The sequence below is a fragment of the Rhipicephalus sanguineus genome, chromosome 3 (assembly GCF_013339695.2).
Source record: "Rhipicephalus sanguineus isolate Rsan-2018 chromosome 3, BIME_Rsan_1.4, whole genome shotgun sequence".
In the NCBI taxonomy this organism is placed as follows: domain Eukaryota; kingdom Metazoa; phylum Arthropoda; class Arachnida; order Ixodida; family Ixodidae; genus Rhipicephalus; species Rhipicephalus sanguineus.
Window position 1 is genome coordinate 114,428,615 of NC_051178.1, and position 144,179 is coordinate 114,572,793.

General features: G+C 47.2%; 7 protein-coding genes across 7 annotated transcripts; 4 read left to right on the forward strand and 3 right to left on the reverse strand.

The window, feature by feature from the left end:
- Positions 1–5,737: 5,737 nt before the first annotated feature.
- LOC119385780 (uncharacterized) lies at positions 5,738–7,735 on the forward strand. Its single transcript, XM_037653166.1, has one exon. It carries the CDS (start codon positions 5,738–5,740, stop codon positions 7,733–7,735), a length of 1,998 nt encoding a protein of 665 aa, XP_037509094.1.
- A 1,499-nt stretch (positions 7,736–9,234) lies between these two features.
- Positions 9,235–31,720, forward strand: LOC119386974 (serine/Arginine-related protein 53). Its single transcript, XM_037654266.2, has 8 exons — positions 9,235–9,480; positions 9,676–9,885; positions 13,256–13,372; positions 14,331–14,373; positions 14,457–14,508; positions 17,608–17,801; positions 28,134–28,277; positions 31,492–31,720. Exons 1-8 carry the CDS (start codon positions 9,401–9,403, stop codon positions 31,603–31,605), a joined length of 954 nt encoding a protein of 317 aa, XP_037510194.1. The 5' UTR covers positions 9,235–9,400; the 3' UTR covers positions 31,606–31,720.
- Positions 31,721–36,643: 4,923 nt separating this feature from the next.
- Positions 36,644–93,857, reverse strand: LOC119386975 (general transcription factor 3C polypeptide 4). The gene is made up of 14 exons (XM_037654267.2): positions 93,653–93,857; positions 87,888–88,017; positions 87,094–87,211; positions 85,633–85,856; positions 82,608–82,728; positions 81,946–82,031; positions 80,309–80,451; positions 73,844–73,988; positions 62,566–62,655; positions 60,590–60,695; positions 48,726–48,771; positions 44,489–44,727; positions 43,953–43,998; positions 36,644–37,112 (listed from the first exon to the last, which is right to left on the reverse strand). Exons 1-14 carry the CDS (start codon positions 93,773–93,775, stop codon positions 36,663–36,665), a joined length of 2,067 nt encoding a protein of 688 aa, XP_037510195.1. The 5' UTR covers positions 93,776–93,857; the 3' UTR covers positions 36,644–36,662.
- Positions 56,394–57,799, reverse strand: LOC119386977 (uncharacterized). Its single transcript, XM_049413329.1, has 2 exons — positions 57,313–57,799; positions 56,394–56,612 (listed from the first exon to the last, which is right to left on the reverse strand). The coding sequence occupies exons 1-2, from the start codon at positions 57,647–57,649 to the stop codon at positions 56,566–56,568; spliced, it is 384 nt and encodes a 127-aa protein (XP_049269286.1). The 5' UTR covers positions 57,650–57,799; the 3' UTR covers positions 56,394–56,565.
- LOC125757644 (uncharacterized) lies at positions 88,672–90,779 on the forward strand. The gene is made up of 2 exons (XM_049413325.1): positions 88,672–89,008; positions 89,409–90,779. The coding sequence occupies exons 1-2, from the start codon at positions 88,856–88,858 to the stop codon at positions 90,384–90,386; spliced, it is 1,131 nt and encodes a 376-aa protein (XP_049269282.1). The 5' UTR covers positions 88,672–88,855; the 3' UTR covers positions 90,387–90,779.
- Positions 90,140–92,137, forward strand: LOC119386976 (uncharacterized). The gene has a single exon (XM_037654268.2). The coding sequence runs from the start codon at positions 90,465–90,467 to the stop codon at positions 92,070–92,072; it is 1,608 nt and encodes a 535-aa protein (XP_037510196.2). The 5' UTR covers positions 90,140–90,464; the 3' UTR covers positions 92,073–92,137.
- Positions 93,858–101,084: 7,227 nt separating the features above from the next.
- LOC119386980 (probable G-protein coupled receptor Mth-like 3) lies at positions 101,085–114,920 on the reverse strand. Its single transcript, XM_037654273.2, has 3 exons — positions 114,562–114,920; positions 103,874–104,872; positions 101,085–101,948 (listed from the first exon to the last, which is right to left on the reverse strand). Exons 2-3 carry the CDS (start codon positions 104,803–104,805, stop codon positions 101,660–101,662), a joined length of 1,221 nt encoding a protein of 406 aa, XP_037510201.1. The 5' UTR covers positions 104,806–104,872; positions 114,562–114,920; the 3' UTR covers positions 101,085–101,659.
- Positions 114,921–144,179: the final 29,259 nt, after the last annotated feature.

The window sequence follows — 144,179 nt, forward strand, 5'->3', positions numbered from 1 at the left end:
TAGGCCTAGCTATCATGGCGTTAGGGAACGAAACAAATGGAGATAAGGCAGTGGTACAAACGTACACGTGTCCTATTTTATTACATTGGTTTGAAAGCGCATACGCATAGGCGTGCGCACGGGAAGGGCGGGGGGAGGGCAAAGTCTGCCACATACATTGACTTAGTAGGGAGGGGGGTGCTGCGATGAACCTTCGCACCCCCCTCCCTGATAGAGAATTCTGCGCACGCCTATGCGCATAGGCAACATTAACCGATAATTGCCAAACATTAAGCTCTGGTATACTATTCGAGTAAACACGGTAAGCTTCGCAGGTGCTATACAATTTCTTTAAGTTAATTGATGTTCCTGTGTATATTTCGTTTTTTCGTAATTTTGACGCAAAAGCTGCTTCTAAAACCCTAGTTCTTTTTGTTTTTGTTTTTTGCATAGAATTGTTAGCATTAATATGCTCCAGTTTATCGGCTGACCTCCTAGAAGTCTCTACCGTGGCAAGAAAAATAAATACAAAGAAAATCGCAGTATTCTCGCTATGAAATCTCAAAATGCGGTAATAGGAAAAAAAAACTCGGTTGACGATTTGCCATGGTAATTGCAGTCAAATGAATGCACCCGACAACTCCACCATTAGAGGCTAGCTTCTTTATGCAGTTTTAACAGTTTGTATCGCTAGCAATTCGAGTTCAAAAAATCAATAAGTTCCAGGAATGAAACGACTATGAATGCTTATTACGAGCCAAGTGCTGAAAACATAAACGTGAGCGGATGATGAATATGGAATGCAACGACATATGTCAAGAAACTCCCATCTTCGGTTATCAATCTCATTTGAATGTCCGCAGACCCAGTAAAGATCCATTTTCTTTCTGACGTGAAACTACGTTGAAGAACGGTCACCGCGGATCCCTTTAGCTAACGATAAGGTGATTAGTGGCGAAAGTCTATGCTCTGCGAGGCACACTCAGTTCACTTGAGTCAATTTTGATTCAATTGGTTCGCTATCACAAAAGAGCCCAGCGTCAGTTTCAGCGACGATAGATCTTGCCAACGACGCAGCCCGCGCTTTTGAAACCGAGCGGGCGCGAAAGACCGGGAACATTCAAGAAACCGCAACATGACGCAAGAGAAGGCCATGGGCCACGGCCATGGAGGAACGCAAAAACTGGGAGGGAGCGTCACGCGACAATATTGAAGCCTATAGTCACATAAAATTTATGAGAGAAGTCGGCCCTGGCCACGTGATAGTCAAACGCTACCATTGGTCAGCTCGCTTTGGTTGCGCCTGCTGCGGGCTCTGCGGGTGTCTAATCCTACCCAGGAGGCACCGCGCACTGGCTGGGAGGGGCGGCGTCACAGGAAGTTGGCATGCCGCGGCTAGCTCAATCACGTGATGTTCCCTCCTAGTTTTTTCCCCCTCCATGGCTAGAGCCAACGCGACAACCGACCCCATGCCGAAGGTGCGAGAAGAGTCTCGCGCTTTCCCAAGCTTCCCACGTTCTACGATCGGGTCTCAAACCCAGGCGAAACCCAATATAAGCGCGTGGAGGGGAAGACTCAGTCCACTCAATCAGACAGCGGCGGCAAGAAAAGTCATGTAACTAGCCCGACTGCTGGAAGAGAATCCCCGTCCCAACGCTACAGTCCACCAGTGTTTTAAAGAAATACTTCCAAGATTTCGCCGCGAACGGCTGATTGTGAACAAACGCTGGTGAATATGAAAGGACACTTATGGTACATTCGGCTGGGCGCCGCCGCGCTCTGACTCAGATTGTCTTTGCGCAACCTAGTGTGTTGAGATGCTTGGCTCATTTTCACAGAGCTTATTGAAGGTCATCGAGTCGCCGTTGTACTGTTCGCATTGGCTGTGGTCACGAGTCGATTTCTACCGCATGTGCTACAGCACTTCTATTTTCCAATGCCTCAGCATTCACCCGGGATTGCTTCGAAAGAGCTGTATGTGCTGTTAGGGCCATATTCAACTGCTCCCACGGCAGCAACACTCGCACGTTCAAATTACCGGTAGCTGCAACACCCCACTCTGTCAATTTCGGTATGTTTTCATGCAGTTCCTGCTCTACACTGTCGCAGTGAAGAAGCCGACTAGAGAACCGAAAGTGAAGAGGACGAAGTTCGGAGTCATCGGCTAGCGGCTGCCAGCCAAAAGTGTAGCCTTTCGTGCTGGTTGTGCTACCGGTACTACTTCTATCTGTGTGCAAGCTTTCAGGTTATTCAGCCACGCAACATTATGAACGGACATAGCCTCAGTAATCGGCACAGAATGTAGTACGTCAAAACGTAAGCGTATGCATCTACCTGCGGTGACATTGGTCACAGTAACCGGCTGCTGCTGACCGCTTGGAGCACGCTGAAGGGTCCAGGCAATACCCGTCACCATAAGCAGAGGCAGCAAGATAAAGACGCAGCGCGAGCCTTCCTTGAAGGAACACACCTGCGCACGACGAAGAACGTTCCGCAACGCACGCATCACTGCCACAATAAGCGATGTGTTCATAAATTATTGTGCGCGTTAGAGGCAAACCGAAACACCATTTCATAATGCAATAAGGTCGAAGTCTGGGTCAGTTGGTACGTGACTCTGAGGCAAAAACCAGTCAAAAATACGCCGGACAAGGGAAAGAAGTTTCAAACACAACGACTGGTCGTTGTGTGTGTCACTTCTTTCCCTTGTCCGGCGTCTTTTTCACTGGTTTTTGCCTCGGGACCATTTCATAAGCTATGGGTGACAATGCGCCGACTGCAGAGAGGGAATCTTTATCATTGGTAATCTCTACAATCGCTTGAAAACTACTGCGGTGGGATTGAAACTATAAGTCCCGCTTACATGCATGTATACGCTTTTGGGTACAATCTCTAGAGTTACATCCGTGATGCGGCGAAGAATCCCACTCCTGCACATGATATGACCTTCACCTACGTGCTTAGCAGCGCCACACTTCTGTTCCTACCTGCAATAACGACGGTCGTGCGTGAAACAGTGAAAGGTGAAAGGCAACAATGAAATATGGCAACGTGAAATGACAAGTAACCTCGATAAAAGATCAGACTGCCATATCAAAAAGGGCTGATCGCCGACAAACCCACCATTGAGAGCGCATACAAACACGCATATGATCGAAGCACCTTAGGGTGCTTCATTCGTGTAGTATACAATCGCATTTCCCTACACTCGCCGAGGCCGGGTTCCTCGCGAACTACGCCGCCGCCACCGCCACTGAACTCTGTAACTCATAAAAGCTTCGGTTAAAAATAGCCTGCTTTCCCAGAGTTCCTGGTCTGATGCGCTTGCTTACTCGATCCCACCAGTAGTAAAGTGCAGTTCAGTATCACACTAATTCTCCTTGGCATTATACAACCTCAAGAAGCGCCCAGCTGCGGCTGGCGCGCCGATCGTGCAGTCACTGTCATAGCAAAGCGATCCGACATCGGAAGCAGTGTGATGCGTTTAACAAGATGTGCTATCGCATGACATCGACGACCACTGGAGATGGCCAGACTCTACGCGATTCGTTAACGCAGGAATACGCAGGAAACGCGGACAAGCAAGCTTTCCACGCGCTTCAGTCGGACACAAGTAAGTAAAATTGACGTTCTACAAGTTTAAGGAGATGGCTATGCATCTTTGCACCGTACCATTCCACGCCTACTCGAATTCAGCGGGAAATCGCTGAACAAACTTGTACAACATAATTAATCGGCTTGCCTTCTTCCACAGACAACACAGCATGATCTTCCGGAAACTGAACGAATCGCTGGCCGAGATGTGAGTCTTCGACGACGGGGTCGGCTGTACGTGGAAACACGCAGCGAACTGGCATCTTCTTCTTCTTTTGCCTACTGTCCCATTGGGCGTGGCGCACTCTCGTGAAATCCAATAGTCACATGGTCCCTTATACTTTTGATGATTATGATGATGCTCCTGAGATTATTGGCATTTGCCTAAGATGATTAGATGACAAAAGCCACCTTTTAGATGCGAAGCAGCTTTTGCGCTGGGCTTTGTCCGTAGTTCCATTGGCGACCGTCCGCTTTCTGAAACCTACCATAGCCATCTGTAGCATATTGAGCGCGCACTCGCGCCAAGGAGAAGTCTTCTTCGTCTTGTTCTTCGACCGCCTTGATGACGATACGTGAAGAGCACTTTAGGGGCCCGGGCTGCTGTATGCTGTCCTAGCTTGGCGTAACGCAGGCGAAACCACGTGTGCTGGCACGCGCTAGCGCGTTCGTGCCTGTAAGGGGCTGGGTAAGACGCTGTGGCCTCTCCCCCTTACACTCTCTCAGCTATCACGTGATGGCGTCGGGGAACGACATTCTACAGGCGCGCGATGAACCCGCGTGGCGTGCTCCAACGAGTTTTCGGGACGAGTAACAGCAACAGCAACTACAGTGAATTCTTGGTGTGCTCCACATGCAAGGACGCGTTAACATCGGGCAAGGTGCCCGTGATGAACGGAACTTTAAGTCGACCCATGCGCTCCTTCGCATCCCCACATGGTTCCCTTTAGCGGGAGATGGTGAAAATTTTTTCATCTTCTTTTTATTCTTAGTCGATTGCACTGATCCCCTGAAAGCGTTCGGCACCCAGTGCGGCTTTGCACCGCCTCTGGGACAAGAGGCATTGCAAGCTTTCTGTATCTCACCTGGTTTTGCGCTGCCTCCGTGATCGGCCTATCTTTGACCAAGCGACGTTGTCATATGATCTACCAAAGAGCCAAGCCATTTCTTGATGTCATGTGATGACGTCATCATGTGACGCCACGTTATGTGACATAATGACGACGTCACACATTTCCGGCGATCTGTGATGTCATGATGATGTCATATGGCGATGTCATCACGTGATGATTCTTTGCATCGCTCGTGACGACGCCGACCGTCGCTTTTCGCGCTTTATGAGGCATCTGAAGCTTTCGCCTCGATATAATATGCCCCCCAACCGAAGTAAGCTTCCTGTCTCTCTCCCTTTCTTGCTCTCTATGAGACGCAAACTGGGGTTCGAGAAGCATTCTTTCGATTCACGTGAAAAACACCACATTTGGAAAGAAAGAAAGAAAGAAAGAAAGAAAGAAAGAAAGAAAGAAAGAAAGAAAGAAAGAAAGAAAGAAAGAAAGAAAGAAAGAAAGAAAGAAAGAAAGAAAGAAAGAAAGAAAGAAAGAAAGAAAGAAAGAAAGAAATACACTGGTGACGTATACAGTAGGACTCGAGAAATGTGATATGAAGCTTCAGTCAAGACTATAAATATAGACTGAAGAAGAATATATCACTTTCACAGAAAGCTTCCTTACGAAGTAACTATCGATTTTAAAGATGATTGCCGGACGGCACTCGGTGACAATGTGCAATGACGACAATCAAGGTTTTTGTTTCGTTTTGTCGCCTAAAGAAAACTGGCTCATACCCTATATTGGCCACACTGTCGATTCATTATGCTCGTCTTCTTCTTATTTCGCTTTGAAAAACGCACCCTTTTTTCTTGGCTAGTCCCCTGTAGTGGGTAAGCGCCATGGTCCAAGAAGCAAGCGAGTATACCTTCCAAGAACAGGCTTTGCAGACTAGTGCGCTTAGCGAAGTTATGATCGTCCTGACTGTTTGTCGGCGCGCTTTGCGCAGTATGGTCCGGTTAGCTTTCATCAGCGACCGTTTGAGACGCCGTCGAGACGCCTTGGACAATGGGTTCAAGTCTTCAGCAGGATTACCAAGGAGGCGGACGACTTTAATGATGGTCGCTCTGATCGCTTACGCGGCAACGTTTGCCTTATTGGCGCTTGCTCTCCTGCTTCATAGACGGCATGGACTTGCCATCTACCTCCCGGTGTTCAACTTCACCACCACAGACGCCAACGTATTCAACGACTCCTCGCTCGACCAGGATGTACCAGGTGGTTGCGATGAAAAGGAAGTGAGCCGCGTGGCTCGCGTACTGGCCAGCAGCTTGAACACGACAGCGGATCCCTGCAAGGACTTCCACTCGTACGTCTGCAGCGGATTCAGGCGAATCATACGCACATCTTTGCTCGACGATATGGAAACGCAGGTGACCACTTCCATCTCTCGATTCTTCCACAGAATAGCGCGTGGCGTCAAGAAGCCCCTGCCAGAGGCACTAACAAAGGCGGTGGAATTTTACGCAAGTTGCGTGAAGCCCGTTCACACGAACGGACGGACTCACGCCTTGGCATCTTTCTTTAAGGAGCAGGACTTTTCATTCAACACCAAGATCGACGGCTTCTTGGAAACGACACTCGAGCTTCAGTTAAGGCTGGGCCTCGAGATTTTCTTCACGCTTGTGGTGGACCCCTATCCGCGATTCCAGGAAACTTCTCGTTACGTCTACCTTGGCTCCAGCCGTCTTTTCGAAGAATGGAAGCGGGCGAGGAACGTATTGTTCATGAGTGGCTCTTACACGAGCTACGCGAGCGCGGTGATTTTGGCCACGGGATTTGACGAGAACGCCGCCTTCGACCTCGCTCGCAGAGTCTGGTACATCGAGTCGAAACTCATGACCCGCTCAATCAAGCCAAAAAGGGTTCTCGCTAAGAAAAAGCTCGAGTCCAAATGGAAGGAACTGCTCCACCGTTACTCCCGGGGAGCCTTAATGGGAACGTACAAACTTAGCTTGCGGTCCAAGCCATCCGCGTTCTTCCACCAAATGATGTTCAAGGCTAACGACGCGGAACAATCAGTGTACATCACCTGGGAAGTGGCGCGACACCTGGCCAGCGTGAGTGGCTACGTTGAAACTGGAAGCATTCCCGATCGGCAGGTTTACTGCTTTGACATGACGTACGTATTCTACGGTCCTGCGATTTCCGCTGCTGTCCTGTTCCCATCCGTCAACAACAGCAGGCTAGATCAAGTCCGAAGAATGGTCAGAACATTGGCGAGTGAAGTCTACGGGAGCATTGAGGACTCGGATTGGGTGCTACCCGAGACAAAGGCCAAATTGGCCAGGAAGCTTCGGCTTGTCACATGGAAGCTCGGCTACGATCTAAATCTCGAGAGCTGGCGCGGCCTTAATGATTACTACCGAAGATACCCGATCGCATCGGGCATATTCCTGACAGACTACGTAAAAACGAATGAAGCACACGGAATAAAGTTCTTTGAACTTAAGCGTCAGCGCCGAGAAGTGGACTTCAGCTTCAGAAGCGACATCGTAGGTGCATTCTACGAGGGCCCCAACGTCCTCGTAATCCCTGCCGCTTCCATGCTGAGCCCGCTGTTCAACTACGGTGCCTCACCGGCGATCAATTACGGCCTCCTGGGCAGCGTTATCATGCAGAACTTAATGCGCGCTTTCGGACACAACAATATGCTGACCGACGGTTCTGGCTCCCCGATCGCCTGGTTTCCCGAGGAGCGGGCAGATTTCGAGGACCGGTACCAGTGCGACCGCATGTCGGAAGTCCGGGACAGTGACGTTGATCCACCGGCCGGCGTGTCAGTCGGCGCGCAGGCGTTCTTCCGGGCCTACAAGAGGGCATCCGCTGCTCGGGGCAATCGCAGCTGCTCGTTGCCTGGTCTCGAGAGGCTCTCCAGCGACCAAGTGTTCTTCGTGAGCCGCTGCCTGCTCCGCTGCCACGATGTGCCGGGCACCACGGACGGCGTCCACTTAGAGGACCATGCTTGCAACCTTATGGCGAAGCACTCAGCCGAGTTCGCCAACGCCTTCAATTGCCCGATGGACCACAGCAACACCTTGTGTGACGTGTGGTAGCGCCTGTGTGAAAGCAAAGATCTAATGTATATAAAGGAACTATTTTACTCATCGTGTATTGGCTATTACGTGCGTTTTTAACATCAGGCCAAAAATCCCAACCACGCGTACTACAAGACCCAGGGGCTAACCCAAATGACCACTTTGGGTGGGGGTGGGGGGTTGTTTTTTTAATTCGGTGGGGAGGGGGGGGGGGTTGTGCCATTAACCACATAACCACACGTCTGTAGCCAAATAGTCACGATTCGTTCTCAGTTAAATCGCTTAGTGCCGCTTTCATCATCTTGCAAACAACGATTTGACCAGTTTGAAAATTTATTGACACCAGTTGGCATGGTCAAAATGTGTAATAACACTAAAAACTAAAATAATTTTGTACGGGAGTCTGGATAATGTCGACTATAAAGGCACTTCAGCCTTTAGCCCCGGCTTCCTCCTTTCCTATGCCGAACATTTTTCCTTTGAGCCAAGCATTGCGAGGTGGACCGATGTCCTTATCCACTTTGAGTAACTCTGTCCGTGTTTTGGGGTGAGAAATTAAAACAAGTTACTCCATCTCCCCCTAAAGGGAACCATGTGGGGATGCGAAGCAGGGCATGGGTCAACTTAAAGTTCCGTTCATCACGGGCACCTTGCCCGATGTTAAAGGGACACTAAAGAGCAAAACAATTTTTTCTCGCATTAGTAAAGTAGTCTTCCACAATATCAAAAACACCACGCTTTCTGCGCGAAGACGCTTAATAAGCGAAAAAACGCGCAAAAAGAAAATACAGGTGGCGACGCCACCTTGGAGTTCCCGCACCATTTGCGTGACGTCACATATTTTTGACGGCGCCTGCTTGGGCCTACGTAGTTTCTAATCGGTTAAATCGAAGTACATATTGTCCTCTGAGGGGGCCAGAGACTTCACATAACGAGTTTGTGGAAATTTCGTCGAGCCGGTGGCGCCAAAATACGTTAAATGGTCTTTGAAGTCTTTTACATCACGAATTACAAAGTTCGGCGCGAAATTTAAAAATGAAACTTTGAACTTGGTTTTCTCCTCTAATAATAAACCTATGGTGGTGAAATAAACTACACAAGAGTTCTCCGAGCACACTTTATCAATCTAAACCAATTCATTGTTTCTCTTTAGTGTCCCTTTAACGCGTCCTTGCAAGTGGAGCACACCATGAATTCACTGTAGTCGCTGTTACTGTTACTCGTCCCGAACTCTTGTTGGAGCACGCCACGCGGATCACCGTACTGAAATGTAGCAGAAGACAGCGGCGACAGCGGTACCAACGGCTCTTGGAATATCGCTGCCGACGCCAGCGCTCTAGGCTAACAAAACCTACAAAAATAAATCCGGTTCAATGTTTTAAAATAGAAAGTTTATGAAAATCTTAGAACTTTCTGAACACACCGGCAAATCACTAACGATATTGTTTAGGGTAATTTTAGTTTTCATAATGCATGACATAACCATTTCCGAAAGCTGGAACGTCAACACTGGAAGGGACAGTAAAAAAATGGCGCATACTATCGCGTTGTTTATGAGTAGTTTTCGCCGGTATGCGTGAGTTGTCTATTATATGGCGTTTAGCACGTGTAACAAAACAGCAATGATCGAATTACAGAGTGAGAAAGTGAGAGGCCGCGTGTAAATACATCCCGCGTTTCACAATGCCACACCGCGACAGCGATTCGGACACGGCTAGCTCTTCCAGGCGGAAGCGTAAAAAGAGAACGCATGCGAGATCTGGGTAAGTTTCTATACCATCAGCGTTGCACTGGTGCATTAAGTCGCGGTATAGCGTAGTTCATTTAAGCGTCACCGCTTTTGGCGAGTGCCTTCAATGTAGGGCGTCCATTTCGCGGGGAAACCCGCTCGCACTTGAAGCCGCCATACGTTAAGCGTCGCGCTGTAACAGAGCTTGTTTCACTCGTTGCTACCGTAGTTCATCGTCCTCGGGCAACTCGTCGGATCGCTATCGTCGCAAGAGGAGGAGTGGACACAGCTCGCACGACAAATCCAGGCGGCGGAGGTCCAGATCCAACTCTTCGTCCCGGTACTCCTCAAGCAAGGGGTCTTCGTCTAGGAGGCGTCGTTCGGGCTCCAGGCACCGACGATCCCGCTCTTGGTCTCCAGGGCCACGAAGGCGGTCCAGGTTAGTATAGTGGCGCTCTTCCGTTACCTTTAACACAAGCCTTGCCGTATCTTCGATCGCTGACTTCGTTCCTTGATCTTTCAAGCATGTTAACGTCTCTGGAAAGGCACTTCATTTACAATCGCTTCAGTGGCACTGAAAATCGCAGGCGCCGAAAAGGTTCCGAGTAAGTTCGACTACCGCCAAAATAATTTCAAAGCGATTGAAGAAGCACTCATTGTGCTCGAACTTTGATTGATAAATCCCGTGCTGCAGCAAGTGGTAGTGGTGTCAATGATGTGGTGCCACTGTTTATGTAAACCAAGGCCATATTGCCATGTTGCGGCTTGTTTAGCTTTTGCAGACCTGGCACCAAAAAACAAAAACAGGACGGCTAAACTTATGCTAGCAGATATGCTCTCCCAATCGATTATCTTTTTGAAGACTCAACAGCACTTAGAGATGCACAAAGAAACGATACTAGTAACTTATTTCATATATATCCATATATATATATATATATATGTGTGTGTGTGTGCTTGTGTGTACCTAGATATATTGTCTTATTGTCTTAGGCATAGTGTGAAAAGAGAAACACAGGGACACAACTTGTGAAGTACACTGGCAATATTAAGTTAAGGAGGCAATCACGAGGGCACCCAGACGTAGGCAGCTACATAGATAGATAGACAGATAAATACGTAGATAGAAACGCTCAGAGTGCCTTGGATTCGTTAATCTTTCCGGCACGGCGGTCACCCACGATAACCACCTTTTCTTCATTTTTTTTTCTCTTGAAGCACGCGAGCCCATCGCGTCAGATTTTATACGGCACGTTTCTAAAGCTTTCAACATAGTGACAGAGATGATGCCACTTTGTTTAGGCTTCACTGTTACGGGTTACGTCTGATTTCATAGGGCTGCTGTTGTCTTCAAGGCACGTTAAACGATAGACCTGAGATATTTTTACAGAAATGAAAGTATGTCGGGCTCTTATTAAGTTGATAGCTTAGGACTACACGTTGTATAAGTAGCTAATACCAAGGAATCCAGAAATTAAGAGCTGTACTCAGTCAGCAAAGAGCACTGTGTTGCTGAAGTTCACCTAGAGTGACCACCTGTGCATGAAGGGTCTTAGAAGGCTGGTAATATATTATTTTTTATTGGTGCTTGGAGGAGAAGTTTCACGAAATACTTTAATGAGCCTTCAAGATTGGGATAGATGTGTGGTATATGCAATGTCCCCATGCTCCTGCAGGGAAAAAAGCACTGTTTTTCAGCCTTCCACCGAAACTGACTGGTAGACCCTTACTGCATGGTGGTCACCTCATGTGACCACCTCATATTGTTTGAACTAAAGATGCCAATTTTTTTTTTGCTTGTGAGAAAATCATTTTCGCAAAAAGAATTCACCGTTTTTTGCATGAAACTCTGTTTCCTGCCAAAAATGCAGTTCTGTGCATGAAAGAGTTAAGAAATGTTTCGCATTTAATATTTCATCTTTGATGATATGTTTTCACGTATTTGCAACTCTTGCAAGCTTTTTTAAAGGATTTACTTACTTTTTTTACTTTGTTCACTTCCAATGTTTGACGATACTGCAAGTTTTAAAGAAGGCGTGACAGCAACAGTGTCTAAGACAGTAAATTTCAACTAAATTTGTGTTCTCACCTTGGAGACCTCTTGCTCGACATTATGAAAGAAAATGTCAGAATTGCCCTTTGTTGAGTTTTCTAAGGAGGATGTTGCCTTTATACACGTCTAAATTTACACTTACTTTCTCCTCATCATCACATTAGCGACTGTATCAGTGTGATTTCATGTAAAAGTTTATGTAAAAGGCTGTTGAAGGACACAAACAAGAGATAGGTTGCGACGCAACTTTGAAGTTCTTTTACTAGCTCACACCCACATTGGTTACGGTGCTTGGCTGCTGACCCGAAGGTTGTGGGTTCGGTCCCGGCCACAGCGTTCACATTTCGATGGAGGTGAAATGCTAGAGGCTAGTGTATTGTGTGATGTCGGTGCACGTTAAAGAACACCAGATGGTCATAATTTCCGGAGCCCTCCACTACGGTGTGCCTCATGATCATATCGTGGTTTTGGGACATAAAACCCCATTAATATTATTATTATTATTATTATTGTTGTTGTTGTTGTTGTTGTTGTTGTTGTTGTTGTTGTTGTTGTTGTTGTCGTCTTATTGTATTAGCTCACAGTGACATCATAGATTTTTATGGGGTCTGATTGTGCCAAATTATTGATTTCACATTATGAGTTTACTGCATTGTATTCAAAAGGAGCCACAAAGTACACATGATAAGCTTCGAGAATGTTGATTGTGCCACAGTGACCTTGCTAAGCGAATAAACTTCGAAATCTTTGATGATGCCAACCTGATGCACTGGTACCGAGGTTTTAGCGCAAAATTCAGATTATAGAAGCTTGAATGAAACTTTTGGTTCCAACTGTGAACTTAACGAGAGTAGACTTGTCAAAGAGCTTAATGGAAACTTGATGTTCCTCTTAGTGCCTCATTATGCTTAGTTAGCTTTTGCATGCATTTAAATCTGTTGCAGTTGTTTGCATCGACTTTACGTTTCACCTGCAGCAATTAAAGTGCAACACCCATTTATTCTCATTACATGGCCATGTGGCCTATATGATGACAAGATGCAAACACAATTTTTTTAAGTAGTGCTTTTGTTTCTCCACGTTAATATTCTCCCTAGGCACATCAATTGCGGCTTCCTGCCGTGGTGGAATGATGGCTAAGCAACTGCGTTGCTAAGCACAAGGGCACGGGTTCAGCTCCCGACTGCAGTGGCCACATTTCGGTGGTGGTGAAATGCAATAAGACCTGTGTACTTAGATTTAGGTGCACGTTAAAGAGGTGCAACACTGTCAAAGCTGTGCAACAAGTTTGGTCTGCAAGATGTATAACTCTGTACATCTCGTGGTCGGCTTTCGAGGCTGTAAATGCCTGTGCAAGCTGTGCATGAGCCTGCACGTGTGGCGTCGTGACCGGCTGCAAATAAAATACCAGAAAATGAAAATGAAATGCTAAGTGATATGGAGCAACATATTGATAGCCATATAACGGAGTCTGTTTGTTTCTAAGGCACAAAACATTTGAATGTATTACTGAATCTAAAAAAGAAACAACATGGCAAAACATTAAACTGTTTGTTAGTGCAAATGCACTTACCGCAAGAAGCCCTGCTACCCTCTGCAGTGTTGCACCCGATGTAAGAAATGGTGTATAGGTGATAAAAGTGATAAAAATAATCCAGAGTCTACAGCACTATGATATGGCTCGTAATCGCATTGCAGTTCCTGCACGTAAAGTCCCTGAATTTGTGTACATTTTATGCCGATAATGGCCTTTCAGAACTCCGAAGCATCGATCGCGGAGGTCTCGCAGCAGCTCGAGCTCCCGGAGACGCTCGCGGTCAAGCAGTGACTCACCGAGGAGAAGCAGGAGAACATCGGCGTCAAATTCCCCAAAGTGAGTATTGAAGTTTTAGCAGGCAAAACTGGCATGAAATACAGACTTTTGGGTAAATGAAACAAGAGCAACCACTCACTCTGTCTTCATGTTTTTGATGTCCTTGTTCAGCTTTTGCACCATTTGCATAAGATGATTCACCACCTATTACAGTCAGTCATATTGCACTGTTCATTACCGCTGTTAGAACTTAAGAGCTGGTGGCTTCCGCACAACAAAGCTCAGGACACACGGCATTCTGCCACTGAACACGAGGTTGCTGGTTTGATCCCAGTCGTGGCAGCTGCGTATTGACAGCAACAAACTGCAAAAACTCGTGTGACCTAAGAAGACTAAGAAATTTTTGTCAAAATGGGAATGCGCCATGGCTTAATACGGTGCCAAATGTAAAATATGTCCTACTGCTTTCACGCAGATAGTGAAGGAGGACATATTAGGTTACATGGGTCTGAAACAGCGCGAAAAATACGATAGATGCTGATAGTCTGTCTGTTTCTTTCTCTATCCTCGTATTTTTCGCGCTGTTTCAAACCCGTGAAGCCTTATCAACAAGCTCAGACCCATACCCTTTTAAATATTAGATTCAACAGATTGGTAATAATGCAAAAATAACTGTGATGGTTAAAAACATTGTGCTGTTTTACTAGTACGGGACTTGTTGTGAGGGATATAGATACCCTTGACAAGCTGCAAGAAGCCAAAATATGCATCTGGTTTTCTTACCATCCCTTTGTTGTCACAGTAATTGATCATGCTTGTCTCTTATGACGTAACATGCTGGCAATAAAAAAATCATTCCCTCACGCTTTTCTCTATGTAACAGTACCCGTTCAGGCTTGCGTCTACTAGGTCCACCCCTCTCCCTCCATCTCTCTCTTTGTTTCTCACTCCACTGCTCACGCATACAGTGTCTTGGTGCCTACATGCATCCCTTTTTGTTCCATGTTTATCTACTCAGGAGAGTGCGGAAACCAGGAGACCCCTTGCCATCGAGGACTGGGGTGAGTACTGTGCACATTGATGCTTTTAAGCCTTTGGTGACTCTTGGTGACACTGCACTAACTACTTCACTTTTTGCTTCCAGAATGAAACTGACAAGCTCAAGCAAAAGATTCAACAGGTGATCAAAGCCGCAGGTGTGCCCTTCATGTCATGTTCTCATGTGCCATAATCTGTAGAAGCCACAAGTAATTTGGAGGGGACGGGGACTAGGGGATGGTGCCACTGTGAATAATTTTGTCAACGACCAGTGGTGACTTTATTGCGAGAGTAACTATACAGACACTCTTAACGAGTTTCTGTCGTCGCCATCGTGTTCCATATAAAGTCCAATCTGATAGTATCGCCCGTTGCATCGTATGTTCTATGCGTGATACAAGCTCGTGAGCGCTGGCAACAAACGTGGCTGAAGCAGAGATGAAACGAGCTGGCCATTTCTATTGCACAGAGGGCGCGTGCAATAGCTAGCCTGACGTGCGAACCCTGCCATCGATGGTTTCATCGAGCGAAGGAGCATGAAGAATTGGGGGGGGGGGGTGGGCTGCGTTGCTTGACCAGTAACTGCAATCTTTGATCAAAAGGGTGTAGTTGCACGCTCTATCTCAACAGACGTCGGTAGACGGCTCGTATACACTTGTACGTTTTGTGCTCTCACCGCTTACTTACTTCACGTAGGGACGTCAGCACAAAAATCGTTTCACTCCCTGGAGCTGCTGTATTCCCTTACACGAGCGTTTTGTAATGTTATGCGAGATCGAATCTGAGAGAGTTAGCTGCTGGCCTTGCTTCATATAACCTCACCATTTGTTGCTATCATTGCGTTGCCCTTGCGGCAAAATTGTGATTTTTATTTACCCTAATCTATTGTCAATATGTAAGCGAGAGAGATCAAAACAGCCCTTGAACATTGCTCACACCTTTCAGCACAGTTTGAGTGCTGCACTTGGGTTTTGCTGTTGCCTTTCTACTGCTTTGTACTTGGCAAATGCCTGCAGAGAAAATTAATAATTAACGCAATGATCTATTTGCTGCAGCAAGTTTTATGGAGTTGTATTTTGATTTGTACAAATCATTGTCATGTCAGTCTGTGGAATATGTAATGAAAGACAATTTAAAGATTCCTTTTGAAATAAAAGGCTTAGGGCAATTGCAGAGAGTGCACAGCAGCATGCATAATACAAAAACAGTATCAGCAGCTTTTAAACTGCATTTCGTTCAGCCATTTCTTATGTAACAGGTCTCCTAGGTAAGCAAAAAAAATAACAAAAGACTACGACTTGCACATTTAGAGCATAAACTCTGCTTATGCAGCTCGGCAGCATTATGAAAAGACATGAGTTTATTAGTGAAGTCATCTGCATTCTTTTTGCATGTTTAACCTAACTGCCCCTCTGTCCTGTCAATTGTCTTCCTAAATTGTTTCTGCTCCTCATGCATGGGCAGTCACTGTCAAAGCATATAAACAGATTGCTGAATGCATGCCTTAACTGGAAGTCACTCAGATGAGTTGTAGGGCCTCTTTATTACTGTGGTGCTTACATTTTCTGCTTATGCGTGTAAATGAGCTCTGATCTTGTCAGAATTTAAGAGAAAAAAAGATCACCCTGAGAGCCCGACTTCAAATCTGAATGACTGTACTCTTGACTGGCCACTTTTTTTTACCCTTCTCTCTTATGGTACTTAAAACATTTTTTCACGTTGTAAGTTAACAAATGCTGGGGGGCAGGTAGTGTAGGGGCATGTAACATTCCTCCGCAGCGTTCCTGTACAAAATGTCCATTTACATTATGGCCCATGACTACATTAAGGCTTAAGGACCTTAATCCTTTCTGACACCACCTATGAAGAACTCTCTGCAAATGCATCAAATCGATACAAGGTTATTTCAAGGCACTCAGTATTCTATTGCAACAAAAATAATGTCATAATACACTACTTTTTCTGTGTAATAGTAATTATTCCCAATTAGATTGTAACTAAATGTCTATTTATTATAAAGTCATTCCTGCCTTGTTTTTGCTTATGTAGAATCAAATCTCAGGCTAGAAATATAATGTGAATTCGTTTTCAGTGTTGTCAATTTTGAGCAAAGAAAAATCGTATTTTAGATGTGGCTCGCAGGAAGCGACACGCTGAACAACTTGTCGAACGTGGTAGTGCCTTCAGCAAATGAATTTTATGCAACAATACATTGCAAAATGAAGTTAAAAGAAGACAAATTTATTAGGCAGGATGTTCAATTTATCCAAAGCTCAACGTATCTAGCTCTTTCTTAGCCACTAGTCGATACAACTGACAAAATTAAGTGGTGTACATGATTGTGTACGTAGCGTGTCAAATGGTTAAGGAAAATATTAGGTTACACTGCACGCTTAATGTGCACTAAAGGCAAACATTAAGTCAACATGGAGTGCTAAAATATGATTCCAGGAATTTTGCAGCTCTTGTTTCTTGCCAAAAAAAGAGGCTAGATTAGAAGAATATTGTGTTGCGAGGGTCCACATAACCTTGCATAATCCAAATCATCCGCACCTAAGAAACAAATTGTCGCATATGCCATCAGTGCCCTTTACTGCTTGACAGTAGGTGCTTAGGTGTCTTACATTTTATGCATCACACATGCACAAATGACATCACATAGATGCAGCATTGTCTGTTGGTTTCAGTTAAAGAGTTTTGCGAGTGAGCGAAGCCAGTGCAGCAGTGCTAGATATTGAAACTAATGTGGAAATGCAAGTGCGTGGGCAATGCAGGGCCGGGCAGAAGTGATACTTTTTTCGATCACGTGCATCATTGTCAAAGGTAACATCAAACAGTTATTTTTTGTGAGAATCTAATAGAAATGCACAGGTAGCCTTGTATTCCGTCTTTCCATGCATTGCAGCCATTGTTCATGATAAATTGTTGAGGATATTCGCAGAATCATGCTGAGGAATGGCTGCATCATCGGCCGAGTACTAAACTGTCTCGCTGGAGTTGCAAGTTTTGTCTTACATTTTTCTGGGTTTCTTGATTACTCAAGTGCTGTACGCCATATCGGGGTTATGCACATAAACCCTACAAACTTCTTTATGCCATCTTCCTGTGACTCATTTTGTTTGTTTCTAAATTAAAAGCCTTGCCAAGAGTGGCCACTTGAGAGTATGGGTCCCCGACCTCCCGTGTAGCGCTTTGTCAAGGGCTGCCCATGCATAGACTGGCGTGCAAATTGACTAACAATCTGACTGTTATCGCAGCCACGGCCAATGCGGAGCTGCGCGAGCGTGGTCTCCTCCCTTCTGGCTCCAGCAAGGAGGGTGCAGCTGGAAGCGGTGCCAGCACCCCGCCCAGTGTGCTAGAGCAGCTTGAACGGGCACGCCTAATTGATGACATCAACGCCCCCTCCTTCAGTCAGCAGTCCTTCGTTTCCCGCAGGGAACATGGAAAGAAGGTGGGTGACCGCACGCGCTTCCGTTTGTGGCCAGAAAGGGAAACCAGCAAGTGTCATGTTTCGTAGGCAAGTTAACTTATTTTCGCGTAAATTAATGTCGTACCACCATCCGCTTAGCTACCTGCAAGCTTGTTCCGTGGATCGACATGTTTGCATCATTTGTCACACGCTGTCCGTGACTTAATGGACCACTGTGACAAAATATACTGAACCGGTCGTGTTAAGGCCAGATTTGCACGGATGTATTCACTGGACCTTTGACCCCTTCAACCTCCAGTAATAAAAGCATACAAGCTGTGCCTTAACAACTTCAATACTACACGATAAAGCGCACACACTTATAAAGTGCACCTCACCTATGCGGTTCGAAGATGCCAATGCCGCCGCTGCCACCGCTAAACCCTTGGCCGCGCTACAGAGCTTGCATCGGCGTTCAGCGTCGATCACCGCTGTTGTGGCCGAAGGTGCTGAATTTGCTTATTTGGAAAGCTTCAATGACATTGACGATAACTTGATGAATTCACGGCGCACAACAAAGAAGACAAGATTGCCAACTATTTTCGTGCGAAATAAAGTGCGGTAACTTGCAAAATAAGAAGTTGTCACCGTGTTCTTGAGCAGATGTGAGCGAATCATCATGTTCGCGCTTTTTATGATTTTCGAAAACTGTGTCGAGGCCTGCAGTGCTTTAATTTAAGCCTTAAATACTGCCACGTGCGTTTCTTTATCACTTTTCCTATATTCGGTTTTCGGCCACAAAGACTGCCAGCAACGCTCAGCGCGAACCGCGCCTCATTGTTCGAGAACCTTCACGATCATTCTAGATCGTTTTGTTAAGATTGCGCGCAAGACGCGCACACTCGAGCTTATTCTAGAAATTGCACGATAGCCAGCGATAACGCTGGAATATTCGACGGCACATGTTTAAATGCCGACGCGCTTCTCCGCTTGTCAGTTGATCGACGGACGACGCCCTGTTCGCCGCTATCGTTGTACATCATGTATTGCTGTAGTTCTAGTTCTCATTTTCCGGCCACAAGTTCGGCCAAATAAACAGTTTCATCCTGCAAACGCCGACTGCTGTCTTCGTCGACGTCACGACCACGTGACATCTGGTGGAGGTGCTGCTTCTTCCATGATCCGGACGCCCCCGCGAAGCGCTGACCCAAGCCCAAGCCGCGAGGAGGACGACGGCAAGGAGAACCCGGATCGTCGAACAAGCCGCAGGCAGAAGGGACTGCAGCCAGAGCACGGGCTCCTTCCCGAAAAACCCAGGCAGCCGCAGATCTCAACATCGACCACAGCGACGATGACCGACCACGTGCAGCCTGCGCCAATCCTTCTCCGCCAGCCCAAGGAGCCGCCAACCTTCCGCGGATCGTCGTTCGAAGACCCGGAAAGCTGGCTCGAAGCCTACGACCGAGTCGCCCTTTTCAATGCCTGGACCAGTGACGACAAGCTACAGCATGTCTACTTCGCCTTGGAGGACGCAGCTAGAACATGGTTCGAGAACCAAGAGCGAACCCTGACAACATGGGACGTTTTTCGCACCAGGTTCCTGGCAACATTCACCAGCGTCGTTCGCAAGGAGAGGGCCGAGGCTCTGCTCGAAACCCGCGTACAGCTACCAAACGAAAACGTGGCACTCTTCACAGAAGAAATGACGAGACTGTTCCGCCACGCAGACCCTGAGATGCCTGAGGAGAAGAAAGTTCGCTTCCTCATGCGAGGAATCAAGCAGGAGCTGTTCGCGGGACTGATCAGAAACCCACCCAAGACCATCCAAGAATTCCTCGCGGAGGCAACAACAATCGAGAAGACGCTCGAGATGCGCACCCGGCAGTACGATCGCCGCGCATTTAAAGACAGCGCTGCTGTTCACGCCCTCGGCTCCGACGACTTGCGCGAGACCATCCGAGCACTCGTGCAAGAGGAGTTGCGGAAAATTCTACTTTCACCGCAACCTCAAGTAGATTCCATCGCCGACGTCGTGCGCCAGGAAATCCAGCAGTCTCTGGGCACCCCCGAGTCACCGCAGCCGCAGCTGCAAGCAGTGACATATGCTGCTGCAGCCCGACGCAACGCCCCTCCTCCTCGCCCACGTCAAGACGCCGCGCCGCCGCAGCAGTTTCGCCGCCAGGCACCGCCGCCACCACAACCGACGCCATACCGCCCGCCGACAGGACAACGCTGTGCCCCCCGAAAGACCGACGTTTGGCGTGCCCCTGACAACCGCCCGCTCTGCTACCACTGCGGGGAGGCCGGCCACACGTACCGCCGCTGCCAGTACCGACAGATGGGGCTACGCGGATTCGCCGTCAACGCGCCGCGCCCGCAGCCAGGAGAACGGCCTCGCGACATCGACGACTACCTCACCGGAACACAGTGGCAAGGACGACGACCTTCGCGCTCGCCGTCGCCCGGCCGCTACATGTCACCGCACCGCCGGCAGTACGCTGGCCCAAACCGGGGCCGGTCGCCTAGCCCGTATCCGGAAAACTAAGGGCAGCAACCGATGGAGGTGCGGTTGCTGAACGACGAAATGCTGAAGATCCTCCGCCGTCGACGACGACGCCGCGACGAAATTCCGAGCCCCCGCCGCACGCCGAACGACGTCCTGAAGACGAAGCTTTGCGACCGGAAGGAGACCTGACGACGCAACGCGGAAACAGCGGTGCAAACCGACGCAGCCGTGACCCGACGCCACGACGTAACCGCAACGCAAGACGGCGGACTAGCGACCTCGACGTTCTGATCGACGGCCACAACGTCACCGCTCTCGTCGACACTGGAGCCGACTATTCCGTCATCAGTGGGCCTTTCGCAGCAAAGTTGAAGAAAGTTAGGACTGCTTGGGAAGGCCCCGAGATCCGGACCGCTGGAGGCCATCTGATAACGCCGATTGGTGTCTGCACGGCGAGAGTCACCATCAAAAACCGGACTTATCCTGCGAGCTTTGTAATCCTACAAAACTGCTCCAGGGATGTGATACTTGGAATGGACTTCCTAAGTGACCACGGCGCCGTAATCGACCTGAGGTCTGAGTCGATAACACTAAGCTCAGACAAAGCGCTCCCGCCCCATGCGACGCCAGGGAAGCATGCATTGAATGTGATAGAAGAGCAGGTGACCGTTCCGCCACGCTCCAGCGTCATTATCTCCGTCGGCACCGAAAAACCTGCGAACCTTGAAGGCGTCATCGAGGGCGATCAGCACCTACTCCTGAACCGTCAAATATGCGTCGCACGAGGTATAGCCGAGCTGCGTGACGGTAAAGCAAAGGCAGTGCTGACGAACTTCAGCCACGAATATCGGCACCTCAACATTGGTACGACGATTGCCTACATCGACGAATGTGTAGCCACCAGCAATGCTTTCGCCCTCTTCGATGCTGCCGAACCTGCTTCGACGAATAGAGGTCCCGAACCTGATTTTGACGTCAACCCGAGCCTTCCGAAGGTCAAGCAAGACCAGCTCAAAAACCTGCTCCTGCAATACAAGGACTGTTTCTCGTCGTCATCGCGGGTCCGACAAACGCCCCTTGCTAAGCACCGCATTATAACAGAAGAAAATTCTCGACCACTTCGTCAGAGCCCCTACAGAGTTTCGACGCGAGAACGTGAGGCCATAAAGAAACAAGTCGACGAAATGCTACGCGACGACATCATCCAGCCTTCAAAGAGTCCGTGGGCGTCACCCGTGGTGTTAGTGAAGAAGAAGGACGGGACACTGCGCTTCTGCGTTGATTATCGGCGCCTGAATAAAGTCACGAAGAAGGACGTGTACCCCCTCCCACGGATAGACGACACCCTGGATCGACTTCACAACGCGACGTACTTTTCGTCGATGGACCTCAAGACCGGTTATTGGCAGATCGAAGTAGACGAAAGAGACCGAGAAAAGACCGCTTTTATAACACCCGATGGCCTCTTTGAGTTCAAGGTCATGCCCTTCGGTCTTTGCTCGGCACCTGCGACGTTCCAGCGCGTCATGGACACCGTACTGGCCGGATTGAAGTGGCAGACGTGCCTTGTGTATTTGGACGACGTCGTCGTGTTCTCCTCGACCTTCGACGAGCATCTCCGGCGGCTTGAGGCAGTACTTCAAGCAATCAAGACCTCTGGACTGACCCTGAAGCCAGAAAAGTGCCGATTCGCATACGACGAGCTCCTGTTTCTGGGTCATGTGATCAGCAAGTCTGGAGTGCGCCCAGACCCGCGGAAAACAGCTGCCATCGCCGACTTCGCCCCACCCACCGACAAGAAGGCCGTGCGCCGATTTCTCGGCTTATGCGCCTATTACAGACGATTCGTCAAAAACTTTTCACGGATCGCCGAACCACTGACGCTTCTCACGAAGACTAACGTCGAATTCAGGTGGCAAACAGCGCAAGTCGAAGCATTTCATGAACTCAAACGACGCCTGCAGACACCTCCGATACTTGCGCATTTCGACGAATACGCCGATACGGAGATTCACGCCGATGCAAGCAGCGTAGGACTCGGCGCCGTCCTTGTGCAGCGGACGGCTGGACTGGAAAGGGTTATCAGTTATGCTAGCCGGTCGCTGTCTAAGGCAGAGGTGAACTATTCCACAACAGAAAAGGAGTGCCTCGCCATCATCTGGGCTACGTCAAAGTTTCGCCCCTACCTCTACGGCAGGCCCTTCAAAGTTGTGAGCGACCATCACGCCTTGTGTTGGCTAGCTAACTTGAAGGACCCTTCAGGTCGCCTCGCACGGTGGAGCCTAAGACTTCAAGAGTTTGACATTACCGTCGTGTACAAGTCCGGAAGGAAACACTCCGACGCCGACTGCCTGTCTCGTGCCCCTGTCGACCCACCACCGCCCGATGACCCGGATGACGACAGCTTTTTGGGAGCCATCAGTGCCGACGACCTCGCCGAACGACAGCGAGCCGACCCGGAACTGAAAGGCCTTGTGGATTATCTCGAGGGCAGGACCACCGTCGTTCCGAAGGTATTCACGCGGGGACTGACGTCGTTTTTCTTGCGCAACGGTGTTCTCCTAAAGAAGAACTTCTCACCGCTTCAAGCCGATTGCCTTCTCGTGGTACCCTCGACATTGCGGCCAGAGGTCCTCCAGGCTCTACACGACGACCCGACGTCTGGACACCTGGGTGTTTCTCGCACGCTAGCAAGAATACAGGAGAAGTACTACTGGCCGCGCCTTTCCGCCGACGTCACCCGTTACGTAAAGACCTGCCGGGACTGCCAGCGACGCAAGACAGCGCCCACTAGGCCAGCCGGACTTCTACAGCCTATCGAGCCACCTCGACGGCCGTTCCAGCAAATCGGGATGGACTTACTGGGGCCGTTCCCGACGTCCAATACCGGAAACAAGTGGATCGTCGTGGCGACAGACTACCTCACCCGCTACGCCGAGACAAAGGCCTTGCCCAAAGGCAGTGCCGCCGAGGTAGCCAAGTTCTTCGTGGAGCACATCGTCTTGCGTCATGGCGCCCCAGAGGTCCTCATAACAGACAGAGGTACCGCCTTTACTGCGGACCTAACTCAGGCGATCTTCAAGTACAGCGAGACGAGCCACCGCCGCACCACCGCTTACCACCCGCAAACCAATGGCCTCACCGAGCGTCTAAATAAGACCATCGCCGACATGCTGGCCATGTACGTCGACGTTGAGCACAACGTCGACGTACATGGCCTTCCGTACGTGACCTTCGCGTACCATACAACATCCTTCCGTACGTGACCTTCGCGTACAACACGGCCGTACAAGAAACGACACAGATGACGCCATACAAGTTGGTCTACGGACGGAGCCCGGCAACGACGCTCGACGCCATGTTACCAAACGTGACCGACGAGGAAAACAGCGACGTGACGACCTACCTACAGCGCGCCGAAGAAGCACGACAGCTCGCCCGCCTACGGATTAAGAACCAGCAGACGACTGACAGCCGCCGCTACAACCTTCGACGACGCCACATGGAATACCAACCCGGTGACCGTGTATGGGTATGGACGCCAATACGCCGACGAGGACTTAGTGAGAAGCTTCTGCGACGATACTTCGGACCGTACAGGGTACTTCGACGCCTCGGCGCACTCGACTACGAGGTTGTCCCTGACGGCATTACGAACTCTCAGCGGCGCCGTGCACGACCTGAAGTCGTCCATGTCGTGCGCCTCAAGCCATATTACGCGCGTTAGTGAATCTGAGGACTGTACTTTTGCTTATTGTTTATTGTACTTTCTCGCTTTATTCTTGTTATTTATTGTTGCATATATTGGCCACCCCCCCCCCTCCCCGTGTCATGTTTTAAGCATCGGGACGATGCTTTTTCAGAGGGGGGCATTGCCACGTGCGTTTCTTTATCACTTTTCCTATATTCGGTTTTCGGCCACAAAGACTGCCAGCAACGCTCAGCGCGAACCGCGCCTCATTGTTCGAGAACCTTCACGATCATTCTAGATCGTTTTGTTAAGATTGCGCGCAAGACGCGCACACTCGAGCTTATTCTAGAAATTGCACGATAGCCAGCGATAACGCTGGAATATTCGACGGCACATGTTTAAATGCCGACGCGCTTCTCCGCTTGTCAGTTGATCGACGGACGACGCCCTGTTCGCCGCTATCGTTGTACATCGTGTATTGCTGTAGTTCTAGTTCTCATTTTCCGGCCACAAGTTCGGCCAAATAAACAGTTTCATCCTGCAAACGCCGACTGCTGTCTTCGTCGACGTCACGACCACGTGACAATACGCATATTTTAAAAGTATTTCGAATTCTCGATATATCGAACTATTTCGCGGTCCCCTTCGAGTTCGATATATCCGGGATCGACTGTACGTATTGTTTGGGTATACGCTACACTGTGTCATTGAGAAACGTTTTAAAAGACAACAGGTGACTTGCTGTTAAAAGGCAGATCATTTTTAAAGAACGTTGTCACATAGAGAAGAGTCTGGTCATGGTACAGTACGTATACAAAAGTGCTTTTTTTCTGTGGGCCTACAATTTCCAACATTCGGGCAAGAATGGATTATGGTTAATCCTTTGCCTCGTTACCTCAGCTGGGTGGTTCACTACCACTTAAAACTAGGGGTGTGCGAATATTCGAAATTTCGAATATTTTTCGAATAGTGTTTGCTATTCGATTCGATTCGCACTGGAATTTTACTATTCGAACTATTCGAACTTCCCAAAAACAAGTACAGGCAACGTCCAATTGAAAGTGACCCCTTCAGATTTTCAATATGCTTCACCTCACTACACTCTCGTATTGCGGCAAAGCTACCTTTCACGCTCCGTTACGGCCGAACTTTGCCAAGAGACAACGTCCGATGGGAAGTGGTCCCTAGATTTTTCAATATGCTTCACCTCATAACACCTCGGTGTTGCGGCAAAGCTGCCTTTCAAGCTCCGCTACTGTCGTAAATGTATTAACTCAAGAAAACGCTGGTTCCAACGTGGAGATGAAAGATGTGGCAGAGTTGGGGGCTCAATTAATGCTGTTTTGTTCTTATATATCAATGCTACGAGGCAGATTTGGAACTCCGGACTTGAAGGGAGCACACCCTTGTCCGCCACATCAGTTGGGCCTCCACAGAAGTTGAAAGAGGAGGAGAGGCTGAGGAAATGGCATCTTTGCCTATCACGTGTAAAGTGTTGTTGGCAACACTTTGGTTGCCCGAAATCATGTACATAAATAGAATTCGGCCTCTACATTGCCTCATTCTTGATAAGACAACTATGAAACAACACCCCGTCAGTGCTTCATCAACCTAGCGAAAAGAAACACTTTCATGCTGCTATCTCATGAGAATATGCTTAGGAATCCTCTCTAACTTTTTTTTCTGCAATTTCGCTTCGAAGTATTCGAAAAATATTTTAGAAATATTCGAGAAATATTCGAAAAATATTCGATTCGATTCGCACTCACACTTCAATATTCGAATTCGCTTCGCACCCAAAATTTTGCTATTCGCACAGCTCTACTTAAAACAAATAATAGTGTGTGCCACATGTGTGGCCTCTTCTTAACTTGCAAAACATGGCTTTAATTGCGTGCATATTTGAAGTGAGTAGCCAGCATGCTAACTTTTGATAAACCCATCCGTACCTAGTTTTTTGACCAGAAATGATCCAAAAATACCGATCTTTTCGTTTGCCTAATTGACTCTAATCGTCTTAAAAAGCTAATATTGAAGAACTGTTTTTTGTATGATTCCTTGAAATTACTATGTTGCTATATCACTGAATAGTTTCTATACTGTCATTTTTGTATGTGTGTAACACTTTATTATGTAAACACATTTCCTGCCCTTGTTTTCTTTGAAGAAATGTTCAGACAACTTTGTAGCATGAAACATTGTGGCGAAGTGTGATAACTACTCTGTGTTTTCTTAAATTCTGTTGACAATTATGCTTATGTACTTATTGTTGACTCCTGTAAGGGCCTGCTAAGGCTCACAGTATCTAATAAATAAAATAAATAAATAAAAACAAAATAATTAAAGGTACTACATGCAAAATATATATATTTTTAAAATATGGACAGGATTGGCTTCACTGAACTGCACCACGCAGACTGCCCTAGCCTCTCAAGTCCTCGGTGTCTTTCTGAATTTTAAACATAAAGCTCAGGGGGTGATAAGCGAGGCCGTGAAAACAAACCTTAGAGGCAGCAATTGAGGTTTGTTTACATATATCAGCATCCGCTTATGATGTCAAGAAAAGACATGCTGCTCAAGATTCAGAAAAAATGTGCTGTTCTGTATCCTTGTTGCGACTCTCCAAAGAGAACTGAAACTCTTCTTTGCTGTCCAAGCCTTCGCTGTGTATTTTGAACCTCTATATAAAGAAGCACGTTTATTTACAATTTCATTATAACAGGGTGCCACTGTTGCTGCAGGGCAAGACCGCGGTGATAAATTGAAACTTCTGCTGGGGCCAGTGGTCAAACGATTAAGTTGTCGCGGTTTTTGCCAGTGCACTCTTCAAATTGTTCTTCACACAACGAATAGCGGCTGCCAAAGTGGATCAGCGCGCTTTCTGGTGGCAGCTTGGGAGAAAGGGTGCAACTCAGTGCTCTCCTCGACTCTGGAGTGGCGGAGAGCAAGAGAGCATGCAGCTGATTCGTGGCATGCCGGAGCCCTGGTGTATATCCATCTCCGTGCAGCATAGTTCGGTACCCTCTGCTGCGTGTGCCGTGTGTCAGTGGCTGATATAGCGTTTTTGTTACCGCCACATATCAGATAACAAGCGTGATTAGCTATAAAGACAGTAGCACTAATCGCGATGAGCCCTTATTTATTTTTTTAGCGATCGTTCAGAAAATTGATGTCACTAATGTGGCTGGTATGTGCAAGCAATCTTCAGGAGGAAAAGGACATATTACTTGGATTATCAGTGATAAAGTCGACTTGAAAGAACTATCAAATTCGTCAATCAAAATTCGTGATACCATGCCAGGTCTTGCTCAGTTCTTTGGGCATATGCACACTACATGTTGCAAAACAGAAAATGTCGCCGTCATATATGGAGGTGCCGTGATTCATGTTGTTACGTTGCTTTTATGCATTTTCACACTGCAGCCGTTTTAAAGCATGAGAACTTCCCAGGTATAGTGTATGCCATTACATACACAGATCGTTTGTTTGTCTACATCAGCAAAAGTGGCAACTTCAAGAGCAGAATCGAGTGAAACCAAAATGACATCAAGAAGCAAGATCATCATCGAATGCCCTTGCTTAACATTGTGCTGTTTCATCAGGGTATGCTATTAACGAGGTGCAGGCATGTATAATTGTAAAACAAGAGAATCGAGACATGTCTTTACGTAGAGTTGCTTGATATTCAGACCATGACGGACACACTCGATCAAAGCGGTAAAAATTTGTCATTTGTGTGGGGTAGATATCTTGGACACGTTGTACTGAACACTTAAACGGCTTTGTTGGTTTTGGTCCCTGTTTTGAACAAGACGCCCGTGTAGGAGTTGATACATTCACAAGTATGTGTACTAATTTTTTTGTGATTGGTGTCGTTTTATTTTGTCATGTTCTGTCCCAATGGTTTGGTATCAGTTGATGCCATCAGCTTCATCAATATTCTCATGAAGAGTTTGTGCATACTTGCACTGTTTCTTAGAGCTAGAATTCTTTTGTTTTCCCTCTAGATAATGCACCTGTCTCTAAATATGTTGAAGGGTCTGCAGCGCCCAACCACTCTTCTCACTGATTGACATTATGGAACAGAAACAAGTTTTGGAGTCCAGCTTTTCTGTCTTTTTATTATATTTTGTTTGTAACAGTGTTGATAAAAAATTTTTCTTCTCATGCTACGCAGGATTCGGCAGCGGGTACTTCTAAAGTAGTGGACAACCATGCAGCAGCCATTTTTGGATCGTTTGAATCCCTTGTATCAGCAGCCAAGGAAGTGGTGCCTCTGTCCAACTGGAGGGAGAAGCCAGAGCTGCTGATCCACCCAAAGGTACACATTTGAAATAAATGAATACCGAAAGCTATGCACTCCTGATTATTTTTGAAAGTTGAAGCTTTTTAACTGCTATAAACGAGCTGTATACTTTCAAGAAAAGTGAGACAATTTCTTTTTAAACAGCTGTCATAACAAGTTCACTTTTTTTTTTGTCATAATTGTTAAGCACAGATGCTTGAGTTTTCTGCTGGCATGTTAAAAGTCCCTGGAAATCTGCCTGTGATATATGCCTCCACTTGTCCACTGGTGCCACAGCACAGTGGTTCTGTGCTAGAAACAAAGTTGTATAAGATCATTCTCTGATACAATGGCAATTTAAAGGGGCACGAAAGCGAAACACTAAATCACTTTACACTACAGTAGAAGCCTGCTGTTACGTTCCTCACTGCTGCGTTTTCCCGGCTGTTACGTCGTTTTCCGTTGGTCCCGGCATAGCTCCCATAGGATACAATGTATTGGGAACCCCGCTGTTACGTCGTAACTGTCGGACCGTTCCCGTATGATACGTCGCGAAGTGCGCTCGGAGCCGACCGAGTGACTACCGAAGAGAGCGGTCATTGGTGCATTTTCACGCAGCTTGGCCTGGTTTGACCGTAACATTAGCCGCATGAGAGGTGCAAGCAACAGGATCTTTCGATTGATGCAAACAAATGCATCGCCTTCAAGATTCGTACTGCAAAGATGGCGTCTAGGACGTAATTGCTCGCGAAAGCAAGGCCTTCGAGATTAGCATTTAGTTCTGCCATCACGTTGGCGTAGACTCATCATCATCTTTATATCTTTATTTGTTGGAGGACGGGAGGAGTTCGAGCTGGTTGGAGCTCGCATGGTCGTGCGCGCGGTTCGCGGTCGGACTCGCCGCGCTGGTCGTGATTGCGTGTGCTTAGTTCTTTCATGCCTACAGCTGTTGGTGTTAAAAAAACTACATACATTGATTACATTTCTGTGGATGAGGCCATCCCCAGCTCCGCGTTTCTATCCGTCGACTAGATCGCGGCTGAGTGCGCCAATTTTCGTGCTGCTCGTAAGCATTGAAATAAAATTCTGTACCACTAAATATTTTGTCGTTTTTCCTGTTTTTCGGCTCTTGCGTTTCCCGTCTCATACGTTTATTTTCTACGGTCCCTTCAAAAACGTATCAGCGGGGTTCTACTGTGTAATTATCCTATGGGAACTCTATTGTAAATAATTTTGTAATCATAGGCTCATTAGAATAGAAAATTAAGGTCACATTATCATTTCTTAATTTCATGCCGAAACATCCCATTACCTAAATTTTCTGTAGAATGTCAAGGATTTCTGACCTTTTATTTTTCTGTATTTTGGCTACATTCGTTCTAATTTCCTGAGACTTGCAATGTTAGGTTTCTAGTTCCCATAGAACATAATTAATTTTTACCAATAAAGGATGATGTTGGCCCTCTGCTTGCTATGATTAAAAAATTTTCTAGGCACTGCAGTCATCACTGACTTTTAGTCTGCAGCATATAGAGTGCACATTGCAATTCACAGTGCATTTGTCTTCCAGTATGTGATGTCCTTGCACTGCACTTAGTCAAGCGATATTCTACACAACACGTTATGTGTAAAAAATTGTGCCACCTAGACAAATTTTAGCAAAGGTGTTATACATGCATTACACTAATACAAGGGGTATAACTAGAGCTGTGCGAATAGCAAAATTTTGGGTGCGAAGCAAATTCGAATATTGAAGTGTGAGTGCGAATCGAATCGAATATTTTTCGAATACTTCGAAGCGAAATTGCAGAAAAAAAAGTTAGAGAGGATTCCTAAGCATATTCTTATGAGATAGCAACATGAAAGTGTTTCTTTTCGCTAGGTTGATGAAGCACTGGCAGGGTGGTGTTTCATAGTTGTCTTATCAAGAATGAAGCAATGTAGAGGCCAAATTCTATTTATGTACATGATTTGGTGCAACCAAAGTGTTGCCGACAACACTTTACACGTGATAGGCAAAGATGCCATTTCCTCAGCCTCTCCTCCTCTTTCAACTTCTGTGGAAGCCCAACTGATGTGGCGGACAAGGGTGTGCTCCCTTCAAGTCCGGAGTTTCAAATCTGCCTCGTAGACGATATATAAGAACATCTGAAATTTTGGATGCTAAAAAGCTTTGGCTTCCGATTTTTCGGACTTCCTGCCCAAATTTCAGGTCCAAAACAGCATTAATTGAGCCCCACCTCTGCCACATCTTTCATCTCCATGTTGGAATCAGCGTTTTCTTGAGTTAGTAAATTTGCGACCGCAGCAGAGCTTGAAAGGCAGCTTTGCCGGAATACCGGGTGTGATGAGGTGAAGCATATTGAAAATCTAGGGACCACATGTAATCGGACGTTGGCAAAGTTCGACCGTAACGGAGCTTAAAAGGCAGCTTTGCCGCAATACCAGTGTGTGATGAGGTGAAGCATATTGAAAATCTAGGGACCACTTTCAATCGGACGTTGACTGTGTCATGGCAAAGTTCAACCGTAACGGAGCTTGAAAGGCAGCTTTGCCGCAATACGAGAGTGTAATGAGGTGAAGCATATTGAAAATCTGAAGGGGTCACTTTCAATCGGACGTTGACTGTATTTGTTTTGGGGAAGTTCGAATAGTTCGAATAGTAAAATTCGAGTGCGAATCGAATAGCAAACACTATTCGAAAAACATTCGAAATTTCGAATATTCGCACACCCCTAGGTATAACCCATTGTATCCCATCATAGCAACTAAGTAAGGAAGTTCTATGTTATTCTAACAAATGAGGCTCATCATTGACACACTTCCCACCCCATTTCTGGATATGTGCTTTTTTTCTTGCATTGTGGAGCATACACATTGACATGACCATTTGTGTAACAGACGTTTATTAGTTGAGTCTTTTTATATGAAAGATGTGCTAAGTTTGTCTTAAAGGCCAGCTCATGTGCTTATGATTCTTGAAGTCTGAAATATGACTTAACTATGACATCGTACCAGATTTTGTGGCATAAATTATGTACACATTGCAAACACCTATGTGCACATTGCACACGGGTGTGTAGATGCCAAAACGTAACGCATTCGTTGGCCAGTTGGACTAAGGTAAGATGTATTGTGCAACAATTGTAACATTTTTATTCTAAGATGTCTTGAAATGGTGATGTGTGCATTTTTACCAAGGCATATTATATTTGCCTTACCTTTTTCCGTCCTTTTCTTTTGTATAAAGCTTAAGGAGGCGACAGAGGTGAAACTGGAACGCTGGCGAAAGAAACTAGCTGCTGAAAGAAGAAAGCGCGTCAATGGAACAACCACGAGTGGCTTGGTGCTCAATGACACGTGACTGCACCCAAATAGGAAGCTGATGGCTTCACTGGTTGATGGACTAAGGACACTGTGTGGTGACCCCTGTGAACAGTCAATGGTGTTTGAATTTTTGTATATAGAGCATTGTGTGGGGGGTTTTTCTCTCTGTTTTTTTCGTGTCATTATACATCTCGGCTGTCTTCTGTTCTGAAGCCTCTGCAGTCGAGCGCAATTTTGTTTATGCACACAACTGGCATTCTACTAATAAAAAAAAGGAGGGTGTCATCAGCAAGCTCTGGCTGTGGTGAATTTAATTAGTAGTATGAACAGTAATGACTGACAAAAGTTTGTCGCATTATGTTGTTTGCCTTTCTTTTTGCAGGCAGTACTCTACGTGGTATATATCAGTCAGATGGCGAAAAATGTTGGAGCCATTCCACTCTGTGAATGTGGGTGACCATAGGTGCACTTTAGTCTGCTTTGGTCAATGTTCTTCATTAGTGTGCTGCTTCTCGGGCGTTCTCACAACACATAGTCAACCCATACCTGCCATGCGCAACTGCACCAACATAGTGCCTGGACTCGACTGACGTGGCAAAACATGTACAAAACACGTACCGCTCCACCGAAGCTTTCTGCGCCCTGCATGGCATTGCACTGCCTCTGTGATCCATCCACCTTTGACCAATCAACAATGTCAAGTGATGACGTCATTGTCACATGATGGAGTCATTACATGATGTTATTGCTTGCGTGGAGGAGGTCACGTGGGTTCTTTATTGGTACGTGGTTGGACACCACAAAATCAAGGTGTGCCATTTACAGGTCCGCTGTAAAATTTAACAATTTTTAAACATATTTTCTACACTGTTGCGACACACTGCACAATACATGTCCCTTCTTTAGTCTGGCAACGCTGATATTCCCCGACATTTACCAATAATTTGGCGACGTCTCTGGCACTCTCACTGTAGAGTTAGTGCTGCGCTTGGTTTTGGGGGGGATGTAGTGGTTAAAAAAATCTTGCAATTCTGGAGAGTCTTACCATAGAAGAAAAAAAGGCTTATCGCAGCTCAGAAAATCACTGAAGCATAAACAAAGTTTAGTTGCTGCGTTGTGCACGTTCGTATTCTTGGGTTGCATGCATTGGCACTCGCATTTATTGTGAACTAATGCCTTGCTGCAAAGGTGTTCCCTTCGTAGCTACGCCACTTTTAACAGCGAAGCTGTTTAAAGCCAGCCGTAATCTGTCCAACGCGAACAAAAGTTCTCAGGCAAGTATGCGCCACAGGAATTGGGCAAGCCCCACTACAGAGTACAGCAGGTGCAAGCGTTAAACGAAAACTCTGCTCAGCAAAGTGGAGCCCATGAAACAAGTGAAAGAGAAAGAAAGCGATAGAAAGAGAAAAATAGAGAGAAATAAAGAGAATAAAGACATAAAAAGATCGAGACAGAGAAAGACATACATAAAGGAGCTAGACAGAAACAGAGACAAAACGAGGAAAAAAACAACACGACATGGCAAAACGTGTACTAAACACGTACCACTCCACTGAAGCTTTCTGCACCTTGCATGGTGTTGTACTGCCTCCATGATCTATCCACATTTGACCAATCAACGATATCAAGTGATGACATCATCCTGTGACTCGCGTTGTCGCACGTTTCGGTGATCTGTGAGGTCAATATGACACGAAGGAGTCGTTATGTGATGTTATCGCTCGCTTGGAGGAGGTCGTGTGGGTTCTTTTTTGGTACGCAGATGGACGCCACAAAATTAAGGTGCGCCATTTACAGCTTCGCTGTAAAATTAAAGAATTTTAAGCACATTTTCTATACTGTTGCGACGCGCTGGACAATGCATATATATTGCAAATTTAGTATGGCAACACTGATATCCCTCGACATCCGCCATTCGTTTGACGATGTCTCTGGCCACGTCTCTGGCACTTGCACTGTAGAGTTCGTATTGCTCTTGGTTTTGGCGGGGATGTTGTTATAAATTCTTGCAATTCCAGGGAGTCTTACCGTAAAAGAAAAAAGACGGGCTTATAGCAGCTCAGGAAACCAATGAAGCGTAAACAATGTTGAGTTGCTGTGCTGCACATTGGTATTTTTGGGTTGCATACTCTGGCACTAAAGTTTACTTATTGTGGACCAGTGACTAGTTGCAAAAGTGTTCCCTTTGTAACCACTTCACTTTTAACAGCGGGGCTGTTTAACCGGCCGTAATCTGTCCAACGCGAACAAAAATCCTCAGGCAAGTATGCACCACAGGAATTGGGCAAGCTACCAACTACAGCAGGGGTGAGCGTTACACGAAAACTATGCTCAGCGAAGTGGGGCACGTAAAACAAGTGAAAGAGAGAAATAAAGCGATGGAAAGAAAAAGAATGGAGAGAAATAAGGGGAATAAAGACATAAAAAACGCCAGCAACGAAAGCTCGAACAGCGGCATTTCTAGAGCCCGTTATAAACTCTCTTGTGGCTACTGATACAACTACACTAGCAATGCACCCACTATGCCACAAATCGTAATTTTTGTGAAGTTGGGAAGCACCCACCACATTATTAGTCATTCTGCGGAGAAGCGAGGTACCATCTGTAAGGCATTATGTGCAGTTACTTGATGCGACGGCTGATGATGATGAATTATGATTGAGCCTTTTGTAATGGGTTGGAAGCTTTAAAGGACCCACTAGTTACGTAATTCGCATTGTGTGACGCCCGGTCGTTATTTCACTCTCCCACCACGCTTTATAACATACGCTAACGTGAGAAAGAGATAGAGAGAGAGAATTAACTTTATTGAGACCCTGAAGAAACGAATCATGAGAGCCTTATGGGCTTCCTTGGCAACCAATAGAAGTGCACTTGCGAGGAACCCACTACGCTATAAATCATAATTTTTGTGAAGTAGCGAAGCAGCCACTGTGCAATTTTTCATCATTCTGCGCAGAACCGTGGTACCTGCTCAACACCTGTAAGGCATTATGTGCACTTTGTTGATGCTGTGGCTAATGATGATGAAGAATTATGGCAGAGCTCTGTGTAATGGGTTGGAAGCATTCAACAACCCACTCGTTGCGCATTTCGTCTTGTGTGACGCCTGGTTACAGAATTCACGTTGTGTGACACTTGGTTGTTATTGTCTACCACGCTACATTACATATGTTAATGTGGTTCCTTTCTGAAAGCAGTTTCAAGCACCGGCATGGCTCTGAGGTAGAATACTGGGCTCCCACACAGAGGGCCCAGGTTCGAACCTCGTTCCGTCCTGGAAATTTTTTGTTATTTCGAGTGATAGTGGCTACGGACAACCATGGCGCCAAAAACAGCACTTGTTGTGATTTCATAACAGCTTCCGCTTTAAAAGACAGTGAGGGAAAGAGAAAGAAACAAGAAAGAGATAGAAGAAAGCAGGGAACAAGACAGAAAGAGGAAGCGATGAATAGAGAAACAGATACAAGAAAAGGAAAGAAAGAGAAACAAGAAAGGTTGCCCAGCTCCGCTCTTCCTTCAGGCTTGGCACCACTAGTGCAAAGCTGCCATGGTTTTTTTTTTTTTTATACAGAGACGATGGTCATGTGTATGCACTTTGCATTATCAGAGCCATGAAAAGGCAGTAGCTGCTGCCATTGCTCATGGTGAATACATCCAGGACTGCTTGTCTGAATGAGCAGTGAGGAAGGAGGGCACCAGCCACCCTGCTCTGGAGCATGGTGGTCCTATGTGACAGAGTGACGGACAGGTAGTTATCTATTTGCACTTGAATTGGTATAGCGCATTACGGGGAAGAAGAAACGGCCGAGCAGACCGACACAAGAGGACAGAGCGCTCTTGTGTCGGTCTGCTCGGCCGTTTCTTCTTCCCCGTAATGCGCTATACCAGTTCAAGTACGACGAACCAACTCGTCCAATCTTCAACACTTGTATCTATTTGCGTCAGCATCATAGGCATGCGCACTGGGGGGGTCCACTGCCTCCCACTATTCACCTAAGGGGGGTGCAAAATGTCTGCCCCATAACGTTACCCGGTAGAACTGTCCTGTCATGTGTTTGAAGGGCAGGGTTATGATCACACAGGTTTTTGACGATAATTGTGACCGAAGGCCCCTGACGTTGCATTCCAAGAACTGTTTACTTCCCATCTTTGCTCTTGAAAAGCCAGGGACCAAATGCAGGCCATTGTGAGAAGCACATCCTTTGTACTCAACCAACGAGGAGGTTGGCGCTGTAAAAAAACTTTGCCCTCTGTAATGGGGAACGTTGCGCATGCCTATGTTTAGCATTAAAATGCTTAAGCATTTAAAAAAGGTGCATACGAAAAGCTTTGCATGCTCAGAAATGGCAGTGCCATCCATCAACAAGGCACTTGTGAGGGTTTACACGAGATAGCTGTCTAAGCATTTCATTTCTTCTTCGTGCAATGTAATCGAAGGTTGGCTCGTACGTGCACATCCACTAATGTCCCTATGTCAAGCCTCAATCATAATACTTGTTTCTTCATTAGTGTGTTTACATAAAACTGCACATTCATTAAACTTTGGTATGCATTCGCAATTGCAGCAATGACTAGAATGTCATGAGGTATGTGCTGCGAACCAGCGCATGGAATATGCTGTACATCAGAGAGCAAATTTTTTACAGTCTGGGATAACTCGCCTGTTGCACTACATCAACATTAGTGGTCGTGTTTCAACAACCGGTCACACGCATCAAAGACTGCTGCTGTTTATTATGCATCCAAAGTAGATGTCCTCTGCTATTTACACAACTGTACATCCGAGCGGCAGCCATAGAGCTTGTGGACACTGAAACATGGTCATGAGATACCATCTCGTGCCACTGCGACTTTTGACCTGAGCTGCTGTTGGCTGAACTGTCACTTGTGCTGCTTCCGCAATTCCCCTTGTCGATGCTGTCCATCCGAGTAGTGTGGTGAGCGATGAACGAACTGCACTGCACAGTGCAGCTATCACACATAACACTGAGGGGAACAAAGGTTCGAGAAAACTTGACACGTTCGTAGAAAACGTGTCCAAGGAACTCTTAGTACAGCACGTATACACACGGGCGTCACTCATTGGCCAGTTTACACAAGCCACTTGCCACAGTACAGGCAGACCTCACCATCTGGCCAGACACTTTTGCGTTGCGCAAACTGCTGACAAGTAGTGCACCACCTCATAGGAGTCTCGTGGCACACCAACATAGAGTTGGCACACCGGCCAAATCGGTGGTCCTGGCCGCACGTGCCATGGTTCAGATCTTGGAAAGGGATGGCGTCTCCACAGATGGCGCACTCCTCAAAAACAACAAGCCCTCCTTCCGCAACGGAGGCCACCGCACTGGCCAATGGCTCGGGAGCGAAAAGCCGCGATATACGCTCTTGCGTCTCGACTCCAGTGGTGGCCAGCCAGTTGTAGAAGAGTCGTAGTGACGACTTCTGAGGCTCGGTTAGTTGGCCTTCGTTATAATTGCTGACAATGGCCAGAATGTGTCGGCGAAGAAGCTCCATACATGCCCAGGTGAAGTCTTGGTCCTGAAAAATGAGAATAATTGAAAGCACGGGGTTCTGACTACTACAGCTGTAGACAAGAAATTATCTAGATGGCCTATTAATAGGGATGGGCGAATATTTGGGCGTTTCGAATATTCGAACGAATATTACGGTATTCGAATTCGCTTCAATACGAATTTAGATTATTCGAAATTTCGAAGTATTCGAAATGAACGATTATATGTGTACATTTGACCGCACATAACCCCTGTAAAGGTGGTTTCACTGCAGCGTCCAGTTGCTGTGCCGTGAAACAACCCATCCAGGGGAAATCTGCACTGCCGCGAAGCCACACTTCAAGGTACATATTTTTTTAAAGTTTAAAAGCGTGTTATACGGTATAGTAATTTTTAAATTGTAACGTATTGCGCCACTTATAACTTTCACCCTACTGCTATCTTGATACTATTCAAAGCTGCTTCATTTCAAACCAAAAAAGTGATATTCACTCATACCTATAGTTCCAATCCTTAAAAATATTGTGCAAGGGTCGTGTTTATGAAGGGTAAGAGCACACTGAAGACAAACACACAATGGAGGCACACACACGCACACACATAGCGCTACTTTCAACAGTTTATTTTTTGTGATCTCGACACTACTTATAGGGCAAAACCATGAGCACATCTGCTGCACAGAAGTAACAGCAACATTACTAAGCATCATAAAGGACACCAAGGAAATAAAATTCCTTTTTTGTCAGCGCGATAGAAGGCATACTAACATACCTGTCACCCAACTTTTCAATCTCTCCTGCTTCGATTATCTCGCGTGTAAGCTGATTTCTATTTCTTGACAGAACTCTGCACGTGTCGAACAAAGGCATACAACCACACTTCTTACAATGTATTGCTAAGAACCCACCTGCCACGTTTCTAACATTGTAATGGTGTTCACGCAGCCCGTCATTCAAGCAACGACCGGTGTGTCCGACGTAGCTGCAACCACAAGATAGTGGCAGGCAATACACCATGCACTCAACGCAATCAACAAATTTATTTTTGTGATTAGTTTTGCACCCACTATTTTTGTTTGCATTCCTCGTCGTAATCTTGCACAGCCTTTCCAACTTGTCTGGCGCTGAAAAGAGCACGCGCACCTTGGCCCGCTGAGCAATCTTTTTCAGATTATGGGAAACCGCGTGTACGTAAAGTATACGCGGTTTTCCTTGCTCAAATGTTCTTGCCGAATTTCGGTTTTTGTTTCTGCTGTCCCTCAAGATACATTCAGCTATGGAGACAAGCAAAGCCTGGGGAAACCCGGCATCCAGCAGCCTCTTTCTTTGCTGGTCGAAACTGAATTGGACCATATGGTGACTCGACTTCGTTAGGGCACTCTTGAAGCAAAGCTTCGTAATCGCCCTCTTTAGTTTGGAATGCGGTGAGTGGTAGGGGAGTAGGATTTATTTGCATGAGGTTCATAATGCCAACAGGAATGATCACAGCCGAGCGACAGGCAAAGGTCCAGAAACCTCATGGTGCCATTCTGCAGAAGCTCATGCGTCACCTCTAAGGGCTCAAGACAATCCTTGATTACTGGTATAAGACCGTTAAACTCGGCAACTAGCCGCTCAGTAGGACAATTCACAAAAAATAGGAAATCATTTACATATCTAAAAGTTCTAACTACCTTTGTGCCCTTCAACCTTTCCGACAGCTTCACACAAAGCTGAGCTAAAAAGAGGTCACTCAGTCGGGGAGCCAGGCAAGAACCAATGCAGATGCCTCTTTTCTGCAACTGTGCACAATCCTCCCATAAAATAAAGGTAGACTTAAGGTAGCACGTCAGAAGTTCTAAGAAATGCCCACATGAAAGACCAACCTCGTTTTGAAATCTAATAACACCATATTCATCAATGACTTTTTCAATAGAACGTAACAAATTTTCATGAGGAATAGAATAAAATAAATCTTTTGCGTCTATAGAAAAGGCCTGGAGGCATTTGTCATGGTTTACGTTCATACAATTTCCTTGGTGCTAGCAATTTCCTTGGTGTTTGTTATGGTGCTTAGTAATGTTGCTGTTACTTCTGCGCAGCAGATGTGCTCATGGTTTTGCCCTATAAGTAGTGTCGAGATCACAAAAAATAAACTGTTGAAAGTAGCACTACGTGTGTGCGTGTGTGTGCCTTCATTGTGTGTTCGTCTACAGTGCACTCTTAACCTTCATAAACATGGAATACCAACATGCTCACTTTACCACCTTGGCAAGGGTCATGACAAAAATGCTCGTTTTTTAAAAAATAATATGCGGTAAATACTATTCGAACTATTCGATTCGAAATTATTCAACCAAATCACTATTCACTTCTGATTCGCTTCGAACCTGAAATTCACATTCGCCCATCCCTACCTATTAGCCTTGAGAACGAGCACTGGCATCACTGCAATCATGGCTATGTGACACCACGGCTTGGACTCGGTTGCTCCGGTGTTGCCAATCGCCTTTTTCTGTGCCTGCCGTGTTGCCGCTTTTTCGCAATATGATGGTGATTACTCCTTACATGCAAACCTCGCAAGGTAGAAGGTGTAAGCTTTCACTACCACCCAAACTTAACTAAGCTGTAGAAAGTTTGGATAATGAAGCTTAGAATGGGCGAATTCCTGTGTAAACAGAAGCTTCACTGTGAAGGAATCATGCTTAACCAGAACAGGATAACATTCGTTGTCCAAAAAAATAGCATGAAGAAAATATTTCCGCTAAATGGCTCCAACATTAATATTATTACAGCTTGGTTTAAGATGTTGCAGTTGAAACAAGTGCCCTGAAGTATTACAAATCAAATTACAGCGTTTTTAATTGATTAACTTGTAAACAACCAACAACCACCTTTGTCAAGAGTTCGTGTTCGCTTTCACACTCCTTGCATGTGCTCTCCACCACAGTTGCTAACGTGCTCACGTGCACGCATTGCCGCATGCATGGCACTGCTTCTTGTGGTTAGGTATGTGTACAGCTACGTTTACAATAAAACCACCCTAGTCACACCTTTCTCAGTGCTCTCTGAAACCAAAACTGTAGCTGGGTGCCATAAAAATGTCTCCAAATAATTTACAGTCATGCACTCAAGCAAAACAAATTTCCAGTTATGATAAATAGGTCACTAGCTACGTATTGCAAAATAAAAGAGATACAATATTTTTGTGTCGGTACTCGTTAAGAAATCGAACAGCTATTGTTGCTCAAATGTGCAAGTTCATAGTCTAGTGTCCCTCAGTTGTCCACGACAGTTATAAAGCTGCTAGAACACTGGGCGGAGTGCACCTTGACCATGATTACGCATGTTGCAACGAGTTCGCCTGTTGCGATCATGTGTAGCTTCCCCTCAAAACCTTGGTTGCTTTTGTGCATGAAATGGTACACGACTATACACAACTGTGGCTCCCAAAGGAGCATATAGAGTGACTCTAATAAAAACTAGTTTCCACATGCCAGGAATCCGTGATGCTACGCCATGTGTGACAAAACAGTTTTCTATGTTTTAGGTGCCATGAAGAAATGAGGCACACTGTGGTGAAGGCCTCCCAGTATTGACCATCTGGATTTCCTTAATGTGCTCCCAATGCACTGTATATGAAATTTTGTGCATTCCAGTGCCATCAAATTGCAGTCAAGATAGAACCAACGACCAGCAGGAGTGTGGCAAACCACACAAAATCCAGCTTTGCACAAATGAAGACAATCAATCTGAAGGTAGCATGAAGCTGAGGCATCCCTCACGAGGGAGAGATCCAATGCTGCCCAGACAGTGCATCATGAGATGAATGACGTCGTGCCTTTCTCGGATGGCACAGGTGAATGGAACTCCCTCATGGTTGGTTGACTGCAATACTAAACCAATGTGTTCATCTCATCTGGAACAACGTGAAGAACGAAACTTTCCAGACAGGTTGACATAAATATGTTCAACGTTTTAAGCACTCTGTCGTCGTTTATGTGCACCCATACATAACAGCTCTGGCCTGCTAAGCAAGATGTGTGCCATACTCGTGCATGGCCACGGAGTGCATTGCACTGATAAAATGAGGATGCAGCACATGCACAGCCTACAGTACGGCAAGTGTCCCAGTACACCACAGTGTGCACTTTGTTCCATTCAGCAGCAAGGTTGTCGTACAAGCTGTGTACAAATTGCAAACATGCACCAGGGAAGGCTGTGCAAGTTGTCTGTTCTGCCAGCATACCTGCCCTGGCAAAGACTTGGAATTACGTTAGTGTGGTTTTTGTGCTACTGCATGGTTGTGCAAAAAAAGCAGAATTCTCTCAAGCTTTGGAAAGAAAAGAAGAAAAAATGTGTAGTGTGCATTTTAGGTAACATTTATCATGGCATCAGTTTTACTTGTTAGTTGGCAGTGGTGGCGCATGCAAATGATGCTGAGTTGTACCTGGCAGTTGGTGCACACTACCAGCGACCATTCATATCTTGTACTATACTCGCGGACAACTTTTCTTGGCAATGAAGGAACGTTAGAGAGCCGAACTACGCGTGTGCTACCGCTGAAGATTATAGTCCCACAATTGCGTCCGTGTCTTCTGCGTGAGAATAAAAAAAAACATTACTTTATTTTCTGCAGGGCACTGTTTGAAAAAAGGGTCAGCGTGCACCAAGGAGATATTTATATTTGTTTTACTTTATGCAGTGTCATTTCGTGTTTTTGCACCTGTGAAAACGTTGCACCTTTTACGAGCACCTCACAGTCAAAATGGCGTCTTTGTCTTCAGGTGAGTGCTCGTCACCCTCCAGCTTTTCCCACAACTCAGCGAGGGAGCTTGCGACGAATTTCACTAACAAATGGCTGTGTAAGCCTGTGACGACCGCTCGAATAATCAAATGGCCATCACAGGAGGTACGGAAGGTTCACAAACCAAAACTAAATACGAAACGCGCGCCGAACCGGACTGCTTCGCGGAGCAGTACATGTGCAGTAGCTCCGCCCCCGTAGCCTTTCCTTCATTGCCAAGAAAAGTTGTCCGCGAGTATAGCAGTACTATACGCCTTGTGCACCGCCTATAGAGGCACCACTGATCGCCACCTAGCGGGCGCCGCCGACAGTACGTGCGGGAAGCCGAGCAGACGACAGCGCTTTGCACAGCTTTGGTGTGAGGAGATGGATGAAGTTCGCGGCTGCTATTTCCGCTTCGTGCGGATGCCAGCCAACTAATTCTGCACTGGCAGCTGCAGGAAAGGCGCGGGCCTCTACGAAAGTGGACTTGTGCACAATGTTTGTCACGAACGAGCGTTTAACTAAGCGCACGTCGCCGATTTCGAACGACGGCATAAAAGCCTGGCGCCGACGGTTCGTGCGCGACAGAGCGCGCGCATTGAAAAAACAAGTATAAAAGGGCGCCGAGAGCGCGCCCCTTACCCTCTCCGCAGAAGACACCACCAACACAGCCAACGCACGCGAAAGATCGGGATATTCGAGAAAGCAAAGCAGCGCCAGCGGCGCCATCTGATTCCGCAGACGAATCGGTGAGAGAATCTCGCCCTTTCCCTAGCTTTCGCTGTGCTACGCACAGACGAATCATATGCACCTTCCCCCTTCCCGAACCCAGGCGCGAGCCGATACAGGCAATGTATCGGCTAGCGCCTGGGCCAGTGTCAGTCAGTGAGAAGTTAGTCAGCGAAGAAGTCATGTCGTTCTAGTGATAGCATCGTTCGCTCAACCGCAGAAGGCGTGTTGTTTGATGATCTAGTGCGGCGAGTAAAGTATCAAGAGATGACACCGCGGGAGCAGTGACAAGTTTTGAAGAGGGTCGCCGAGGAGACATGTGATGACCGACTGCGGAGGAGAACGAATGTCCGCGTGGAGTGAATCATCATGCCGGTGAATATCAAAGGTGCATCGCGCAGACCAGCGTAACAAGACCCAGCTACGAGGTACAGCTCGGGGTGAACATCCGCTTTGTTTTGTTTACAAAGGTGACGTCTGAATCACTTCTTGTTCTTTCTGAAGTCAACCATTACTGCATTTCTGTTTCTGTAAATAATAAATATAGAACTTAGCTTGTAATAGCGTGGTACATGTACCGCGCTAGTACAAGCTAAGTTCATGGATGACCAACTCGCCCGAACTACAACACTTCTGAAATATAGAACATTTGAGCGAAGTGCCCGTGGGGGTCACGGCGGTCGAACCGAACCAACACATGCTCAGGCTTATAACTTTGGTCGTCTACCAGTGTCAACATGATCGAGTGCCTCCAGCGAGCACCGATATGGTAGAACGAAAGCATGAGAACAAGAAGCGACGTGTTAACTCGGACAATGACGAAGCGGCTCGCCTTGGCTAACGAACAGCGGCAATCCATTGCTTCCGTCATTCTTGCTCAGGAGGCCTTGCGGTAAGTAAAACCGTGTTCCGGGCGCGTTTTTTTTTTTTAGGTGTTTGAGCACTCCACTCCACATCAATTATTATTCGACATCCCTTGAAGTTTCGGCCACCACACATACGACGAACGTTGCTTATTTCACTACGCAAACGTGAACAACGCGGAAACACACATACAACGACGTAGGAAACCACGCGGCCGTTTGCTTGCTTTCCCGAGAGTAATGACCGAGTTCGCTGCCTATGGCGCTTCTGTCGGCGCGCACCAGGCGTATTGTTCAGTGTGCTCATATACACATTGCTTTCCTCTCAGGTATGTATGTTATTGTGGTGAGTCGTCACTGTGAAATCGAAACCTTCTGAACTCTCTCAAAGAATCCGAGTGTTCGTGTGAATCATTGCTTGAGAACTACTACTACACAACTTCAAGCAAGAGAATATGACATGAACATCAGCTCTGCCAAAACAAACGCTAACACGTCATTCTTACCAGCTCAGTGGACTTGGTTAGGGCTCCTTCCACCCTCTTGAGAAAACTGCAGAAAGACCATTCACATCATTCAATGTGCTCGGCAAATGAAAAATAAAATATTATATATATATATATATATATGTAAGAATCTTGCTTCAAATGTAGCATTTAAAAAGTACACAACTAGTGTCCATCATTCAACTCCTGGCTGCATACGGGCTCACTTGAAAGCATGGTTAATTTTCTGAACACTGCAAAGTCAACTTCTCCACTGCTTTTTGGACAACGTGGTACAGTTAAAGCTCTTTGAAATACATAAAGTTAGCAAACCTAACACACTCTTCTTTTTTGCCAGCATACACCTACAAGAGGTTACAAGACATGGCAACATTTTATTGTAACTATTGTTGAGAGTGGGATGAAACAGCTCCAAAGAACTTTGGCCAGCTTGTTTGGGGCCATTGTTTAAACGATATAACCAGGCCAGCACAGGAAAGAGCTGGGCAACTTTCACCATCCTATGTTCACGCAGCATGAGTAGAGAAGTGCCGTACCAGAACAGTTGAAGTCCAAATCTGGAGATCTTGTCGAGTGACCCAACTGTACTGACATCCGTCATGTACACCTTCAGTTCCTCCAGCAGGTCTGCTTTGCCACAGCTGTACGAGTGAATGCGGTCGAGACAGTCCAAAACATTCGCAAGCTGGATATCCGTTGTGGTGCTGTCCTTTCTCGCCTCACTGAGAAGCAACTTGGACATGTCAGCCACACCTGTCCGGTTGTAGATCATGAGCTGTAATGTGGGCACATGACAGAAAAAGAAGGTAATTTAACATGATTCTGCATTCCAGGTCGGACACCTGCTAATTTGCACTTATCATAGTTACTATAATCTAGGGCGGCTGCGATTGTAGGTCGACCCCCAAGGTTTGCAAGGCAAAAAAAAAAAAAAAAAAAAAAATCTTGCCTCAAATGCAAGCTGAACAATGAAAAGGCCTTTTGATTGTGACGGAAAAGCATGCATTTATATTAAAGGGGCCCTGCAACACTTTTCGAGCATGCTCAAAAAGCGCTGCCGATCGGTAGTCGAGGCTCCCGAGAACACGCGAGCCAAATATTATAGCGATGCGCACGGCCTGGAATTTACAATAAATTCTCAAAGTCAGCTGAAAATCGCTCCCTCTTCTCTCGACAAATGATGTATTAGTCCGCAAAATATGACGCGATAGTCGCCAGTTCCACCATTGGCTGATGTTATAATCACGATAACACCCTCATTATTACTTTCGTTGTTAATTTTGAGTTCAATAAGTAGATAATATGCATGTTTATATTATGTTATCGCGTTAAAGACACCGAACAAACATTAATATTAGCACTTCCGGTCTCACCGACAGCTCGTCTGCTCGTAGTTGCGTGGTTCCGTTTTCTTCGCCATGCGCGTGCCGAAAACGTGAATATTTCTGTGCTTTTGACCATCGCCGGTTGCCGTTGAGAGTGGCAGCCGTTCGAGTGTTGCCTCGTCAGCTGGGAACTGCATCGTCGGCACGTTCTCACGACCGACCGAGGCAGCCGTGCAGCATGTCTCCGATAACAATGCTGGCGTCCGGTAATGGCGGCGCTTCGTGGTCGTCCGCCAGTGCCGTCTTACGAGGTGGTGTATCGGAGTATGGGCCGAAACCAATCTCAGCTGTCATTCGTTCCAAACGAGCGCGCACGTTTGCTTCCATGGTTGGCAGAGCGATGAAAACACTACGGCGTTCGAGGTGCACACCCAACATTACCAAACCGACGCGCAGTTTTCAAGCACGCGCGATACACAGCGCGATCGACTCCGCTCGACGAGAACGACGCAAGCCGACCGGAAGTGGCGGCACAGACCACGTGGTTGCGCCGAGACGCCAAAGAGAAAAAAATGAAAAAAATGCCGCCGGCGCTGACGTCGCCTCCTCGCACCTCCGCCCTCCCTCCCTCCCCTCACGCCGCGCGCAGCTTTCCGCGCGCTCGCTGCGTTGAGTTGAGAGAGAAAGCTGCGGAACGTGATCTCTATAATTTGGTAACACCCCTTAGACTTGACGGATTCGAAAAATTTTTGCGGCATATGGCTCGTGAAGAGTCATACGTCAATAATGGGACTATTCCAATATAACAAAGAAAGGTGTTGCAGGGCCCCTTTAAGGCTAAAGCCTTGTATTTCTCATGCAAGAGTGATGAAAGAAAAGCCGGCATGGGCATGACCTCGAGCGCAAGCTGCGTGTTCTTTTCGTCTTAGCAGCGTTTGTCTGAATAAAGAAATTTAAAAGCAGCATCTGCATGCTGCGCATTCACCTTGTCTTTGCGGCCATAGAGTTTCCTACAATACTTACTAGAGGGAACTCTGGCGCTAGTGTCTATGGGAGGTGCAACGCATGACGCTTCAGCCAGCATGGGAATGATGGGTAGTACACAAATTTGTCTAAACTTCGTACTTTCGGCTCCGTTTGGCTCCGCGTCGGCTGCGTCCGCTTTGTCGAAAAACGAAGTTCAGCAAAAGTCAGCAGTTTCACTTCGCCACTTTAACTTCTTTAGGCTCAGCAATTCAAATCTGGTCACGAAGTTCACAACGATCCATTCTTTTATCCGAAAGAAAGCCAAAACATAGCAATAAACAAAGCCACAAGTACGTTTGAAGCCGCAAGCACGAAGACTAGGCAAATTTGTGTACTACCCATCATTCCCATGGTAGCTGAACAATCGCAGCGCCAGAGTCCCCTCTAGTTAATTTTAGGAAACTCTATGTTTGCGGCATTCACGTGACTAAAGAAATAAGAAAAGCAGCATTGGCATGACTAAAATATAAATGTATAAACTGTGTACATACCACATGGCTGTGCAAGCTGTGCGTTCACTTAGTCTTTATGGCTAAAGCATGGGTATCGCGCCACTGCATGAGGTGCACATTCACTTCATCTGGGTGGCATTTTCGTGACTAAAAAAATGTAGATTTGTGCACAACTACAAAACTACAACTAAATTTCGACCTCTGGGTGGTTTAGGGGCTCTTTAATAGGCTTCTTAATGTAGGCATCAAGCAGTTGAAGATGGCTTGTCATGCTGCCAGGAGTTATGGGGATGTCTGTACCACTTCGAGAAAGCGTGGTCTTCACAGCATCAATCAAGTGCCCACCGTAAGAATCGAGCACCAGGAGCTGTTCTTTGTATCACATGGCCTCTGCGCAGCATTCCCAAATCGTGTTCACCCAGTCCACCATCATAACATTGTTCATTAGACTTTTCTGATGAATGCGCATAACAACATTCCTGGGGAACTTTTCTCTAGCTGTTAAAGTCTTGCGTTGGAAGATTATGAGTGGTCACAGCTTTTGTCAATTGGTAAAACAGCACATTGCTGTCGTTCCTTGCGTCTCATAAGTTCAATGTCTTTGGCTTTTCGTTTAGCATGTATGCTATGGCTTTGTCGAAGAACACCAGTGTTTGGTCGGTGTTCGTGATCTGCCCCAGAAGATAGCCCTTATGCAGCAGTTTTTTAATGATTTAGCACTGGAATGTGATGAGCTTCACCTCGAAGTAGTCGGGTATTTCTTGGCACGTGGAAGTCCATCGTCTCGGGCTAAAACCTTTCTTGCCTTCGCCTCTGCAATCTCCACCATCAAGGGCATTCCTGCTTCTCTCTGTACACCAATGGATTTAGCGACACCTTCCACCTCATGGTGTCGACCTGCCTGTGGTTAGACGAAACCTATGCGTTTGAAAAGCTATGTGCAGTTTAAAAGCTTGTGCTGCTGTTTCCGCCACTGTCACACTTTCTTTTTGTCCATGCGAAAGCTGTGCTGGTCTTGAAGGTTGGACATTTCCTCCGCATGCAAGGCAAGCTTTCGCTTAAGAGCTACGGTGTAGTGGCAGTGCTTGGTGGGTGCCATTGTGCCTTTGAGCACGTGCGATTTGCGAGACTGCAGTGACTCGCACGAGCTTACAGCACTACACTTGCGAAAAATTGAGACAACTGCTTCAAACGATTGCTTTCAGAAAACAAAATGGTACATATGTATGCTGGTGCAAGTCTGTGACTGTGAGATGGCGCTAGATATGTAGTTGCTGAGGCCAAGCCATATACCAGAATTTAGGCCATCCCCTGCTTTTGTGCTCCATTTTTTTAAAAGAAGTAATATCAGCCTAGACTCAAGTAAATGCAATATGTGTTGGCTGTGCACACTACAAGTGCAATAAAAGAATTTAATCACTCAAGACAGCTACTGTGTTTCCTATTTCTCAACCTCTCTCCCTCCTCCTTCCCCAGGAAGATAAGAAGTATGCTACTAGTATGACAAACATGCAGCTAAGGCATGTTCACACCAAACGCGGACCATGCAAGTGGGCAAGTGGATTTTCAAAGCGGAGAAGCAGCGAGGCCTCGCGGCTGTTCAGACCGACCGCGTTGCCTTCCGCCCGCTCCGCTGGGGGATCGAGCAATCCACCAATCCACGGCGGACTTGTCGCCATCTTGCGGCACTACGCAATACTGCGCGCGCTTCTTGGGCCCTGATCAGCTGCGGCCACAGCGGCCAACTTTTCCACGCGGAGGAAATCGGTCCGGGAGCGATCCGGGCAAGCGGCCGCGGGTTTTCCGCTTTTGCGGATAATCCACGTCCGCTTTCCGGATCCGCCTCTCCACTTTCCAGATCCGCGCTCGGTGTGAACGTGCCTTTAGTCATGTAGATCGGATTACTAAAAGAATTTAGATGCATTCTGCTTTTCTTTCAATCCAGCCTTCTATAAAACATGCACAGTTACCTGCAGTGGCTCCTTGATGGTGCTCTCGTGGACCATAGTGGTGATGCTGAAACAAGAGATAACTTTGTCAACAAAATGATGAAAAGGCTGCTTCAGTCAATGTAAAAATGTACTGTAACAGGAGTGGTGTTTTCCTACTCAGAGTTCTTCGCACTGTTTGACAGTGCTAAGAACCTTGGTTGGTCAACCAAGACTATGCAAGTCAACAAGTGAGCTCACAATGCAAAATGCAGCAATCATTTTCCTTTGCTTTCACTAGTATGGTACTAAGTACCACTTGGTGCCAATCATCTTAAGTACAACCTGTATACATATACAGTGTAGTACAGGCCTAGAGTCAAAAACATCTGCCCTAAGTCATATTGCACTACCAGCATATAGCACATGTCAGGAAAATACTGACTTTGCCAAAATTTAATGCCAAACATGTGTTTTGATGATAGCGGGATGGGCTTTTCATTGGGCGGTTCCAGGTGCTGACGAATGCTACAAAAAAAAGGAAAATGAAAGATGCCATGCCAAGGCCACCCGAAAACAAAGTTCCAGGGAACGCCATGACTATGCACTTTCGTATGGTAAAACTGTACACTTACGCATCACTTAGACAACTCTCAAAGGGGATTCTCGTGGAATTTTTTTTTTATGTCAAAAGCATGTCATACGTGCTTTATGGCAAGGTGAAATATTAATTGCTGGGGTTTTACGTGCCAAAACCACAATATGATTATAAAGCCCGTCATAGTGGGGGACTTTGAATTAATTTCGACCACCTCGGGTTCTTCAACGTGCACCTAAATCTAAGCAGACGGGTGTTCTTTGCATTTTGCCACCCTCGAAATGTGGCCATTAAGGCCGGGAATCGAACCCATGGCCTAGAGGTTAGCAGTGCACCACTTTACATGCTATGCTACCACAGTAACCACTGCGAGTAATATGTGCCATGTATGGTAAGTTGTAAGACATAACAATTTTACTGCTTAAGCTGTATTCTCACGATGGACGAAATCACAATTCGACCCTGCGGATCGCATACTACGTCATTATGTCACCCATTCCCGCGCTCTTCCTTCGGTCCGCGCGGAGCGATTCGCGTAACAGCGGAGACCCAAATCACAGTTGCGATCTTTGGCAAAAAATACAAAAATCCTGGCGGCGAAAAGCATTCGGCTGGCAACCATGAATTTTTTCAATCCAATCCAAGTCGCTTTTGCTGAAAAGCGTGCGCAATACGAAGGCGACGCTACTCTAAACAGAACAACAGAACTGCACGCAGCCGTCGGTCTCCTCAGCAACTTCGTTTCAGGGTGACTGAAAATGGATGAACTCATGGAGAGTGTCACAGGGTCGGCGTCATACAGCTCCAGATTTACCGATGATGCAACGCATTTCTCTTGTCAGTGGTGGAGCAGTTTCCTGCTCTGTGGGAGCCAAGCTGCGACGACTACTCGAACAGTATCCTTTGGTCTACGCTGTGGCAACAAATTTACGACGAGATGCAAGAGCGGTACCCGGATTGTGGGCCATACACTCCCGGTATGTTTTGTTTAATATCTATAAGCATGTGCCCATGCCAAGATTTTGTCGCGCAGTCGCCTTGTACAACTGCACTTGCATTCAGCGTTTATGTTTTAAGTAATGTGCAATTTCACCTGCATAATTTGTATTATAAAGGAAGCACATAGGTTAACCACGGTCGCACTTCACAGTGTATTCGAAAATTGTTTACAGCATAATTACTTTATTGCAGATGCGCTGCGGACTTTTTCAATAAGAGGCGCACCTACCGCAGTGAGTGCAGGGAGATCTGCAAAACAAAAAGCGGGCAACCTGCCGACGATATCTACACTGGAAAGTGGGAATTTTTCAGTGCATTAACTTTTCCGAAAATGACGCAGAGGCCATCTGTATGACGTACGACCTCAGAGGCTTTCGGTGAGACCGATGCGGTAAGTACGTGTCACAATAACGCGCCTTGCGATTTTAAGATCAATAAATGCAGTCAGGAAATGAGTAATCGAAGTCTGCATTTGTTTTCCTGGAAATATTTCCTGCCAAAGTCAGAAAATGCAGTGAAGGAAAACCCATCAGCTTCTCGTGCACAAATTTCTATAAGTGAATTTTTTTTCAGCCTTGCGATGCAGCAACTATTGCATGTTGATTAGCTATGACAGGTAACTCGCTCGTTCATACTAACAGAAGCTATCTGGTGGTCATTTCTACAGGATGGTGACAATACCATATGCAGCAGTGCACATGCTTCGATCCCTCCCCAGCTGCTGAGAGAGATTCGGCTACCCCGTCACCTGCTGTGCAGCGCTCCGCACCACAGGCTGGTAGTCGTTCTGAAAAAGCAAAACACGCTGAACTACTATCGAAACGAACCATGGCCATGGAAAAAATTGCGAATGCTATGGACGAAACTGACGACGCAAGTGCGCACTTCGCAAAGGCGATGGTAGCGCTAACGTGCACTTCGAGCATACCTGACATGATTAGGTGTCAGAAGGACATCCTAAGCGTGATAGAACACTATGTTGGGAAGTGATCTTTGTTTTTTAGCCCTCGCGGAAGAGTGCCTGATTTTTAAACAATTATTCAAGAAAGTGAAATGTGATCAATGTGTAACCCAGCGTGTGTGTGTGTGTGTGTGTGTGTGTGTGTGTGTGTGTGTGTGTGTGTGTGTGTGTGTGTGTGTGTGTGTGTGTGTGTGTGTGTGTGCGTGCACGTGCGTGTATATATAATCTTTTTCCCGTTTTGTTTTAACTTTTGTTTGCTGATTTTGTTATTCTCTGTTCTTTATTTTCGAGTGTTACAATATTTTTCAATATTACTTTATTGTTTTCTGTATGTGACAAGGGGCGGGGGGAGGCGGCACATTTAGCCTTGTATTGTGGCCAAAGTTTGCACAAAGCTGCAGCTAGTCGCATGTATCTCTTCCCCTTGTGTGTACAGCCCGGCGTCGCGGGTGAACCGCGCTGGGCAATCTGACCTTCGACTCCGAATGTCTGTGTCGAAGCGGCCATTCTTCTCTTTTCCCCTTTTCCTTCGTTGCGTGCTTAAGCCACACTTCTTACCTAGCCCACAAAGACAGGACAAAAATAACCCACCCGGCTCCAGCGGCTCTCCATCATCCTTTCTTTATTTATTTCTTTCTTTTTTCTCTCTCTCCCTCGTTTTGCAGTTGCTGACGAATACCACAGCAACTGTCGTTGCTTCCTTGGTTGCTTCATTTCTTTCTTTCTTTTTAATTCTGCGTTTGGCCCCCAAACTGGGTTGGGCGGCCCTCTGCTGCGGGTTGTGTGACTTGTGTCATGTCATCTCACTTACATCCTCCGAAAAAGGCTGGACCGTCAGCCGCCAGGAGAAAATAAATATTTATGTTTCCTGTATTGCAGTACTTTCGAAGGTTTTTTCAAAAGTTTCAATACGGGGGCCAGAAGAAGGCTCTTTATATATATATATATATATATATATATATATATATATATATATATATATATATATATATATATATATTTGCCCTCAATTTTATCGGCCTGTGGCTTATATGCATAAAACTGTACGCTCTAAAAACAAAGAGCGTACTTGGGGCATCCTTTTGTCCCACAATGATATTCACTCATATTGCAAGCCTTTTACTTCAAGGTCACAAACGACGCGCTATCAACGCTACGTAGCATTCTTTATATCAAAGTGGCGAGTGCCGAGTTTTCAAGAACGGAAATGCGAGTAAGCCAGATGGAGATTGTTTGGGGAGACGCCATTACTATGCCTTCGTTTCTTTCTTTCCGTTTTTTTTTTTTTTTTTTTACGTGAAAACGGGCATCGTTTTGAGCCGTTTAATGTTGTTCTATGTTAGATGCCTCTAAACTGTATGCAACAGCACGACCAATATGTTTATTTCTATTGTTTGCGAGTACAAGAAACAGCGTAAGTGGCATCATTGTGAAACAAATAGCCTTATTTTAAAGGACCAATAAAATGCCATAGTGCTGTTGTTTTTTTTTTGTGTGTGTGTATGCGCAATAGAAACCATGCACTTGCTCATGTGATACAGATATCTTACGTGCTTTGTAACAGCGTGATGGAGATCGAGGCCTTTGATACCGGAGTCGCACGGACACTTCTGATTCACACCAAATTTATTGGTCGTGTTTGGCGCAAGCTGCAGAAGGGAGCCTATGACTGTTCAGAAATTTGATCTTGATCGGGCTTAATCGCGATCAGCAATGCACTGTGTGACACTGGTAGAAGTTAAGTGCAATATTGTCATAAATACTATCATGGTTTTGTCAACCAGATGACAAATATTTTATTTACATAAATTTATTGACATGAAAAGCTTCTCTTGCGCAAGTGTAACCCAGCAATCCATTTTGTTTTGCGATATTATTTTCTTATCATTACATTTTCCTGGCTTTGTGCAGTGTCGTCCACTTTTATAGTAAGTGCTTTTTATTAGAGGTGTGCATGGGCTCCGGGTAGCCCAAAAGCCCGAGCCCGACGCGGCCCGCGGGCCGGGCTCGGGCGGGCAGGCCGACGTACTTTCACCTCGGGCCCGGGCCGGGCTCGGGCTACTTGGAGTTTTATCGGGCCGGGCTCGGGCCCGGCGCAAAGCCCGACTCAAGCCCGAAATATAGAGAATGGCGGGAATTGTTTTCCAGCACGCATACAGCGCCTTTTCCGCGACCACCCTTTACCGCTTTTCCTTTCCATTCGCCACTTTAAACAAAAGAGGAGCAGGTAAAGCACCACCACTGTTGCACTCCGACAAACAGAGAAGTAGCACCACCTGAGCTAGTGACGGCGTCACGCGACTGTTCCGCGTTAGATTTAAGGCCAAATCCCATATGAGTGAATATGCACGCGACAGCGACGAGCGACCCGACGTAGATCGCCTTCGTGCAAGCTGACGCTTGCATTTGCATACCTCATACACGTGACGGCTTTGGCGAGCGAACTCCACTGTTGCTGGCATGAGGCCGTCTACTTGTATAGCAAAAGTGCCACGAACAGTCTCTATTAGAGACTGTTCGCCTTGTGTCGTTTGATCATATTCGATATGCTCATTAAAATGCCAAATTACCGGAAAACGATGTTTTGTTCTCGCAGCGAACCTTCAAAAAGCCGGGTCGGGCCGGGCCGGGCCTGGGATTGTGTTTTCGTACGTCGGGCCGGGCCGGGCGGGCTCGCAGCCCTTTGCTGTCGGGCTCGGGCGGGCCTTCGACAAAGTCAGCGGGGCCCGGGCCGGGCTCGGGCTCGGAAATACGGCCCGTGCACAGCTCTACTTTTTATTACTCAGGGCAGCATAATTTCAAGATTTTGTCTATTTAAAGTGATAAATGTGCCTTGTAATATGCCAAATGACGATTTCAATGAATGATTAGTTTTTTGGAATATTATGATAATGAGTTGCTATGATCTCACCGCACCTAATAAAGTGCTTCCGCTAAGCGTTGCCCACTCTGTACATCATTTCACCGATAACTTACTGCCACGATTACTTGAATTGATATTGTAACTTGAAATATTGTGCATTGCGCCCACTGTTTTTGTGCATTTACCCTTGTTTCTTTTTTCTCAATAAATAAGATTCATCAGCTGTGCACTACGGAATCAGTTTATTTACACATACTGACATTCCCTTGGGTAATTATAACACGAAGGGCAATATACAATGATAGGAGTTGTGAGTAAACAAATTATGTACATACACACATACAAATATATACACACATAAATGTATACACATATATACATGACTTCAAGAGTGTCCGCCTCGGTAGTACAGTGGTTATGATGCTTGGCTGCTGACCCGAAGGTCGCGGGTTTGATCCCGGCCGCGGCAGTCGCATTTTGATGGAGGCGAAATGAGGCTCATATACTTTGCGATGTCAGTGCATGTTAAAGAACACCAGATGGTCGAAATTTTCGGAACCCTTCACTACAGCGTGCCTCATAATAACATCGTGGTTTTGGCATGTAAAACACCAGATATTATTTTATGACTTCAAGAGTGCTAGTGCACTTATTTTTCTTGCTGCTCTAAAATGACAGAGATGTAGACATAATTTGAGGTTCAAGATATGGTTAGTTATTAAGGCGAAAGCCTCAAATACCTATGTTTTAAGGTCGCGTGTCGTCCAAACAATAGGGTCCCAAAAATAGAAAAGCGCAGGAGCTGCGCGTCTGCTTCGTTTTTGCAGCGTCAAGTGAGTGAAAAAATATGAAAAAAATTACAGCATATCCACGGGTGAATGATGAAGAGCTTGGGCGCTGCTCCAGAAGCAATCATGGTCTCGGGATTCGCTTCTCGTTGAGCCCGTTTCGCAGCGGCGTCCTTGGCGCGCACCGTCAAGCGAGCGCTGCAAAACAGTGCCGCCAAGCGAGCGCCCGCCGCTGCGCATCGTCCATGCTCCGCCAACAATCCGACACGTACGGCGACGATCCAGGAGAATGAGAGAGGCGCTCGCTCCCCGCGCATGCCCGCGCAGCAGCCAATCAGAGAGCAGCGGCACTTCCAGCGCCATCTAGTGTCGATTCACACAAGCGCCATATTGCACACAATTCTATTGGACCAACGCCATCTAGGAAATGAGACGAGAAATGGTGATGACGACACAGATTGCGTACAGTGCCATCTAGAATATCGTCCCTGAACTGCAGTTTGTATGTACTTCTATGAGACCACGCCATCTATTGCATCATACGGGAGATCCGTTTACGCCGGACAACGGAGACGTGACAAGGTTAGACTAAGAGGAGCTACGCCCCTAAAAGAAGCACGTGAGCGCCCGAGCTGCGCATCTTCACCTTAACTCAGGTCTTCCATCACTTTGGTGGTCGGCGGTGCTCCATTGGATCTGCAAACACATTACATTTGCCAAGGCACTGCCCCTTCACCATTGAAATAATCGCACAATCCATCGCGCAATGCACAAGCTGCTCCCTTCAACCGACTGCCACGGACTGGCTGAACAGGGAAGAACGTGTCTCGTTGCACAGGTTCAGCACTCTGTTCTCTTGGACGATCTCCTACATCGATGCCTAGGAAGTTGTGCAGCGCACATGCAGACGAGACATAGGTTGCCACTCTCTCCGGTTTAGCGTCCACGAATGTGTGGAGAAATCTGAAGCGGTTGGCCAGAATGTCAAACGCGTTTTCAACCACACGGCGTGCCCTTGATAGTCTGCAACAGCAAACATTGATCGCTTATTGTGCATGAAGATCCCACTTTCAGAGACAGCACAGTACTGCATCAAACAAGCTAAAAAGCCTACAACAGTAAAAAGTCATGAAAGAGAAATTTTAAGATTTGTGGACTCATTTACCTGTAGCTGAATATCCGCCGATAGAGTGGCAAGGGCTGTCCTGAATATGATGTCATCGTAGTTTCAACAGCGGAAATGCGTCATCGCCAACAAACACTGCAGGCAGATCCATGTCGGGTGACGTTCTTACTTTCACAAGGGGTGGTATTCCGGCCTTCTTACTTTCAATTGCTTTCTGCAGCGGAGTTGTCTGCCACACACCTCCATCGCCTTCCGAGCCGGGAGCACCAACATCAATGTAGAGAAATTTATAATTTGAGTCGACTACGGTGAGCAACACAACGCTGAATGTCTTCTTATATTTGAAATAAAGTGAACCAGATTTTTTCACCTTTGTGATACACACGATTGCCGTCAATGGCGCCGCAACAATTTGGAAATTGCCACTTTTCACTGAAACCTTCAATTATCGGCTGCCACTCAACTTCTGCTTTGGGAGTTTTGAGAAATTCGTTTTGGGTTCTTTATAAATTGCAGTGCATGTCTCCAGGATAATGCTGTTCACTGTTTAATGTCCAAGTCTAAACTGGTGGCTCAGAGAAAACTGGGACTCTCCTAGAAAGATAAAGAAAGAGAAAACACAAAAGCCATTAGGTGCGAACCGCACGGAACTACATACTACTAGTGAACATCAAAGTAAGCAATAAAGAAGAAGAAAAGCGAAATTAAAGTGTGCTATTCAAATGAATAAATGAAAACAACATACTTTACCACTGAGCACACATGTGTGCACTGCAGCTTAACGCTTAAATATAGCATAGGGTGACTACGCTGGGTGAGCACTGTTTTCACCAACAGCAAAAGATGCATGCTGCGGTTTCGTTGGGCAATCACTAAATAGTTTGCACAGACGTTTCATTTTTGTATATACACTCAAACCTCATTATAACAAAGTCACATCTGCCACGAAAATAACTTCGTTATATCCGAAAGTTCGTTATAAACGTTTTTTTGTAACACTGTATCTATGACATGACTATTCTTCAATGACTTCGTTATAACCAATAATTCGTTATATCTGTGTTCGTTATATCGAGGCTTGAGTGTACTCATACTAAAGTCAAAGCGTAGAAGCATGTGATCGACTGTCGCTGAGTGTAAAAAAACAAAAAGAAAGAAAGAAAGAAAAGGCACATCGACTTGGGCAGAGTGCCAAAAACATGCGCGCGCGTGCGCGCTAAAATGAAACCATCTACGAAAGTGATCGCCCAAAGAGAATTAACCACAAGATCGGCGCACGAAACAAAATGCTTACCTGATGCTAGAAACCGAAGTGTAACTTGACGGTGCGTCTTGGCTGGCACCGACGAATGCACCACGGTGTCTTGCCGCACGATTCTTGGCTCGATCAGGGCCAACAGATGGTGAAATCGCTCGATGCTGAGGTGCAGCAAGCGCTTGTACTGTTCGGGATTGCTGGCGAGTAGTTCTTCGTAAAGCTGGTTTTGCATCCCGAGAGATTTTCTGGTGAGACACGGCTTAACCCAGACCAATCGCTTGCACTGAAGAAAACCGCCCTCCTCTTCGTCGTCTGCTGCAATTTCGAGAGCAACAGCCATCGCGGCAAGGCAGCGCTTGCGCTCGACGTCCATTTTGCGCAATGTAACCTCTACAGCAGAGCTCCCGTGCACGTCTGCACCGTCACCTATGCTCCTGGGAGCGAGGGTAGGGTCAATCCGTTCGCGCCGTTGTCTGCTTTTCTCCCGTCATGCGAATGCAAGCCACGGAGAGATCCCGAACACGTCACATGTCACGTGACTGATCCGTCTGCGATTTCGTCCATCGTGAGAATACAGCTTTATAACTTTTACCCTACCACTATCAAATCCTGCTACTGCACTCAAACCTCGATATAACGAGAACGAATACAACGAAATATTGGTTATAACAAAGTAAATGAAGAATAGTCTTGCAATAGATACAGTGCAATACATACGTTTAAAATGAATTTTCGGATATAACGAAGTTATTTTTGTGTAAGATGTAACTTCGTTATAATGAGGTTTCAGTGTATTCCAATTCACTTTGAAAATTATTCTGTAGTAAATAGCATTCCCTTCCATTTCACTTGAAGCCAAGTGATAGTGACAAAAGCCTAGTAAACAGGAGTTGGAAAACACAGTTATGTGTAGTACTGCTGTATGTAAACTACTCCAATACAAGTTGTCAGAGCTGCAGTGCAAGAAGCCGTGTGACAAGGACATGCATGTTAAAAGCTGCAAGAGCATGAATGAAGTAAAATTTGCACAAAAGTAGAGCTGTGCGAATAACAAAATTTTGGGTGCGAAGCGAATTCGAATATTTTTCTAATATTTCTAGAATATTTCTAGAATATTTTTCGAATACTTCGGAGCAAAATTGAAGAAAAAAAGTTAGAGAGCATTCCTAAGCATATTCTTATGAGATAGCAACATGAAAGTGTTTCTTTTCACTAGGTTGATGAAGCACTGGCGGGGTGGTGTTTCATAGTTGTCTTCTCAAGAACGAGGCAATGTTGAGGCCGAATTGTATTAATGTACATGATTTGGTGCAACCACAATGTTGCCGACAACACGGCAACAGATGCCATTTCCTCAGCCTCTCCTCCTCTTTCAACTTCTGTGGAAGCCCAACTGATGTGGCAGACAAGGGTGTGCTCCCTTCAAGTCCAGAGTTCCAAATCTGCCTGTAGACGTCGATATATAAGAACATCTGAAATTTTGGATGCTAAAAAGCTTCGGCTTCTAATTTTTCGGACTTCCCGCCCAAATTTCAGGTCCAAAACAGCATTAATTGAGCCCCCACCTCTGCCACATCTTTCATCTCCATGTTGGAACCAGCATTTTCTTGAGTTAATACATTTGCGACCGTAGCGGAGCTTAATAGGCAGCTTTGCCGCAATACCGGGGTGTGATGAGGTGAAGCATAGTAAAAATCTAGGGACCACTTCCGATCGGACGTTGACTGTGTCTTGGCCACGGTGTAAGATATATACTCTTTAGGTGGGGACACTCCTCGGCTTGCATGCAGAGCGCGTTCGACCAGATAAAGTAACAACGGCGCGCGCCTGCTGTTCCGGCGATCGCAGCGGGTATCTATCGGCGAGAAGACGCAACTGAAAGAGAAAAAATGCTTTCTGCACCGTTGCTATAGCAACCAACGTGGTCGGCGGCAACGCCGGCGTCCGCCGCATGTCTCGTTTTTCGCACGCGAAAAACGCGGTATGCGTTTCCAACTTTACTTGCTGGCGTACCATGGCCGCGTTCGCTGACTAGGAAATTCAGATATCCCACGAAGGGCCAGTTGCTACGGGAACGCGTTTTTATGTTGAAGTTGCGTCAACCCGCCGGTAGGTATCCGCTGCCGTCAGCGGACCGACGGGTGCTCAGCGTTGTTACTTTATCTGGTCGATGGCGTCTCGCGAGTGTCCCCACCTAAAGAGTATATATCTTACACCGTGGTCTTGGCTAAGTTTGACCGTAACGGAGCTTGAAAGGCAGCTTTGCCGCAATACGAGAGTGTAATGAGGTGAAGCATATTGAAAATCTCAAGGAGTCACTTTTAATCGGACATTGACTGTATTTTTGGGGGGAAGTTCGAATAGTTCGAATGGTAAAATTCCAGTGCGAATCGAATTGAATAGCAAACACTATTAGAAAAATATTCGAAATTTCGAATATTCGCACACGCCTACACAAAAGGTAACAGTCGTGATAATAATACTGTGCTTTGAAATCACTAGTCTTTCCTCTCTCAAAGTTTCTCTCTCTTGTAAGCTCACTGCTGCTTAAATGCATCTGGTTGCAAGCACACACACACACACATCAACAGGCCCTAGTGGTAACATAAGTCAGTAGGTATACTACTCATTTCTGGAAAGATAACACACAGCATATGAAATTTACACTACCTGAAAATATCCTGCATATCAGTGGAACATAAAACAATATCTTTCACATATACAAAAGGAAACATTATGACGCATTGGTTACTTCCTTAACCAGAACTGCACTATACTATATGCCCAATTTAGAGAAAAAGTATCCGTTTAATGATAAGCCGCACAGATAAAGTAACTGACCAAGTACAGCTCCCTGCCTCCACAAAAATTGTCCTCTGTTTCTTTCGTTTAGATTAGAACTTCTACAATTTTCAAGCAAATGTTTTCAACAGTGGTTATAGACACGCACCTATCACTGCAGTACCAACTTTTCAAGAGGGGAAAAGAAGAAAATCATTGTACAATTTGACTGATTATTATTTTTTTTTTCATAACACTGGCACTTGTGATATGTGTGACATATATGTGATCCAATAAAACAAAGATACTATGGGGAACAGTATGACTAGTACTATTTAAGACATGCCCATTCTACAAGTTTCATTAATCACTTAAGAGGCAATAAGGGTACATGGCCAAATTACAACACTAGCTGAGCTGTTGGCATAAAAACAGGCTTTGTTCTTCTCTACTTTGTTGAATTTCATCCGTTTGCTTTCTAACGTAGATGCAGGTGATAGACAGAACTATTAACAATGGAAATACTTCTTACTGATAGAGCATTGCAAAGTAGGCGCCATTAGGCGAGACGGCCAGGCCCACAGGTTGAAGCATCCAGGGCAGCTCGATGGAGATTTTCTCAATTTTGAAGTTGAGATCTATATGCAGAACGAACACAGAGGTTTCATTGAGAAAACAAGGCCAGTCGCCAACAAACAAAAGCAGCAAAAACAAGGGGCCAAATCCAAACACTCCACTTTACTTTGTCTCATGAAAAAGTGTTCTGTATGAAGACCAATACATAATATCATAAGCTTTCACCATCACTATCACTCTTACAGATACATACGTTGGCTTGTTGTGACTACCAGAGCCCATTTGCAAGCCACCTCATGTTTTTAAACCACTTATTTCTTTTTAACATTTATTACTATTACCCTTATTGTCAAGAGATTGGTGGCATGGCACAGCTTGATGTATGGCCACAGTGCGACCATGCATAGAGCCTGCCATTGTGGAAGAACAAACATTTTTGCTTTCCTCCTTGAAGACAAGCAAGGTACAGTAGACTCTCAATAAACGAAAATCTCTTATATGAAATTGCTGCTTAAATGGAACAACTGCCTCTAACATGATTGGTTTTGTGCTTGAATTCTGCACCCCTTTTCATCTCTCAGTAAACGAAACTCCTGTTAAATGAAACATATTTTCCTGGTCCCTTCAGCTTTCGTTTAACAGGAGTCTACTGTATATTCCCATATCCAAGTGGGAAAGCAAACTTAGAAGCCGTTTTGCACTGAACAGGGTCATATTATTTGAAAGTGATACAGTCGCCGACCGATTTTTCGGACCTGGCGGGGACCGAAAAAAAGTCCGAAAAATCGAACAGTCCGAAAAATTCATTTTCGCCAAAAATGTGAAATTTATTGCATCAGGCAGGCAATGTTCTTGATGCCTCATACTATGCTTGGAGGCAACTTGGTTTGCTCGTATTTGCGCCAAGGTGACATCGTCACCGTAAACGCTCGACAAAAGTGTCACCACGTTGGCGATCTCCGCCGCCGACGGCTGCGGAAATCGCACGATGGGATCCCTGCACAGATGGCACAGCCATGGCGTCGAGCACACAAAATTCGATGCCGCAGATAGCCGCTGAGAAGCACACAACGTCTCGATGCGACATGACACAAAACGTGCAGAATGGTGACTGAAACAAGCTGTAACAACAATAAAAGAATCCTTCCTCCGCCTCCTCCCCGTACGGTGTGATGACGATAGTGCTGACCGAAGACTAAAAAATGGCGTCGCGTGCCGCGTTTTCTAAAAAGCAGACATGGCCTCCGAAACTTATGGCGTGCGCTTTCCAATCTCGGAGGCATAAAAGCCATTAGAAAACCAAGTTTAGCCAAGCCGGCAGAAAATCCAACATGGCGGCGTTCACAATGGTTCGGTGCGTGGCTCAAAACGCGCGATTTAGTCCGAAAAATCCAACTTTCAGGGGCAAATTCGTCAGAAAAATCGGTCGAAAAAATGCATTAGCTCTATGGGATCCCTGACGGTGCATTTATAAAGTCCGGAATATCCAACAAGTCCGTATTTTTGGAGTCCGAAAAATCGGTCGGCGACTGTATACCCAACTTTCAATCAATGCAACCACATGCTTAGCCATATGCTATGCTTGCTGCCACTCCGCAATGTTCACAAACTGCCATATAAAGGTTAATTCAAACTAACCAGGTCCAGCATAGTAATTGCATTTTAAGTATGATTAGCAGATATGAAATTTGTAGAATCTGTTCGCTGTCACAATGAAATATGGCGCTGGTGTTCATATTCCGAAACTTAAAAAACAGGACTTTGACCTTTCTCTTTTCTAATAGTAACTAACCATTTTTTTTAAAGTTAAAATTAACACACAGGTTTGGAAGAATACTTCACGAGTTGATCTCGTTTAGTGGAAGGTGCTTTACACATCCTGTGCATCTAGTTTAATGCCACAACCCAGCCCTGTCTCCTGCCTACACTTACCGGTGTCGACGTGAACATTCACAATCTCTCCGTTCATCGTGCAGACAAGCATGTGGAGGTCGCGCTCATTGGATGGACACTTGTCAAGGGCTGTTTAAAAAGACAGAAGAATGGGTCATCATAAATTGAACGTTGCATTTGCTCATGCAAGACATACAGCAATCAGGTTTTATTTCTTGGTTCTGCCATCATATACAGAGCTGCAGCTGGTTATGAAGAATAATTAACTACAATAGAACCTTCTTAAATGGAACCCGAAGGAGGAACTGGAAAAATATGTTCCATTTAAGAGGAGTTTCATTTACTGAGTATACTGAGTACTATATCATTTAATGAAGAGTGATGTATAGGGGTGCAGAAGTCAAGTACAAGACCAACCATATTGGAGGTGGCGATTCCATTCCAGCGGTTTCTGTCTACCATAAGTTTACGTATGGAAAACAGGGTGATCCATAGAAACAGAAGCAAACTGGTCAGAAAACATCAAGTATAGACAAAAACATACACCTCCTTCTGCCACAATTCATATATGTATAATTATTTGCTATAAAATTCCCATGGAAATCTGGCACAAAGAGACAGCCCTGTACTACACAAACGCCAAACTTGCATTCACACTAGTGTTCAATTATATTCAACAGTGTACCATGCTGCACCCCTACAAACGTGCCTCTCCTAACTTTTTGACAATTGTAGTTTCATCGGCAGAAATGTTCACGCTAACGAAACAGCTCTATTATGGAACGTGCTGTAAACAGAACACTGAACCCAAAGGTCAGTGCAAGCAAAGGAGGAAAAATGAGCAAGACGCATGTTTCAAAATATGGATGGCTCATGCAGAAAGGAGGTTATTTAGCTCCATAGTGGCGAATTTGGCTTTAATAAGCTACACTGCATCACAGTAATGTAATGCGGTGAAGAATACTGATAGTAAAGAAAGCACCCGTGCAGTGAAGCACACTACCTGTGGCCTTTTGTTATCGGAAAGAGGACTGCCAGACTCATTCAAGAAAGCCTAGACCTCCCAGACTGATCATCATATCCCACAAAAAGGCATAAATGAAAAATGTATAATAAGCAAACTTTTATGCCTTTGACACAGCCTTTGTGAAACAAAACGGTAAAGATAAGCATTTCAGGATTTATGCTTATTAAAATTTCAAAAGACTGTCACCATATGTAAAGCCTTAGAGCGCAGCTCTTATGTAGCCATTAGTAGGTTTTACGCCTTTCTAGTGCACAAACAAGCGAAATAGACTAGACTTTTGTTAAATGGAACCTAAAGGGACCATGAGAGTCTGTTCCATTTAAAAGGTGTTCCGTTTACTGAGAGAGGAACAGGAGTGCAGAATTCAAGTACAAAACCAACCATATTACAAGTACAGTAGACTCCCGTTAAGACGAACTCGAAGGGGCCACGGTCATCTGTTCGTCTTATCAGAAGTGCCCCTAAAAAGAGACATGGTAACATGCCAAGTGCATCCAAATATGTTACTTGAAAACACTGAATGGAGTAGGCCTACAATGGCGGCAAAAAGACAAGAAAAAGCATTTATTTGGCTCATCTAGATAAAAACTATGCCTTCAAGCAGAGTACTTACACGAATCATACGAGCACCTGATTTCACGGGTTCAAAAATAAAAAAAATTCATGTACATACTGCTACCACATTTTAATGATAAAATTGTAGCACGCTCCTATGTTGACGATTACAAAAAAAGAGAGAGAGAGAAGCACAATTTTCCTTCAAAGAATGTAAAATTTATTGTCCTGGCAGTTCGTTTTCTTCTGTGAGCCTGTTTTGCTGGCTCTAAGATCACTTCTGGATGGGCCTCGGTCGCGTGCTGTTGCCTTGACAAAGTCATTATACGCTGAATTGCTTAACAAAGTCTGCAAGGTTTTCTTTGAGGTCCGGATATTTTGCCGTTTTCGGCCCGTAGTAACTTTTCCTGAACGACGTGCAGCTGAAGATATCCCATCGGGCTACTCACGGTCACAAGCCTCGCCACGAAAAAGACACAACGCAGCTATATTCACTGTGCAAAATAGCCTTTCCTTGTCGTGCGCTTCCATAAACAAAATGGCTGATCACAATTTGCACTTCACTGGGAACAGATACAACGCACACAGGTCCTATGCGAACCAACGTGAATTGACCCCAAAATACATGTGCTCGGCCGCCATTGTGTGATGGCGATGACAATGCACCTGACCCCTCTGACGGGAGAGCGCCGCGATCGTGGTTTTGGTTTCGTACTCGATTGTAATGCACAGACCATTTTTGTTCCTGTTGTCCATAGAGTTTCATACAATACCCTAGAGAGGAAACTGGCGCTGCGATCGTTCAACCACCATGGGAATGATGCGAAGTACAGGCTTCGGATTGGATAACGTTAGCTAGCGAACTGTCTACGAATCTTTTTTCTACAGTTTCAGTTTCGTTCTTCGTGAGGCGTGGGTAGTGGGGTGCGTTTCAAAGCATTCAAGCAGCGCCTTTGTTGTTCAAAAAGGCTGAAGACCACTACATCTCTTGGTTTGCTGCGACGCTGCAGCTTTACAGGTTGTATTTGACAGTTTTAGCAAAGCGTCGTGCACTCACCGCTGCGCACAGATGTAGCGTCCCATGTCAGTGCAGCAAACTGCATCGAGTTCACGTTTGTTTGATAAGCGCGTCTTACCAAAACTCGTTCAAATCAGCTGCAAAACGACGGCGAAGCTAAGTAGACGCACCGTCGCGCTCCTCTGACTCGACTTCACAACAAAAAGAGAGATGCGTTGGAGGCAGACCACTTGAACAGATGCACCTGGCATCGCAGCAGACGATACGTTAAGTGTTTCTCACTCAATACAGTACTGTTATTTCCATAAATAGATAATGCGTACTTTCGAGGGAACAACAAGCGTGTTTCTTTTCAAGTGTTGTACAAAAATAATTCATTATTTGGTGATGCCAAATCTGGAACCCAGTTGCAGAGTAATGCATACCCTGGTGGTTGAATTTGTTCAGCTTTCAGTTCCATCTCACGGTCACTCAAACTTTTTGCAATAAGTTCTACATACAAAATAATTAAGCAAGTTTTAATTGGAATTAACTTCATATCACTTTGTTTTACACTCGGCAAACAAGCGTCGTGAATCTCAAGAACCTAATCCATCCGAAGCAAATCCGAAGCCTGTACTTCCCATCATTCCCATGGTGGTTGAAGTGCGTCTCAAGGAGCCCGCGTAGACACTAGCGCCAGATTCCCCTCTAGGTATTATTGTAAGAAACTCTATGCTGTTGTCGCTTTCTTTTTTTTCCCCACTCCCCTGTTTGCCCCTCTGACCACGGCAGAGGGGCCCCAAGCTCTTGTGTTCTTCTGTTCTCCTTTGTACTCCGGCTGGGAAACTGAAGAACGGGAGGGGAATACAATGGCTTGGGGGTCCAAGTTGTCAATCCCCCTACTCTTTTTGTTGTTTTCTTTGCCGATAAAGCCCGCACCTCCCCCACCCACAGGCTGGGGGTGAGGGGGATGCCAGCTTTATCCGCTGACTGTTCTTTTTCCTTTATCTCGTGTGCTTTTTTTTTCTTTTGTGCTTTTTCTAGGTCGCCTGAATGCCCAACCAAGACTGCAGTGTTTGTTTCGCAGAATCGCCAGCGTTGTTGACCACTGCGAGAGTTCGTCTTAACAGAAGAATACACTTGGGCGGTTCGTCTTAAAGGCCAACTCCGGCGATTTTTTGGCCATGTCAAAGTAATGGTGCTTTTATGTTCCTGAGACACTCCTGTTACGGGCCCGATAGCAGAAATACTCAGCAAATTGGAGAATAATTTTAAATAAGCAAAAAAGCGCAACACCGAAACAGAAACCCAACCGAGTGTACTGTCTTCGTGACGTAGATGTTGTTACGAACGAACCGGAAGTCGTGCAAGGCATGCCGGTCACGCCGGCGCGGAGTATGAAAACTGTGACAGCCGGGACGACCAGCGAAGCGCCGGCCAAACCAACGCTGTCTGTCGCCTTGTGCACAATAGACGCTCGCTGTAGCGGCCGAAGCACCGAAGTTAGCGGTGCCCTCGGCTGCGCCACTTCCGCCGCCTTCCCAATACTGACGTCACAGACGCAATGTTGCCAATAATTGTGGGAAGCCAGGAGGGCGTTTGCAGACAATCTTTAAAATTCATTTGCAAACAATCTGCGCATGTCTCAAGCCTGTAATTTGGCATAAATGACGGAAACGTGCAAAGGAACGTACCCAGCTAATTTCATTGAGATCCATCGACCTCGAAAAATCGCCGGAGTTGGCCTTTAAAAGAGCACTGACATCAAATTTCAAAGTCGAGATGTGCCCTTCATTCGATTGCTCCGTATGCATAGGTATCCTTGGCCAAATTTGAATGGCGTCCGTTGCGTGGAAGTAATTTTATTTCGAGGGCAAACAGCGTACGAAAGCTCAACGGAAGATTGATCACGCTGCAACATCGACACTAGTGCTACGTAACAAGTGTGATACATTCCGCAAATACCATCCTGAGTGACGATACGCTAGTAACAATGACATCGACGATCTGAGTGTATTTATTGTGCCGCCGACGCCAGGCGACGCTCTCACCGGCTCTCACTCCCAGCCAGTGGATCACCTTGCTGTCCCGATCCGTGCCTGCGATTCATCTTGTCGTATCGAGTGATTTGTCGTGTGATCCTCAGCGCGAGTGCGATAAATCGGAGCGACTACGTGCCAGCATGTCGGGGAACCGCTGCGTAGTACGGACTTGCTCGTCGAGGCGTGGAAAAAGCGGAAAGTGCGTGACGTTTCATTGCACGTACGGCAAACGCCAACACGACCACAAGCTATCAAAGTGGAGCTGCCTATAGATAAATATCATCGCTAACAAGTAACACGTATGTAGCGTTATTAGTGAATGTTAGTTCGTCCGTGGACTTCCTTGCGCTAGCGTAATACCGGGTTACTGCAGCCGTAACCGTGAGAGGCCGGATAGGTGGGGCCATCTGGTGGCGGAATGAAGAACCTGGCAAGCACAGAATTGTTATTGTAGAAACCTATCGTACAGTAAAAGCTCGTTAATTCGACTCTCGTTAATTCGGAAAATCGGTTAATTCGGACACGTCATCTGGTCCCTGTAAATATATGCATCACTCTATGAGACTGGGCGCTCGTTATTTCGGACAGATTTGACCGCAAATCGGATAATTCGGCGACTTTCAGGCCGCTGGCGAGGCTCGAAAACGAAAAAAGAACCATTCGGAACAAAAGTGAAGCTCAAACGCAGCATCGCCATGGACATCAATTATCGGCTTGGCTTGACTTGAGACTGTTCGAACGCCTTTTCTTCGCGCGTGATAGCGTTATGGTGGCTAGAGGGGGAGGTGTCAGCATCGGCCGGGCTGCGCCGTGCAAGCCGGTGAAGCACATTTTCATGACGCCGACAGGTGGCGCGCTCGTCGTCTCCGAGATGCCTAGAGGCCTAGAGCGAGGTCTGGCGAAGTGGTCTCGTGGATTCTCTCCGGCAAAGTGCGTGTTATGTCACCTGTTGCTTCGCCTGCTCGGCTTTTGTTTGTGCGTATTGGTGCCTGATGGCCAAATGCGTTGCCGTAGCCACCGGCGCTTCGCGGGAAACCGGAATTTCCTAGTCAGCGAACGCGTCTATGGCACGCTGTCTACTAAAGCGAGAAACGCATGTTGCGTTTTTCGCGACCGAGAAACGTACGTATGTCGCGGTTTTTGCGAGCGAGAAAAGCATGTCACGTTTTTCGAGACCGATAAACGTATGCCGCATTGTTCGTGAGCGACAAACGCATGTCGCATTTTCTCGCGAGCGAAAAAGATAATTGTGCGGCGAACGCCGGTGTTGCTGCCGATCTCGTCAGCGCACAACATTTTCTGTCGTGAAGTTGTGTCCTTCCGTCGATAGATTATCCGTCGCCGTCACCGGACCAGAGGACGCGTGCCTTGGTTACTTTATGTTATCGACCGAGCGTCGCAAGAAAGCCGAAAAGCGTCCGCTACATTGCGCCGACGGCTCACCTGCGAGTTGTTTTCATGTGCTGACGCTACGTGATGGCAAAACTGCAGAGACATCAGAGACATTGTTTCGCCCCTGGATCCACTACGGGATACGTCTCGGACAGGAAAACAAGATAGAAATTAAGGTCTCTCTCATCGCAGTTATCGTGCGCCGATGATGAACGTCGACCGCCAGGGTTGGGAACGTTCCGTTCCACGAGCTGATAAGCCGCTGGAGAAAAACAGCGTTGTCTGTGAACTTCACTTCGACAAGAGGATTATATTTCGCAGCTACACACGTGATCAACGGTGACACAGTGGAAATTCCCCGTGGTCGCCCTTCCCTAACACCAGGTGCGGTTCCAGCTTTGTTCCCCAATGTCGCTGCGTACCTTTCCAAGAAGTTGCCAGCGAAACGAGGGGCAATAGCCCCCGCAAACGACCACCCACTGCATAAGCCGAGGTGCAGTGCTTTCCAATCGTTACACTCCACACAAAGCTTCAGCAGTACGAAGCAATTACCAAAGCTCTTGTTGGGCCAGCTTTATTGATATGTTTGCCTAATCTCGAAAATTATTTGGTTATATGGTGCGCCGTAAGAAGTCGTGAACGGAAAACGCGCCTCGCGTCCGTACCAAGCGCGCGGATGATATCTCTGAGCCGACAGACGCGCCCGAGGTAGGCGAGGACGCGCCCATGCGGTGGCGCTGCTGTCGGCACCGAGATGCCTCCCGCGCCGTCGCATCGTCATGAAAAAATGCTTCGTCTCCGGCGCGCCGTTGCTCACACCTCTCCCTCTAGCCACCATAATAGCGTGTGGGTTTGGCGCGGTGTCATTTTTGTTGCTTTGTTACCGTTGGTATAGTGTACTAGAATATGGGGTAGTGTGTTCAGACACCCTCTTTCGCCATGCATCGCGTGAAGCGGCGCGCGTGGACAAAAAGCCGATCCGCGTGGTGGCGCTACCGTAGCATGGGCTGGCAGGATTGTCTGTGTAGCTCTGCCGCTCTGCCTTCTCGGGTGCCTTGCAGTGACCTGTTGCTTGTGTTCGCGCTCGCTTAGCGGAAGTTTTTCTGGCGATTGCTTTGCTGGCCATGCGACAGTGAAGCAATGCCGAGTCGTCGGCGGCAACGACACTGATTTGAACCTGGGTGCGAAACAGGTTATCATTGGAAAAAAGGTGAGCAGCCATCGCTTTTCGCTGTTCCAAAAGACGAAGCACGGAAAAAACTTTGGGAGCGGAATTTACATCGTAAGGAAAGGACCCTGGACGAAAGCTGCTCTGTATGTGAGCTGCACTTCGAGCCGTTATGTGTGATCAAACTACGTGCGCGTTATAAACGGCGAAGAAGTTCGCGTACCCCGTGGGAGACCAGAGCTGACGCCGGACGCCGTGCCGACGTTACTGCCCAATGCCCCAAGCTACTTGTCAATGAAAGCATCGCATCCAAGACTTCCGAGAAAGCGGAAGAACTCTGCGGTTGATTCTACAATCTCCAAGAAAACTGCAGCGCCCTGTACTGACGGTGAGGCCACTGATTCAGCTCCGTCGGCTCCACGCGAGAAGTCAGAGTTGACGATTTGGACAATGCTGTTGAAGCAGGGAACCTAGACTTGGTGGAGCGCATACTCCAGAGGATTCCATCTGATCACAAAGAATACGTGGAGCAGAAGAGTGATGATCGGCTCATATATTATATGTCCGGTTATGTGGCACGAAAGTTCCTAAAGCGAAATGACATGCACAGAGTCTAGGAACGTTCTTTTGCTTATGACAGCTAAACCGGCAAAAATTGCGAGTTCACATAGCTTTGTGACAGAGGTGGGCTTCTCTAACCGTCTGACTCCTTATTTGAGGCAGTGAAGAAGCTAGAGGGCATATTTACCACCCTTTTCAGCAAGCAAGAGCTGTGCAGCAACAGCGTTGTTGATGTGATGCTGCTCGCAAAAAAGCACTTTGACTGTACCCTAGGCTGCAGCCAACATGCAGACCTCCTGACCGCAGCAGTGGTAAAGTTTTATGTGCTGACGCGACTTCATTTTTTCGTGAAGGGTATCAACCAATCTCGAGAGGCGAAACGAAAAAAAAAAGCTGCATGCGAAAATCATTCGATGTTCATAAGGGTGCCACCGTGATCAGTGGTCATGAACTGATAACTCTTCGGAATGGCGACTAATTTGATCAGTGTTTCTGCTCACTGCAGTGTGCGCGCACGTAAATAAAGAGTTTCTTTCTACAGTCCGGCAGTGGTGCCAAGTGGTGTTTCCTTTTGACTGTATGCAAAATCCCGGCCACAGCGGCAGTATTACGTTAAAGGACCCAAGGAGGTAAAAATAATTCACAAGTCTTCCACTACGGCGTGCCTTGCAGTCTAATGGTAGTTTTGTGACCTAAGCCACATAATTACGATTGCATGAGGCAACTATCAACAAGAACGGTGCCGCGCGTAACGAAGAAAGTCGAAGCTGTCGCAGGGTGCAGGCTACGACTCGTTATAGTGATATTTTAACAAAAACCTTCAGGGTTCATAGATGCTCCTTCGATACATCGAGCTTCCTAATTTTTTATTCGTTCATCGACCGAGCTTTAAAGAAACTGCAGGGAGTTTTGTTTCCCCAGTTATGACTGCTTCGCTGTCGTATGCTATAGTCCCTGTTTTTCATTCGGACCGTGTGTTTCAGCTTTATTGCGTTTCGTTTTGTTTTGAATGCATGTACGACCACACCCATTCAGAATGCTTGTCGCTGACGTGTCAGCAATTAAACACATAAGGTTATTAAGCGCGACGTATCAAAGCACGGAAGTGCATCAGGAGCAATGCCTGGCAATGCGCGATGTGACAGCCCATGCTCAGGTGGTGCCATCTCGCGGCTGTCGATACCAACTGCGGCAGCCATGGCTCCTCCCTGAACACACTACCCATATTCTAGTACACTATACCGTTGGTGTGCTGCATCGTTGAACGCCGTTTTATCGAGGAACAATTCAGTACGGCTCCTTTAGCTTGATCGTTGCTGGTGCTTTTGTGCTGACTTCTCGTGTGAACGCACTCTCCGCCGATGGCAACGCCGGCGAAGCGGCCCAAGTACGAGGCCAAGGACTTCACCACCAAAGTAGAAATTTTGCGTGCCCTGAAAAATGGGCTCTCCCGGCAAGAAGTAGCTCCTGTGCCATGACGTCGGCAAACAATACGACGTGAGTCTCCTGAGCGCTGTTAGCATTCTTCGCGCATGTGTGGCAGAGCACGCCTGCGCACGCCATTGCCAACTGTTTCAGGCACAGTGGCTTTGTTGCACTCGACTCCAGTGATGCCGCAGTGGCCGAAGTGTCGTTGAACGATGGTGCCGATGACGGGCAGGATTTAGGAAGTGTTATGCCTGATGCAGTGTCACTCGACGATTATATCGGCATTGATGGCGTTGCCACTGCCGGCTCTCTGACTGATGAGGAAATCGTCAAGGAAGTGATGCATGGCGACGAATCCGAGAACGAAGAGCCTGAAGAGGAGCAGCCACACTATGAGCAACACAGGCCCCCTCGTACTGTGAAGGAAGCCGCGGAGGCCCTCGTCGTCCTTAAAGAATTTTGTTTTGGCACTGCAGACAGCATGCGAGCTGCTGAGCACCTTGAAGGGCTCAGAAAAATTGTGTCCGCGCGAATTTCTGCTCGAAAACAGAGACGCATCCGCGATTACCTTGTAAAGTAAAGGTATGTTGAAAAAACTCTTGCATTTATTGTGTTTATTTCGATAATTCGGACATTCGGTTAATTCGGACATTTTTTCCGGTCCCTAGAAATCCAAATTAACAAGCTTTTACTGTATTTTATTTCTCCGCTGGTGTGCATTCGCTATGCCGATATTCCATAGACCCCTTTGCGTATACCGGAATGCTGCGCACGCTAAAATTATCTGATATAGCTAATTGAGACACACCAGCGAGTATGGCCCAAGCGTGCGTCCCCGGGTACCTCCTCGTTGCTGCTTGGAACGGCGTCCACTTTTGAATCGCTGTTTTGCAAAGGGTCGAAGCGAAAATGATTCGTGACGTCGCGTATCGCGGTGATTCTAAGTTACAGAATGCCGTCTTCGACACTAGTCGATACTTTTGACGGCGACGACGGCGATGCTGATGACAAGGCATGACTGAACGTGCGTGTCTAGCAGACGAAATTTTAGCTGAGCAGCTGATCCTCACGTCACTCCTTTCTGTGGACAAGTGGTAAACTGGGGCGCGGTCTGCAATTGACCGCGAGGGAGCGCTGCCAGGGCTATGAAATGGCGGGCTTGCCGGCCGTTTTGAATCGTGCTAAATACCGGTGATCTAAATCAATAAAACAGATAGTTATTCGTCCCTCAGTTGCATTTTGGGTCGCGAATCGCTACTAGGTGGTCGATAACTACTCCTGGATGCAGAAATCTTGACATGCGTAAATTTGACGTCAGTGCTCCTTTAAGCGAATTTTTTTTGCATTGAGTCTATGGGGAACCGAACAACCGGTCCTGTGTTGTTCGGCATAAGCGAGAATTCGTCTTAACCGAGTTCGTCTTAACGGGAGTTCACCGTAGTTGTTCCATTTAAGCAGCAGTTCCATTTAATTAAGGGATTTCCGTTTACTGAGCGTTTACTGTAATTGGCACAGGGGAGGATGAAAGACAGCAAGCGCAAAGTGCAACTTGATGAATGCAGGGCACAGAAGCTTGCGCCTGCGATGACTTCCGCCATGAGCTAACGACTGACGCAGCAGTGGATGACTGACAGCGAGCGCAGTGCACGTACAGTTCTAGCACACTCTTGTATGGGAGCTCGTACAGCTGTGACTTCTGGTAAGGCGATGTGTTTCCAAACCTTTCCACTATGGCAAGTCCAGACTAATTAATGCAGTTTCACCCACTCAATCCTTCCAAGGCACAATCCGCAGAACTTAAAACATTGGTGTATAGTTTGGATGCAACCGTGCTTCGTATGCCACTGCTGCTTAATAAACTGCTCGAGCAGAGGCTCAGTGCCATCGACACCTGAATCCTGCTGCGCTCTAATTTCGTATTAAGGAGTATAGTAACTGTTAGTGATCTTTTACACAACCTTTCACTCTGCATGCTGTCTTTAGAATGATTGACATGTAAAACTACTTTGCTATGCCCTTCCAGTTCGTAATGTTTGAGTTCGACTTTATAATGACAGTACCTTTATGCAAGATGGAACTTCACTCCAACAATGTTCTGCTGCACAAGCAGTTCTGATATGATATATTTTACGAAAGGTCTTCACCTGTGACAAATGACACGCAGGCATCACGAGTGAAGGCACTGTGCAAGAGCTGTGCTCTGCCAGTGTCGGCATCTGTGGTCACCCGAAAGCAGTACAGGATGCGGCCCTTGGCCACACACACCAGGTAGCTGCCCCCTTCGCTGCGCTGCACATTGACAAGAACCAAATAGCATTTTCACATTTACATAAATTGCTTTTGCTAAACAGGGGTATGCAAATAGTGAAATTTCATTTCAAATTGAATTCAACTCGAATAGTGGCCAAGAATATTGAATATCAAATCAAATATAGAATACCAAAGCATGCGCGCACATGGAAGTGTCAACACTCGATGGAAGAGCTCCTATTTCAATTAGCAGTGGCACACCTGACAATGAACAGCGATGACTTGTTTGGAGGGTAGTACTAGCAGTTGTTGGAAGAGCTTCTCTTTTTGGCTCTTTGGCATGTTGCTTTTTACATAGCCACATGTTACATAATGTGGTGCTCAATCGTTGTGCTTCATCATCATGTGTGCCTCCAAGTTCACAAAATCACAGCATATCCACGTGGTGAATGATGATGAGTGGGGCGAAGCGAACTCGCGCTGCAGCACGGCGATGGCATTGGCACGAGCGTGGTCCTTCTTGATGGAAGATATTGTGACTAGATTGTTTGAGAACCACATTCTGTTGCACACACCGCAACTATGGCCGAAACTGTTATCAAGGAAGTCCCGCTGGAAGCGCGCGTCGGCGCCTTCAGGCAGAGCCCGCCTGATGCGTTTTGCAGCCACTTCACGTGCTCGCACAACCTTGGGCTCTGCCTGCCGGTACGCGCGCTTTCTCGCCGCTTCACGGTCCTTCACATTTTGAAGATCTGATTCGTGCCGCAGCCGTGCAGCTTCGGCCTCGCGGGCTCGAACGGCGGGGTCTTAGCGCCGTAGCTGTGCAGCTTGTCGAGCAGCTTCGGCCTCGCGGGCTCGAACGGCGGGGTCTTCTCGACGCAGCCCTGCACCTTGTTGAGCAGCTTCGGCCTCGCAGGCTCGAATGGCGGGGTCTTCTCGCCGCAGCCGTGCAGCTTGTCGAGCAGCTTCAACTTCGCGGGCTTGAACAGCGGAATCTGCTTCGCGGCATCGACGTGCAGCTTCGGCCTCGCGGGCTCTCACCTCAGGATTCTGTCTGCGAGCGCGCGCTGCTGCCGCCTTCCGTGCCCTCCGTTCCGCAGCCTTGTCTTCCATCTGGCGACTCCGAGCTAAAGAGAAAGCGTGCCAAGAGGGAGCCTCATGGCGCGTTACTTCTGAAATGTTGTCTTCGGGTGTCGTTGAAAACACGAGACGTAGTAAAGAAGAAAGAACGCCACACAGGCGAACACGCACGAGAGTGTCACTCGTCACCGTCGTCTTCTTCTTCTTCTACTGCATACCAGAACGCGCGCAGTAAAAAAGAAAGAATGCCACACAGGCGAACACGCATGGGAGTCTCACTCGTCAACGTCGTCGTCTTCTTCTACTGCATACCAGAATGCGTGCTTCTCACGAGCTAGAGGTGGCTACTACAACGCTACAATCAAACGGAGGATGGACAGACCCACCGCATAAGGAGCTTCGCCCCTAAAAATTTTTGGTACCCGTTCACAGCAGCATTCAAGATGCAAGAACACTAAGGTACAGTTTTTGACCCTTATATGAGGTATCTCTTATCAGCAGGGTACTTCTGATTAGGCCCTTTTTTTATGTAGGCACATTGGTGTCTCTTATTTCCAATAGTCTGTTAGATAAGTGCCTCTTATAAAGGGGTTCAACTGAATCATTTTTTTTTTCTGTTTGTTTGAAGACATGTAAAATAGAAGCCCGTTTTGAATACCAGTATAGTAGGGTGTGACTTATAAGCGGTAAAATACATTACATGTTAAGATTTGCCATACACAGACCACGTAAGCCCACATTACATGCTTTTAAAACTTTAAAAAATTTAATTGGGATGCAGGTAATATGCACACTTATACTTAAAGGTGTGGCTTCGCTGTTCAGATATCCACTGAGCAGTTTTATTCATGGCAAAGCTGCCAGATAGCCCCGTGAAATCACATTTTCAGGCTGGTTACATGTGGTAAGACACCACTATTTGTTCGTTTTGAGTGATTCATGTGCTGCTGAAATGTGCACCTGAATACAAGAAGACGTGCTTCACTGCAGCACAATGTTCATTGGTGGACAGTGTGTCATGTGCTCCTCGCAGCATCAGTGGCTGAAGATGTGACCATTTGCCCATTTTTTCTGGGAAACAGCAAAAAGTAATAAAGGTCAGTATGACGGAGTTGGCAGTGTGTACGGACCTGAGATTGACATTTGCTTCAGAAACTTGTGCACTGAAGCTGCTGCTGAAGTGCTTGCCTGCTACACCTGCTTCAAGAGCAATTTGAAAACTACAAAGGTCATGGTTTCCAGCCAGCATACATAGAATTCTGTCAGACCAGTCTTTATTACTTTTTTTCTAGAGCTGTGCAAATAGCAAAATTTTGGGTGCGAAGCGAATTCGAATATTGAAGTGTGAGTGCGAATCGAATCGAATATTTTTCGAATATTTTTCAAATATTTCTAGAATATTTTTCGAATACTTCGAAGTGAAATTGCAGAAAAAAAAGTTAGAGAGGATCCCTAAGCATATTCTTATGAGACAGCAACATGAAAGTGTTCCTTTTCGCTAGGTTGATGAAGCGCTGGTGGGGTGGTGTTTCATAGTTGTCTTATCAAGAATGAGGCAATGTAGAGGCCGAATTGTATTTATGTACATGATTTAGTGCAATCAAAGTGTTGCCGACAACACTTTACACGTGATAGGCAAAGATGCCATTTCCTCAGCCTCTTCTCCTCTTTCAACTTCTGTGGAAGCCCAACTGATGTGGCGGACAAGGGTGTGCTCCCTTCAAGTCCAGAGTTCTAAATCTGCCTCGTAGACGTTGATATATAAGAACATCTGAAATTTTGGATGCTAAAGAGCTTCGGCTTCCGATTTTTTGGACTTCCTGCCCAAATTTCAGGTCCAAAACAGCATTAATTGAGCCCCCACCTCTGCCACATCTTTCATCTCGACGTTGGAACCAACGTTTTCTTGAGTTAATACATTTGCGATCATAGCGGAGCTTAAAAGACAGCTTTGCCGCAATACCGGGGTGTGATGAGGTGAAGCATATTGAAAATCTAGGGACCACTTCCAACCTGACGTTGGCTGTCTCTTGGCTAAGTTCGACCGTAACGGAGCTCGAAAGGCAGCTTTGCCGCAATACCGAGGTGTGATGAAGCGAAGCATATTGAAAATCTAGGGACCACTTCCAATCGGACGTTGACCGTGTCTTGGCTAAGTTCGACCGTAACGGAGCTTGAAAAGCAGCTTTGCCGCAATACCGGGATGTAATGAGGTGAAGCATATTGAAAATCTAGAGACCACTTCCAATCGAACGTTGCCTTTGTCTTGGCTGAGTTCGACCGTAAGGAAGCTTGAAGGGCAGCTTCACCGCAATACGAGAGTGTAATGAGGTGAAGCATATTAAAAATTTGAAGAGGTCACTTTCAATCGGTCGTTGACTGTGTTTGTTTTTGGGAAGTTCAAATAGTTCGAATAGTAAAATTCCAGTGCAAATCGAATCGAATAGCAAACACTATTAGAAAAATATTCGAAATTTCGAATATTCGCACACCCCTATTTTTTTCCTTTTTCTTAGAAAGAATGGGCGAATGGTTCCATACTGATGCTGTGAGGAGCACGTGACACACTGGTCGCACGACTGCTGTGTTGCAGTGAAGCGCATCTTCTCCACAGGTGCACACTTCAGCTGTCTGCAATGCGCATGACTGCACTTTTCTTCCTTTTTTTTCCCCCCTGGTAGTAACAACCTATCAATCGTCGACATCGTCAAGTGGCATTGCCTTGTGGCTCCATAAGGCCGTCACTTCCCTGGGTTTGCAGCGTAATCGGGATTGAGTATTACTGAAAAACATGACCCTTGGAGCCCCAAACTACCACGTATGGTAAACTAGCATCTCTGATTACTATCTATCAGTAATCCAAAGTTCGCTGGATCCCAATTTTTTCATATTTTCTGCTAATTCGAAAACCTTGCTAATTTGAAGATTCTTTGCGGTCCAAGTTACTTCAGATTAACGAGGTTTACTGTAACTGCGGGATACCTTTTATGGCAATGAAGAGAATAGAGGAGCAGAGATTATGCACTGTCTTACTACCATGTACGACAGTTTCGCATTTGTAAAACATAAAGAAGCAGATAAATAAGCCAAGTTAAAGAACACTCAGTGGTGTAATTTCTCCTTACTTGTTTTTGTAAACATGGTGTTAATCTTTTGTTTTGACCAGCTTAATAAACTAATTATATACTAGGCCGTGGAACGTTTTCAAGAGTGCATATCGTCTCCATAGCTTTCCCTTCTTTGCTATGGAAAGTTACCCACAAATACAGCATAGCACCGTTTGTAACAATCGCTATTTCAAACGGCACTTGTATTACACTTCTTGATTCAAATCTAAATTACAACCATTTTGCGTATTCTATTGACACAGCTGAGGCATAGAAGTGTGATTTCATGTGGTCAGTCAAATTTCTTGCGTATATGTGCATAGCAAACTAAGGCAAAACAGCAAAGCAGAATGGATGTACAACCCAACATTACTAGCACTATAAACCGTATTTTTTTATTAGAAAGAACATGGTCGCAGAAATCAATGTAAGGTATCTATGACACAAATGTTTTCTGTGCTGCAACAGCCACTTTGATAAGTCTTACAGCAATCTGTAAATGTATGTACGGCGATCTGCTATTAAAGGGGCCCTGCGACACCTTTCTTAGTTATATTGGAATAGTCTCATTATTGACGTATGACTCTTCACGAGTCATATGCCGCAAAAATTTTTCGAATCCGTCAAGTCTAAGTGGTGTTACCAAATTATAGAGATCACGTTCCGCAGCTTTCTCCCTCAACTCAACGCCGCGAGCGCGCGGAAAGCTGCGCACGGGTCGTGAAGGGAGGGAGGGCGGAGGAGTGAGGAAGCGCCGAAGAGTTACGTCAGTGCCGGCGGCATTTTTTTTCTTCATTTTTTTCTCTCTAGCGTCTCGGCGCAACCACGTGGTCTGTGGCGCCACTTCCGGTCGGCTTGCGTGGTCGTCGTCGAGCGGAGCCCATCGCACCATGTATCTTGGAAACTTGAAAACTGCGAGTTGGTTTGGTAATGTTGGGTTTGCACCTCGAACTGCCGTAGTGTTTTCATCGCTCTGCCAACCATGGACACATACCTGCGTGCGCATTTGGAACGAATGACAGCTGAGATGGGTTTCGACCCACACTCCGATACACCGCCTCGTCGCACTGCTCGCGCTTGAATCGTATTCAACACTGCAAAGCTGCGTGCACCCTTCTCCCAGTGGCGGTACTTCGATGCTGTTTGCTCTTCGAATGCGGGCGCACAGCGAGTGCGGGCTGACAACAAAGAACTAAAGACTAGAAGAAAGGATCGTGGTTCATCAGGCCGGCGCTGACCCATCCCCCGGCTGTATGCAGCTACTGTGAAAATGCGAGTCTGCTTGGTTGCTGTGTCGCGGTTTCTCGAAAACGTGAGTCTACGTGGAGGATACACCGAGGTACGGCTCGATGACATACTGAACAGACAGCGAACGGGACTCTCGCCATACAGCGAACACAGGTATCCTAAACCAGCCGGCGCCAGCATTGTTATCGGAGAAATGCTGCACCGCTACCACGGTCGGCCATGAGAACGTGCCGACGATGCAGTTTCCAGCTGACAAGGCAACACTCGAACGGCTGCCACTCTCAACGGCAACCGGCGATGGTCAAAAGCACAGAAATATTCACGATTTCAGCACTGCGCATGGTGAAGAAAACGCAACCACGCAACTACGAGCAGACAAGCTGTCAGTGAGACCGGAAGTGCTAATATTAATGTCTGTTCGGTGTTTTAACGGCATAACACAACATAAACATACATATTATCTACTTATTGAACTCAAAATTAACAATGAAGGTAATAATGAGGGTGTTATCGTGATTATAACATCAGCCAATGGTGGAACTGCCGACAATCGCGTCATATATTGCGGACTAATACATCATTTGTCGAGAGAAGAGGGAGCGATTTTCAGCTGACTTTGAGAATTTATTGTAAATCCCAGAGCGCTCGCTTCGCTATAATATTTGGCTTGCGTGTTCTCGGGAGCCTCGACTACCGATTGGCAGCCCTTTTTGACCCTGCTCAAAAAGTGTTGCAGGGCCCCTTTAAGCAAAAGCCTGGTCTGTTTCGTTTCGTTGTGCCACTGCTCACCCCTGTGGTCTCACTACTCAGTGACATAGTATAAAAGCAAAGGCAAATTTGAGTTGCTGACATGTTTTGACTTCCATGGTAGAATGAGAAATGTACTACATTAGCCATAAAGAAAAAGAGAGAGAAGAGACATACTGTGCAAACTGCGTGCTGAGCTGGTCTCCCATCACTCTCCTGCAGGACAAGCGGTTCACCCAGGCGCACTTTTTCGTCGCCGCTGCAGAGTGCCACTGTTCGCAGGGTCACACTGCCATCATCAGAGCCTGCCACCAAGATACCTGAAAGATGCCTCAGAACATCAGCCAGTAGAAAACATCACAACCACCGCTAGACATAGGAAAAATTACTATTGACAAAGACACAGAAAGCTAGATGCAAACTGTTCCACGATTCAGAGACTTCACTAGTGCTAAAAGATGCAGACCGGGACACAGGATACGACAAGAGCATCATGTCCGGAATCATCTCATTTTCGTACTGCGTCCTTCAGTAATGTACAGTAGAACCTCATTGATATTTTTCATAAAGAACAATGGAAGAAAAGAACAGATGATTCTGGGGAGACGGAGCATCTAATAACTGTTATGGCAGAATTAGCAGAAGGCTTCCCTCAAACAAAACTCTCTCGCATGAATGGAAAGTAAGAAACTACTGAAAGCACACTGATGCCACAGCGAAAGCTATGCTGTGCCAGTGTTATGTTGATGCAGTATTATGACGTATACTACTAACAACAAGAATGGAAACATAACAAACATGAAACCAACACTCATAACCTTATTGCAACTAGTATATGAAACTAGCTCTCAAGAGCTGTGAATGGTATAAAAGAAAATTAAATTTCGGGGTTTTGCGTGCCAAAACATTATGATCATTAGACACACCATACTGAGGGACTCCATTTTTGACCACTTGGAGTTCTCTAACATGCCCCTCAATCTAAGTATGCGGGTGCTTTTGCATTTTGCTCTTATCGAAATGCAACTACACTCAAACCTCGATAAAACGAACATGGATACAACAAATTATCGGTTATAATGAAGTAAATGAAGAAGTCTTGTCATAACTATAGCGTTACAAATAAACGTTTATAACGAATTTTCGGATATAACGAAGTTGTTTTCGTGGCAGATGTGACTTTATTATGATGAGGTTTGAGTGTACACTATGGCTGGGGATCGAGCCTACATGCCTGAGCTTAGCAGTGCAACATCTGAGCCACTAAACCACCACAGCGACTAAAGGAACATATCAGTGATGTTCAACAGCAAATGTAATGTCTCAATCCTACAATAACTTTGACAAAGCTGCATTCCTTTTCTAGTTAGAGTAAGTGAAACATGCAACCAAGTCTACGTTGTGGGATTTTCAGTGATCCAGCTGTGACAGAAAGCAATTCAGATTACATAATTATGAACACCTTCGGTTCTTTAGCAGCCACCTAAATTAGGCAAGCAAACCATTACTACATTATGACCCTACGAAAATGCAACAGCCGTGGCCAGAAATTGAACCCCTATGTGCAGCAGCAAGATGTTAAGTCCACTGAGCCACCACAGCAATGTCACGTGGAAGTAAAGCTCATCTACGTATCGCCAAAAACACATTTGTAGCATTATGGGCGATAAGATAACAAAGCAAGCAAGTTTTAAGGTTCATAAATTTAAGGAAAGTTTACATATTGAGCCACATGTTTCAAACTCGGAATTTTCCTGATGGAAATGCTACTTCAGATACTACCCACAGCAAAACTGATACTAGATGGAACCTACCAGAGGTCTTAGACGTTTCATGCCAACAAAGCCGACCAGCCCGCATGATGTTAGCTTCCGCTTCCTTTAAGAGCTCCACTTCAAAACTGAAAAACAATCAGTCAAGGCTCATTGACATGTGTAACATATCAGCTTTGCATGAATCGCCCATAACTTTAGCAGGCTGAGGGCAAGGAAGGACAGAAAACTGCAGTATGCATATTTAAATGGGCCTTGCAGCACCTAAGTTATCATAGAATTACATTAATTTAAGACCCTGCTGCCTCACAAAAAAGTTATGAATATGTCAAGTATAAACAGAGCTATCACACAAAACTAATGCTCCACATCCACAAGCATCCACAAGCCTATGGATGCTACACAGAAAAGGAGTGATAAGCCACCTAACAGTTACATTGTCAGGCCTTGAGCATTTTCCCTTCCTTCTTTCACCAATTTGGCCGATACTTCTGGTTTAGACGTGTGTAGCAGTGACAGTTCGCTAGAATGAAATCACAGATAAGCATGCTACGTTGAAATATAAATGGTGGGCTATGTACATGAGCTTATAAACAGTGAAATGCTTTTTTATACAGAGAATTTCATTATACTGAAGTTCGTTGTATCAATGTTTAACTGTAACTTACAGCCAACCAAGCGATAAGGACTCCGAAGAGGCTCACCTCTGGCCGTCAGTAAGAACTGGTACCTTCCATACTAGAAGTTGCCCACCACGCGTGACCTCCATGAGGAGAGCGAACGACTTTGCGTCATCATCCTCAATGAGGTGAGACCACACAATTTCTGAAACGGTGACAAGCAGACAAACACATGGTAGTTGGGGACAGTTGATGCAAGTTAGTAACAAGGCAACGGAGCAACAAAAACAAAGGAAAGATTATGCAGGTTACATGGACGCACCACAGCACAAACTCACAGCATAAGCTCTACTCACGAGAAGGAACACGAATAAGTGAACAGATGCTTTTAACAACACAATTTGCAATCTGCTTTAGGAAACATGCAGCATCTACAGGTGGCAAAGCAATGCACTGTGCCAGTGTCACAAGCGGCCACTTCGGTTTCCTCCCACATGCTACTCTCCGTCTGCTACGTCCGAGTTTTATGGATGGCGACAGGTGTAATAAAACGGGTAGGCTTTCAGAAAGTAAACAGTGCAGGATATTTTAGGACCTCAAACGGGCATAAATTATACTGAACAATCTCATTTTCAACGTGACAAAAGAAAGCACGGACGTACAACAGTGTTTTGGTAAGGTGATTAAGGCACAGACAAGCACAAGAGTTGAGAGTTTAACGCTTAACTTGTTCATGTAAGTGAATTTTTCAGAGCAGCACTCAACAATGGGACAAGAGAGAACACATCAGCGCAGCGTTGCCGCTGCGCCCATGTGTTGTGTTTCTTGTCATATAATATTTTTTAGCCCTCCTCTGAAAGTTAGACAAGCTAGCTTTAAGGATGTGTACATGCATAAGCACCTTGATAGAAATCACAGATGCACAAATTATGCAATGCAGCTGAGCCATGTAGGTATTGCAAAATGAATAAGCTCTAATTTCATTCTTACTGGCTGCCACTGCTGTAATTTTCAAGTAGTACTGCCACTCCACCTCACTTGTGGCTGTGCACTCACGTCTGCACTTCATAGTTGGGACTCTCGAATGTGTTGTTTTGTGTTACTGGTGTCTGAAAATATGATTTCTGTTCGCTTCTTATCATTAAAAGTAGGGGTGTGCGAATATTCGAAATTTCGAATATTTTTCGAATAGTGTTTGCTATTCGATTCGATTCGCACTGGAATTTTACTATTCGAACTATTCGAACTTCCCAAAGACAAATGCAGTCAACGTCCGGTTGAAAGTGACCCCTTCAGAGTTTCAATATGCTTCGCCTCATTACACTCTCGTATTGCGGCAAAGCTGCCTTTCAAGCTCCGTTAAGGTCGAACTTAGCCAAGAGACAAAGTCCGATTGGAAGTGGTCCCTAAATTTTTTAATATGCTTCACCTCATCACAACCCGGTATTGCGGTAAAGCTGCCTTTCAAGCTCCGTTACGGTCGAACTTTGCCAAGACCCATCGTCCGATTGGAAGTGGTACCTAGATTTTCAATATGGTTCACCTCATCACATCCCGGTATTGCGGCAAAGCTGCCTTTCAAGCTCCGTTACGGTCGAACTTGGGCAAGAGACAGTCAACATTTGATTGGAAGTGGTCCCTAAATTTTCAGTATGCTTCACCTCCTCACACCCCCGTATTGCGGCAAAGCTGCCTTTCAAGCTCCGTTACGGTCGAACTTAGCCAAGAGACAGTCAACGTCCGTTTGAAAGTGGTCCCTTGATTTTCAATATGCTTCACCTCATCACATCCCCGTATTGCGGCAAAGCTGCCTTTCAAACTCCGCTACGGTCGCAAATGTATTAACTCAAGAAAACGCTGGTTCCAATATGGAGATGACAGATGTGGCAGAGGTGGGGGCTCAATTAATGCTGTTTTGGACCTGAAATTTGGGCAGGAAGTCGGAAAAATCGGACGCCGAAGCTTTTTAGCATCCAAAATTTCAGATGTTCTTATATATAGACGTCTACGAGGCAGATTTGGAACTCCGGACTTGAAGAAAGCACACCCTTGTCCGCCACATCAGTTGGGCTTCCACAGAAGTTGAAAGAGGAGGAGAGGCTGAGGAAATGGCATCTCTGCCTATCACGTGTAAAGTGTTGTCGGCAACACTTTGGTTGCACCAAATACAATTCGGCCTCTACATTGCCTCATTCTTGATAAGAAAGACAACTATAAAATATGGCTTCACCAGCACTTCATCAACCTAGCGAAAAGGAACACTTTCATGTTGCTATCTCACAAGAACATACTTAGGGATTCTCTGCAACTTTTTCTGTAATTTCACTTCGAATTATTCGAAAAATGTTTGAGAAATATTCTAAAATTATTCGATTCAATTCGCACTCAATCTTTATTATTCGAATTCGCTTCGCACCCAAAATTTTGTTATTCGCACAGCTCTAATTAAAAGCAATATATCGTAAGACACTAGCCCCCACTGTCCTGCGGGCATGAGCTTGCTTTGTTTACAGACAGACTGTCACAAATTACAGACAGTAACAAATTTGTGAGAAGTATAGAATCTTGCTCACACGCTAACAATTTATTACTGTAAATTTCTCACTCGCTTCGTTCTTAGGATGGGTGTGTGCCACGGAGACTGCCTGCCTTGCTTCCACTACGGCCATCTGTGGAGCCGTATCCTCAAAATGATCCACTTCATTTTCCATTATTATGACTGTCTGTCATTGTTCCCAAAGTGGCTCAAAGGCCACTGAACAGCCACCTTTGCTGAGATAGCATTCTTAATGCAACCCATGAAAAAGAAATGGCGAAAATAAGATGGTGCACTTCAAGAAGTGGCCTTAGTTTCATCAAATTTATTTAAAAGATAGGAATGAGTTGCGTGAAATTTGTTACATTGATGAAAACCAATCACACTAGTTTATCCACGCATTAGAAATCTACAACAGAAAAGGTTACACAAGCTTCACAAAATATTTGTTTTTTCTTCCCTCCCCAAATAAGTAGCCTGGAACATTTTAAAGCTGCAATAAACAAGTGTGACCCAAGGAGGGCGCATTTCTCAAAGATATGCAACTCAGAAGTATTAACAGGGTTTGCTCACCGAGGGCGGCCACAGAGTAGCTCCTCTCCTTCAGGAGGTCAAAGACGCATTTCGAGTAGGTTGAAGGCTTCTCATTCTTCTTTCGCTTGCGAGGTGAAGTCCACGACTCTTGGGCTCGGTCGTAATGCAGCTGAGAGGGCTCCACCAAGCATTCCCAGCGTGCTTCGATGCGCTCTTGCCAGATCTGGATTCGATGGTCCCGGGTCAGGGTTGCCAGAATGCACCTAGGAGATGATCAGCCAGTGTGGCAGAGTCAATGCACTGCTAGAGACCTGAGAACTTAGCCATAGGCAGATGATAAGCACGAGCGTTCGACAGCGTAGGATGCACAGCTGATTCTATCTGAAACGCTTCTGTTGAAGAGAAAGCCCACCAATTATGATCCGTGTAACGAGGCAGTAGATATCTTGAACAGCAAAGTTGCCCGTGTGAACCGAAAAAAAAAAGGCTTATAAGTAAGGCTGGGCATTGGTTAATCATTGGTTAATTGTGCCTTTGAACTGATTAATCTATTTTGCAGACTTTCATATGCATGCCTCAAAAACACCTACTAACTAGTGGTTCATGTATTGATAGAATGGAACGCAACAGAGAAATCTTTAAATGGGACATTGAACAATTCCAATTACTCCAGCACGTGATGTGATGTTGCTATGCATCTGGTCATTCGGTAAGATTTGGACGCCGTTAGGATGCTGAATAAAGGTTGATTGACTGATCGCTTAGCCCTAGTGCTGGCATCTAGCAAATACTCATGTAAGCAGCCAACTGAATGTTAAAATGGCGGGGAACAAGTTTCACCAAGTCTACAGAATGCTACTGCTTTTAGCTATCAACCCCTCATCACATTTATGATGAGTGAGAGGCAGGTGCCTATCCTATCTATCTTCAATTATGCCCAGCTTGCATAAGCTGAATCTGCCCGATACTTGCACATTTATAACCTAATCATGCCACCCTCCACATTGCAAACACGGCACACATTATGTAAATGCAACACGTTGCCTTAGTATGAGCCAGAAACTTGCATCAACAACAACAGAGCTGAATAGTAGGAACTATTAATTTATTAATGCTCAGTGCAAGCAGCTAGATAAGTGCCAACTGCATTTCAGTCACAACTTAACATAAAATAACAAAAAAAAGTATCTTTCCTCTCTGTTGGCAAAGGGCAGGGCCAGTACTACCTCATTTTCAGCATGCATGTAACTCACGCACACAGGCTTATATGTAAGAGTATCTACATGGGCCCCAAGTGTTTTAACACTATTGGAGCCAAGTGTGCAACTCTGATTACTGTAAATGTGAACGCACGTGCAGCTACAATAACAAGCATCTGACAAGAATCCTAGAAGAATGAACATAGCAGAACAAGCTCAGGAAATTAGCATGCCACTTTGACTGCACATTCAAGCATGGCACAAGAGCGCAACGTAAACTTCATGTCTGAAAGCTGCTTACCGGTTCTTGCCACCGAGATGCATTGGAGACCACAGGGCCCTATGGTATGTTTTGTGTAGGACGGCATTGGCGCTGTCAGGTGAAAGCGTGATGTCCAGCATCAGTTCATGCCGATCATCTGCAAGCATGCACGCAGCAAGCTTTAGACGTGGACAGGCATATTATAAAGAAGTGCTGCATGAGTGCTAACATACAGCTGCCATCAGACAATGGCCGAACAATAAGGGCACATCCACAGTGGCTTGACTTTAATAAACATGCACTGTAAAGAGCAAAGATGGGAGAAAGACACACCGAGCTAGCTCACTCAAGGAACTTTAACCTGAAATCCCCAGCACACTCCACAGAAAATGCAAAAAGTTACATAGAGCACCCTCAGTTTAACTGTGATGGTGACTGTGAGCGACGCAGAAAAACAACAGAGCTGCTTCAATTTCAGTCGAAGTGTATAATCCATATGAAGTGCCTTTAACACCCCCCCCCTCCCAAAATACTAATTCTCACTTTTTTTGCAATATGTCAACATGGCTTTATGATCTGCTCAAAGAGTGCGGACCAACCAGCACAGCAACAAGTGCTTCTCGCCTAAACTAGAGGCTGGTCAAAAAAAGTGTCACATCACCACAATTATCAAGATAAATTCTGGAGATCAACTTCGTGAGAAATCATTAAAATTGGCAACGAGGCTGCAAGATATTTCATTGGCCATTTCAACAGTTACTGCAAACTTGCCCCATTAGCCACTTTCATGCGAAACCACATGGAGCGCTGTTATGCATTTCACAGGCATGTACCAGTGTCCAGGTCCCCGAGATCGCTGTCATAAGGAGTTGTGGCGATATCGAATGGTTTGTCTGGATTCGGTATCGTTGCCTTGTTGAGCTGCAGAGGGTAGCCACTCTCACTAGGAGAACAAGGTGAACCCTGTAAAGGACAGAAATTAAGAAACAGCAATTGTATTAAGTAGAAAACGGAACAAGTCGCAAAACTACAAGCATGTCTCAGACATGGCTGCGACTCTCCCATGCACTTAAAAAAATACAGGTGACCTTAATCTTCCATTTAAGTGGCTTCGATGTTTCCATGTGTTCCCCACTTTAATGCTTTTTCTAACTGACCGAATATGTTCTTAAGTCACAGCGACAGCCCAATTGACTACAGCAGCCGCACAATACGTGAGCACAGCTTACCATTAACCTGTCGGAGCTCCACAATGTTCAGGACGTCCTCCTATGCTATAAAATTTGCAAATTTATTCAGAACATTGTAACTGTCACATGAAGGCCGCATACTTTGACATCTGAAGTATTACCGAACTATGTAACCTGGATCCATCGTGGTAAAAGCAGCGCAAGAAAGATGGGAACACAAGACAGAGAAATACACAGGTCAGTTCTTAGTTAAAAAGCTCTGGAGCCCTTCCCCTATTGGGGAAATGGGTGCAAGCAAAGCTTCGTATGAGCGTGCCTGACCAGCGCCTCCTAGAATTTTCAAGGCCTCTTCACTCCCTTCGTTTCCCTGTCTGACGTCACCCCCATCCCGACGAACTAGTGGGCAAGGTGAGGACCGGTTGGGGAATGCACAGTCAGTCACTCCTGAACTTGTTTGGGCCTGCCACAGCGAGGTGCTACGCTGCACAAGAATTTGGAAATAGTGCTGGTGGACGTGCTTTGGAGATTTGTGCAAGTCTTGACCCTATCTGTGTTATTTGGAGTGCAAGCAATGAAGTTTCGTGACGTGAAATTACCAGGAAGTCCGCAGGATGGGCCGCTGCTGCGTGCCGAACTGTCGTGGAAATTATGACGGTGGACCGAAGGTCCGCTTGTTCTCCTTCCCTAAAGACCACCGCAGGGTAAAATGGAAACGCGCTATTCGTCGGGAAGACGTCGACATCGATACTCAGCGTGATCCGAAGGTAAGAATTTAAGATTTGTACCAATAAATCTTCACATAAAGCCAGGCCCGTAGCCAGGAATTTTTTTTCGGGGGGGAAGGGGGGGGGGGCACTTGCTGAAAGCCTTGAAAAATTGAGAAGAACGCCTATTTTTCATTATTTATTTTCGGTAAAACACCATGTATCATGAAAATATCGAGAGGGGGGGGGGGGCGCCTCCCCCCCCGCCCTGGCTACGGGCCTGCAGAAAGCCAATTCTGTGTTGCAGACCTGTGTTAGTGCAATGGATTACTGAGCAGCGTCACTATAGACCTCAATCCTTGCTAATTATAACGTTCTATAAAGTAATTCAGGCAGAAAAACATATCTGAAATGTTGCTAAAATATTTTAAAACATTCTTTTTGCTTTTGCATATCGCAGGTCTGCGAACTTCATTTCAAAGCAGAGTATTTGAGGACTACCACTACTTACACGGATAGCAACGGAAGGACTATAGAAGTTCCGATGAGCCTTACACGACTAACCGAAGATGCAGTGCCGACGATGTTTCCTAACAGCCCCGCTTACCTATCCGACTGTGCTCCGGTTCGCGAGGAGCCTGACTCAAAACGGAAGCGCCGTGAGGCAGACCAGCTACAAAAGGTCATTCAGATGTCGCTTTCTTCGCACGAAGAGGATGAACGCAAAAATAGGGTGGCATCTTTCGAGCAGCTCGTGTCACAACTCTCAGAACTTAAGTTGTCCGACTATTGGATAGTGAGCAGCACGGAAGCTGCTATTATGTTTTTACATATTCAGAGCAACACACTACCTCCAGAGGTTGAACGTTCTGTGGTCGTTTCCGACACGTTGCACATTTCTGCCTACTGGAAAAAGATGAAGCTGTGCATTGCTGATGTTGCCATTCCAGAAAAACTGGAGGACATTCGGAGCTTGCAGGCTATTCTTGAAAGTGTGGAGCATTTCAATGCTCCAGACGTCATTGAAAAAGAAGAAAAGTTGAAAGCCTGCTTCCACATTATTTTTTCTCTTCTTGATAACCTGTCTAATGGTGACCTCCTGCCAGAAGAGAAATTAGAAGCACTCGAGTTTCTGAAGGAACAGTTGCGCCTTCTACTTAAAGAGCAAGGAGCTGTGAGATATTCTTCAGATCTTCTTATACTAGCAAGCATTTTTCACACGATCTCTCCTCACGCATACAAATTTGTTCGCAACACTGGGAAATTAATGTTACCTCATCCTTCCACAATATTAAGGCTGTGCAGCAAGTACAATGTAAGTCCTGCAAACGAACAAAGCGATGAAGGCTTTTTGCAGTACATTACAAAAAAGGTGAGCCTTCTAAAGCCGCATGAAAGAGTCGTAACGCTCATGTTAGATGAAATTCACATCCAGTAATATTTTGAGTATAAGGGCGGCTCATTGACAGGGACGGCATCAAATTCCTCTGAAGCAGCAAAAACAGCACACGTGTTCATGACAAATTCGTTGCTTTCTGCGCACAAAGATGTGGTACACATCCTCCCTGTTTTCAGCATTGAAGCCAGCCATTTGCACGACATCTTGAAAAAAGTAATTTTGGGTCTTGAAAAAGCAGGACTTACAGTAATTGCCGTTATCACTGATAACAACGCTGTGAACCGAAAAGTCATGTCGTTTTTTTCAAAAAACAAAACAATAGACATTGTGTACCCACATCCAGCAGACAATTCAAGGCCGCTATTTTTTGTTGTCGATACCGTGCATTTATTAAAGTGCATCCGTAACAACTGGTTGAACCAGAAAAATGAAGGCTGTTCAATTTTTTATCCGGAATTTTCAAGTACGACATCGCAGGTGCAAGTGAAAAAAGCAACATTTGAGACACTTCGTGAACTGTACGCCTCCGAGCAGCACAATCTCTCGAAGCTTGGATACGGACTTACCTACAAGGCTTTGAACCCCTCCAACCTCGAAAGACAAAACGTGAAACTAGCACTGAAAGTGATGAGTCCATTCATTGCAGAAGCACTCAAAACTTATGGTGCAAAGCTTGGTTTGAGTTCTGCCCGAGAAACTGCCGAATTTATTGAATCAATACACAAGTGGTGGTGCATTGTGAACACTAAAACACCATCAAAAGGCAAGCGCCTAAGAAATCCTCTTCAAGCACCCGTAAGAAGTATGGAGGACATGCAGCTGCAGTTTCTTAATACATTTGTGGACTGGCTTGACACTTGGGAAAACTTGAAGGTTGGCACTGGCCGTGCAGGACTGTTAACCACGGAGACGCACTCGGCACTACGTCTCACGTCGTACTCCTTGATTGAAGTCAGCCGGTACTGCCTGGAGGAGCTACGTTTTGAATATGTCTTGCTTGGAAAGTTTCAGACAGACAGCCTCGAGGAGAGATTTGGTCGTTACCGTCGGCTATGTGGATCCAACTACCATATTTCCGTCCAACAAATATTTGAATCAGAAGCCAAACTGAGGCTCCAAAACTCGCTGGTATTTCCAGACATGAAAGAACTGTCCCAGCCGAGCAGCATTGTGTTTGATGCAGCCAAGGTGATAGAAGAATATGGCATCAAGGTGACCGAAGAGGACGTGAAATCAAAAGAGGAAAGCTTGCCTGCAATAGTGTATATTGCAGGTTACTGCGCCCACGCCGCTCTCAGAAAAATTCCCTGTGAAGATTGTGCGGCCAACATCACGAGACGAGATAGGGATATGCCAATGGGAGATGATATGCTAATCGAAGGCCTCACAAGAGGGGCCCTCAAGTTTCCCCAACCAGTAGTAATCAGTGCTGTTCTTCACACGCAACTCGTGCTAGAAAAGCTAACCTCAAAAGAGAACATCGCCCGCTTTCATGCAGCACGGCACCAAAGGCAGCTTCTTCTCAGTGTGGTGAAGCACCTCTTAATTGACAATGAAGATTTGGACATTTGTTGCAAAGGACACCATCCAGACACAGTGCTTCATAACATATTGTGGGCAGCCACCAACACCTTACTGAAAAACTACGTCCAAATGAAAACCGACAAGTTAACGGCGGCAAAGAAGGGTGCAGCACTGAAGAGAAAACTGAAGACGCTTAATTAAGGTACCTTTAACAGCTTGAAAATTCGCCTCAGAATAAATAAATGATGTAGTCTGCATGAAATATATTTGATCGTAGTTTTTTCTATTTAATCAAGTAAATCGAAAGAAGCCATACCGTAGTCTGACACGCTTCTAACACTACGGCTTTCGGGCAAAATAATCAAAGCTTCCTTTAGCATGTCTTAGTTTGACATACCTTGCCCTCGAGTTTACATCTGCATGCTTGAGTGAAAAGTACATATATGTGATTACCACTGCGACTTGTGTGAGGCAACCCCACACACGTCTAGCGCATGGAAGTGAGTAGAGCCTGGGCGGCTAGCAGACAAACTTTTTCGCGAGGCGCGGCCCACTCGGGCAAGGCGCGTGACGTCACGGAGGGAGTGCGCAGGCCTTAACCTGTTCTAGGTGGCTTTGGCCTGACCAACTGCTTTTCTTTCCTTCTTTCTTCCTCTTGCATTGCGCAATGCTCCCTCCTAACGTAAGCGTTCAGTTATATTATAGGTAGTGGCCATCCCCAGAATGCTGCTTTTGGGCTGAATTGGCAGAGCGTCTTTCATGTTCTTTCCAGCGTTCGTCAGCCTCTACAACAGACCCACAAAAGGTGCATCACGCGACCATGTAAACGCGTGTTAGGAATTCAAGTTTCTTGAAGCCGGAATTTTCATGAAACGCGCAATTCCCGATATCGACCTTACGCTTTGTCCGGCAGATCGTTTTTAGTCTGCCGACACGAAATATTTCAATGAAGCGCCCACAGCAAGTGTACTGCTTCCCCATTGTTTTTTGCATCGTCGGTAGAACGCATTCGTGTGCTTCCGTTCGGTTTACATTTGGCAAGAATGGGCGCGTGGCCTAGTGGTCAAGGCGCTCGCTTTCGGACGGGGGAGACCCGAGTTCAAACCCCAGTGCCGGAAAGAAAGCGTATTTCGTTTATGTCTTTTGTGCATGCCAGTTGTGGTTGAGGAGGGGTTTTGGGTGAGCGCGTCGCATTTTTTTTTTTTTCCGTCTCGCGGCAACGCCGTTGCTCGTGGGCTCTTTGCAACACCAGCTGGTCAGTTCATACAAGCTTCGCTTGAATAATAATATCTGGGGTTTTACGGGCCAATGCCACAATATGATTACGAGGCACGCCGCATTTGAGGGCTCCGGATATTTCGACCATCTGGTGTTGTTTAACGTGCACTGACATCGCACTGAACACGGGCCTCTAGCATTTCGCTTCCATCTAAATGCGACCGTCGCGGCCGGGATCGAACCAGCGACCTTCGGGTGAGCGCCGAGCACTGTAACCACTGTACCACCACGGCGGACATCAGTTCTGCGCCTCTCCCGCTATTTCTCGTGCACCCATCTTCTATCACTATTTTGATATGAAGATCAACCAACTACTCAGTTTTGTACGTTATGGCTGAATCTATCGAATCAGACAAGAAAAAATGGCTTGGATGTGTTGCGTACCGTGCATGTGTGCGGCTCAACGCTCACGTACGAATGAAATGTAGGTGGTGCTAACACCCGAGAGAAACGTGCACCTCGCTTCTGAAGATGGTACACTCATTTCCAACGCTTAAACTCACCAGAACTCGAACAGCTTCGTTGGTGATCGCGCAGATCTTGTTGTGAGGCGACCAACTGACAGCCGAGTAGCAGTTCGCGGCGCCCGTAAAATTGGCCACATACGCGGGCTCGTAAATATTCATTGTGACTGTCCTAGCTACGGCACTGATCAGCTAATTAAGTCATCAGGATATCTAATGCACGACACTATAGTTACACAACACCATCAGAGCAAACGTTGATCAGAGCTACGGCATGGCAGAGCTTGCCCCGATGTGCAGAATGCAAACTTCCCCGCAATTTTTTTGATGTTGATAAAGAAGACGCTACACAACTGCATTTGTAGTTTCGTACACATTCTCGTGGTACAACCACTTTGCTACGTTGTTAAATATTCAAAATTTAATTTATTTACATCAACTTTGTACCTATAAATTGCGTTTACTTCAGTTTTGATGATACGCAATGTTGCGGGTTTTGAGAGAGACTCATTGTCGTACCAGCCAAAAAAAACATGGCCGCTGCCTTGTGCCCTCCGTCGCTGGGGAAGATGCTCCACAAAATGAACTGTCCCACGTAGACTGTGTTCCCTTTTCATGTGTCATTCTGTGTGTTTATGTGTGTGACAGTCATCCAGCATGGAGGAAGAACGGCTGAAAAAGCTGCGGGCCGGCCAAGAGATGGTAAGCTGTTCGTCGCATCCTGCAAAAACCGACGCGTTCTAAAATAACCCCGCCGCGCATATGTGGCTGTGTTGCAAGAGCTTTCCGCGTTATTTTTTTCTATCGCGCGGGGAAAAAAACATATATATGTTTGCTTATTGCCGCTGAAAGGAACACGGTGGTACATTTAACGCAAGACCCGCCGAAACCCTCGCAGATTCCCGAAGAGTCGATGTCCTTGTAGCGGTTCACGTCGCATGTATTCGCGATCGTCAACGGAACCGCATGTTGTGGCGACCAGATTGTGAGGATAGCTATTTTGGGTTGCCGCGTTAGCCCCTGCGCGAGAGTTCGTGCGTTTTGTATTTAGGCGTGGAAAGCGATGACAGGGAGTAAACAACCGTTTCTTCCAAAAAGAGCGGGCACCATTCTCACGCTCGACTGCCACATCCGCATCTACGAAGTGTAGTGAAGCGACTCGAAGCTCACGTAGCGCTTCGGGAGCAGAGTCTCGCCCACTGTACGCTTCTTTTTTTTTTCTCTCTCCTCGGAGACCGCTGAATAGAGTCCCCTTGTGAGTGCCGGCCTCATCAACGTGACTTCCTCCCCCGCTATCTCTAACTCTCATGGTTCGTTTATCTGACCGCGCTCTTCGTTTCCCGGCTTCTCTTCGTTTTTTCGTGCCGACAGACCGGGTCGAGACACTCCGTTGCGTGAGCGTCGGGTCGTTCCGAGCTCCCCCGGCCGCGTCTTTCGCGGCGTAATTACCGCGCGCATCTTTTCTCTTCGGCGCATCTGTCTTGTTTCACTTCGTCGAGACAAGCCGATTTTGTTTTCTTCTTCTTTTCCGATGTCGCCTCGCGTCTTGTCGCGTGTAGCGCATACGCGAGCGCACTCTATAACGAATTTGTAGGTAATGTTGGAAGGGATACTTTTGGAAGCATCTTAAGCTTCACGCAACACGTACAGAAGGAAGGAAAACGAACAACACCTTCCTTTTGTCCGTGTTGCTCTGTAACGAAGTTGAAGATGAATCCTATCCAACTTGCCGTCTTGCCTTTGGAAGCACTTCAAACGTTCGTTTCTCCTTCTGCCCGTTTCTTTTTGAGCGAGGAAACAGTTGTGGTGTGGTAGAAGTAAAAGCACTGCGCGGACCCACGTTGTTACCACCGTGGGTACGCACACCTCGTGACCCTTCGCCTTGCGTTATCTTTCATTGAAGCCACGAGGACGGAGTATTACGCGTGTACGGCAAACGTACGCGGCCCTCTTATCGTTGAAGAAGGAAATCGGAATCAGCGTAATAACGGTTCTCAAACCAGCGCGTAGCGCCGATGAGCCGCATCTCCGTCGTGTGTGCGCCCGTTCCAGCTGTTGACGACGGCAGCGTAGCCGTGTTTAATAGAGTGGAAAATACCGCGGCGTCGCTGACAAATGGCGTCCCGTCGAGCCAACTGCCGCTAGTCAGCCGATGCCGTAGGGCTGCTGAGTTCTGACGTGTCGTTGTCCAGTGGGGCACGTCAGTAGCGAGCGCTGAGAAGCCGGCGCGGCCCTTATATGTATATACACATCTATGCCTTTACACCCGTGGCTGTGTCGCCTGCGCCCGCGCTCTTGCTGCCGTGTGTTGTCGCCCATCAAGTTTCGAGCTCCGTGAGGTACGCGTATACGCAAGTGTTGTGGTAGCTGTGGTTTGTAGAATGGCTATAATCGGCCACAGCCAATAAGAACGCAAAGGCGAGTGTTTAAAGAAACGCCAGCCAATGGCATTCGCTCGTTTCTCTGACGTCACGGCAGAGATGAAACTATTCTGATGTCACCGGACTTAAGAAAATATATTGTGGAGCACAGGTGCAGTAAGGTTTATGGACGGAACTCGTAGATGAGGTATAGAAGTGCCGGTTCAGCCATAGAATTTGTGCATGGTTATTGAGCACGCTGAAAATATTTCGCTAGAACATCTTGACGTTTCATTCTGGGTCAGCCATTTTCATTGAATGCTGATTGTCTGAGCCAGTAAGAGAGGTGGCCTTCGCTCCATCGAGACATTGCACATGATTCCACGTTGGGCAGGAGTATCCCTGAAAGCAATAAACTGGAAAGGGCATTGCGTTGGCTGATGAAGATGATGTGATTTGAAGTTCAGTTTTGACGATTTAAAGGTCACTCGACTGCAGGAAGGTGTTGCGAAGAGAAACCCTCAAGTTACATAGAACACAAGGTTTGTAGATTATAACTATCTTAATTTCACTTTGGAGATGAAGCCAGCTACCACAGTCAAGCTTGGGCAGCCAGTTTAATCCATTACCCAAGCACAAGCAGGCAGTAGCCCCTCTTAACCGGTAGACAGCTTGAACAAATGGCATGAAACGTTGGAGCACTGACTGGAAATGAAGACACAAACCACACTGAGTACATCAACATACTCAATTCATGGCTGTTGGATGTGTTTTGTCCTCTATAAATGCTTAAAGGAGTACTGACACGAATTTTAAAAATTTTCGGATTGTTGCTCTAAATAAAAATACTGGTGTCGAAAAACCTAAAACGAGTATTGTGGTGCCTGGGAATGCATCGTATATATTTTAATTACCACTACCTTAAAGGGATACTGAACAAAAATTTGAAAAAGCTACGAAAACACTTGCATTCGACTCGGACGACACGACTGTTCCTATAAACAGCGTTTATTTCGCATAATTTCGAGCAGTTGGCCGTATTTTTAGTGGATTGTGAGAGCGCGGCGGCTGCACACCAGTGCGCTTGTTGACGGCCGTGACGTCGAATGCTCCAGCAAGAGGGGGGCAACCGGCACGCTCTCTCCTGCCCTGCCACTTCCCTTTCTCCACCTCTCCTCTCAAGAACACCTTCCCGACCGTGAGAACACGTTTTGAGAGAGACGCGCGGCAGCGGGTGGCGGCTTGCGATGTCGATTGGTAAGCGATTTTGCAGCGAGCACGGTTGGCGAGTCAGTATCCGCCGAGTTTCGTGTCACTTCCTCCCTAGTTCGCGGCGCGGCCGCTAGACGCGCCAATTTACGAAAAATACATTAAATTCATTATTTTCTGCTAGTCTCTGGCTGAAATGAAGGTTGTTTCAACAAATTTCAGCACCCAATCTTTCAACTGGGCCATTTATCTCGGCGGCGAAAATTTTGTTCAGTATCCCTTTAAAAAGACACTTTCGGTTTCGATATCGAGAAGGCGGCTTCTCAGTGACGTTTCATATCAGTGTGACGTCACGGGGATACAGAAACTCGCGATGTTATAGTGGCAAATCCGTCATCTGCTCGTGGTGCACATAAACAACGATGAGTGAACTGTCGTCCAGTGACCCTGACAGTGATTTCTGCGATTTAGGCTGCATGCAGGACGCAGAACTCGCAAACTCGGGGGAACTGTCATGACTCGTCGGAATGATGTCCATTGCAATGGGGCTGGCTTGCAGATGCTCAGCGACGAAAACTTCAAAATATTTTATACGTGCTCTCCGACACCGGTGTGTGGACAGTGTTGACACTGCATACCAAAGAAACGGAAAATGACCCTTTTGCGATGTCTCAAAATCGTGTCAGTACTCCTTTAAACAAAAATGTTTCTGCTTACACACTGCAGATTGGTGCTTATTTTGGGAGTTGCATGCATACATTAACATTTGCATTGCCCAAAAGTCACTCAGAAGATTTGTGCACTTCACTTTTAGGTTTCAGATGTCGAAACTAGAACCAGCCTAAATGTGCGTTCCTTATATTATGAAGTTTCAGAAAGCTGCCTCGTGATAGGTCAACTGCTGCGCTTACCTGAAGGTGACTGCCAAGTCTTCTATTACCATTTTGTTTAATTCCAGCTGAAAATCTTTCATGCATTCATGGAACCATGCATTGAAAACACACAGTGTTTTCAATGCATGGTTCCAAAGCATATTACAAAGCTTTGGAACCATGCATATTTCAATGCATGGTTCCAAAGCACATTACAAAGCATATTACAATTATTACAAGGCTGTATATTTAAAAGATGTCAGAAGCTGTCCCCTGCGAAACAGTCTAGCTCCAAGAGCAGTAGTCACTGTCTCGTGCCCGTTGCGTCTGCCTTTATTCCCCACTACACAATATTTAAATTGTTTGTTAATTCTTTTGGTGGGTGTCAGTACATGTGTCTATTGCAATTTTATTTGTTTATAGAAACACTCTAATATATGATCTCTACAGTACATGTCTTTTCGTGTTTGACACAGATTTTTTTTGTCGATGAGACTGAACATCCACAAACATGTCACACTATTTTACAGAGTCAGTAAAATGCTGCATAGTGCAGAATGAGGTGTGATTTCAGCCTTTGTCAGAGTATTGTCTGTTTTGGTAAATTGCTGATGTGATCTTGGCCTCACCAGACACACATTTTTAAAAACCATTGAAATGCTCACTGGTTTCAGTGATTTTCGATAGTGTACATGTGATAATGATATAAAATATTGTCTCTCAACTGCCTTGGTACCTCATCCTACTACTGTGGCAGAAAGACAGACTGCTGGTGCAGTTCATTTGCTTAATTTATAGACTTAGGTGACACCAGACAAAACGTTCCGCCATGGCTAATGACATTTTCATGGCTCGGTGCTGCCGCGCTACCAGGTAAACTGGTCATGCACAACTCCAAGGCTATATCTTGTTATTATACATGGCAGGGATGCTTTGTCTTCAATGGACAGAACATCTCTTGGAGCAAACATTGAGAAATCTTAAATACAGCAACTCCTGAAACGATAAGGTTTTAGTGTGCACATCAAGCCTACCCACTTTCACTAAAGGGGGTATGTTTGGTGCAATATTTTTTGGAAGTAATAGTCCCTGCCAGGTACTGGTATGTGATCAGCATGAATGCAGGAGTTCAATTAGCAGGTTGTATACACGTAGCCTAAAGTAGAAAAAGTTTGCAACGTATGACATTGCTACAGACAACTGAATTGTTAAGATGGATGATGCACTCATAAAAACAATATTTACCTGTTTTATAAGAATGCAACCTTAAGGAAGCACATCCGTAATTTGCTATATTGTGCAAGCAATTTATCAACTTTCAGCATGGACTGAAATGACGAGAAAGTGGAGAACATTTGCAGTTGATAGTCTTTGCACGCAACGCACCGATTTCTCTGACGCCCTGCTAAATATACGGCTTTCTCTAGTGAAGAGCTTCTCAGTTGGTGACAGAACCTAATTTACCGGCAGCATAGATCACTCTATGACAGGTCTTGCAGTCATGGTGAATTTCAGCTCGACTTGTTACTCCCCGATTGCATACTCTAATGGAATTCTCCCAAGTTCCTGCAAAAGAAGAGTTGACTGTATCTGTAGCCTTCAGACGTGTTTAGCAGCATGATTTGACGTATGGTGCATTAGCACATTACAACAGTGATGGAAGTGCTGCTCCAAACTGCTCCAAAAGAGAAATGCTGCTCCAAGCTGCAATTTTTGTTAGTAACTGCTCCGGGCCTGCTCCGAAATGGCGCTGGTAAACTGAAAACAATGAAGTTTAAGCACATGATCATCCAGCGAGCCTAAACGAAACAAAAAACAAGCTACTATCATTATATACTTGCAGACAACTTTACTTGGCAATGAAGCGAAGGCTGCAGAGCCAAACTACGTGTGTGATACCACTGAAGAATTTTGTTCCAAAATTGCGTCCGTGTTTTCTGTGGGTGAATTAAACACAACATTACTCTATTTTCTACGGGACATTGTTTGAAACGCAGCACGCACCAAGGAGATATAAAATTTATATTTGTGTTACTTTACGCAGTGTCATTTCATGTTTTTGCCCGTGTGAAAACGTTGCACCTTTTGCGTGCACCTCACAATCAAAATAGCGTCTTCGTCTTCAGGTGAGCACTTGTCACCCTCTAGCTTTTCCAATGACTCGCCAAAGGAGCTTGTGACGAATTTCACAAATGGCCGTCTAAGCAGACGACCATTGCCGCCCGAATAATCGAACAGCCATCACAGGAGATAGAGATGGTTCACAAGCTGAAACTAAATTTGAAACGCGTGCCAAACTGGACTACTTTGCGGAGCAGTACGTGTGCAATGTAGCTCCGTCCCCGTAGCCTTTCCTTCATTGCCAAGAAAAGTCCGCGAGTATAGTATGTTATAGTATGCTAGTATGGAGTTTCTATACTAGCTCCATACTGCCACAAGTAGTGGCATTGTCACATTTATCACTTTGTCAGCTCCGGCCTCATTTTTGCCACAAGAAATGGCAAGGCTGTTTTTTCAACCTATCTGCACTTAGTTTCTTGGGTTTTTTTTGTTTGTTTTAAATGCAGGCTGTTTTGCTCAAATATGAAAATAACATTGTTTAACTCTATTACCGATTATAAACTTCTGTACGTGATTGTGATTTCTTTTATGATTTGGGGCTTAGTTTTATTGGTTTTATATCATTTCTGCCACAAGTACCCAAAAATTTAAGCATATAGCTAATCTTACTTAGTGTTCAGTGGCCACCCATCTGCTTAATTATTTTTTTGTTACAATTTGCAGTGATCACTGTGTCGAATATGTTTACTAATAAGTATTGATACTTATGACATGCTTAAATAATGCATTTAACTCCAGGAGTCGCTTGAAATATTTTGCCATCTGCTCCAAAAATGCCAATAGCTGCTCCAAACTAGCATTTTTTCTGCTCAAGAATGTGCTCCAAAAAGCAATATGTCACTTCCATCACTGTTGCAATGTCTAAAATTTTTTTGTGTTGCTTACAAAATAGGCTCGTAATTCATTAGTTTTCATTCAGCACAATTTATACCTTCAAGCTTTATTGGGGATTTTGGCAATTCAGGTACAGTGGACATGGTGACCTCATTATCGGCAGTGCTAGCTCATGTTGTGAAAGCATTCCTTAGTCCATGTGCGAAATATTCTCGTAGAATAAACAGACAACACTTTTTCATCGATAATACACAAAGTATGTGCATTAATTTAGAAAAATCCTAAGGCCTTCATTCAACATAGCAACACTAACGTACACAAATGCACACTCACAAGGTTTTCTTGCACAAGCGATGTAAAAAGCTGTAGCTTGATGAACAAAATGTTTTATAAATATTTCCACAGTTTTGTGGCAGTTCAATGGCATGTCACAGAGGTTTGTGAGCAGTGCACTTGGCTCACTGTTATTCAAAGCACACATTTCCCCGTAACTTGCTTCGTGAAAGTTCTTGGCATCATGTCAACGCACACACATGTTCTTGATGCACTTATCACACATTCCGAAGTTCTCAAGGCAGGGAGAAGAAAAAAAAGAAGCACAATTTTGCACCACGAGGCCACGTCTTTGGTGCAAGCCACGAGGTGTCGCACTAAGGCCCCGAGCTGAGTGCGCAATTGGAGATGGACGTGAGCGTGCTGGAAGAGTATTTCTTGGACAGGGTGGGTTTTACTGTTCTTTTGCCGCAGCAGCTGAGGCGTTGGCGCAGCTGCGCAAGCGTCTTGCGCTTGAAAACAAAAATGAAAAACAGGTAGATGCCATGCAAGGAGTTCAGCATGCCGGCAAGTCCGTACAGTCTGTAGTAGCCCGTGATCCATGGGATGAACTCAAACACCCAGATGATGCCCATGACAACCGAGAGCTTGACATACAGGTAGAACCTGCCAGGGAAGAGATGCAAGGAGACCTGTCATCAATGCATGGGCACAGAATCAACGTGGCAGCTGTAGAAGCACTATTTATGCATCTTAGAGCCAACCTATTGTAAGGCAATACGCGTCATAATACAGTGAAAGCGCTCATGTTGCAGGGCTCTTCACAAATTGTTACTCAGTCGCATCTTCAGTCTTATATATTAATCAAGCTCCACATTGGTTGGTAAACGGTAACTTCAGGTGAGGCTGACATGCATGGGCGTCGGCAGGGGGGTGCAAAAGGGGCACTTGCCCCCCTCAAGCCACACCAGCACTTGCCCCCACCCAAGCTACACCAGTACTCTCCCCTTCCCCCAGCCGCCATGCAACACTGCTTTGCACCCCCCCCCCCCCAAGACAAAATCCTGCCGACGCTCCTGCTGACATGTAGCGTGCAGGGGCTGGTGAGCAGTTGATTTCTCTAGCTGAAAATAAAGCTGATGCCCTTGTCAAGCAATGCTTTGCAATTCCCTCTTGCTTTATGTTTTTCTCAGATCAAACTGTGTTCTATATAACAGAACTGACGTGCTTGCTTATTATGATGGTAACAGCACAATATTGGAGCAATGTCGCTTGTAGCAAATGTTAAAAAAAAATATTTTTTTATCCGTTTTGATATCATTGAACTTTACTTGCTGAATTACCCAGGCCTCTCTCACTCTCTTCGTATCCTATAGCTCTAATATTTGTGGGGAGCAATTTGCTGCCAAACGAACTATTGCATACTCCTTCAAGCCTCAACACTCGCACGCTAGTTGCCCAACAGCATCATGCACATGCGGCATATATACGTATAGTTTCTGTTTCTAGAGGCGTAGCACATGTGACCACACAGTGCAGTGCAACACTACGTCTTAGGAACATGTGTTGAGAAGCTTGCTTTTGACACTGAGGTCAGGGCACGGTAGTGACGCACCAAGCGTGACTCCGTCCACAAGTAGGGGTGTGCGAATATCAATTTTTTCGAATACGAATCGAATACGAATATCCACCTTCGAATATCGAATCGAATATCAAAGGAAAAATGCTTCCACAGTAACAATATTTTATTTAACATGTAGCTATTTGAAAAAAAAGAACATTAACAGCCTGACTGGCAACACAACTTACACTGCTCTCTCAAGAACACAATGTCCAGGTTAGCCCAATGCACATCACAACACAAGCAAATATCACGGCACAATGAAAGTAATGACTAGATGTTATCATGAAGACATATGAGTTCCTCCACATGATCAGGCAGCGGGCGCTCCCTTCTAACAAAGACAACCCCCCTCCCCACCCTGCCACTGAAAAGGCACGCTCGCTTGGAACAGAAGTGGCTGGTATAGGGAGTTACATGGGGCAAAGCTTTGCCAGACTGGGTATCTGAAGGTGCCTACAGTGCGCCACCAGTCACGTGGGTCACTGTCTTTCTTCAGAAGTGGTCCCGCATAGTGAACGAGTGGTAGTGCGGCACGTTACGGCCGCATAATACTGAAAATGTACGTTTACATTATCGCCAACAGCGCTGCACGTCGGAGATGTACTAGCAATAAATCATACGTATTGGGGCGCTCGTCGCAGACAGATATCGTGCCTCCGTGTACTTACGATGTTTATCGCTCCTCTCGTACGAACGCAGCAGAAATGTGGAAGACGAGTTATTTTATGCATGATAATCGAATCGCATATTCGAATTTTTCGAATATTCGAAGTTATCGAATATTCGAAATTTTTCGAATACACGATTTTCGAATCGAATACGAATATTTCGAATGTAATATTCGACGAATATTCGAAACTTTCGAATATTCGCACACCACTATCCACAAGCGACAACCACATTGGTTATGAATAGTTGACGCGACGTAAGTTGGGCACCAAGCGGCGCATTGCGACCTCGCACTCACATCTTCTTATGCTGCTTGGCCTGCAGGGTGACCCTCTGCAGTGTCTTTGCGCGGTACAGGGCCCAGGCGGTGAGTCCGAAGATGACCACGTTGCAGAGCAGTATGATGCCCACGGGCAGATTGAAGTAGAGTGCGTAGGCGAGCTGGCCGCTGAGCCAGCAGCGCACCTCGCCGAACCGAGGCCGGTACTCCTCCGGCACCAGTTCGGTGAAGTGCAGCACGAATGCGGGCGCCGACACGGCCGCCGTCGCAGTCCACGCGTACACCGCGTACTGCCAGTAGTGGTCCTCGCGAAGGCGCGGATTGGCCAGCGGCCGCAACGTCACAATGGCCTGCCACACGTCGAACGCCATCACGTTCGTCCAGAAGAACACCGCGAGGAAGCTGGTGTGCTGCACCACAGCCACGGCCAGGCACATGCGCCGCGGCAGCACCGCGCGCAGCGTGAAGTCCACGATGAGGCCCACGTAGAGCACGATGAAGCAGCCGGACAGGGAGAGCAGGTTCTTGCCGTGCGTGCTGCGCAGGTCCGGCAGCACGCAGTAGGCGACGCAGATGAGCGCGAGGAACATGAGCGACACGGCCATGGCGACGGCCAGGTACGGGTAGAGCGCGGTCAGGCCGTGGTCGTAGTAGGATCCCGCGCGGCTGGCGTTGCTCACGCGCACCGCGTAGTTGTCGGCGCCCGCGCCGATGGCCGTCGAGTTGCTGAGCAGCGCGAGCCACGAGTGGTTGTTCTGCAGCAGCTGCAGCACCGGGTTTCGCGCCAGGTACGCGTTGAGCGGCCCGCCGGCGCTGGGCGCGTCCGCGGCCTCGTTGGGCAGCGAGACGCGCGCGGCGCGCAGCAGGCTGCGGGCCTCGGGCGTGGCGTTCTGGAAGCGTCGCTGCACCCAGTTGAGGTAGATGCTGTCCAAGAACATGCTGATGGCCATGCGCCTCGCACGCCGCCCGCCGCCGGCCACATCCGGCCGGCTTCTGGGCTGTCGCGGGCCCCCGCGCCTGCGCAGAAGGAAAGCGAGAGAACGCCGTGAGCCTTTGTGCATTGCCTCTCGTAAACACATAACGGTACTCATTATACATGCGGGCAATGCATAAAAACACTTGCACTTTGTACCGATATGGATGGACCATTCGTTGCAGCACCGAGCAAATGAGCAACTAAGAACCAGCAACTCCGTGTACTTCATATTTTTTGGCAGCGCTTAGGTGCTAGGAGTCCACAATAAATGACGATCACGTTCTCTGGAAGAACGGCGTAATACAAACAAGCTCACGGTTTACTTTGGCCTATATTTGTAGCGGCTTTTCCCTGTCCTCCTACTGCTCTTGTTCAGTGATAACGTGGCGCTCTGCGAAGTCGGTCACTGCGGGCCCAGCAGCAGCTGGATGCTTAGAGCTCGAGTCTACTGGCGCACGAGGCTCGATCCGCTTCGCTTCTGCGCTTCTTCGGCCTTCCGCGTGTTAGTTTTATATCGATGGCGGTGACTTGGTGACGACAGTTCAACGTAAAGGCAACCCTATATGAACCGGTGGGCGGCGCAACCTCGAGATCTTCTATGAATAACCCGGGTCCTCGAAATGGCGTCGTGGAAGGGAGAAGCCTTCACGCTTATGGCTTAGACTGATTCTCTTTTATGCGCCATTTCGCGCAAAAAAAAAAAAAGAAGGAAGAGAGCTAGGGCTTCCCACGCGCCATAATCCGCGACGGCGCCAAAGCCGTCTCGTGGCACGCCCCGAAAGAGAGCTCCCGCTGCTCCTCTTGTGTCATCTGCATGGAGCTTCTCCCCTTATACTTCAATAGTGGCCACGTGGGCAGGTCTGTCCTGACCCGACGCGTCAACGAGGCATCCCACGCGGATTGTTACGGTAGGGCCGTTTATTTATGCGGCCGACGGCACTTGTGGCACCGGCTGCCAACGCCTGTGACGGGCATTTCAAGGGCACCTCTCGCGAAAATGGCAGCGCAGCTGCAGACCACGACGACGTGTTGTTTCTCGGCGCGAAATCGGTGTCTATAGCGTACACACGGCGATTCTGTGCATGGGTATAGGATTACGTAAGAATTCCGGTGGACTTGATGCTTCCGTTTGCGTACGTGCTTGCTCTCTCGTTGCAAGCTTTCGAGACATCGTTATAAGACGAGGACACTCGACAAGCGAGCGACAGGGCGAAGGAAAAAAAAATGTAAATGAAGCGCAAATGTCTATCCTATACTGTCAAAGTGATGTGGACCGCGGTGGCCAGCATTAGACAACAGCGAACGTTCTTGGCACGCGAACCCGAACGGGTTCATTCAGCTCTTGCTTGATTGACACATTTCAGTGCGTAATTGGCGGTGGCAGACATGAGACGACGACTGCGGGGCTTTATCCCTTTGTCGCCTTGCCGTTCGCGCCTCTAAATTTACCCCCTTTGAAGAAAAGGTATAGGATAGTGCCCCCTGCAAGGTCTTTCAAGACGTTGTGTGTGAAGCTTGTGTATTATACGTTCGGCGGATCTCCTGCGGTTCGTGCGTTTTCCTTGGCTTGGCCCGAACCCATGGCATAGCGTCTATTGTTTCCCCGTGGATAAGCGCAGATAATGCTGGCTCTGTGAAAATGAACTTTCGTTTCGACGTTTCTTCAACAAAACTTAAGGTGGATGATAGCCCCTCCTGTCTTTACCTTGTTTCTGTTGCACTTTTGCTGTTGCATGCTGGTTTTAGTGCTGTCTTGAAGCTCGAAATTTGTGAATGGCGTGGCGATGATAACGCTTCTGTGACTGCTTTAACGTAAGCTGGTCGTTGTTTATTTTTTTCAGCAAGTCTGAGAGTGAGACAGAGTTGCGGTGAGAGATGTCCACTATGTCGGGCTCCTTGTGTATGTAGCTTGTATTATTGTGTACAAGCCACGTTGGCTAGGTTGGCTTGTGCATGCGTATATAGCATATAATAGGTTTCAAAGGTCTCACACTTGCTCAGAATTTAGCGTTGGCACCGGTCAAGGCAAAATGGACTGTCCGCGCCCTGAAGCAACACACGACTTGTCGGCATTTAGTTTTCGAGGTGCTCCGGCAAGTTCACTTGCATCAATCATCGTGCGTTTCTTTATCCTGATGTGTGTGTGCGTTCTATAGAAAAACACATGATATGTGATTGCCTTCCTAATCGATGCTCTCAATTCCACAGTGGTCGCTGAGGTCGGGAGTTCTCGGGATGCGCTCCTTGTGTTACCGTGTACTGCAAATGACGCCAAATTAGGGGTGTAGATTCTGGAAACAAGTGCATGCGCTTCGGGTGCACTCGTTACCATGGATGCACTGGCTCGAGGCCCGCTCTGATGTTGTTTTTCTCCCCTCGCGAGTGCGTGCGCATTATGGCACACGCGCCGAGAAAATCGTTCGCGCGCCACTGGGTCGTCAGATAATTCGTCGATGTCGCTGCCCTTGCGTCACTGCGGCATGCATGCAGCGGTGTGTGTGCTCACTGGTACGTACAGCAGTCGGACAGTCGTCCACTGCGTCCGCCGCGCTTCAGAGCTCATCGGCCTCTCAGATCTCCGCACTTGCGTCGGTCGTCGTCGATGCAAAATCGTGCGGAGAACGCACCGCTGCACCCTGAACGCGCAACCGACCGTTTCCACGACTGCTGCTGTGCGTGTTACGCAGGTCTGCGAGTACGCGTTGTGCGTGTGTGCCGTCTCTTTCGTGCGCGACGGATCTGTCACTCTACGGACGTCTCGAAAGCAAGCTAGGGGCAATCTTTCTTCCTTCATTCGCTATTGATGAGGTCCCGGTTGCGTCATGCGCCTGTCGATTCGTCACACGTGTATGAGCATGCCGGTGCATCCGCACGCGTTTGATTGGATAGCGCGGGCGCTCGTTGCAGCGTGCCTGCAGCGCGCCTCGTTCCGTCTCTGCTGCCGAGGCAGCTTTGTCATTATTATACTGAGGGTCAGAAACAGTTGGTGTGAACATTGTTGACCTTAGCTGCGGCCTACACGTTGCTGAAATGGCAGGCGAACACGTATACAAGAAAAAGGACAAAGCGGACGCCGATTATATGAACTGAAAGGTCGCACAGTATGTAGGAGCCAAGCTGAGCGAATCCTCAAGTGAAGGCTGCCAACCCGTCAGTAGTGTATACGCGCGGCGTTTTGTGTTGCCCTTTTCGTTCCCACGTGTGCTCTTTTCAGTTACACGAACTCCCAACTTGTTGAACTTTCAGTCGTTCTGAGCTCCGCTATTTGCTCTGCACTGCATGCAAGGTTATTCCAGCATGCGAATCCGTCAAGCGAGGCTGTTTATGGCCTCGCATGCGTACTGGCCATGCGTAACGGCTGCTCCTTCGAGACGGTATTTCTCGTTGTAATTATTCGCGTCTGTCTCGCACTGCAGCGTTCAGCCTTCGTTGCGAAAGCACGCTTTCGTTTTCGGGACCGCTGGTATATGTCTTCCGAATTGGTAGGCTCGCCACGGCCAAATTTCGAGACGAGGTCTGTTTTTTCACCGAGTAAAAACGTGGACTGCCGCGATGACGCATGTCGGTGGTGTTTCGCTAATCGTTAATGCAAACAGTTTGGGTGAAACGCATCGTGTTTGACGTATATATCGAATAATGCGAGATGTTCTAGTCCCAGAAAGAGGAGCGAGGAGAGCGTTCGGCCTTCCCGGCGAGCCTCTATCAACTACCTGGAAAGGTGATTCATGCTCGAGTAATAGCCGCTAGATGGAACGAGATAATGCGAGGGGAGAACCTTCGCTCCTCCTCTCCCCGCGCCCCTTCTTCGCTTTTAGTTGACTATAAACTCCCGTGGGAAGCGCGGTTTCTAAAACCGCCGTTGGATGGTGTCCATGGGGGAAAATAATGTGACGCAAAGCGTCCTTTCCACTTGCCGAGTACTCGAAACAGCCATGTCTGACGTCATGGAAAGCCGCTTTCTATTTGTGCACGCGTAGTGTACGACCGCAGCTATAGTGCAGTCGCGAACGCATGCGCAGTTGGTTTGTTGTCGTTGTGTGGGAAGCTATATAGGCCTCGTCTGGCGCATAGCGCGCTTTCTGTGTAGAAAAGAGTATGAATAAACGCAGCCAGCCAGAAAACGCAGAGAAGTGAACGCGTTCTGTCACGGCGACACGATGACTTCTGACTCAATTTTTCCATACCTGCTAATCTTAGCATCTACATTTTGGTGCCGAAACAACCAGAGCCGAGTGCCATTTGCCCGGTGTTAGCACTCGCCACTCGTCCGCATGCCCATGGCGTGCGAGCTGTTTCATCGAGCTCTGCGGGGACAGGTCTTGTTGGCCGGGCGCGTGCGCTGTCCGTGGTCGTCTCGGCCTCAATTAAGTATCCGTGATTACGCCGCTCTTCGCCCGGTCCCATTGTGTGGCGGGGCTCGTTTTAAGCGGCGCTTCCTCGTTGAACTCTTCTCGCGCGGGGCAAGCCTCGAACGGCACGTCGAAGGCGTGCGGCGGAAAATTACGGCCGCGGTCTTCTCATTCAAGGCGTATCGTCGTCAGCCGTCCTCCCTCTCTTTTTACACGGTCGCTCGCTGCGGCGCACAATGGCGCAGGGTCTTATATGTGGCTGTACTGGCCGCGTATAAATGCGATCACGCTTCTGTATCGTGCGCTCCTTCGTGTACCCTGCTTTTAGAACCCTGTATAACTGCGGGAAACGTGTTCGCGTTACAGAAGGACGGGACTTTTTAAAGACGATAGTCTTTCTTGGGATACTTGAACGCAGAAATTTTGGTCTTTCTGTCTGTCTGTCACACGATTCAGCCACCCGGCCAAAGTTTAAAGGGACACTAAAGGCAAATATTAAGTCGACGTTGATTGTTGAAATAGCGGTCCAGAAACCTCGTAGTGCTGCTTTTGTGCCAAGGAAGTGCTTATTTTGAAATAAAATCACGTTTTTAGTGGTCCGCACCGCGTTAGCGCGCTTCAAATCTCCCGCCTGAAAATACGACTCTTATACGTCACTGCTGCCGTGCCCAACGTTGCCGGCTTTTACTGTGCGGCCGCCGACACTAGTAGCAGCCGAGCGGAAGTAACGGGACCCACAGTAGCAACAACGGCCCTGCGGCAAAGACTTGCTCGGATGGGCACATTCAAAGCCTTCACCAACTTGCGGTTGGTCTCGTAATCCTCAGTACGAAAGTGCAGCGAGCACACACGCAGAGGTTTTGACTGTTTAGCACACTGGCGCAATGGCATGACACTAAGCCACTTCGAGCGTAAGGGTTCATTCCGCGGCACCCAGTGAAAAGACACACCGGTTTCCTTGCTGCAGCACTGGCGTTGTGCACCATTCGGGACATCCGGCAATATCACACGCATGCGGCATTTTGTCGAACTTTCTGTCAGAGCGACTTTCACGAGCGCACAAAACACGCACGGCAGTACGCGATCCCGAAACTACCACTGAGACGGAGGCGCAGTTCGGCGAAAACGGAACCTTTGAACCACGCGCGCCGTTCCCCATTGGCAACGCCACGGAGGTTTTGTTTTCCATGAATCAAGCGGAAACGAACAAACAGCATTTTATTACGTCTTTTGATGCTCGGAATGTTCTTTTTTTACTGCTGCTAGTTTGATTACTAGTGATTTATTGTAGGCCGACTTCCATACGTCATCGGGATCACTTCGAAAATGTCCCACTCGTGACGCTCATCATGTGATACATTTAGCTTAATTTCTTGATAAGTAGGGCACTGCTGTTGATAATATTGCCGTTTTAGAAGTTGTCGTACATTGGGCTTTCACTCTGACATAAATTGTTATTTGCTTTTAGTGTCCCTTTAAGCACTTGCTGAACGCCCATGCACCTTGAACTGGTAGCTGCGTTCATACTTGCGAACATTGTCGATCACACCACCTAATACGTAAGTATTAGGTGGTGTGTTGTTGCGCCTCAGATATGCGTAATACACCACCTAATACGAATATGAACACACCACCTAATACGTAAGTATTAGGTGGTGTGTTCCTTTACTAGAACATACATAGATACATAATTCTAAAGACCCTAGTGTTTCTTAGGCTGTGCTAAAAATGCGACGCTATGCACGAAAAAGCCCTCTGCCGACGATATGGTGCTGCCACCTGGCAGTGGCCCTGGATTCTGCACAAGCTCATGTTTCCCGACTCCACTACCAGATAGCGTCCGTATCTCACGCAGCGCCTCCTCTTTTTTATCAATGCCAGCCAGATGCAGCCGATTCAACATAGAGGAGTCGCTCTCTGAGGCAAGGCAAAACATAAAGTGGCAGAAGACTATCGTCTTTCAACGACATTTGCAGCGAAGCACGCAGATACGCGGGCAATCTTTTTTTTTTTTTTTTTGCCATCGGCGATTTGCGCAATATCACGCGCGGCGTCTGGCATATACATGTATACGTTCGCGGTGTATTTATTTGCAAACTAAGGGCCGAGGTTAGCGAGGCGTACGGGAGCGTCTTGTCCGGCCTCCGCAGTCCTCGGTTGTGCAGCCTGTTTTCGCATAACCTTCCGTGCTATGCGGTGGTTCGCATGAGCCGGGAACCTGCCGTCTTCCAGCGTGTACCTCTCTTTCCTCGATGGCCGGCTCTCCAGTAGTGTTGGTGACCTTTTCCCGTCCTCTGCACTGTGACAATTTTTCTGCTGGTCCAGTAGGTTAACCTCTGTCATAGGCGCTGATGCGGCTTGAAATTCAGACACGAACTTCTCTCTATAACAACCGCGACAAGTTGCTATAGATTCGCTCCAAATGCGAGGCTTCATGTATGCATCCTTGTATGCCAAGTTACGCGCCGCCAGGGCCCGCGATGATTAAACGAACGGCCGGCCCATACCGAAAACACTTAGGCGGTGAACGTGTCCTCCGATCGACGCGTAAGCTGCAGCGCTTCCCCGTTGCCCTATAAGACGAACTGCGAAGTTCAAGGAAAGTGAAGCATCAGCTTTCCAGGCGACCTTTCCTGTAACGCGTTCCTCGGTGGCGCCTATCGCAGAAGCTTCTCGGTATGCGGTTCGCGTTCGACGGAATTCGTAACTCGCTCATCTATAGAAGATGAGCCCGTCGTCTTCACTTCTGATTCCGACAGGAAGCGCGCCGTGGCTTCGCGCATTAATTTTAGCCCTGCGCACCAACTTGACGCCTCCTCGAGCTGGTGCGATGACATGATCAAACCAGCGTGAAAGACAGAGCGCCGGCTGTCCACTAATGGACAAGCACGTAGATATCCGCGCCGAGTCCTTTTATCTCTTGCTTCCCTTCGCATTTCGCCATATTTTATCACTCGAAGCCCTGCGCGCCATCTTTAATCGGTTGTGTATACAGGTAGAACTCGCGTTTCCCGAGCCACCTGGCGGGGGGAAAGAAGAGGCAATCTCAGGGCTCTTAGTATACGCCTCGGTGGATCAGTATGGTTACGGTGCTCGGCTGCTGACCCGAAGGTCGCGGGTTCGATCCCGGCCGGGCGGTCGCATCTCGATGGAGGCGAAATGCTATAGAGGCGCGTGTACTGTGTGACGTCAGTGCACGTTAAAGAACACCAGAAGGTCGAAATTTACGGAGCCCTTTTCGCTACGGCGTGCCTCATAATCATATCGTGGTTTTGGCTCGTAAAACTCCACATATTATTAATCTCGGGGCTCAAGGCGACACGGACGGCCGGACATCTCTGTTGCACGGGCGTGTCGAGTCATATGTTTGTCCCGACCCATATGCGGAAACGTTTTGCACACATATTCTTCGTGTATGCGAGCGGGAAAGGCCGCGGTCGCGGGGCATTACGGGGAAATACAATGGACCTTGTGTCTCCATACTTGTATACGACCTCGGGCGGAACACATCTACACCCTCCCGCCGAGTCGTCCACGGATGCGTAATGCGAGATGACGGCTTTCCAGTCTCAGTTTACAGAACGAAAACTTCTACTCGTATGTACTTCATAGTGTCCTTCAGCTGTACATACTATACACCGGTTTTGTAAGCGGTATTTCGTTGTGCGGGCGAAGTTTTCTCAACTGCCATCAGAGTTGCCACAAGCGATCATCTCTCGCTTCGTTGTAGCAGCTGAAGAAACTTCCAACGGAGTCTGATAAAGAGATGCTGCTGTTTCTGCGCGAACGAAACCGTAAGGAAGCACTAGGACACAGAGACGAAGAAGGCGGCGAAACTATATCCGGTCCTCTTGTTCTCCTGTGTAGTGTCCCGCTGTTTATATGCATGTGGGCGATCCTGCAACCACGTTTCAAATGAATCTGCTACCAGGTTTCAAATTGATCTGCTGCGAAAGCTCTACTTACCCTCTAATGTGCATCTATTCATAGTTTTACGATTGCGTTCGCTACGAAAGTACTTTTATTTAACGTGCATTCGTAAATATATAGGCATGCAGCAAGCTAGTCTCAGTGATCTCCACAGGGACTCCAGCAATTACAGGCACTGCACCCGCGTTGCCAAGAACCTTTGTGTTCGTGTTTTCCGATAGCTTGGGCACCTGTATAAACAAGCGATGCAGTCGTTTTGTAACGTTTGATCGGTTAATAGTGTTCGAGAAATAGTTGCTGCATGCTACGGTGATCGCCGCTCTTTTTCTTTTTTTTTCCCCCCTTGTAGGAATTTCGGCACGATGTCAACTGAATCAGAAATGCTTTGCGGCCCCTGCAAAGCTGGCTTTTCTGTAGACGTGTTATGCAGTGTAGCTGACTTTCTCCTATTGATATCGAATCCCACCGTTCTCGTAGTGTCGGTACGAAACCTTACGCAAAAGTTTTGGCGTGGTTCTCTCGTAGCGGACCTGTTTCCCATCGCGGGATACACCCATCCTTGTGTAGCAGTCACTGTGTGCGTCATTAGTGCGCAGGAACTAATGCGCCGGGTCAGAATAGCCGTGCAGTGAAGGCGTGCGTCTCCTTTGCGTTGACGTAGCTGCGTTTTTCGTTCGACGAAAACAGTTTCGTTGCTGTTCTTGCGAAGCAAGGTGTACGTTAGTTTGTTTTCTTCTACGCAGATAGAAACGTTGTTCTTTACGCCAACACTCCATGTCCCTCTCTCGCTCTTCGTCAGGACAACGGCATTCCGATGCAGTACACCCAAACACGCACATCTGGGCTGGAAAAACACCTCTCACGAGAACTGGTTTTCGACCCGTGATTAGTGGTGGTCACCGAACGGTCTTTCTTATCTCTCGCACGGACCGCTCAGCTGGCGGCATCTGCGGGAAGAAGCTGGATGCCTCGCGCCATGTTATCAGAATCTTCGCCGTGCACTTCGAAGCCCGTGCGCTTGGTCATTCGGCGCCCTCTTCCAGAGGTCTGATTACTCGTTCTCCGAATAGGCTGTCGCAAGTGAGTGACAGCGTATTCGAGATCACGGCTCCCGAGCGCGAGTCTGTACGCTAGGTTTGTACTTTTTTTTCTTGTCCGTTTAGATGCAGCGCACAAGGTTGGTCACTAGTATATAACGTAGCTAGATTTTTTTTTTTTTTTTGGGGGGGGGGGGGCTAACTATACTTTATGTATGTTCGTGCGTGCGTTTGTTGGGTGCAAAACACATGCAAAAAATGGAACATTTCGGGGGGGGGGGGGGGGAGGTAATCCCCCAACCCCTCCCCCCTGACTACGCCAGTGTTTGTCACTTATCCCGAACAACCATACACACCGATTCTGCTCGCTGCTTCTCGGACCAACTCATCCAATTATCGTGCAGGCAGGCTTACCTGTAAGAGGCGGTGGAGGGATCCCAGTCGGTGTGCTATATATCCAGTTTCACGAGTAGGGCTTCGAAGGGTTGCGGCAATTAGCGGCACTCTTCCAGCGAAGTCGTCGTTGGCTGTGTCGGGACGATGTCGGCACTCGCGCGCGGGTGCACTTGCGTTTTCTACGTGCTATCCAGGAGCGGGACATTCATCGTATCCGTCGGCGGTCGCACCGGTCGGTGTCTACGGAACAACTGGTCGACCGGGGAAGGGGGAAGGCGAAAACCTTGGATGCCGCCGCGCACTCGTTCGCTCGATCTCTGCGGGTGGTGCGTTTTTCCGTCCGTCGCCCGCAGCGTGTTGCAGTCAACTGGTGGTGGTGGTTGTTGCGGCGGCTTCGGCGGCCGCCGCGCGCGGCTTGGACGACGGGGCATCCGCCCCCTCCTCTCTCCTACTCTCACTCTCTCGCATGGGCGCTCGCGCCCAAGTGGCCCCGTCACGCGACACCAGGCCTAGACGCATCATTCGCTGCCACAATTTCGGTCCGAGAGGGAGGCGAGAGTGGACGCGCTTGTCGCGGTCACCGAGAAAGGCCTTGGCTTTGCCGCGTATGCGCAGTCTATCGCGGTGGGGACAGTTCTCCCATGTGTCCGATGGGTTGCTGGTTCTTACACTTTCGGACTTTGCGGTATGCTGCTGTTTTATTTTTTGTGACGTGTACGATGTTTTACTTTGCGGTTTAAGCCTTATTTTTACCGCTCTGACTTCGGCGCTTGACTCTTCGCCGTTCAGTTTCAGCACCCTGCGCGTGACCCGATGTGACCCTCAGGTCTGCGCCAGCGTGATCAAGATACCGGTCCATCTTGAAGTCATGGTGGCATGGCCATTTGATTGATGCTTCGGCTCTGTTGTTCAGCATCGATGTGCAACATATTCCGTGTTAGACGTCGATAGGAAAGTTAACACTTCTCTCTGTACAACGGACGCCGGAATGTCGCTCATTTCAGACCCCTCTTAGGTTCCCCTCTCAGGTGCGTGCGAGCTGGGCACTATCGATCCTAAACACACTCACCGCAAGGATCGTGGTGATTAAGGAGCTACACAGCGTAATTCTCTTTGCATTTTCGCAGGTCAAACCTGCCTGCGATGGAGCCTCTGGAACGGAGCACAGAGCTGCACAACAGTCTAGGCTTGTGGCTTTCCTGAAACTGGGACTCCTCGTTATTTCCATCGTTCAGCGCTCCCGATCGACGTCTAGAAACAGTCCTGAAACAGCTTCCTGTCGTGGCGACAGTGACATATTGCTACGTCCACCCATCATTTGCCCATCATCTGCCAATTATGCAATATCCACCCATCATCTGCCCATCACTACCTATTACCATAATCCACCATTATGATGGCTGGTGGATCCCATCATGCCTACTATCGGGCAAACTTCCAATAAGGTCTTCCCTTTGCTTATCGATCTTCAGGAAAGCCCCGCGGAGTGATTTTCCCCCTTGTTTTATCGAACTCCGAGTGGCATTGGCTTCCATCGAGTCATTTTGCTCCCGTTTCCCTTGACCGCCTCTCCTAATTCCTCGACTCGCTGTAATCCCGTTGTTTGCCTTCACCGCAGTCTTTGAGCGAACGACAGTAAGAGTCCATTCCGGGAAATGAATTGAAGGTCACCCCGCGAGGCTTTCGCGACCTCTTTAGTTCTTAACGAGTGCAAAGTGAACTGAATCAGGCGTTTATAGCAGGATCTAAGAGAGCCCACGGAAAAGTGTGGCACGCGCCCTTCGCAAAACACTGCAGAAGGTGTCGTCTTCGTCATTACATATTCCTTTACCAACAGTGCTATATGGAGCATTATTATCCTTCAGTGTCGTCATCCTGTTCTGTATATTATATACTATAGGCTGTCGCACAGGCTTCCTTAATACGTCTTCCCCCGACGGGTGCCATTGCGTGCGATTTTTATGATTTCATACATGCAGCCCCATTCTGTATTCCTTCCTTGATTCCGTTTCCCGTCCCGTGGTTACCGCTCTGTTAACTATAAAGCGCAAACTATTATCTGCCGTTTTATATCGCATGACTCGTCGATCCCCATTTATATCTTCCAGTTAATGTCAACTGTAATATCAGCTAACCCACAATCCACAGCTGTTTTTTCTGTCCCGCCTAATATTTTTCGTTTCATCGCTCGTACACTGCGGTCATTATAGTTATTCTCAAGGTTCTTCGTTAACCTCCCCGTTTCTGCCCTGCGTTATGTGTTAGTGCCGGCAAAAGGCGCAATGGATTGTGCGCTCCTCCTTCAAGAACGAGCTGCTTGTCTTGACTTGGTGATAGCGCGTATCTGCCGATGGATGTTCTCTAGATTTCCATGTAAATGATCCCGGTATTCCAGTGTGTACTGCCGACTCTTCGTTCGCTTACCGCGTCACTATTCGTTTTACCGGCTTTTGCAAACTTTGCCAAAAACGACGTTATACCTAAATGCTTCGTCCCCGGCTAATAAAGTTAAGCACTGTCTTCTTACGAAACGAAGAAGATGCTGGGCGTCACACACCCGCGCGCACTATAAGTGGCGTAAACACCGCTTGTCTCACTTATTATTCCTTTTTTCTCGTTTTTTTAAGCATCGCGCTTTGATTCTCGTATTCGCTGGCGACTCCCGCGCTCTTTGTTTCCTTTCCTGGAACCCGATGACTGCGCCGAGACGCGCTGCGAGCGACCTTGACTTCTTTAGTTTATTGTGTTGCCGCGTCGTGAAAAAGACGTCGCGACTGCCTACACAAACGAATAAATAAACAAGCGAACGAACAAACCGGAGCGTGCAGTCGCACAGAAAGTGTTGTCGAGTGTAGGACTTGGTGAAAGGGCGGCCTCCCCTCAATACCACATCAACAGGTCGCTCTCATGGGCATGGAAAATCCCCCGCGCTTCGCTGATGATTGCGTCTTATTCCGCCGCTTTGAATGCACTGTGAATACACACGCGTTGTGCGTGGTGTCGAAAATGGTGGCTTTAGAGCGCTTCAAAAGGTTTAGTTTAATGAACCGCGTGTGAAGAAGGAGAAAAGCGAAAATACGTACGCTGTACTTTTGTGTCAAAGAAGCCGGAAAACGAAGTCGCGTGTAGGTTTCTCACTGTCAACGAAAGACAGTGTTTGTGTACTGAGCATAAGCTTGAGAATATCATCACGTGTGTGTGTGCAGTACATTACATGTACGAGGTACCCCACCCTGCTATTCGGCGCGCCATTAACTTCTTGTGGTGGAGGACGAATACTGCGTAGCCGAAGTATCATTTCAGTACACTCACTCACTCACTAGCCCACTCACTCACTCTCACTCACTCACTCCACACACTCATTGACACTCACTCACTCACTCACTCACACTCACTCACTCACTCACTCACTCACTCACTCACTCACTCACTCACTCACTCACTCACTCACTCACTCACTCACTCACTCACTCACTCACTCACTCACTCACTCACTCACACTCACTCACTCACTCACTCACTCACTCCTCACTCACTCACCACTCACTCACTCACTCACTCACTCACTCACTCACTCACTCACTCACTCACTCACTCACTCACTCACTCACTCACTCACTCACTCACTCACTCACTCACTCACTCCTCACTCCCCACTCACTCACTCACTCACTCACTCACCACTCACTCACTCACTCACTCACTCACTCACTCACTCCTCACTCACTCACTCACTCACTCACTCACCACTCACTCACCATCACTCACTCACTCACTCACTCACTCACTCACTCACTCACTCACTCACTCACTCACTCACTCACTCACTCACTCACTCACTCACTCACTCACTCACTCACTCACTCAATCACTCACTCACTCACTCACTCACTCCACTCACTCACTCACTCACTCACCCCTCACTCACTCACTCACTCACTCACTCACTCACGCACTCACTCACTCACTCATCACTCACTCCTCACTCACTCACTCACTCACTCACTCACTCACTCACTCACTCACTCACTCACTCACTCACTCACTCACTCACTCACTCACTCACTCACTCACTCCTCACTCACCACTCACTCACTCACTCACTCACTCCCACCCTCACCTCACTCACTCACTCACTCACTCACTCACCACTCACTCACTCACTCACTCACTCACTCACTCACTCACTCACTCTCACTCACTCACTCACTCACTCACTCACTCACTCACTCACTCACTCACTCACTCATCACCACTCACTCACTCACTCACTCACTCACTCACTCACTCACTCACTCACTCATCCTCACTCACTCACCACTCACTCACTCACTCACTCACTCACTCATCACTCACTCACTCACTCACTCACTCACTCACTCACTCACTCACTCCTCACTCACTCACTCACTCCTCTCACTCACTCACTCACTCACTCACTCACTCACTCACTCACTCACTCACTCACTCACTCACTCACTCACTCACTCACTCACTCACTCACTCACTCACTCACTCACTCATCTCACTCACTCACTCACTCGTGTTAAAGAAAGACCCAGGTGGTCGAAGTTATCCGGAGCCCTCCACTACGGCGTCTCTCATAGTTTGAGTCGATTTGGAGCGTTAACCCCCATAAATCAACTCTCACTCATTCACTCACGTACGCTCGCGTGCGCGCAGACGTTTCCAGACAAACGAACGCTCCATTTTGTTCGACTATATAGTTGATGACTGATTGGAACAGCGTAACGTTGAAGTAAGACAGCGCGAGAGAGAAAACAATTGAAAGGCCGCTCGAAGCATCGTCATCTTCGAGTTGCCTGCCGGACCGCTGGTACATGAACTCTGTTGTAAGATACATCGTGCTGTTGTAGAATCACACTCAGTGCACTTTCTCCTCCAATGCCGCTTGCCATTTTCGCATCGGGCAGGTGTCGTCTCGTCCTGTTCGTTTTAGCGCGAACCATGATGAAAGCACGCTTATTCGGTCAGTGCTTGTCGTGTTTTTCGTGGCCGTGACGGAACAGCGTGTCCCTGCGCGAAAAGGAAAACGCAAAGGCCGCGCAATGCTTTCTCTGTACTCGTCAACAACGAAAAACTGTATACACGTATTTGTGTTCCTTTGAGATGGGCCTTTTTTTTTTCTTTTTTGCCGATGCAGGGCAAATGGTCGTGTATACCGCCCACATAGTTTGAGCCGCTAATCGAAAACAGGGCGCCGGCACGGCGACATCGATTTTGAAGCCCCTGTAAAGCCGGGGAAACAGGCTACAGGAACAAAGCCGTTGTTCAGGGAAGAACCACCCACTTATCACAGTTGCTATATCCTATACCCCTGCTCGTATGCACTTTCATTTGGGAAGGCGTGTTCGTTTCGAAGGGGTTTTCGAGAACAGGCCGAGGGTGGGAAATGCCCAGATGTGCGCGCTGTCTGTGGAATTAGCCATTTCTTTCTTTCTTTCTTTCTTTCTTTCTTTCTTTCTTTCTTTCTTTCTTTCTTTCTTTCTTTCTTTCTTTCTTTCTTTCTTTCTTTCTTTCTTTCTTTTGTTTAACGCAAGTTGGCATGCATACCAAATACACCTATCTCAAACCCCGATCGCATGGATTCGTGCTGCGGAAGGGAGCCAACTGCCATCGAGAAATTCGATCCCTGTTGGTTTCGAGTGTGTATCGACAGTGACCCGCGTGGTAACCACGTGTGGTTTCATGAATGTTTTGTACATGCGATTAAACATAGCTGAAATTCGGCGTTTGTATTTGTGCGTTATTCAGTGTTTTCTTGTACTTGTTTTCTTCCGTAGCCCCGTTTCGAACGGATGAATCTGTATAGTAACTGATAAGACGGGAACAAACCGCGCATGGACACGGGACGGTGAAAGAACGACAGACAAGTCTTAGTCTGTCGTTCTTTCACCGTCCCGTGTCCATACCCGGTCTGTTCCCGTATTAATCATGTACCAACCAGCCCAGCTAAGCGCAGCTCCTTCAGTAACTGACGTGTGTGTTCTGTATACTTAGCTCCTCAATTAGTCACTCATATATGGTTTGTTCTTGTCCACCAGTCCGCGTATATGTAAGTCCTCTCCTGCAAGTGTCGATCTTTGCTGCACCGTACTCCGGGACGCTTGCTTTTCGCTGGGAGGATCCCTCCTATCATAAAATCTATCCATCGCCTTCTCCCGCTGACGGCGACTTTCGTGAAGGACATAATTCGCTCGCGACGTGACTTGCGCGAACGCCATATAATATACATTATGTCGCCTCGCCGCGCTAAATCTGTGCAGCTTGGCGAACGCGCCTCCGACAGAATGTGCTTAGTGTAAGCCCCGCATATAATGGGGCCGATGTTATCGGCTATCGATATGGATCGCCCTCGAGCTTTTGTCGTCTATCGCGGACCGCCGCTCACCTTGTTCTGCGCTCAAACCAGTCACGCGTTGTTCGCGTGATGACTGAGGAGCGATGGGGACTGCGGAGGAGGAAAAAGTGTTGAGCAAAAAGGCTGCATCCGCTATAATCCGTAATACGCATTCCTCGCTTCGCGCATTGGCATTACGCAAGAAGGGGCGTTACACAGCTCGCCTTGTGCGTGGTTGCTCTCTCTCTTTCCCTCGCTTCCATGTATAGTGCTATGACCGCGCTGGGCTATGCGTGTTCGAGTACCAACAGGCGAATGTGCACCGATGAAACGATTCATTTGTTTCGTTCATGCATTGGCTGTACCTGTTCCTTTCCGTAGCTGAAACAACTTCTTTTGTTTTTATCTATACAATAGTGTCATGCTTCCTTTCCGTCCTCGAGTTCATTGCCGAGTTAAAAGAATGTCGATCCCGGAGGCAGGGAAAAGGAGAAATGGACCGATCTTAGAGGCTATGTACTTGGAAATGCTGGAGTGTTTGGTGCTTTTTCTTACACCAGCGTGCAAAATGCATCCGCGCGGTGGTTTTAATGGGCTGCAATCGCAACATGAGTCGATCTTAAAAGCAGTACGGGCTGTGCACGGGGGAGGGGTAATAGCGCAGCAGTGTGTGTCACGTTGAGAACATAATCGGTACACCGTGGGCATCCATGGACTGTACGTAGTCGTGATTCGCAAATAAAGAGCTATATATATTATGACGTCTTGGTTGAAGCGACGAGGCCTCGGAAGAGAATGGGCCGAGCGCGCACGCACCCGATGATGATGACAATGACACACGGTGACGTGAGGACAGAGACAAACGGATGATGATGATTAGAGGTGTGCACGGGCTCCGGGTAGCCCGAAAGCCCGAGCCCGACCCGGCCCGCGGGCCGGGCTCGGGCGGGCCGACGTATTTTCACCTCGGGCCCGGGCCGGGCTCGGGCTACTTGGAGTTTTATCGGGCCGGGATCGGGCCCGGCGCAAAGCCCGACTCAAGCCCGAAATATACAGAATGAGCGGGAATTGCTTTCCAGCACGCATACAGCGACTTTTCGGCGACCGCCCTTTACCGCTTTTTCCTTTCCATTCGCAACTTTAAACAAAAGGGGAGCAGGTAAAGCACTGCCTCTGTTGCGCTCCGACAAACACAGAAGTAACACCACCTGAGCTAGTGACGACGCCACGCGACTGTTCCGCGTTAGATTTAAGGCCAAATCCAAAATGAGTGAAAATGCACGCGACAGCGACGAGCGACCCGACGTAGATCGCATTCTTGCAAGCTGACGCTTGCATTGGCATACCCCATACACGTGACGGCTTTGGCGAGCGAACTCCATTGTTGCTGGCATGAGGCCATCTACTTGTATAGCAAAAGTGTCGCTAACAGTCTCTATTAGACACTGTTCGTCGTGTGTCGTTTGATAATATTTGATATGCTCAGTAAAATGCCAAATTACCGGAAAACGATGTTTTCTTTTCGCAGCGAACCTTCAAAAAGCCGGGCCGGGCCGGGCCGGGCCCGGGATTGTGTTTTCGTACGTCGGGCCGGGCCGGGCGGGCTCGCAGCCCTTTGCCGTCGGGCTCGGGCGGGCCTTCGACAAAGTCAGCGGGCCCGGGCCGGGCCCGGGATTGTGTTTTCGTACGTCGGGCCGGGCCGGGCGGGCTCGCAGCCCTTTGCCGTCGGGCTCGGGCGGGCCTTCGACAAAGTCAGCGGGCCCGGGCTGGGCTCGGGCTCGGAAATACGGCCCGTGCACAGCTCTAATGATGATTATGACAATGCACAGATGAGAAACAAGCACATAACTAGTGCCTACAATATATATATATATATATATATATATATATAAAAAATGATCGATCGAGAGAAAGCAATGATGTCAACTCGTTACTATGCACATATTCTACACATATATATATATATATATATATATATATATATATATATATATATATATATATATATATATATATATATATATATATATATAAAATGATCGATCGAGAGAAAGCAATGATGTCAACTCGTTACTATGCACATATTCTTCCCTTTCTTTTCATAGTGACGGTGGTGTGCGATGTTGTCGTCGTCAATTCTGGTCTTATAGTGGAGTTTATATCGGCGTTCGACATTTGCACGCGCCGTCGCGTAGTTGAGACAGGGTAAACGCGTGCCGCACGTGCGTGGGCACCGTGCCCTGTATGCACCTGATACACGGAATCCGTCCTCGATTAGGGTAATAAACACCGGCTCTCCATGCTGTGGGACCACGCGTTGTGCGAACTTCGCATGACAAGCATAAAGAATTGCGCTCGAAAACACGCGGAGATTCGCTTCGTGCCGAAGTCCTCTTCTCTTCACATCTTTATTACCCTCAGAGGTAGCGTCTTCTCCTCTCCTCAACCTCTCCTCGTGCCGAAGTTAGTCACGCCCTGAAGTTTCCGCGGACGCTGCCGGAAAGTATCGAATATATCGCCGTGTTTACTTATTCCTCGAGCCTGTCGGAGGAAACCAAACGACGGGAGCTCGTGGACTATAGTCTTGGTGCATTGCGCAGAAGGAAGCAGTTAAGGGCACAGGAAGAAACGACAACGGACATAAGCGGTTGTGTCGGTTGGTCGTTCCTTCCTGCGCCTTTAATTGCTTCCTTCTGCGCTATATATGTATATGTGCACTAAGCCCATTTCATGACTACGAACCAGGCCAACACTGGCACCCGTGTTCACGCCCAACGCCAATTATGTAGTACTTCTATATATTCATCTCACCAAATTTAGTCATCAGTGTAAGCTGCGCCAAGCCGCCGACCTATTTTGCATGCGGGGCTGGTGTTGCAGCATTCTTCTCTATATAGATGTTCACGGGGCTTGCAAATTAGCACGACGCAGCACACTGCTCAGTGCCAACCCGGACGAGCAGGTCGTAGTCGCAGGGCGGTCGCCGTGAATCTGGGGCTCGTGGCCTCTTATCCGCCGTTGCCTCCCGCAACTGGAGATACCACCAGCTGCTGTTTTCGAATAAATTATTTTTTTCCGTCCATCTACGTTCACGCTACATGCAGTGCCCCTCGATACCAGTGCAGAGGGACGCGGTACTATCGAGGCGCCCTATAGTTCACGGCGTGCCGGTGCCAATGGTGGCTGTATGGTCATCAATAGCGCACTCGTTTTCCTGCTCTGTATAGTTGGCTTCGAAGGAACATTGCCGAGTGGAATCTTGTTTCCGATTCTTCCTGCGTATATTATAGGGTCACCTCTTACGAAATACTCCCTTATAAGAGCAAGAACGATTCGCAGCGATATTACGCGCATGTGTGCGGAGTTTTGTCGCCTTCTTCGCTTAGATAAATAGAATGGCTTCGGAAATTTAGGCCCGTAATATCGGCGGATACAAAACGTGATAAGGGCACAGGAACGTCTGGAGTTGAGAGCATAAAGGCCTCACATAAAGGCCGTCCATAGGCAATATTTGCACTGTGCGTATCGTCGCCGTCGGACTGCTGGGCATGGAAGTTTTTAAAAGAAATTGCTGAAATGGAAGATCCCGCAGCTTCTTACCAGCGAAGTTGAATTGATGCCAGCGCTCGGCCCATATTTTAATTCTGAAATAGAGACTCAGCGGTTGGTTCCAATTGATTTAGCACTGTTAATGTAAATGATGGACTATTTATGAAGCATAAGATGGTTCGCGAGGGAGACCTCCAGCTTCGTATTGATGTCTCCAATAAAAGTTTCCAAGGCGTGGGAGGCTTCTTGACGAGATCACTAACATGAACATACACGTCGAGCAGGGTACAGGTCTTACCGACATAGCGTGCGAGGAAAACGCTTATTTTTGTTCACTAAGCTAACCTTTTATCGTGGCACTCATAAGACGATGGAGACCCTGGAGACCCGGACTCCCTTTTGGGGCGTGTATATGTATATGTATGTGTGTGTGTGTGTGTGTATATATATATATATATATATATATATATATATATATAATATGTGTGTGTGTGTGTGTGTGTGTGTGTGTGTGTGTGTGTGTGTGTGTGTGTGTGTGTGTGTGTGTGTGTGTGTGTGTGTGTGTGTGTGTCTTCCACCCCAGCATTGTTTCTTAATCTTGTTGTGGTGCTGTAGTTCCCTATCGTAATTTTAGAAGGGAACCTTTATGCCTCCGAGGCTGTCTGTCTTTCGTATTGGCTTTTTGTGAAGAAAGCGCCGGGTAGCTACACTAGCCGGGGCCTGCTTCGAGCGCGCGATCCCCCACCTCTTCAAGGCAACGACGGCGGCGGTTCCTTGAGACGGGCTGCTGCGATTGTGTGTGTAGGTCGGTCGTGGTTTTCCTTTCGGGGAAGTAAAATGCGCGTTATGCACTGTCGACACAAGGTCCGCGAGATAGGGAGGGCTCAAGGGAATTGAGTCGCTCATTCGCTTCGGGTTGCGCACCGTGTGCATCTATATAATAGGTCTATATGATATGGCGCGCTCGTTTTTGAGGTGTCCTCGCGATTCTTTCTAAAAAAAAAACTTAGTATTCCCCGCTTATTATAGCACACCGAGGACTTTGGTTTTTTCTGAAGCTGGCGAAAACTTCAAGTGGCCTCGTTTTGCGAATTGTTAGCAGGACTTTGTATGAAGTGCGCGCCACAAAACGCTTGAGGTGAGCCGACGCAGCTGTTAGCAGAAATTGATCAGAACAGATAGTAAATGGTGCCGTTTCCTGCAGATTATACAGAAGCGATTCGTTGGTACTCTCGGACCCGCGTTTACAACAATCGTGCGTAATCTTGATTCTATAGTTATCACCTGTAGATGTAGCCGGCTAGCTCAGGGACTGCGGGTTTTGTGAGGTAACGGGTGACAAATGAGCGAACACTCGCATTAAGCATGCGGTTAGGAGAGGCTGGAGGTTATCGGGGTCGTTCGTTTCACCTGTCCCACAGCTCCCGGTCATTTAACTTATGGCTACTCGGCGTGTGCTTCGTACAGTATAATTCGTGAGCGAAGTCAAAACTGGACACAACAACGCGTTCGCGTCTATCGCCTTTTGTTGCTTCTTAATGATAACCGCGCGGGACTACGAAATCGGGACCGCTGTTCGCCTATAGATCAGGTGCCGGTTTTTACTGAGCGCGCGGCTGGTGCGGGCGGTTGTTGGTGATGGTAACAAGTTTATTGAGATCTCCGGCAAATTCGTGGACCTCCTCCGCCACCGAGGGGGTCCGGAGAACCTGTCTTCTCGCCGTCTCACGGGCTTGTTGGATGGCCCATAGTTGGTCTCGAAGGTTTGAGCTGCGCAGCGCGGCCGTCCACCGCGCCGCAGCCTCATCTGGGGAGGCTGCATTTCCTTTGCCTATAACCTCACATTCCCAGATAATGTGTCTAAGAAATGCGTGAACCCAGCCGTTTGTGTAAGTTTGTAACTGCCTCCGATCTATAGCCGCTTGGGCCCTGTCGAGTTTGGGGTTTGGTAAACACGCCTGCATTTTTAAATAAAATTTTGTAATGTCACATCATCTGGTCATTCTGTCCCTCTCTGTCCAGCCCTCCGTTGGATTTCCATCCCCCAGAGGGGATCTTTCTATACGCGTAGTTCGGTAAAAACTTTATTTTTCCTTTTGAAAGGAAAGGGGTAAAAGGATAGCGGCAGGGGGAGGTTGCTATACACACGGTAGTCCTCCGCAACCCTCTTTGCCCAGCCCAGGATGGCCTCCTGGATGTCTGGTTTGGAGCGGCTCAAGGAAGTCTCCCACTGCTCCTCGTTACCTAATACTTTAGGGAGAGCCGGGGGAGGAGGGTGATTAGGGCAACCCCGCATACGATATGATTAAGATCTGCATTCGTTATAGAGCAATATATACAAAAAAGAGGACGGGTAGAGAGAGGGGTACATGAGGTGAAGAAGGCGAGGAGAGGGAAAGGTGCGAGTCTGCAGCTGTCGCCACAGTGCTTCGCGCCTGCGCAGGGTCTTCCTGGCATGCACAGTTGTGCAAATCGTGGCAGCTGTGTTACATTTAAGGGGAAAAAAATATGTTTTACTCTTTTGGCTGAGTCCCCATGTATATGACTGTCTTTAAAGAGACACGTTAGCTTTCTTTCGGGTCCCCGTTCCGCGGAAGCGTCAGGGTTGTGTTTGATTGAACGTTCGTTAATCAATTCGCTCGTTCGGTCGATTGGCTGATTGACACGTTATCGACCTTCCGATGTGTGTCTGGGAAGACGTCTTCTGGGGCCGAAATCAGACGAGGAAGCGGTGTAGTTTCATGCAATATACGGCCCGAAGTCCCCACTGCACGCTCTATAGTGCGGTTCGCCTTGTACTCCGGTCCAATTTTGGCCACCAACCTAGTGTGTTTATTTGACCGTGCCCCGAGACGTAATTTCCCGGCTGCTTTTGCATCTTCTCCACGAAGCACAACTTCTGGCGGCCGTCATTGCATGGGTCCCGCGCGACTGCGTATGTATTCACTGAATCATCACTGCTGCGTTTTTATTTTATTTCTCTTTTTCTTTTTTCGCACTCGACGGCATCGGAAAATCTGACGCTGCGATACGGCCTTCGTGAGATGCATTCTTCCAAGAAGTGCGCCGGTGTTGCGGGGAAGACAATTTGCACGCGGGATGTCCCCGTCGCCTGCTGTTCCAACCTTTTACATTGTTTATGTCATTTATTTCTACGACTGCGTACTTCGTGGTTGTCCTGTATTAGGGGCGTATATATGGCGGCGAAGGGCGCGTCGTGCTAAAGGTTACCGCTCACTCGATGCGGCGTGAAGTTCGCAACGCCCAGGTGGCATTCGGACGAGAGGAGGACGTGGCAATAATAAATAACCCTGCTAAAATCGAAAGCTTCGCGGAGAGGCCTGCGCGCCCGTCCGCTCGTCCGCAGTTTCCAGTGATAATTAGGAGTTGTACGGTAGTGCAAGGTCGGTGTGAGAATGATTACTGCGGTCGAACGCCGCTACAGCGAAGGGGCCTTTGTAACGAAGCGTCCCTAGGACGTTTCGGCTATATTGGAAGTGTTACACCGTGCGCGACATTTACAACTAAGTGATCTGTATAACGTATTATCTGGAACCCCGCCCGCTACGAGTGCGTTTGGCTGCAGTATATATGGATACATGCATATATAGACTTCACCCTTCTCCATGGTATTCAGACAGCCTTGTGTCTTCGCAAATTTTCAGCGAGGTATATTGCTTTACAGTTGCGGCAATTGGCCATGATTACCCATGCATACGTTCGCGCGCGTTTGATGTTTTCCTGCGTTGAAATGGGCTATTGCTTGTAAATTTAGAAATATGGAAGGGTAATGAATAGCGTCACAGAAGAACACCTGAAGACACAAGGTGACATATACAAGGCGGTGTCCAAACTCGCGCCCTATATAGTGACAGGTGGTCCGTGTATAGCAGCCACAAAGTTCAAAGGCTGTGATTAGGTGCCCTAGGAAAAGAGCTGGATTCATTTGCGGGAACCGGAAACACGTCATGACAGCCATGTTTTAATGCTCACCCGGATGTATCGCTTTTGTGAGGAACAGCGATCTCTTATTCTATATCTGAATTATGTAATTAACCTATATAGTACTTGCGTTAGCAGAACAAAAGCACACTTGATCTCTAAGCGGACATCGCACTAGACGGCTACGATTTTATTTTTCTTGGTAAAGTATAGAGGTAAACGCGGGCTTCAAATTTACTGCTAAGAAGTTGCGGGAGCTATCACTTGAAAATTTTTGTTTTTTTTTTGATACCTCATTCGGGATATATGTATCCGTCGCGCTCCGATAGGCGCTGAACAATCTCAGCGTCAGTCTTTCCTGTAGTGAATTTTCTAATAAACTCTAAGAGCGTTTTAACGGCCGCGAGTCCGGCGATATACACGGCGGCCGTGCTGTGGATATTAATTCGTTCTTCGAATGCGACGGGAAAATTGGCGACACGACGCATTGTCCTAACGTTCCTGCATGCATCCACTGCATGCTTGTCCGGCACATTTTCCTGCTTAGCGTTTTCGAGTTAGCACGTATTTCTCGGAAGTAGGGTCGTCGCTGTCTTAATTATAAGTTAATTAACCGAGACCCGCGCTTTCACAGACAGGGGCTACGTAATTGCCCCCTGGACTCGAGACTATAACTACGCAGACTTGTCGCGTTATCTGTTTTGCCTTTTCGTTTACCGTGAACGGTGCCAGAACAGCGGTGTAGTGTAGCGCGCCAGGAATTAAACAGGGAGGTTAGAATCTTAACGAGAATACAGAGTAGGACAAAAGGAGCCGTGCGACTGAAATTGCGGACTGGTCAGTATGCGGTCGAGTCACTGACTACTAGTGACAATGCAAGTGTATAAACACCTGTAGGAGAAGTTCAGTCGTGGCCTCCGTGATCAGCTCCGGCAGCGCGCTGCTGGAGCTGATTTCGGAGGCCACGATTCGCTACAAGTTCTTTGAGCTCATCTATAGACGTTTCTCTGTGGCCTATCCACACTATCATCTAACCATCTTGTGCACAGACGACTTTGTTTCTCTTACATTCCACTTTGGGTATGTATACTCAAAGTGTTGCGAATACTGTTGCTATAGCACAAAAAAGAAAGCTTTAGCTTCGTGGATTTTGCTTTAAATGAACATTCGGGGATAATCTTCTTTACGGCCATGATATTGGTTTGTTTTGCAGCCCAGTGAACTGTCAAAACTGAACCGTCACCACATATGCACTACTGAAAACTGGCTCCAAAGCATATATCAAGCGCGGCTTTGCGTTAATTTCGCTGATGATCAATTTGTCATTTTCAATTCTGTTTGCATGCTTTTTTTGTTTCACTTTTATTGTCGCTTGATATATCGAACTTTGTAGATTGCCCCTCCTTTTTGGGTCAGGTGGCCTGCAGTATTTTTATAAATGAGTACGTAGAATAAATCAGGCCAGCGCCGAAAAAGTTTCGCCTTTCGAATTCAGCGTAGCAAAAGCGATACGTAGAGCTTTCCTATACGCCGAATACGTGGGGTATAGTCGCACCGGCACTGTGCTTACGAACGAACTAAAAACAGCGGTTCGTTAATCTTCCTCGTATAGACGTTATCACGGGGCTCTTATTTCGCTGTGTAGTATGCGCATTAATGCGCATTAGTTTGACATTTCTTCACAGTTATTGCTTATACTTGCATGAACTGAAATTTCTTCTTCGCTACGTTGTCCTCGGCACTGAGTCCCGCTACAAGTTAGAGAGTTCCTTATCGCTAGGATGGTACGGAGGAGTGTCTGTTCTTTTGCACCATTCTTGTACATGTAGTGGATTTTCGCTCCCTTGGCATGACTGCTCTGTAGGCTCGTGAGGAGTCGGTGTATGTGTGTATTGTGTTGTGTGCACCTGGCGTGCATTGCATACTCAAGATGTATTATGCCGGTGATTCATGTATAACTGCCGCGCCTCCCGGTTCATATGTCACGGATTTTTAAAAAAGAAAGTTCCTCCATGGAGCGAATCCGATAATTGCGTCGTCCTTGTGAGCCCGGGGAAAGACCGCGCATCCTTTTTCCGTTTTGTCCGCTGGCTCGCGTGCAATTTGGCACTGCGCATACGACACCTGTGAATAAACCGACTGTTCCTTAATGTACAATAAAATAATAATGAAAAGAAAATAGTGACACTATTAAGCGAGCCACCTGTGTGCATGCGTCCATCATGTCTGGCGTCGGATACGCCGCGGTCCAGTGATAAGAGTTCTTTTGTGATCTCAAGAACGAGACAGCACGGGGAACCGAGAGACAAGACAAGAACAGATGCAGTCGAAACCCCGAGGTTAGAAAACAATAATGAATACATAAACATTTATAAAGAAGGAGCGCGGCTTCCTTGAAGGTGACCTTTTATTTCTTTTTTTTTTTTTTTGAGGGGGAGGGTGGTTATCCCGCAGTGAAGCTTCTACTCGGTTCCTTGATGTAAAGCCGGTGAGTTCTTTCGCGAGGTTTCATGTCCAGAAATTTACTGATTTTTCCTTGCCTTTGTCACTTTGTCCTTGACTGCCTTCGAGGCTGTCTTTGGCTGATTTTGGAAACGATGGGAGGGCGAGCGGCCGATAACGAGACGCGCCGGATGCCACGTCTTACAATTCGATGGGATGCTGGGACCTCGCAAGGTGCCACACGGTATACATACTCGCTGCCTTTTACCGTGAGCACAATGTTCGCGCTTTCTGAGCATGAAATGCACGTCTGGGGCACAGACCACACGCACGTATACGCACGCGCGCGCATACATACAGAGACGAGCCCGGAGGTTTGCAGCCTTGGACCACTTCCAGAGGGAAAACCTCTGCGTGTGACGGCCAAGGTTCCGCGAGGTGACAAGTTTATAGTGTATACAGCGCGTTGTTAACGCTGAAGCGTGTGTGTATCTCTGTATATAGGGGTAGCCCGACCCTTTAGCAACCGACTCGATAGCTGGCATACATGCAAAATACGTGGCGCGCGATTTTATTCTCGGTCGTATCCTCCTTCTGATCTTTTTTTAATATATGTATATAATTATCGGGCTGTAAGGTGTGCGTTGCGTTCGAGAGGAGGGCGTGGGCTTGGAAGTGTAATGAATTTTTAGCGTAGTCCTTGAAGCGATGTCTTGGGGTCGCGGTTCGTATTAACCCCGTCGCCTTCGTTCGAGTAAAGCGATCACGTTCGACTAAAACCGCTTGATCGTGCTTTTATTTGAGCCACGTAATTGTATATCTGAAGCTTGAAGCCGAGCATTCGTGGTGGCTCCTTGCGCAAACATCCTTCCCTTTCGATGCGGCTGCCGGCCGGCATGCCGCGGTTGTGCCACCATTTATGGGCCGCACACGATAATAAGGGCTTCTTGCCGCGGAAAGTCCGCACCTTAGGCCAACGTAGATTTTTTTTTTTGTCCCCGCGTCTTATTCCGACGGTGACGCTGATTTGCGAAAACAGAGGCGATAAAACCCGAGCCTTGTAAAGTGTGTCAACAACGCGTGACGGCCGAGAATGGATCTATTCCTTTACGATATATCGGTATAATCGAGGCTTTCTGTAGCCTATACGCGATGGATCTGTTCAACGCCTTGTTCCCGCTTTGTCATATTTCGTGTTCTGTTTTCATTGCCAACAGTGTTGTCTATGGGTGAAGGATTCAACTTCTGTATAGTGCATGCATTTCTTGCGCCCACTCGGTCAGACGCCGATGCACTCATCGTCACTGAAACCTGGTGTGTCTGTGTGTGTGTGGGGGGGGGGGGGGGCGTGCGTGCGTGCGTGCGTGCGGGAGAGGAAGGAGGGGCAGGCAGGGTCGGCCGATATCTTAGTGTAGCGAGATCCTTCTTTGCTGATAAACGTTACAGAAAAAAAAAAATATGACGGTCGTCATTGGGTGCGTCATGTCGACCCCTTCGCGGGAGCCTTCAGAGACGGACTCTGTCTTTTTTTTCTTCGTCTCTTTTCTTGGTTTTTGTCGAGGCTCATCTCGTGGTTACATTGTTCGTTTTGCGGTTATGTAGAAGCGTATGGAGAGCGAAAAAGAGAGAAAAAGAGAGATTTTTTTTCAATTAATACTGGAGAGATTCGCCTGGAGGCGCGCCTAACATATCTTAGTCCAGTTGCATAGGGTGAACAATAAAGTGACGTACGCATTGCGCCACTGATACATAACTTGTACCAAGTGCAGCGCACAACGCTCAGCAAACAAAAGTATGTTCGTGAGACCACTGTCTCTGAAATAAAGTTATTGCTCTTAATGTATCGTTGTACACCTAGTACACAGGCCCACCATGGTATCGGCTTAGCGACTAAGGTATCGCCCTGCAACGTTCGAGGACGCAGGTTCGATTACCGGCCGCAACGGCCGCATTCCGATTGGATGGGAATGAAAGAACACTCGTATATTTAGGTTAAAATAATACTGACACGATTTTGAGAAATCGCAAAAGGGACATTTTATGTTCCCTTGGTGTGCAGGGCTAAGCTCTCCACACGCCGGCGTCGGACAACAGGCATAAAGTATTTTGCTTTGATTTTAAAGTTTTCGTCGCTTAGCATCTGCAAGCCAGCCCCACCGCAATGGACATTATCTAAACGAGTCAACGCAGTTCCACTGAGTTTGCGAACTTTGCGTCCTGTATGCAGCCAAAATCGCAGAAATCACCCTCGGGGTCACCGGACTACGATTCATTCATCGCTGTTTACGTGCATCACGAGCATATATGACAGATCTGCCGCTAGTACTTCGCGAGTTGCTGTCTCCCCGTGACGTCACACTGTGATGACACGTCACTGAGAAGCCACCACCCTCAATATCGAGACCGAAAGTGTTTTTTTTTTTTTTTAAGGTAGAGGTATTAAAAATATATTCGATTCATTCCCAGGCACCACAATACTCTTTTTAGGGTTCTCGGAACCAGTGTTTTTATTTAGCGCAAGAATCCGAAGCTATTTAAAATTGGTGTCTGTACTCCTTTAAGGGGACACTAAAGAGCAAAACGATTTTTCTCGCATTAGTAAAGTAGTCTCCCACGATACCAAAAACACCACGCTTGCTGCGAGAAGACGCTTAATAAGCGAGAAAACGCGCAAAAAGAAAATACAGGTGGCGACGCCACTTTGGAATTCCCGCACCATTTGCCGTGACGTCACATATTTTTGACGGCGCCTGCTTGGGCCTACGTAGTTCCTAATCGGTTAAATCGAAGTACATTGTCCTCTGAGGGGGCCAGAGACTTCACATAACGAGTTTGTGGAAATTTCGTCGAGCCAGTGGCGCCAAAATACGTTAAATGTTCTTTGAAACCTTTTACGTCACGAATTACAAAGTACGGCGCGAAATTTAAAAATGAAACTTTGAACCTTGTTTTCTCCTCTAATAATAAACCTATGGTGGTGAAATAAACTACACAAGAGTTCTCCGAGCACACTTTATCAATCTAAACCAGTTCATTGTTTCTCTTTAGTGTCCCTTTAAGGAGCACGCATGCGGTCTATCCCCCACTGTGTCACGATTATATCGGGGTTTTGGCGCATAAAAACCCCATAAATGCTTTTCTTAACAGTGTCACAGCCGCTGTATCATATTTGCTATACGCTGAATATGACGCCTCAATGTTATGCGTGTAAGACTTCGCGGAAAGCCTGTCGTTGCATTTTTTTCATGTGCGGTGATGAAGTTCCAGTGATAAATATTTCAACAATCTAGTTACTAATAAATCGTTTCTGAACGAATTATAATACTGCCCAAATGCCATTTCACCGTTGTTTTCTTCGACAAGCGTACACTCTCAGTGTCCAGAAAAAAAAAAAAAAGGTTCCAATTCCGTTCTAATATCTTTTTTCTTTTTTTTCCTCAGGCAGAGCAATCTGGTATAGCATTACATGGTTAATATACCTTCTCGCTAGTTATGGGATAGCCGAAGGAAACTCCGGCGATCACAAATTGCGTTTTCTCCTTCGCTTTCTTCCTCGGTCAGCGCGCATTCCACTCCTGGCAAGGTCGGATGGGCGTCGCGTTTGCCGTCCAGTATTCAGCGCGCGCATATACAGTGTACGGGTATGTCCGTGCGTGTGTCTATATATCTATACGAGGACGCGTACTGCGCGCTGCGCTGGTACAGCGCAGCGGCTTCCCTGTTGCGTCGTCACATCACTGTGCAGTTTATAGCTGCGCGTATAGTGCGCGTGCTCGACCGGATGAATGCATTCTGTTTCGAAACCGCGCATTGATCGTGTGCTGGATGGCCGGTCTGCAAAGCATGCAGTTTCGAACGGCGTGTACATTAATTACTCCGCGTGCACGCTTCTGCCGACGATGTAGCCCCCGAGTATTTGTAGGTGCAGGTTAAACTGAGGAATTATATTAAGTATCTATTAAGTAGGTTGAAAAATCGCGCTTCATTAATAACGAATTCTTTTATTGGTAGTCGCCGGCGTAGAGCTTTCGTAAGCTATAAAATGGCTAAAAGGGGGACGTTGATTTAAATTTGCATACCTTACGAAACGAAGTAGTATGAAATGGTCCCCTTACAGCCTGCTAGAGCTAAATAAATAAATACTGAAGCAAGCCGCTTATTTCGAGTCCTCGTTTGCCTAAAAACGCTATATAGTTCTGGTTCCTACAGCACGAGGGCCGGCCTGAATTTTGCCGATACCACGCAACTCCAGGGTCATTTGATGATATATGCGTACCAGTAAATAGTGTTCAGTAATCGCAGTGGCGAATGCTGAGCAAATGTTTGTGTATACACCTCCGTTTATCACACGATGTTTGGTCGTTAAAAGTTATCGCTTTTAATCTGAAACTGCCGACTTTTAGGTGAACCCGAGACAGCTCATGGCCGCTGATACACGCCGAATATGAAATAACGCGGTGTTTCTCGAATGGAACGTGAGAGAGCGCGCGCGTGGTCCTGAATATGGGATCACGCGGAAACGGAAAAGCCGCGGACGATCGTATAACGGGAAATTATTCGCATAATTAGCTCGTTTCGCTTCGCGTATGCCAGTGTTTGTTTGTTTGTTTGTTTCACTCACGACGTTGGCGTCACGTACCGGTCGTTTCGGAAAAGGACGTCGCCTTGTAAGCTGCATGGAGTGCGGCGACTATGGATTGGTGCACCAATCCACCGCTGTGTGAAGGCCGCGATGCGGATGTGAGAAGAGGGCATGCACGCATCGTGAGGAGACCTTGTTCTTCTCTGCAGCTATTAATCGACCCGCGGTCGCCGTTATGGAGGATGACGCAAGCGAGATTTACGGCACTCTATCACTTACTTAACCGCATGCAAGCGTATTAATTACGCTCAGCGCGAGGAAAGTGCGAGGAAACGCGTTAGTTGATCGATGCCGTTCGACGAAAGCCTCAAAGCAGCCATAGTGCAGGACTTCGGGGATATCTCCAAGAGGAAGCTTATCTGAATGCATGGAAAATGAGAAATCGTGTTTGTTTTTTTTTCTCGGCAGCCATGCATTGCACCAATTCTGGTAACGTTTATCACGCACTGTCGACGTTGCTGCGACGAAACCAGAACTGTATATATCACGTTGCGGAATCCTGAAAGAACAGCTCTACTTAACGCAAACTCCAGACCGGGTCCGCTGTGAAATGCGATACCTAACCTTCAGTCAGACCCATAAATAAAAGGTGTTCGAACATTGCTCTTATTCTATCTATGGGAAGGAGTCCACCAACCACTTCTCCAGGGTCCCAGGTCTATTCGTGCTTCTGTAGTAGGCACGCGACTGGGGCTCCTGCGCGTAGCTGCTCGGTCACCCGGGCACTCTGAAAGAACGTATAGACAGACTTATAGTGGACCAAGTGTTGACCCCCCGCCCCCCGCTGTGTGTTCTGACCTTGCTGCAGGTATACGCATTAAAGGTGCGTACAAGTCAATGCGCCCTCTCGTTCAATGCAATATATCGGAGATGCATTCCGGTACTTTGCCTGTTCCTGTATGCATGATAAGCGGGCATTTCTTTTGTTTAATCCGTCCCTTTATTTATCATTAGTATTCCCCGAATGTAAGTACACAGTGAGAGCAGCTCTCGTAAATGGTTCAGTGCTATAGACGTAGGTGCGGCTGCCGTTATCTTGGAGTCATTGGACTGCTCGTACTGTTTCGCATTGTCCGGCTGTTTGCAGAAACAAAGCAGCTATCACGTGCCCTGCATGCACATTGCTTGCTCGTCGCCGCATTGGCCGTGGCGTGTTCTTAAAGTCCCATTGTCATTGTCCTGCCCGCATCAGGCCTCCAGAATCGGTCTGCAGCAACTGCAAGGCCCATCAGAGTTTTATCAGATGAATCAGTGTAACTTCACATGGCTCTTTCATGTTGTATAAGCGTTTTTTTTTTGTATGTTGTAAATGGTGTCACGACGAGGCGCATTCCGTGGCGTCGACACAACACGGAAACTTCTGATGAGCTTATATATTACAAAAGTTGTATTAAATAGCTTGTATAAATATTACAAATAACATCCCCTAAACTTTCCTTTGCTTTCTTGTCTGTTATTTCTAATTAATGTTGTGTCTAGCAACGAAAAACGAGCCCTTAAAATTGCCCTTCTTTCGTTCATTCATAACGGACGTCTCATTCTGGCAGACTGGATGCTTTCAGGTAGTATTCGAGGTATTATTGGTCAGGTGCCAGCTCGTAAAAAGATCACGTGCTTCGTGACGCCAGCAGGCAGAAAAAGTGTGTTCCACACTCGCCGTCATTGCTACTATAGCGGCGCTGACTAAGACTCGTAAGTTTAAATGCACAATATATGTACCCCATGGTACAGAGCATCGGACGCGTTATATATATAGAAGGTCGCAAGTTCGGTCCCTGCCGGCGGCAAGTTATCTTTTCGTCCACGTTACTTTCTTCACATTGACATAATAATTAGTGCAAATAACATCCCCTATACTTTCCTTGGCTTTCCTGTCTGTTAGTTTTAATTAACGTTGTGTCTAGCAAGGAAAAACGAGCCCTTAAAATTCCCATTCTTTTGCATTAAAGTACTTCTATTAGGTCTCACTGGCGATTATGCATGTACTCATATAGTATTACCAGGATTCGCTAGCGATTGGACGGTATTTTTAACGATAGCAACAAAAAATGCCATGGCCACACGCACACAGCATACTTTAAGCAGTGCCACTTCACGTCTATATATACGAATACACGCTGTCGCCTTGTATGGGATCGCGTCACGCCGTCCTATTCCGCATGCGAATTATACGTGCGAGTGTTGTGTACAGTATACGCAATGATGGCGCCCACTGGGCTATTTTCGTGCGCGTAAAAGGCGTTCGTTAGCGAATCACGCGTTCCTGTGTGCCTTGGGTAGGGTAAATGTCTTTTGCAGAGAGTTGTGTACAGCAATTGGCGTCGCCAAAATAGCAGCATGCGGAACAAACAGGTTTGTTTCCCATGAGCCACGAAGTAAACAAGTGCACTCGTAACCCGAGCGCGGCACTAAATAAAGCGAAGGTCGGTGTATTTTCAGCGACGCGGAAAGATATATCCGATAATGCGGCATTTATAGTATAGAGATCATTTGCCTGTTTATGTCCCTGCTGGGCAAGGAAAACAGAAGGCTTTAAGCAGGTAGAAATAAACGAGAGGAGGTTATCTGATTGGTGTGCTAAAATGAAGGCAGGAGTGACACTTTGCCTTTCACTATATTAACTATATGTTACGGCTAGGTGGCGTGAGCCGCCGCGCGATCACAAGGGTACAGCCCCATCCATCCATCCGTCCATCCATCCATCCAGGATTATAGTTATCACGCACATAAATACCCATGAAAGAGAGCGCGAAAACAGCTTATGCGGTTGCGCAGTGGTGTGGTGTTGCGCACGCGCATTCAGTTGCGAAGACGTGTGTTTTTGTATATCCCACCTTTAATTATGGCTCCGTAACGTTTAAAGAATTCAAGGAATCGCAACGCGCGCTATTTCCTTTTTACTCGTGCATAAACGCGACCACGTCGCCGTTGTGAAATCGCATTCTCCGACTGCATCGGTGTTTCTTTCCTTCCCTTTTTTTTTTTTTTTTGTTACCGACGAAATTGAGCAACCCGAGCCAGCGCTTGTAGCGCACAGCTGCCGTCTAAAACACAAGTGATTGGCCCTAAACGATCTGTTCGGGGATGCGTGCCAACTGTGTAAGGTTTGCGTGTATACGACCGCGCTGGCGCGCGCATTGCGCGAGTAATTCCAGAAAAAGAAATGCGGACGCTCGCTTCACCTTGGAAGTGCCCGCGGCACAGTTGCAGTTTCTGGGCTTCCTCGTCGCGCTATAGAACATGTGCCAGCGACCGCGTGATTATATATACACATATGCGCGCACGCGTGCCTGTTTTGCAGCAGCGTCACTTGCGTTGTACTGCTTCCTCGTTCCTTTCTGTGTATGCGCTTGATGCGTTATGGTGGACGCCGGCAGCCTGCCTGTCGGGGAAGCTTTAAAAAGAAAAAAAAAAAAAAAACAAAGTAGCGAAGCTGCATTTGTGGGGTCTACAGTCGTTCACATTAGGGCAATTACCCCAGAAATTGCGCCGGTTGGAATGGCGGATGCATTGATCTAATAACTGTACTAATTGAGTTTGTAATGACTTGTACTATATATAGGCACCTTGCGCGGAAGCTCCTCGATTGCAGCGACACTGCCTAATTACACACAGCCAAACTTGTACAGGCACCGTGCGCTGGAGCTCGCCTACGTCCCTGCGACGGCAGCGCCACTAAGGCTAAGCGAACGGGAGGAGCAAAATTGGGCAGGCGTGATAAACGTTCGCCGTGATATCGAATTTCTTATCGCGAGGTCCGTAATCTGAAAGTGTCCAAGTGCGCATGCGCTGCATGCGATCAATGATGGACCTCGAAGCGTGTTTGCGTCTTTTTTCTTTCTTTTTTTAATGCTGCAGTGTCTCACTTTCTTCGCACCCCTATCGGCCGATGTCGGTGAAATTAGGTTGATACGTGAGAGCTACGTATAGCGCCCTGTAGCAACTGCACGGTGCCTATATAGCTTTCCTGATGTAAACGAGATCGCAGTTTTTACACGTTCGCCGCCTATCACCTCCGCGTATGCTTATTATCACGAAGCAAATGTGCACATGGTCCCAGGTTTGAAGATATCGAAGCATAGGTATATGTTGGACGTGACTATATATGTAGGCACGTCTCCTATCGAGCCAAATTCGCAAAACCTTGCGTTCTTTAGAACAGCCAGCTGTTCGCCACTGGCAGGGCTCTTTCGTTCTGAATATGCCCAACATTACGATTGATTGTCATAAGTTCATACGAACAACCTTAGCGTAAGTACTTTGTGTGTGTGTGTGTGTGTGTGTGTGTGTGTGTGTGTGTGTGTGTGTGTGTGTGTGTGTGTGTGTGTGTGTGTGTGTGTGTGTGTGTGTGTGAAAGTGAGAGAGAGAACGAGAAAGGGAATGGGGGGCCAGGAAACACAAGCTTTGCTCAGCGATGGCGCTGTGCTGATAGCACTTAAGGCAAGCGATGAAGGAGTGGGTCGCTACAGGTTTGCTGTCATTTACTTCACATCCCCGTATAGCGGTCAGTGACAGCGCTGGAAAGGGGGGGGGGGGTGCATATTGCCACGTGCGTGCTATGAGAAAGACGAAGACGACAGCGCAAAGGCTCATACGCGTTATACAGGAGCCAGAAAGAACAAAGAAGAACTCGCTGGCGCGCGGTATTAAAAAGACCGACCTGTTGTTCTTCTCTCGATCTTGGCGTTACGACCTCTCTCTTGACGTCGCGACAATATAGTTATATGAATGTATGGATGCGCCGTGTAGCCGTGGCCCTCTAGTCGGTTCAAGGTGCATACACCCGCAGTAGTTTAGCACGCATGTATATTTATGCTGTTGTTCAGTAAACACTCGGTGCCTTATAATTGGTGCCGCATATCTCGCACATATCATACGGCACACACACACACACACACACATGGTTCACATGCACTGCGCAACGTTCGCGCGCAGCTCACGGAGGGGGACCGAAAAACGAGGGATATTTTGTAATTCCGCCCTTGTCTCTTATCTTGTTGCCTGGGAGTAAGCGAAAACATTTATTCACTCGCTACTAGGTATGGCGGTGTGTACTACGCTGCAATTTTTTCGGCTGTATACAACGGGGAACCAGTTTTCGGGGAAGTGTCGCGCTCGCTCAAGGTGTTGTTTATGTGTGCCCGGAGGCAAGGGGGAATAGCGGACCACTGCCGCAGAGCTATAAAAATGGCTGAACACGATGCAGAGCTCATGTGTACGTAATATAGAGTATATAGCTCGAGGCAGCATGATTGTCAGAAGCCTTCTGTGAGCAGGAGTTCGTTCTCATGAACGGCCCGCGCGTATCGTGACCTCACCTACGCTTATAGTAAACACCATAGTTATCCTGCTGTCGCTTCTTCACTTGAGAGTAAACGATGGTCGCGGGATCCAATCCCGGCCGCGTTTCAGTGGAAGCGAATTGCCATAGAGCCGTGTGCTTAGATTTCGGTTCACGTTAAAGAGCACAAACGCTCAAACTTTCCGGAGCCGTCGACCACGGCGTCCCTCATAATTATATCGTGGTTTTGGGACGTAAAACACCAACAGTTATTGTGATCGCTTGAGAGCAAAACTGGAGCGCTTGACGCGTGCACACGGTATTGACAACTCAGTCCGTTGAGTATATGCTTGCAGCAAAATCTACGGGTCGTGCCAATCGATACGGTTCCTAAGTGAGAAGTGGTCGCTCGCGGCGATTGCGCGCTACTAATTATTCGATGACATTAGCTGAGGTGTACGATCTGTGGTCATCGTAGCTTTATTTTCGGTTATATATTCTCCTAACAGTCCAGCAAGGCATACGTTGTGTTTACACCTCATGACACGTGTACGTGTACGTACACGTTTGTTATATCACTGGCGTAACCGTAGTTGGTGCATTCATTTCTGCTTTCTTTTCCTAATTTGTGGATGAAATGTGCCACTGATTATCATTATATTTCATTCATTGATCGTTGATTTTTTTTTAAATTAATTTTATTAGGCTTGGCCTCCCCGTCCCCACGTGGGAGCGGCCCGCGGCGCTGCAGCCCTGAACGGCTGCGGTGCTCCTCAGGACTATCTTAATAAAGTTCATTGTCTGTCTGTCTGGCTAGTCTATATCCCTGCACGTACTGCTGACAATGAGGGAATGATTTCATTACGTATTTTACTAGAAATTGTGGTCATAGTTTCGTTTATTAAATTGCTTTTAGAAATCTTATAGTTGGTGAAGAAAGAGACGAATGTTCTCTATATATCTTCTCGTTCCGTGATCGACGGACGCGACCTGCAGCACTCGTTTCACTGCTAGGCGCTGACCGACTCTGCCCGTAAGCGTGCTCTCTGTGTACGTCTGTATGTATAGATGTGAGCGAAGCCAGGAACTCAACTGTAATTCCCCTTGGCGCGCTGTGCCCCCGATCTGCTGCCAGGTTACGCGCCGCGCGTCCATGGCCTCCCGAACTTGGCAGCTTGCACGGATTGTGGTTTACCCTCTCCCTCTTTCCACCGTGTCGTCGACGCGCGGGGATACGCAGCTATACGATGCGTACGCATCACGCTCTTGCATCGTTCATTCACACGTGCCGCCGGGGCGTACCCTTCTTGGAAGCGATTAAATTGTTTTGGGAGACCCACGCATCTGTCTCGGGCAATGCATGGTTATTCTCCCGCATGCTGCGGGAGCAGCCGCTCGGGGAGGGGTTGATTTTCGAGGTCGTCCGCCGCGCGGGGGGCAGGTGCGATTAGCGGGATCTCGCTGCTGCGATGATAGTGTGTTCGTGATTAATACTCATTGCCGTTATGTTCACCTTTCGGCCTTGTGCTTGTTAGTGTTATTATATTGCCACGCCCACTTCTTATTTTATTTTGATGTTTTTGGGTTTGACCAGCAAAGACGGTTATCAACGCTCGAGGCTGTCTGCGAAGCAGTGTTCGAGAAGCTTCTCGATTGTAGTAGATCGTTTTGTTAAGATTTCGCGCCGCACGCGATTGTTCCAGCATTATCGAGCGATAACGCCGCCACGAGTGATATCGCTGGAAAGTTCGATAGCGCCTGTATAAAAGCCGGCGCACTTGACCGCTTGTCAGTTGATCGACGGACGACGCCCTGTTCGCCGCTATCATTGTACAGCGTGTATTGCTGTAGTTCTAGTTCTCATTTTCCCGGCCACAAGTTCGGCCAAATAAACAGTTTCATTCTGCAAACGCCGACTGCTTTCTTCGTCGACGTCACGACCACGTGACATCTGGTGGAGGTGCTGCTCGTTCATGTTCCGGACGCCCCCGACAAGCCTTGAACCCAGCCCACGTCGCGAAGAAGACACCGACACCATCAGCGGCAGTCGAGCCAGCCGCAGACTGGAAGGACTACCCCCACAATACGGACCATTACCGGACAAGACCAGGATCACAACGAAGAAGACAACAGCCACAATGACAACCGCTGTGGCGCCTACAACGGTCGTCATGCATCAACCGAGGGAGCCGCCGACATTCCGCGGATCACCATGCGAGGATCCAGAAAGCTGGCTGGAGGCATACGACCGAGTCTCCACGTTCAACAACTGGGACTGCGACGAGAAGCTACGCCATGTCTACTTCGCCCTTCAAGATGGCGCAAGGACCTGGTTCGAGAATCGAGAGTTCACGCTAACATCATGGGACCTCTTTCGCACTGGATTTCTCAACACCTTCACGAGCGTCATCCGGAAAGAAAGGGCTGAAACCCTTCTCGAGACCCGTGTACAGCTCCCCAATGAAAACGTCGGACTGTACACCGAAGAAATGACTCGACTATTCCGCCATGCCGATCCAGCCATGTCCGAAGAAAAGAAAGTTCGCTTCCTGATGCGGGGAGTGAAGGAAGAACTCTTCGCCGGACTTGTGCGCAACCCGCCGAAGACGGTCTCGGAATTCCTTTCAGAGGCCACCACAATCGAAAAGGCACTAGAAATCCGCACTAGGCAGTACAACCGCCGCATTCCTACGACGACCTACGGGGAGGTTCAGGCGCTGCAGTCTGATGACCTGCGTGACACCATCAGAGCGATTGTGCGGGAAGAGCTGCGCAAACTGTTACCTTCGCCGCAGCATCAAGTGCATTCAATCGCCGACGTTGTCCGCGAGGAAGTCCGGCAATCGCTTGGAATTCCCGAAGCACCGCAGGCTCAGCCGGAAGCCATGAGCTATGCTGCTGCAGCCCGACGCAACGCCCCACCCCCTCGCCCACGTCAAGACGCCGCGTCGCCGCAGCAGTTCCGCCGCCAGGCACCGCCGCCGCCACCACCGACGCCATACCGCCCGCCGACAGGACAACGCTGCGCCCCCCGAAAGACCGACGTTTGGCGTGCCCCTGACAACCGGCCGCTCTGCTATCACTGCGGGGAAGCCGGCCACACATACCGCCGATGCCAGTATCGACAGATGGGGCTACGCGGATTCGCCGTTAACGCGCCGCGCCCGCAGCCAGGCGAACGGCCTCGCGATATCGACGACTACCTCACCGGAACACAGTGGGAAGAACGACGAGCTTCCCGCTCGCCGTCGCCCGGCCGCTACATGTCACCGCACCGCCGGCAGTACACTGGCCCAAACCGGGGCCGGTCGCCTAGCCCGTATCCGGGAAACTAAGGGCAGCAACCGATGGAGGTGCGGTTGCTGTACGACGAAATGCCGAAGATCCTCCGCGGCCGCTGACGACGACAACGCGACGAG

Coding starts and splice junctions, on each gene's coding strand:
- LOC119386980 (XM_037654273.2), bottom strand. CDS start 104,805: ATGGCCATCAGCATGTTCTTGGACAGCATCTACCTCAACTGGGTGCAG. Junction 101,949..103,873: donor GCCAAGCAGCATAAGAAGAT/GTGAGTGCGAGG, acceptor CTTCCCTGGCAG/GTTCTACCTGTATGTCAAGC.
- LOC119386977 (XM_049413329.1), bottom strand. CDS start 57,649: ATGGACGTCGAGCGCAAGCGCTGCCTTGCCGCGATGGCTGTTGCTCTC. Junction 56,613..57,312: donor ACTTCGGTTTCTAGCATCAG/GTAAGCATTTTG, acceptor TTATCTTTCTAG/GAGAGTCCCAGTTTTCTCTG.
- LOC119386976 (XM_037654268.2), top strand. CDS start 90,465: ATGACAAATTCGTTGCTTTCTGCGCACAAAGATGTGGTACACATCCTC.
- LOC125757644 (XM_049413325.1), top strand. CDS start 88,856: ATGGGCCGCTGCTGCGTGCCGAACTGTCGTGGAAATTATGACGGTGGA. Junction 89,009..89,408: donor ATACTCAGCGTGATCCGAAG/GTAAGAATTTAA, acceptor TGCATATCGCAG/GTCTGCGAACTTCATTTCAA.
- LOC119385780 (XM_037653166.1), top strand. CDS start 5,738: ATGGTCGCTCTGATCGCTTACGCGGCAACGTTTGCCTTATTGGCGCTT.
- LOC119386975 (XM_037654267.2), bottom strand. CDS start 93,775: ATGAATATTTACGAGCCCGCGTATGTGGCCAATTTTACGGGCGCCGCG. Junction 82,729..85,632: donor CTACTCTGTGGCCGCCCTCG/GTGAGCAAACCC, acceptor TCACCGTTTCAG/AAATTGTGTGGTCTCACCTC. Junction 80,452..81,945: donor TGAAACGTCTAAGACCTCTG/GTAGGTTCCATC, acceptor GGCATCTTTCAG/GTATCTTGGTGGCAGGCTCT.
- LOC119386974 (XM_037654266.2), top strand. CDS start 9,401: ATGCCACACCGCGACAGCGATTCGGACACGGCTAGCTCTTCCAGGCGG. Junction 14,509..17,607: donor ACAGGTGATCAAAGCCGCAG/GTGTGCCCTTCA, acceptor CTGTTATCGCAG/CCACGGCCAATGCGGAGCTG. Junction 28,278..31,491: donor AGCTGCTGATCCACCCAAAG/GTACACATTTGA, acceptor TTTTGTATAAAG/CTTAAGGAGGCGACAGAGGT.